General features: G+C 32.6%; 3 protein-coding genes across 3 annotated transcripts; 2 read left to right on the plus strand and 1 right to left on the minus strand.

Moving 5' to 3' along the window:
• The first annotated feature begins 73749 nt into the window (after nucleotides 1-73749).
• Nucleotides 73750-77507, plus strand: LOC106647016 (BMP-binding endothelial regulator protein-like). The gene is made up of 7 exons (XM_014363257.3): nucleotides 73750-73906; nucleotides 74514-74754; nucleotides 75020-75126; nucleotides 75220-75336; nucleotides 75884-76024; nucleotides 76118-76189; nucleotides 76272-77507. The coding sequence occupies exons 1-7, from the start codon at nucleotides 73828-73830 to the stop codon at nucleotides 76394-76396; spliced, it is 882 nt and encodes a 293-aa protein (XP_014218743.2). The 5' UTR covers nucleotides 73750-73827; the 3' UTR covers nucleotides 76397-77507.
• Nucleotides 77508-78537: 1030 nt separating this feature from the next.
• LOC106646973 (uncharacterized) lies at nucleotides 78538-79997 on the plus strand. Its single transcript, XM_089594038.1, has 5 exons — nucleotides 78538-78583; nucleotides 78737-78977; nucleotides 79048-79157; nucleotides 79232-79357; nucleotides 79831-79997. Exons 1-5 carry the CDS (start codon nucleotides 78538-78540, stop codon nucleotides 79995-79997), a joined length of 690 nt encoding a protein of 229 aa, XP_089450164.1.
• Nucleotides 79998-99040: 19043 nt separating this feature from the next.
• Nucleotides 99041-116038, minus strand: LOC149374345 (vascular endothelial growth factor receptor 1-like). Its single transcript, XM_089594039.1, has 10 exons — nucleotides 115733-116038; nucleotides 115427-115631; nucleotides 114143-114226; nucleotides 109335-109471; nucleotides 101645-101795; nucleotides 101339-101563; nucleotides 101171-101261; nucleotides 99847-100120; nucleotides 99423-99754; nucleotides 99041-99347 (listed from the first exon to the last, which is right to left on the minus strand). The coding sequence occupies exons 1-10, from the start codon at nucleotides 116036-116038 to the stop codon at nucleotides 99041-99043; spliced, it is 2112 nt and encodes a 703-aa protein (XP_089450165.1).
• Between the last annotated feature and the right edge of the window lie 28141 nt (nucleotides 116039-144179).

Here is a 144179-nt window from a genome sequence, read left to right on the forward strand (position 1 = left end):
TGGTGCATGTACCGTGATTTTGTTCTTTTTGTTCCTTTTTTTCGTTTCTTTTTTTTTTTTTTCACATGTGCGAATGAATGGACTCTGCCTTTTCACGCTTCATGCCTGCATTCTGAACGCGTGCGGATACCTGCCTGCATTCATGGTGTTATATTTCCTCTCAATAGAGCATTTTTTTCAATCCATTTTATTCGGTTCTTGGTACTTGTGAGAGCAATCATTGTTGCTAATCGACTGAACGTGTCTCTGTACATACGTAAAAGTTCACTGAAAGAGATTAAATGACAGATTCACGAAGTTTTTTTTTAGGATAGGAGAGTAAAATAGAGGTACAGAAATGGTTGGTTGGGTGTAAAAAGGAGTTTTGTTGTGCAGTAGTGTGTACATATATGTGTAGGAGCGAGTAGTGTATGCGTAGAAGTCTTTTCTTTTTTTCTCAATCAGGGTATAGTCGAAGCTTAGAGTGCCAATCCATAATGGACGGGAGAGCCGTTCTCGTCACTTCCGCTCTCTTTTCAACTTGTACTACATATTTGTGTACATATGCTCCATCACTACCAAGCTTTTCTCTCCATGTGGAATCCTGAGAGCTTCATGCCCCTAAATGACTGAATGAGAAGCTATTTCACCTTTTTTATTTATATGGTTTTTTTTTTTTTTTTTTTTTATTATTGTTATTAACAGATGGATACTTTTTTTATTGTTTTCTTTGAAATGTATCATCAACTGGAAATACGATAAAGCAAGTACGTGGCTCTCATAGAGATGATTTTAAAATACCACATACATTTCTAATAATGAATTTTTTCTGCTAACCGAGCAGCTAACTGTAAAAAAAAGTTTGATTGGCTTCAACTAGAACAACACAACATATCCCCAGAATATGGATAAGAGAAAGCTTTGAAATTTAAAATGAAAAGTATTTGTTAAGGAGAAGTCATAAAAAGTAAATACGCATGGTTAATTGCGTTGTAAACCTCATCTGTGGTGTCAGCAAGAAAGGATAAGAAACACGATACTGTTTTTACTTCAAAGAAGTTTGCATTGCATTTTATAAAACTTACATTTCAAGAATTATAATTCAGAAATAACTATCCTCATTAAAACGAATGTGTAGTACGGCTTATAGTACTACGGCTACGCACTATAAGTACTTTAAATACTATTCTAGCTGGTGGATAATTCACTGGATACTAGAGACTGGAGAAATTAGAGTTGCGGTAGAAATCACTTTTTAATACCAACTTACTGGATGAACATTGGTGTTGGCACGATAAACCATATTCATCCACCAAGATCACAGCAGAAGGTCAAGTGTGCTGACTTTCTTTAAACACATAGGTCAACAAAAATAACATCATGAAGAATGTGAATAACAAACTAGGAGACTTCAGGCTCATGATTTTATGTCATCATTTTTTATCAGTTAGCAATTAAAACGTTGCTAACATCGACAGAAAACAAAATTATAACAGACCACCAGGTGACTGAAAAAATGTATTTGGAAAATCATCTGGGAAGTTGTATAACTTCTTAAAAGGAACATAACATAGAATATCAGATGTTATTCAAATTACACTAAATGAAAAATGTCATAAGCCCTCAGAATCGAATTAGAAGTCATAAAGCTGGTTATTCGATTGTCCAATAAAAGAGATTCCATGTATTCTGGTACATCAAAGAAGTCAATAAATCTGATGTGTACCCCAAAAAAAAAAGTTTGTGTCAAAGATCTATCAAAGATACCCCATTATTACTAAATTTTTCAATTGATATTAAATGTTCTACAAGTACAATAGAAATGGAGACTCTAGGATGTATCAATAGCAAAATATGAAACATTCAAACATTGTCATGAAGTGTAAACAATGCAAGGAAAGCAACAGTGACATGAAGCAGGAATAGATTCGATGCATTGACTAGATATATATAACTCTGTCAATAAATTTTCCTGTGTCACACCCGTCCATATATACATATACGCTCACTCACTGCATCGTGATAATATGGCACTGCCATGTCTCCGTTCCTGCCATTAAATTCACAAGATATACTCTGGGCATGTGGGTTACGGTGGAGCGCTAAACCGAGCGCTAAACGAGCCGACGAAAGGGACAGTCTCTTACATTTTTGACACAATTCACTAAAAACGTCTCTCCTTGATGGTGTACTTCCAGTGTAGTACTGCAGTTTTGAGAAAAAATTATTTAAATTATTAGGCGGTAAAAATAAGACATCGACGTAGTTACCAAAAAAAATTTCTTTTTATTTTAAATGACAGCAAAAATGAGAAAGTATAATATGCTTGAAAATATTACAAAAATACATTCTATGTTTAAATAACGATTCTGAGGGTGGGTTGCACTTATGTCACTGCCAGTGTGCAGTAAGTCACAGAAAATCGTAGTATGGAACAGAAGTTGACGTCAGTGAACAATATAGGTATAGCCATGAATTGATAACAGCATGACGAAGCGAGCTTTTGCTTGGAATTTTGAACTATGGAATAACAAAAGAAAAAAAAAGTTATGGATTTTGTCCAGACATAATTAATTCTCACATTTATCAAACAAATATTTTATCTGTCATACAAGTATGAAGAGATAATCCATTGATATTTGATGTTTTTAATTAAAAAAAAAATTACAAAGACAACTAAAAACTAACTACTATAACATTATATTGGTGCTAATAAGAGATACACTCATTATAAAACTTTAGTAACGTTAAACTATTTCATATTACTTTTATCTTTTTAAAAATATCTTTGTCTATTGCGATGAGAAATGCGCTACGATAACTATTTTCCTTAAAAAGACTCATTATACGGGCCAAATGGTTAATACTTTTGAAAATAAAAATCACGAAGTAAAACCATAAGTTGCACGCGTGCTCTCCAGATTGCCAATAAAAACATCCAGAGTCACCACATTTACGATCGCAACCATCATCAGCGCTATTAAAGAGAAGATAGATGCGCAAGCCAAGCCACCAAGAAAAAGGTAGTAGAGGTAAGAAAAGCAACGTAATAGTACCAGCACGTGACTCTTTCGTACTTATCCTACGATTTTCCTTTCTCGCAAGCTCAACACTTTCCACTTTGTTTTCTTCGTATTCGTATTTCTGCTATACACTTTGAAATTTTTTAGAAGGTTAGTTAATGGCTGATGAAGAGTTTTGAACATAAAAATCCTGATTTCTAAAAAAATTGCAGATGGTTTTTACAAGTTTTTCAATTTATTGATGTTATGTACATTCATTCGGATATATTTTGTCGGAATTAAGTGTATTTTCAAACATCTTGTTCCTTAATTAAATTATTATGCAAAATCTTGAATACAATAGCTCATTTATACTTTGGCACAACTTTATAAGGTTCTTAGTTAGCATTTATTGTTGCAGTAAAACGTTGTTCAGTTCAAATTAATAGACAGTTTTACCGAGAAGCCATGATTACTTAGATACTATTTGTCAGACTTGAAATCTAAATACACCCTTGGAGTTTTGCTATATTTTTATCATTAGATTATATTTCACTGTATACTATCTCAAGGATTTGACCGATAACCAACACTTTTTTCCTTGCTCCGTTGCTTCCTCTTTTCTGTTTCGAAAGAAGTTTTTTTTTTCATTACTTTAAAATTTCACAATACTTTATCCTCTTTACTCCCTTTTTATTCACAAATGCCTATATTTGTATCCACTAATTCTTAGTTAACAGTGAATTTTGACATGGCAATAATACTAGTCCAACGTTTTTGTTTTAAAACAATTTCTTTAAACATTCTTATTCAAGAATCGTCAACTGTAAAACTATTTTGAATACGAGATGGTCAGATTGTAATTTCTTATAAAATTTATTAGATCATAGTACATATATACTGTCAGTACAGTAAAAAAATCTCACGTTGGGATACTGAAAAAATTAAATTTCATCTACGTCCTTAAGTGGATGAGACTACGGCGGCTTCAGTGAATTTTTTAGCTTAATAGATTAGCTCTCTAGGGTATGGAGCAGAAGAGAGCAAATTTTGGGACTGGTTACTAGTGCTGCTGCTGCAATATATTTCGTGGCATACCGAACGACTTATACACTTTATCTAAAATAGCAAGCAAAGACAATATCTGCATTTGAGAAATATTTCAGGAAAATAGTGCTGTAATCTTCTTGAGTGAGTAAGACTATTGCACATTTTGACAGAAAGTAATGAAAAAATTATTTTTCCGCCCTCGGGTGGTTTTGGCAGGCTGGTACTTCTTAGGGCAAAAAAGCAGTTTTCCGATACTCGTTCGAAAAGTCTCCTTTACGAACCTCGTTACGGACCTCGCCTTCGGCTCGGGCCGTAAACCTCACGGTTCGCAAACAGAGACTTTTCAAACTCGTAAGAAAACTACTATTTCATAGATTTAGAAAATTTAAATATATATCAGTTAACTTTTTGACAATGATAATGTTTAGTGTACCATACCAAATATTCATCGTTAACATAAGTCTGACATCAATTTTCAACTTGCATTGCATAAAAATAATAACAAAATTTAAAATAATAAGAATCATATATGAAATCTTGTGACATTGGTTGGCATACCATACATGTATACTTTTCTAATAATTTATTCTTCTATTTAGAAAGTTAGTAATAATTATTCTGCTAACTGCGTTAAATTGAATTTGTAAGAATTTATTACAGATAGCCAAGATTGTTATTCTTTTCAGTTAAAAATTGTATCAAAGCACGTTGTTATACATATTTTTGACGCACAAAGTGCTCGAATACCATGTACATCGTAAAATATGAAAGTGACACTCAACCTCTAAATTTTACCCCACTAACCAAGGTACATAAATTTACATTTGTAAATACATATAAGAAACAGATACTAAAAATACTCAAAAGTCGCCTCTAGTTTGTAGCACAGTCAGACAATAAAACACTCATAAAGTATAACTATTGTCGGCCTACTCTACGTTAACATTATGTCAGTTTAAAGCGCTTTCATTGTATACACAATAGCTCAACTACCCTAAATATTATATTTTATACTTGGTTGTTCAACGTGTCTAGTAATCAATAACAAATAACAAAAAATATCTCTAGTTATTAAATCCATCCAGTCTGATCTAAACACTTTTCAAACATCTTAAGACAAAATTCCTCAGTCAAATTTTTTTATAATAGCTCACATTTTCCAATTATTTTTACACGCCTTAAAAAATTACTTCAATCAGTAAAAATTAATTTTTTTCTCATTCCGTCATAAATCCCTCAAGCTGGGTATCACTTTCAATTGCTACTCGGCTTCTATTTTTGTGTAACGCTTGTCTGAGCGTATACGCACACCCACGCTCAATACATTCGTGCTTTTCTCTCCTCTTCCAGCACCACCCACTGTAGCGCGTACTTACGTTTCCCTCCCTTGTCTCTCGCGGCTCATAGTACCTACACTGGCATCTCTCTTCAACCTCTACGAATGTATCGAATGTCGCGTGTACGCACACCAGACGTATTGTAATTCGTGTATTAGCGTCTGTCTGCTGTGCTGAACCTTTAATAATTATTATTACCTACACCACATTTGGTACAAAAATAAACGAGAAAGAGAAATTAAAAAAATGTACCGGGGGATTCAATACGCGTACACATTTTGTGCTACATTACAGTAAAAAATATCGCGTAACGTTGTAGAGATAGACATGATAGTATCTACTTTAAAACTCACCCGTTCATCCTCGCTGTCAGATCCGAGTCCAGTTGTCCCGGACGCCACCGCAGCTGTCTTCGTCGTCCTTAGCAAGGTTACTCCCGGAACAATGATTCCTCTAGTTGACAAGATTCAGTTTTATGCGCAATGACAGCAGCAACAACAAACAATAATAACAACAGGAACACACTCAATATACTCTCTTTAAAATACAATATGCATGAACGTGTAAACAAACAAAAAACAACTATACTATATTCGCAAGAAATACCGGGGCACCCACACTCGCGAACACCGTGCGATATTAATGGGAGCACGAGTGAGACGGCAGCTGGGAGGGAGAGAGGGAGTCGGCATGCGCATGCGCAGCTCGTTTCTGCTAACGCCACCGATACAGCTGCCTGCTGCAGTTTGCGGAAAATCATGTTTGTTTTTGCTTTCTTTTTATCACGTACTGAGAAGTAATGCTTTACAGTTCCAGGTATGAAGTGAAAAAGATAAACTTACGACGAACTATCGGAGTTTTTGCTTTATAAAAATATGACAACGAGTTGATTGCTTGTATACATATACACGTGCGGTTTTTTACCACGAACATGTGCAGTATAAATTACTGCGAAAAAAAAGGAAAAACATCTTGTATTAATTCTTGCTATTTACAGTCACCAAAAAGCAATAACTGTAAGGAGTACCTTATACATAGGTGATATTGTGTTTATAAATAAGCACTATATTTTGCGCGCACGCAAACTCAAGACGACAACCCCTTATAGTTGTAGTAGTGGTAATAAAAACCAACAGAGTGGTTTGTATACTGTCGTGAGGGTGCAAACGCAAACGGACGCTTTTACTCATAGTCCACCCATGTGGCTGCGATATTCAGCTCAAAAACAGTCATTTTTGAATCCTTTACTTTTGAGACGTGGCATTCCATAACTTGAATAATGTCTACTCTCTCTCTCTCTTTACGGCTAGAATCAAGATCTAAAACCTTAGGTCACACGTTACCATTTACTTATGCATCATAATAAGACATTAAGTTGAACAGCTGAAGCGTAGAGAGTACATAATCTATTCAAGTAATAGAATACTATCCCATCTTGTCTCAGCCTTTTGGCTTTTGGGTACCTATTTGGACTCCATTATGCCACATTTCATGATTTTTTTTGAGTATTTAGTTTATTATTACCGTTTTTTATGACTGACTGTAACGACATAGTAAATACCAAAGAGTCAGGAGCTATCACAATAATGGAACATGTGGAGAAAAAATCCCACAAAGGTGTCACGAATGCACAGAGTGGAGATCAAACTCTAGCCCTTCTGACGGAAGGCACACGCTCTACCCCTGAGCCACTGGTAGCTATTTACTATCCCAGCTGACTTATACCTACTTGGCTGACATCAATTCGTTACGCTATAAATATGAAATCCACCAATGAGAGAGGTTATTTCACCTTACTAATATTTAAAAAGTAGCTTACAGGTTAACTTGTGTCTGTCTGGAAACAATCTTGTGCACCATGTAAAAAGAGAGGGATGTCTAGCTGTAGTCATTTTTCCATTTTTCATCAATTTTTTGAGCACAATTTGCCAGAGAACGGAAGAGACAATTGTCTGCTGACAGTGCAGAAAAAAATGACAAGCAGCCTTATTTATGCTACATTTTTTACTAGAGCAAAAAGTATAATTTGTATTCGTAATAATTTAAAAAATTATTTTTAATTTATCAATATTAGCAGTATTGCGTAAGTTATAAGCTATTTTTATGTTTAGCTATTTTTTATTAATTATAGTTGTTTGGACGATAATGGTCTTATTTTAGATGTAAATGTACATTGCAAAAACCTAGACTAAGAAGATCTGCAACTTTTTCCAACCACATATAAATCTAAATGATAAGTTTTAGCAAAAAACATACTTTTTCATGTGTTGAAGTTTTTTCTTAATTTTCAGAGCATTAAACAAGTCTTTAAAATACATAATAATGTTAAAAATGTATGTTTTTTTAAGATTTGCAGCTCTTGTAGTCAGTCCCAACTTTGTGGCAAAATGTCAACTTCATTCTATAATCAGCAAAAACCCACGTTTTTGGTTGTTTTTAAACGTTTATTGCTTTCTTTAACATCAGAATTTTAATTTAAATATAAGTGTGTAGTACAGAAAGATTTTTTACTTCTTCTGTAAAATAAATAAAGATATTAAAAAATTATGTTTTTGAGATCTACATCTTTCTCTTGGATATCGAATGCCCCGATCTTCGAATGTTTCAGGTGCACCCAAAAAACTATTTTTTTGAACATCTGTAATATAATCTTTGACTATGAAAGCAGGAAAATACCTTTTTTTAGGTCTATGTAAATGGTCAAAAGTTTTGTTTTTTGAGAGCTACATTTTTTGTTTGACTATATATAGACCTAAAATTTCAATTAAAAAGTTACATACCAAAAACTGGTTTTAATTTCTCATAGTTATACAATTTCAGGGCTGGTAAAATTTTTTCCTTTAATAAATTTTTTTTGGATTTGATACTGTCAGGTTTTCGTGTAAAAATTGATCCATACAAACTAAATTTCAGCCTTATCGGATGTTTTGAAAATAGTCGATCCACATGTCTTTACAAGTGGTGGTTACACTTTTGGCTTTGGTGAAAATATAAGGCACTCCGGTTATGGCTGTGTTGAGACATAGGTACGTAAACTTTGGCTCTAAGGTTTTATTCTTCTGTCAACTTAATACTAATGTCATCTGGAGTAGCAAAAGTGCGTTTTAAAAGCTTGCCAACGGTATCTGATGGCATGTTGAGGAAGGTGGAAGCGTCGCTGCTGTAGATCGGTATAAAAAGTAACTGTATTATCAGCTACTGGTTGGGATTATAAGTATGTGCTAAAACACTGGTTGAAGAAACGAGTTTAGAGCTTTGTAACTCATATGACAGAGGTCCAGTCAGATTCACAGAACTTTTTATAGTGTGAGGTTACAAAAAATCTGGTGTCACGATTAAAATAATTTTTTTTAAATTTTTCATAGTATTTTTTCATTTATCACAAGTTTTAATTTTTTTATTTTTTAAGTAATGTAATAAAAGTTTTAAGGTGGAAAATTTGTTGCCACAGACAAATCATGTTTTTTCTAATTTGAAATATGTTATACATTAAATTTTATGTTATCGAAAATATTTTAAAGGTAACGTATCAATACTACTTTTTAAGATATTTTAGTTTAAAATATATTTTTTAACATAGGCTGTAATAAAGTAAAGTAATAACAGCTTTAAAGACGTATGTAACAAACTAAACTATTTTTATAAAAAATACTCTACAAATCTTCAAAATTCTCACTTTATTAGTCCTTTCTAATTATGGCATGCCAACACGAAATAAAAATTAGTTTATAAAGCACAGCTGATACTCAAGAGTGCTTATTAGTTTTGCCATAGCAAAAAATGTAATCACCTTTGAAACTAATTATTTTTAGTAAAAAAAATATGTATGTAAGTTTTTGTTAGATTAAGCTAAAATTTGATAGGGAGCTTGGTCTTTTATATATAACGGAATGGTTTTAAATAGGCAGGGTTTTCTGTCTTAGAAAAAATATCAAAAATTTTTATACGGTACTTTCAGTGAAAAAAAAACCCGGTTTTTCGGCTACAACTTTGTTACGGGTCATTTTCGAGGTTTACTATAAGAGACAAAATTGTAGATATGATTGAAATACAACTTTTTGGTTTTAACATTTTCTTAGGGTGTGATCCAAAACGTTCTGTAAGACAAAAAGCCAGTTGAGCACACGAGTGCGTAGCATGAGTGTGATAGCAAGGCTCGAGTGACCATCACTAGCCACGAGTGTTAGTCTATCACACGAGTGTGGGAAATCGTCCCACATGAGTTGAGTACAAGATTTTTCACAATAAAGGTGAGGAAAATAGTAAGTATGTTGATTATTCGCAAAGAAGATTGTGCGGGGTTCAGGGGCGGGAAACCAGAGGGTGGAGCCCCCTGGGCGGTACGGGGGGCTAAGCCCCCGACTGCAAAAAACCAAATTACCGTTCAAAAAAAAAATATAAATTTTTTTATGCCTCAAATATAAAGGCAGAAAGTTGTTTACATTAAAAATTTGTTTAAAAAAAATAAACTTTGAATTCTTAAAATGTTTTCGAAGAATTTTACAACTATAACAAATTTTGTTAAAAAATCCCGCACCAACATAATGGGATTGTGGTTCCCTATGAAATGTTCTGAAATTTTTATATGACATAGTTTAATGGAATTAATAAAGAAAAGTCATTAAGAAGGAATTTTAGTGAAGAGTTGAAACTTACACCAGATAGAGTTATGATAGTTGCACACACACAGTATATCAATCCGTAATTTTTGGTGTGTAGCAAAATTTTGCCTGGTGTGTGAAAAAACTTTTGCCACACCATTTCCGCACACTGGGCAGCAAAAACCTTTGCCACACACTTTTTCTCACACTATGTAGAAAAATGGATTTTTCCGCCCTCGGGTGGTTTTGGGAGGCTGGTACTTCCTCGGGTAAAAAAGCAGTTTTCCGATACTCGTTCGAAAAGTCTCCTTTACGAACCTCGCCTTAGGCTCGGGTCGCAAACCTCTCGGTTCGCAAACAAAGACTTTTCAAACTCGTAGGAAAACTACTATTTCCACACTCAAAGTAGTGCGGAAAACACCTTTTTCCGCATACTATTGTGAAAAAATACATTTGAAATAGAACAGTTTCGTAATCAAGTAATTATACATACATAAGTCACTCATGAAGTACCAGTAACTCAGTTTATTGTTTAATCTGCTGAAAAATTTGGAATAACCTTATTTCTAAATCTTAGAGTCTTTTGAAATATTTCTAATGTACATTATATTGTTCATTCACAAAAATTACAAACTAAAGTATTTGTGTTTACATAAATCTAGATAAGTAAAATAGGTTAAGAAACTTACAGTGTACTATTAAACAACGATTTTTACTTTTGCAGGTGGTGTAAAGTTACCAGAAAGAGTAAGTGATACTTTATAACTGTTAATTGCGCATAAGCACTATTTAATTTAAAAATTACTAAAACTGGAAATAAATTTTATGAAAAACTAATTTTTTTATTACAACTAGCACAAATATGAACCGTTCTTGTGACGTCATGAATGTATTAATTAACAGTGAGTATTTTGGATCTACAGGATTTTATTTCATTTTTTAATACCTAATAATTGCTTTTGCAATGAAAATGGCATTAAAAAATTCTCGAAAAAACAATTACTGAGAGTCCAAAGTCCAAAAGCTGTTTATTTAAAAGTCATGAAAAAGAAGGTATATCTCTCCAATTCAGTATAATTATTTCCTCTTTTGATAACCACGACGAGCTTAACAAATAATCTACGTATTTCCCCTTGTGATCTTTTTACCTTGTGTAGATAAGGATTTATTGTTGAACTGATTGTAATTAATTATGAACAACTGTATAATATGACGTATATTACACTACATAGTGAGCAGGTAAGTTGCTTGAGATAATTGTATACATTCGGTTGAAAACAGCAAAAATAAATTTAATACCACACGAAATAAAACTTCTTACTGCACTATAAATTTAAAACTATAATCGAATTTGGACTCGTGTGGTTGGTTTAAGAAGTAACTGATTGTGAGTGTTTTAATTTTACATATCTCAAGTGAAGAATCGAAAGTTAAGTTTGGATTTTGAAAGTTTTCCAATCTTTTTTTCTTTTTTTCAAGTGAATGCAAATGCATAAAAAAGAAAAAAAAAAAAAAAACAAAAAAAAAAACAGAAAAAAGCTTTTAAAAATTGCTGTTTTAAATCATAATTTGTTCCCATCTCATTGAAATAATAACATATGTAGTAAAGTAGCAACGAAAGAAATATGAAACCAAGTAGCAGAGAATTATGATGCGAAATTTATCAATCGCTTTGCAGGGTCATTGCTTGCTCTCCAGTCAAAGGCATGTCCTTGAGACCTGAAAGCACTGTCGTGGCAGCACCACCCAATATTTTATCTATGTATATAGTCCTCCTCTCTACGCGCCCACGAATACTTTCACCTTTGTCATGTTCTCCTAGTCATGTGAGACTCGGTGAGAGTCAAGCGTTCTCCATACGTCAAAGGTTAGACTAAAATATGTTGAAATTCTTTCAAGTCTCTTGTTTGTCTCTTCTCTCCTTTTACCAGGAGAATTTCAAAAAAAGCTGTGACAATAGTATGGTTCGGTCATATTATCCTAATCTTTGAGCTGGAGGATTCGTGTTCCCATAGCATTTCTTACCAGTGGCCAAGTGAACGAACAGATAGACGAATGGAACGACAATTTTGCTTTTAATCCGATGGCTTGAGTATACTGCTTATTGTGAGAGAAAGTGTGGACCGGCTTTTGACTTCTTAAGTAACGCAAATTTTAGTGTGATATTTGTTTATAATGGAAAGTTTCCTCGTAATGTAGATATTCAATTATAAAAATAAAAACTAATAAATCAAAAAAAAGTTTGAATTTTTGGATCCTCTATTTAAAAAAATTTTTTTTTTACATTTTTACAGTGGTTAAGCTATTTAATCTTTTATTGATCTGTCAGATTAAAACAATCTTATACGTAGTGCCTTCTTTTAATAATTTTATGTCACCAAATGTACCGTTTTTATCATGAGATGGGCTTAGGATATATTTATCAATAATTGCTGTCAGTAGTGATCCATTAATATTAAAATAATATAATTAAATTAAATTAAATTAATTAAAATTAAAATTAAAAAAAATTAAATTATAAGTAAAATACTACGGGAGTACAATAGAGATAACATGTCAAACTATACTTCTCGCATTTCAAATTTTCATAATATTTTACGGGTTAGTATCTGGAAGTGATGGTGGAACGTGGGCCAGACATTCCATTTTTTCAGGTACGCGATTTTTTCTGTCATATCATTGAATTAAAAATACACCAAATACATTGATGCTGTGTTAAATTTATTGGTATATAAAAGCGTTAAACCATTGTGATAATTTCTTTAATGTGAGATTCACCTGTAGTAGTAGTCAATCAACCTGCTCATGTACTGGTACTAAAAAGTACAGTACATACGCTACACCAAAATTTAAACAAAACTTGAACTTCGTTAGATTTTGATTTCGTAACTTTGCACAGCTGACAATTTATCACAAAGAACACACTCTACTGCCACTGGGTAACGGCTTTCAAAATTTTTGGAAAACATGTTAATTCGAAAGATATTACATTGACCTGGTATTTAATTTTTCGTTAAAAAATAAGTTTTATGGGAACTGTCTTTTTACTTTGGCTATTAAATAAATTAGTCCTATTTTCTAAAATTAAAAGTCTAAAATTACATTAAAAGAAATTACATACATTTTATTGACTGAAAAAAAAATTATTTAGTATCTCTACTACCTCCGAATTTCACTTGAACTTATTTAATTCGAACCATCACATTTTAATTTAAGACAATTTGATTTAATTCTTTTTGAGATTAAAAAGACTTAGTAAATTATGTATAAAGTTATGATTAAGGGCGAAGAGATACTTGAATTGAAGGGTGCTTTCAAAATTTATAGTGGTAGCTTTTATATTATAAACAGTATTAGTTGTTACTCTTAGAAATTTTGGAATAAAAGTAGTTTGTTTACTTAATTCTACACTCCATTGTACATCAAGATCTGGAATGTCTTATTGAACTTTAATTTGTAATCAAAAAGTACGCTTCTTTTCGTAATAGTTTCGCTTGTTTTGGTATAGACATCTCCACTTCTACAATAAGTTCGTCACTTATGGTGTTTTACTCATGAAACCCTAATAGCCAGCGGACTTAATTCCATTTCTCATGAGCTCGTTCAACTGCATAAACGGATAAAAGGAATGAATAGATTAGTTCTGGCAATTGAATTCCTTCCATCACTAGATGAGGAATGGAAAGTTAAGGGGATGGTGGGTAAAAACAGATGCTGCGTTTGAGATACAATGAAGGAAAAGGAAATACCTAAAGGATTTGGCATGAGTAAAGTGGATAAGAATTATTAATACCAACCGGAAAAGAGTGGCAGACATACACTCGTATACTTACTCACAAGAAATGCAAATGGGAAGAAAGAGTCGATGAAAAAAGTGCTGGAGGGAACGAGAGAGTCACCTTCGCCTGCGTATGCAACCCTCATAGAACAGGACGAGAATCGTTCGAACCTGCTCAAGCGTGACGGATCTCAAGTGTTCGAATATCATACAGTGCATGCGTGCGTACGTACTAATATACATACCGTGTAATGCACAAGAGTATAGTGACGCAAATCCGAGGTATGATCTCCTAGTACAGTCTTCTCTAAGTTTGGTATCAAATGGCTGCCGATGTCACGTCGCAGAAGCTTTATAACCCTGTCCAAGCATTCGAAATAAGGAGACACAGCCCATAACAGGCCATATTTCTGCCCGTAAGCACGAGTATTTCCATATCCGACGCAGGCGTACATCCGTTGCATCGTACAACACTGAAGCTGGCTGATGGAAAGAAAGAGAGGGAGAGGGTCGAAGGATATCCAATCAGTGACGGGAAAATAGAGAGGAGTCTTCTCTAAGGGTTTGCTCTCCTGATCGGTCGATCGTCCCCGTTTCTTTCAAAACCACTGAAGCAGCAAATCTTTTCACCCTCCGGGGGATTAACGAAGGGCGGCCGATTAGGCACTCATGAGAGATCGTGGCTTCCAGGCATGGCTGCCCTCTACCCCCTGCCTCACTCTCTCTCTCTTCCCCGATCCTGATCCCCAAGGAGGGAACATGTCGCTTTGTTCCTTCTTCTCCACCTCTGGTTCCTTCGTCCTCGGTGTAACCACTATGGCCTCTTTCATTCTCTCTTTCTTGCAGCGCAGTTGCAGCATATTGGGATAAATTATCGACACTCTATATCGAAATGCACCGTAGCAACAACAACTGCAGAAAAGATTCCTAGATCGGACTGTTTCTCACAAGTCAAGCTTCTAATCTGCGCAGCCTAAAACTCCTAGTCATCCAGATTGGGATGAAACGGAGAAAGTGTCTTGAAATTCCCGTAGGATGCATTGTACGAGACAAATCCATGCATGGAAGAAAAACGAGCTGATGGGATGTCCTCGTCACTGGCATGGTTCCCTGATCGAAGGTGTATCGCATTACACGTGACCGCAATTCGTAAGTGAGCTTTTCTCTCTCCCCGATCTCTTCTTCGTCCTTTCGTTTCTCTCTTCTCCTTCTACTCGAACAATCAACCGTGTATTTCTCGTATGGTTTGTTACAAATGTATTCGCATGTTCACGTATGTATAATACAATGAGCAGAGTTTTGAGCTTGGGTACTAATATATTTATGCATGGGTAAGCAAAATTAGCATATTAATAAGAAAGTCGGCGACAACGGCCAGGGTAGCAGGATTAATTCACAGGAGAGCGCGTTTGCCTGGTTTGTGAGGCCATCTCGCATGTGGTCCCTCTCAAGGATAATGTTTCAATCGAGGAAGGGAGAAAGAGAGAAGGATTGTGCTTTGGGGTAGATCTCTCGTCGCTACATGTCTACCATATACTCTCACTTTCGTTTGGAATGACGGGAGAGGAGAAGAAAGAACCGAATAAGCACGATCCTCCTGCTGATATCTGAAGCCCTGATGCTTCGGTCTCCGCATTTAGAACTCGATGGAGCGTAACTAATAGCGCTTGTTAAGCCCGTCTCAGGTTAGCATATATGCACATAATGTGTGGATACTTATACGCAGGAATCTCTATAAAAAAAAGCAAAATAGGGGAAAAATAAACTGGAAATAGCTTTTCAGTTGGAATGATTAAGATATATAATGGTCTACAAGGTATTCATCGTCTTCAGCTGGGTTTGGTTTAGATGATTTGCACGGTAGGATCTCTTTTATTTGTGCCCTAGATTTTATGTAAGGTAATACTAGTGGTTTTACTTATTTACACGCTGGTATTACCTATTTGAAATTCAGTTATAATACTACTTTGGAATTCCATAGAAACAGCTTAAAAGGTGCTCTAGCTGAATCACTGGAATGATTAAAAAAGTACTGATCAGGTTAAAAGTTAAAATGACTTAAGCTTTATTCAAAAACTCGATTAAATAATCCATGTGACTTTTACTCGTTTTTAAATTTTAATGATTTGTGACGTGAACTCTTATCAGCTTTTTAACCATATTATTGTTGAAATTAATACTTGTTTTGAATCATTATCATAATGATCAAAAAATATTCATGCCATCCCAACGTGAGTGTATTCTGGATCGATTGAAACATAGTTTGGGTTAAAACAAATTTATATTTAGCTATTTTTTATCTTATCGGTATTCCTCATCTTATCTCAGGGTAAAAATAAAGTATGTTTGGTATGGTATTTTGTATGAATTGGATTAAGAACAATGTCTCTTTAATAGATTTTCACATGTATAAAGCGTAGATGGAATTCTTTTTCTTTTCCTACTGATTTTTTAAGGATTTGGACATATAATACTCAGTACAGCGAAGGCTTATTTGAAAGTAAGAAATATACGTAACATTCTTATCTTTTACTGCCTCTCTATTTTATTAATCTTAGAATAAAAATATTACATAAAGTCACCATAACTATAGGAGCATGAGTAGGAGCAAAGAAATTTTTTTATTATATTAATAGACAATAGTTTTTAGTGACTTAAGTGGGATCAAAGACTTTACATAAAATATATTTTTTCTAGCATCGTCGACATACATCTGTACTTATGCAGATTTATTTTGCAAATTCGTGTCTATATTTTCATAATCATGTATTCTTGAAGTCCAAGACTACGTGTTCTCTTTTCTATAATTGTTACTCTATCTATGTCTCTTCATCTTTGTTGTTGGATTCCAGTATCTAGAAGTACATTGATAATGAATTTTATCATATCTAGAACTATGACCAAGATACTACTTCTCTTATTAGTAAGTGGTGTAACTACTCAGTTTTTTTTAACTTGCAAGTAAAATTATTTTTTATGACAAAGTAAAATCGTATATGCACCACGGCCAGAATTGAAGAAGCCTCAGATCGTCCTTGTCATCGTGTCAGTATGCCTTAGATGATAATACAAGACGATTTGAGATTTTCTGTTCCTTTCCTGTTTAGGTTCGTGATTTCCTATTTTCAGTAGCTATATGAATAAGCTACCAAAGTCTCGAAGTCGTAGTCTTCTAAAAAATACCCATTCAATCTCTGGCATCGGTAAGGCCAAAGACGCTTTTCTGTAAAACATTGACTTTCGGGCTCAGAGGGCGGTGCCAGCGCAAAAAAGCTCTTGTTGCGAATAGCTTATTCATCCCTAAAAGAATCCCCTCCGTCAGCTCACTGGCTGGCATGCAAGCAGGCGTGTGATCAGACTTGGCATGCTGAAGGAAGATCCCCTCGGGCGTGGGCCACCTTTCGGAGAAAGGCAAATGCCGAGGAGGGAGCCAGCAAGCGGGAGAGAAAGAGCGCGCGACTTTTCCCCTCTATGCATGTGTATGTACTCGGGCCTCCTTCTCCCTCTAGATTGTTACTCTGTCTCTCTCTCTCTCTCTCTCTCTCTCTGTCCCTTTTGCTCATTTAACTAGGCAGAGAAGCAGCTCTCCAGCTTCCGGATGCTCTCCTGTTCGCGTGGATATCGCTTTTCATTTTTTTTCATATCTCGAACATGCAGATTCAGCGGTGAATCGGGAATTTCGAGCTATAGTAGTAGTGGGTGACGAGCATTAAGTGGTTTTGAGTGCGAATTTTTATTTGATTTATTTGAGATTGAAACTTCATTGTGTGTTCACATCCAACATTGCATTGCTATACCTTAATGGTGGACTGAACGACAAATTTTCAATTTCAGTACTTGGTACAACTAATTAGATTTTTGGGCATGTATGCATGTACGTTTATCGAAAAGATTATATATCTTAGAAAATAATGACGTAAATATTACAAATGATTTACCTACGAAGCATTAATTACTTTTAGAGTCAGCTATAAACAGTAACAAAAGGTGAAAATACTACTTAAATGCTTGAAACAGAATCTAAATTTCTAGATGTTTAGGAGCCCCTCTTTATTAGCAATCCAATACTTTTACAAAAATTTTTCCATGCATTAATGTTATCGTTAAGTACTTTAAAATATGCATTTACCGCAAAACTTCGTCCTTATCTTTAATCAAAAAAAAAAAAAAAAAAAAAAACAATTTTTTGAAAACAGTGTCACATCACAAACGGTACACTGACCACGGAACACAGTAGCAACTGAGCTAGATACGTATAGAAATTTGGGAGTTAGCAACGCTACAACCTGCTCCCCTGATCGAGCTTGTATCTTAATTCTGCAGACCGAATCTTGCGAGTCTCTCTTCATTCGTCGGGTATACCTGTTATGCTGTGTAAGTCAAAAAATAAACCAGACAAAAGGAGAAATTGGTGGGTGAGTGCGAAAAGGAGACAATGGATGAAGCCCTTCTAGACCTATGTGCAGCTGTCTTACTAACAGTAGTCCAATGGTAATGCCTAATTTCTTCGTTAACTCAGTACTTTCATGCACGATTTGAAAATCAGAAGTTATGTAGATTTAATTTTTACTGCTATACATAGTAGCGGTAACGTCTACCACATGCGTATATAAGTTGTTTGTACTTTATTTTTTGCTTCATTTATTGTAATAGTCGTTGGACTCTTCATAAGCAAAATAAACTAAGACTCAAAAACATTGTATTAATCTTCAGAAATATTTCTAAAAAATGTACCATTATCTTTAATGAGTGCAAAAAAACTGTTCTCAAAACAAAATCGCTGATAAGTGTCTTATTGGATTTCTGTCGTCAATAGAAATAGTGGAAATAAATAAGGAACGAACTTCAACTATAACTAATGTGTTTATTAAAAATAATGCATTACGAGAGTGCTCAGTACAAACTTAGAGCATACAAATTTGCTGTATGAATTGCTGATTGTTTGAAAATTTTTTGTTAGTTTATAATATAACTTTGAAATTTTAAGAGAAAAATTTTTTTTTTTTTTCAAGCTTTCAAATTATTTATATTAAATTGGCAATTATTAGGCACGACTTTTGTATGGATGTGTCTTGTATTATAGTCAGAGCAAAAAGTATAACCACTAATAAATTGTAGATCTTATGAAAATACATTTGTTTAATATTGATTATTTTTATCCGTATTGTCCTCATACTTTAACCATAAAAATTATTTTAAAATAGATAAAAAATTCCTTTGTAGCATGTAACTCTTATATTTCACTTACAGACAAAGAATATTAAACACAAAACTAATCGATTTTATGCTCTTAAAATACAAAAATCAATTTAACATGATTAAAAAGTAATACATATTCATATACAACTTGTTTTCGTATAATTTTTAACTATAAGAATGTTTTGAAAATTTGATTCTATTATTTGAGATTTGTCGTGCCTTTCATGCAAGACGTTAGGTTTTGAATTACCCGCTTTTACCCACGGGTGATTTTATCAAAGTATCGTTTGTAAACTTTCCATTCAAAACACCATTGATGAAGTCTAAATACTTTGAAACTTCGGTGTATGCTGATGGTCGAATCGTTTCATCACATGCAGCCACTCCTATACTTACGATTCCTATAACTTTTTTATTAAACACAAGAGGACTACCACTGTCACCCTGAAAAAAAATATTGTTAATTTTTTTCTGTAAAAATAAAATACAATTACATATAATGAAAATGCTCTGGTGTCACAGACTTTGTTTTCTTAAATTTTCAATTCATTTTAACTTACAGTGTAAAAACGAGGCATATATGTTCGTCAAAACATAATTTTACTATTAATACTTTGTAACTAATATCTATCGAAGAATCAATTGAAATAAAAGCTCATAACGATATTTGTCTACCTAATCTAAATAACTTTTGTGCAGAAAATTTGTACAACATATCTTTTAATTAGATCTTCAAAAAAAACAGCTCCCAAACGATTAAGTGATTGGTAAATGAAAAGTAAAATAGATCCTTCGGGGCTGTAGAGTAACGTATTATTTCTATCGATATAAGTCAAAATGTAAGAATGGTGATTGAAAATCGACGTGGCGATACAACAAAATTTAACTTGATATCTTAACCTAAAATTTTCTACGTATGTTTTGAAGACGTGTCAAAAGATTACTGTACAAAAATCTTCAACTGCTTATTCAATCTGAGACCATTTGATAAAAGTATAAGTCGTTGTTATTAACTTATGGAAATTTAACTAAAGATGTCAGATTTTCTCGCACTGAATCGTTACTTAATTCGTGTTAATATTAAAAAATCATACATACATCATAGCTTATCATACAATATTTTTAAATTAAATCTTTAGTGTCGGATAAATATTAATAAAGAGTGATAAGAGCCACTCTATACGTAATGAATAAAGTAACATTTTCGTTTTGCGAGAGAAAGCATGTTGTTGTCTGCCGATTCCATTTTTACAAATATAACATAAATCGTTTTATTATCAACTATACCGATGATATTCAAACCATTGATTAAATAAACATAAACTTTAGTCGTTTACCGTGCAAACACTCTGGTGTGATGCTTTGGACTGTGCCATTCTTCCACATATTAAATTTCGAACTGGGAATGGATTACATTCCCTCCAGTTCAGAATGTTGACGGGTTCTTTCTTCAATTGGCCTGATGAGGTACCATTTCGTTGATTGCCAGTTATCTTCACCTTTTCATAGCCAAAGCCTGATACTACAGCAGTTTTTCCCACGAAGTTTTCGTTTTTATCTGGAAGTGATGCCAAATCAATAGGTAGTTCCTTGCCAACTTTAAATCCTTTGTCCAGCTTAAAAAAAAAAAAGTACTTATTTATAGGTTTTTAAAAAAAAATACATTTTAATTGTTCAATCCAAATTAATTTCGTATCTTTACTTTTACAAGAGCAATGTCATTCAGATAGTAACCACTTCTTCTATCCGTTCCAAAATTTTTGTGAAGATAAATTGTTTCTACGCGGCTCCTGTAAGTGTGGTCGCTCACGTTTGTCGTTCCTGCGACAACAAAGTACGGCCTGTTCTTAAAAACCATAGTCTCTTCGTCGCAAAAACAATGAGCTGCAGTCAAAATAATATCAGGTGCAAGAAAAGCGCCACCACACCAGTGCTCTATTGGTATTTGTATGGAAGCTTGAAATTTGATTTCATTTTTTTTTACATACTGACCGCCAATGATATTCTCTGATTCTAAACCAGCAACTAAAATAAAGTAAGCAAAAGAAAATTTTCTTTAGATCATATATTTTTGTTCTCATTGGAGTTACAATGTATTTAATATAATCTAAATTCAATGTTATGAAAAAAGTTGGAGAATAATATAGACCTCTAATATGTCTAAGCTCGTTGTCCAAGAAAACATTAGTGATCAATTATTAGTCAGAAAAGTAACTTCTGTCTGTCTCAAATATACACAACTCTTTTACCAAAAATGTGTAGATACAGCGTACGGTTTCTTAAAAAATCTATAGTATTACTCGGAATTAAGTAGACAAAGACTAGAGAAGTATGTAGGGTTAAAACAAAATGATAAATCGAAATAGCCCAACAAGGAAGGGCAATTCCTAATATTTTGATGAAATGACTCAGTATCAAAAAGTTTGAACGAGCAATAAGGTTCAACATGAATACAGAAAATAAATGATACTACAAACTGGTTTTACATTTCTACTTTATAGAATTATTAGCGGTTAGTTATTTGGGAATAGTCACAGCTCAGTTGCCTAGCTACGTACGTCACTTTAATGGAGGGTGCGTTAGAATTCCGATGGAAACAATTTACAAATAAGGATTATAAGCAACACCTGGACGGTTTCGGCTGCCAGGAAGAAATGAATTTATACCCTGCTTGCAGTAATTTTCACTTTAAAATACGAGGTAATCCCTAAAAATTATAGCGCTGTGTAATAAAATTTAAAAAGAATGATGTAAAAACATACCACTGTTGTTTAGTACAATGAGGGATAGTGCCAAAGTTGTAAGTAGAGTAAGAGATGTCATTTTGGACACTATCAGTAAGATTTTTGGACTGTACGAGAGTGATGAAAAAGTTGGCTTTTATAAGCCAAAATTAAGTGTCGTTTTATCAACATAATTTAACATATTTATTTGCTTCATTTCATTCAACTTCTATAGATGCAATTTACATTTTGGTAAATAATATACTGAAAACTACCTCTACTACTGTTGAAACAACTTGTAGAATTATGAACAGAGTATTCTAGTCAGAAAAATATGGAGCTAAATTAGCATTTTTACCTAACTTTTTACTCAAGACACGCATAAAAGTAAAAAAACATTTATGATACCGTCTTAATTTACATTTGGTACATATCCCTTTTAACACTTCATTGCTTCCAGAAACAAAACTGAACATTTCTTTTCACGCAACACTAGTGTTTGTCTACACTGAGGAAACAACCTATCCAATTTCCAAAATAGACTCCAAAGAATATTTTTTTTTCAAATTTTCTATGCAATAATTTTTATTTTGTTAAAAAAACATACATAATTTATATTAAAGTTTAATGAAGAACATTATCTTCATTAGTTTAATTAATCTGAAAATAAATTGTATTCTCAAGATTTCAATATGAAATCGATCCACCAACATAATTGTAGTCTAAAAATTTCTTTAACTTCCTAAGCTGTTAAATATTTCTTATTTTGAATAATTTCATTGTTATTAATAACAAGAATTTATATTTTTTATCTGTTACTTTGTACAATATGAATATTAATTGCAATTATACGTACAAAAACTAAAAGGAAGGATGCAAATATACCCATTTAAATTTGCATACATGATAAAATATGCAAGTACAATAAAAATTATAGCTTAGAGTATTGTAGAAGACTGAATTTAAAGATACAAAAGTAAAAATCTACTTACTACTGTTTGTTAAAATGGGAATATTGTTACTGTAAATATTTTTATGCAAACCAAAATAATATGAATTTTATTTATTTTTTTGTACTACTGTGAAAGATATTATTTTTAATAAAATAAACTCAAGACTAATATCGTTTAGAAAGTATATTATTCATCTTACTCAATATTTTATTTTTATAAGCTAATTATGGAAAAACTTAAATACCATCCATGATAGCATGAGTTTTTTTGTAAAATATGTCGACCGTGGATGACAATATAAAGATAATTCAGATACTTGTGAGGAGACCGTTTAACTTTTTTTCTAAACTTGGTGAAGAACAACTTGTTTGCGAGAGGTTTACAACATACCATCGCTGATGAGTATAACAAGTGAAAATCGTAGGTAGGTGAGTACACATCATTTTTGGCACGTCAATGGTTACATGAATGGAATTTAAAGTTAAGTGGTAAAATAAATAGAGACTATTGTTGATGCTGTTCAAACAACTTTACGTAACGTACAGAACAGCGGCTCAATCGAAAAAATATTGAGCGATAATACCACATTTGCTTAGAACTTCTCTCACTTATTTTGAAAGATCGAAAAAACCTGTCAGTATTGAGCCTTGGCTTGGAATCGGGATATCCCGAACATTATATTTCAGAGTTTCTAGTAATTACCAAGCTTTTTATTACATTACCTTTATGTCTGATTAGTGAAGAATATAATTTTGTCAGTGGGTTTATATAGATATTGCTTTTAAATATCTGCCAATGATACGATAACTAAAATTATTTTATACGAAATCTTGTGTAAAAAACCAATTTCTAAAATTGCTTTACCTCTGATTTTATATTTGTAGTTTGCCCGAAATTTTACACTCAGGTTTATATAATATCGATTGTTATGTAGAGATTGATTGTGATGATTTATTAAAGCATTTACCCGTTTTCTCACCGTTGAAACTTAACAGTAGTATATATTTATAAACAATTAAAATTTGACTTAATCAATCTATGGACGATAATTGGCAAAGTTTGCTTCAGAAAAATTAAATACATCTGATATAATGCTTCTTTATTTTTCATACCATCTTGCATGATAATAGATATCCATATCTTCTTGAAATTAAAAGAAAATACATCTTATGTCTAAAGGTTCAAATATTATATTTAGATTTTTAAGAAACAGCCTTCAAAAAAAAATAAGTTAGAAATTAATTTATTTACTATTAATAATTACGTGAATAATTGTTTCAATATTTCTTTACCGCCTTATAAAATTCTTGAATTTTAAAGAACCTTAAATAACATTTCCAAATTAACTGGTTGAAATAAAGCTTTGTTTTACCAAAATACATATTCATGTTAAAGCACTCAGTTAACTTATCTTGATAATCAATTTATGTTAAAAACAGAACTTTTAATCTTAATTACATAAAAGTAGATAAAAAATGGCAATAGAATTAAACCAGGCAATGTAAGTTTAAGATATCTTACAATGTTCAAATTAAATAAAAACGATTTTATGTATGATAATAAACGTAAGGCAGAGAATCAGCTATTAGGAATTTATAACATAAATTTTTTAAGTGGGTACATAAAATCTTATATATTAGTTTGCCTATAAAATCGTCTGCCTGTGGTGTCTGACAATTCTCATGTACAGTCAAAACTAATGATTTGTTTAACAATATTATTAAAAAACAGAAAAAAAATATCTAAGAAACTGTTATTGTTTCCTGCTGTGGTACATTAAATTGCATACAAATTACATAATTAAATAAATGAACCTTAAAACTATTATTTTGATATTCACTATCATCACAAAATAAAAGTACGTATAGAATATGTGACATTGTTTACTTTTGTTTTCTTTTGCAATCACCTACTAGTTTGGTATTTAAAAATGAATTGTACTCGTTTATTTCTTTATCCAACGAAGTTTTCAAGTACTGGGTTTCTTGTGCACTCTTTTTATACTGAAAGTATTCATTCCAATATTTTTTATATGCATCTTCGAGTACATCTTGATTTGGTATGCTTCCATCAGCTGGTTTTTCTAGAAGCATATGTTTTTTCTGTGATTCCTGCCATAACTGATTAAGTTTTGAGTCAGTTTTATCAGATTCCTCCCATTGAAGTTTTAGTATTCGAATTTTTTCAAGCAACTTTATCTCAGTCTCTGGCTGAGTAGTAACAGCCCACTTCTCAACTGGCATATCAAGTATGGTAAAAACGTTGTATCGAACTATTACATCACATGTTAGTTTATTATTTAAAACGCTATTGATAAAGTCCAAATGCGCTGAAACTTTAGTGAAATCACTGGGGAATTTTTTATCGTTGCAATAACCTGTACTCACAATTCCAATAACTTTGTTTTGGAATACAAGAGGACTTCCACTGTCACCCTGTAAACAAACAGTCATAAAAATTAATTTACAAACCATAAAACAAGAGTGGTGCGTAATAACGCTTGAAAATTTACAAATTCAATGTTTACGTCATGTGACCTCCAATTTTATGAAAAAAATGAAAAGCTTAGATCTATACTGCGAACTGCAGATACTTCTAATATTTAATTCCAAAAAAATAACGCATATCATTGGTTTTTTTTTTAAATGCTTCTTATACTATTGGAAAGTAAAATAACGTTTTATTTCGTACTCCACAAATTCCACCATGATCCATACTTCCACAAAGTAAACTTGGATATCTGTCTGTGCCACATTGCTTCGAATCCACAATTTTGACATCTGCTACTCTCAATATTCCTGTTGAATAATAGGTTAGTTCATTGTTAACAAAACTTATACTGTCACCGCCAAATCCTGATGTTTTTGCAAGTGCACCCAAGAAATTTTCGTTTTCATGTGGTAGTAAAGCCAAATTGATAGGTAAATCCTTGCCAACATCGAATCCTTTTACAAGCTTAAAAAAATTAAGTATTTACAGTGTTAGAAAAAAATTCATACTAATTATATACCATACACAAATTTTATGTTAACTTTTAGGAGAGCGATGTCGTACAAAACTTGCATATCATTCTCATTTTCAAATTTGGAGTGAATATAAATTGTTTTCACGGGTCTGCTGTAAACCTGGTCGCTGCTGTTCAAAGTTCCCGCAACAACAATGTATGGTTTGTTGTAGTAAACATGTGTTTCTTTTTTAACAAAACAGTGAGCTGCACTCAAAACTATATCAGGTGCAATAAGAGTACCACCACAACCATGCTCCTTATTAGATTGTATGGATACCATATATTTTGCATCATTTTTGTTCCCATATCTACTATCGATAAGATTTTCTGTTTCCAAACTATCAGCTGAAATGAAATAAACAAAATAATAAGAACCCTAAACAGTTTTTTGAACATTTTTTTTAAATTACTTAGACTTGTTTTCTGAACAAAATGCATCTCAAGCATGGCAGAAAAAAATATTTAAAAAATGACTTCCAATAAAAATAAACAGTATTAAAAGAAAAAAAAAAAAAATGAATTTAAAAAAAAAAACAAACTAAAAAGCATTTTAAGTACCCTCATAACATTCACAAAAAATTCAAATTGGATCCTCCAAACTCTGATATTCAATGCTTAAAAGGTCATTGAAGTTCAGAAAAAGGAAGTGGTTGCTCAAGATCCGTAAAGTCTCAGTTTTGATTTGTAATTGTTAAAAAAAAGTATACATGTTGAGCTATCATTCAAGCAATGATTAATTACCCTAAGTATAATTGCATCAAGTGAAATACAATAAAAAACCTTCTCAAGCATTTGTTTCATAGATAAGTTTGAAAAATTTCATTGATTTAATATATATATGGGTAAAATACAAGAACCAATTTCTCAAGTATGTATACATACATACCTTAAAAATTTTATCCAATGACGTTCGTTTAAAAATTTCTAATAAACATTTTTAATAATTTGAATACTAAAGAATTTGAACATACCATTGCTAATGAGTATAACAAGTGATGCTGCCAAAAAGGTAGGTAAATGAGGACGGATCATTTTTGACACTTCCAGTAAAATTTTCTAACTGCATAACAGTAATGGAAATTCTCTTTTTTTAAGCAAAACCTTAAATTTGTGTTATCGCAGAAAATAGGATGAATATATGTCTTAATTAGGTTTATCCGTTTTTTGTGACATGAATAGAATCTCCAGTTAAATGATGATAATAAATAGGACTATCGATGATGCTGCACAAACAACTTTAAGTTGCTAAGAGAACAGTAGCTAAGTTAGAAAAACACAACGTTACAAGGCCATATTTGCTCACAGCTACTTTTTTTTACGTTCAATAGGAGTGGAAAAACCTGTCAATATTTCTACACCTGTTAACACCGTGTGGGAAATTAACTTGTTGTATCCCTTATCGATTTTAAAACTGACTTCATGAGTGTTAGAAGTAACTTTACAAACATATGTTCCAAAAAAACTGTAATTCCTGTTAAAACTCACCTTATTATATACTACACTTTTTGCAAAGAATTCAACTAAACATATCGTATAAAAAACTATAGAGACTGATTTATAAGTAAAAAATGTAAAAGCATATGTTAGACACCTGAAGTTCTCTTCTACATTTGGGTAATTTATACAATTTTTCAGACTATTTAATTTTTCCTTTATTGTATTAAGTAAGCTTGATTAAATTAGCTTTTAAAAGTTATTATGAAGATTAAAACGTAAGTAAGACACAAGTTTTTAGATATTAAAACTATCGGTCAACTCAGAGTCACACATTCATGGTGATGAAAAAACAGACTGTCTTAGTTGTTTTTTCTGTGATTCCTGCCATAACTGATTAAGTTTTGAGTCATTGTCATCAGATTTCTTTTATTGAAGTCTTAATACTCGAATTTTTTCAAGCAGCTTCATCTCAGTCTTTGGCTTAGAAGTGACAGCCCACTTCTTAACTGGCATATCAAGTATGACGAAAACGTTGTTTCGAACTATTACATCACATGTTGGTCTATTATTCAAAATGCTGTTAATGACGTCCAAATACGCTGAAACTTTAGGGTAACCAACTATGTGTTCTGGATCAATACAATAATACAATAAATAATCAATTCAATATAAATAATGTTGCAAATTGTTTTAAAGAAACATATTCACATTACATATGTGTTAATAATAAATAAAAAACTAAATCTTGTAAAATTATATTTCTGTACTGAGTTTTGAAAGAGAATGTTTTTTAAGCATAAAATAAGTATATTTTTAAATATTGTAATGTATTAAGGTTATTTAGTGATTCACGTTTATCTTTGTGAGGCAATGAATTATACATTAGTAGAAATCAACATGCGTTTTCAAGAAGATTTATTGTTACGTTTTCCAATATTGATTTTTACACCTACGCAAGTTTGTGAAAGACAGTGGCATCGTCAAGTCACATGATTATAATAAACAAAAATCTCAAGTTTAAATCCAATATTTGTAAGATGTTTTGATTTTGACTCAATAAATCCACCATAAATTTTTAAACTAATTTTTGTAGCTTTTTCTTTCACCATGGTTTGGGAAAAGAATTACTGTATGTTTTATCCTTGTAAGAATTAAACCTAACTAATTCAATGGCTGTTCAATGCTATGTAAGAAATTTTATACAAAATATCTGATAAAATTTTATGTAGTTTTGTTTCAAAAATATTTTAAATAAAGATGTTTTAAAGAAAGAGCTTGAGAAATGTTTGTAGAACTTAACCATCTTATATAGTCATCATGCGCAACACCAATTACAAAATTTCTCCGTTTATGTACTTTCTGTCCTAGGGTGGTCATGTTCCACTTTCTACTTGTAAAAAAGGTACTTAAAGTACTTTTGGTCCTCAATTTTCACTCGAAAGGAGGAAATAGTAGTTTTCCTACGAGTTTGAAAAGTCTTTGTTTGCGAACCAAGAGGTTCGTAAAGGAGACTTTTTGAACGAGTATCGGGAAACTGCTTTTTTGCCCGAGGAAGTACTAGCCTCCCAAAACCACCCGAGGGCGGAAAAAATTTTTTTTCATACAATTCGATAGAAAAATAGATCTCTTTGCTATTTTTGTAATAAATTCGTATGAAATACAATTCCGTTAGTCAACACTGTACAAATTTTCATATTTTCATAAAAATTGCCATATTACAATTTCACATTCACTGCACTTAATCAGGATACCTATTTATCTGCATTAACTTTATAAGCCATCTTGCTTCACAGTATCAAAAATATACTAGAGCACTAACTAGCAAAATGCTTGGTGTCGACGAATAGTAACTGAAAAAATATTTATGGTCTTACAATCAAATAATAATTTTTAGAACGAAGTTCTTTATGTCGCGTACTGGGGGGGCTGGAATTTTAAAACCAACAGATTTGATGAAACGGAAGTGGCTTACCAGAAGTCACTTCCTCCTAAGTTTCCCCCCTTACCCCATCCCTCTCACCATTAGTTCCCTACACACTTCCACTCGCCCCATCATATTGGGGTGCAAGAGACTAGCGCAGCACGGTTGGAAGAGACAGGGTGAGGGGAAGTGTGTAGGAGACTGATAGTGAGGGTGACGGGGTAAAGGGAAAAATAAAATAAATTAGGAGGAAGAGACTTCCAGTAAGCGACTTCCGTTTCATGAAAATCTGTCGTTTTTAAAATTCTAGCCCCACAAGCACGCGACATAAAAAACTTCGTTCTAAAAAATAACTGAATAAATCGAGAAAGAAAAACATAAATCAGTAAACAACTGTATTATTGCGGTTGCTTCAATTATGGGGGCTCAAATAATGCGTATATTTTAATTGAACTGATGAGTTATGGTGAGTAAACACTTGATATCATTAAATTAAGTTATAGAGTATCTAATTTTTTAAATTTCAGTACCAAAATAGTGTGAAACACTTTACATTTGCATAACAAATTGTCACGTTCGCAATAACTGGTGCACACATAACCTCTTTCACTATGGTGGTATTGTATATAATATTATTGCAGATACCCCATTGATTTAGCATTGAAATTGATCACAATTATACATACAAACCCTCAATAATCCCAGCATTGGCAACTAAACTTTCAAACCTCTTTTTAAATCAATATTCATAAGTTAATACGTTTATAAAAGTGTAATTCAGTAGTATTTGAGTCCAACATTAATAAAAAAAAAGTTACAACAATTCAAAGATCTGAATTTCTAAGATAAACGTTGAAAGCTGACCACTAAAAAACCGCAATAGTACCCTCGTTTACCCCTAGAGAGTTACTAGAATTTCTTTAACTTATGAAACTCTCACAACAATTTTTAACTATTTATGATTTGTAAATAAACTTACAAAATAGAGTATTCTCAAACGAAATGAAACATAATGTGAAGAGGTTGAACAACTTTCTTGTAATATTAATGTTAAAAAATATTGTTTCGATTAATTTAGTAGCATTGTAATGATTTTATGAAAACTGTACCAAAACTTGTCTAAAATAATAAAGCAGAAACGTCAGGGTACGAAAACACGTTTCAATCGTCTAAAAACAAATTAATGTTATTTTTAAATGATCCATAGCACTCGGAATCTAACATCAACGTCAACGGCACGACTGCACAATCTTTGACAAGAGAAAAAAGTATAACTGTAGTTGTATACATTTTTACAATATTGCAATTTATTCATAGTACCTCAATTGTGAGAATTTTCTAGATACTTTAAAAACTTATGATATTTGGACTGCAATGTTTACATTTAAGAGATTAATTCTTATTACAGAAACGTAAAGCAACAAGACTGATAACTTTTCTTGACCACACATGAATCTACAAGGTAAGGTGTAATAAAATAACTAATATTTTCATGAGTGAAAATATTTTCTTTAATTTTTAGAACACAAGACAAGTCTTTGAAAGAAATACACACAAAAAAAAATAGTTGTATTTTTTTTAAATTTGTTACTGTAAAACAAAAAAGATCATCAACGATTTCTAATGGACAATTTTAATTATCAATGGGATGAATATTGTTTGCCCTATTTTTTAATACCAAAGAATAAAGCCATAAGCTTAATTAGATATGAAGTTTTAAGGATACTTGATTTACATGTTTCCGTGGGTGGTGTTTAGGTTTTTTCATCTGACAACTTTATGAAGCTGTCGTGCATAAAAATTGTTTTAGTGAATAAAATAAAAATATGATTTGTTTTACTGTAAAACCATCCAAGAAACCAATGAGTATAACAACCTTCGTTCACATAGAATTTATCAGATTTTTAACAATTTAACTTAGAAAAAAAAATTTACACAGATAGCATTCCTCTTTGCAGTAGTACAGTTAATCGCTTACAAAACACGAGAGCAAGTACCACCACTTCTTACTTTGGCTTTCTAGCATAATCTTGTCTTAATTGTTGATTTATAAATATATTGTATGTATGTATTTCCTCATCCATCGAGGTCTGAATACTCTGCAACTTCTTCAAATTACTTTCCCGTTCCTTATTCATACTTGCAAATTCGTTGCGCGCTGGATAGTATGCATTTCGACTCTTCTTAAGCGATTTAGGTATTTTTCCTAGTCGTCTAAAAAGTTCTGAATGTAACTGATGAGATGTCGTAAGTTCATCTTCAAAGTTTAATGATTTCAGATACAAATCTCGGATTTTTTTGAGCAGCTTTATTTCGGTATCTGGCTTAGTAGTGATCGTACACTTTTCAATTGGCTTACCAAGTATTGCAAAAACGTTGCGTAGAATTATTACGTCACTTGTTAATTTATTATTTATAACACTATTGATAAAGTCCAAATACGCTGAAACTTTAGTTGAAGTAGCTGGCATTATTGATTCATCACACGAAGTTGATCCTGTACTCGTAATTCCTATGAGTTTTTTGCCAAGAACAACCGGGCCACCACTATCGCCCTGCAAATAGATAGTATATAAACATTGGATAGTCAAAAATGATGTCACATTTATTGTTAGAACGCCCGAGACAGGATATGGAAATAGTAGAACTGTCTCTTTGTTATTCATTGATTAGTACTGCATACGAAGTATAGTTGTTGTAGTCATTATTACACTGTACTTTCATAATTAATACTCAAAGCACATTATAATTACGTATTTAATAAAAGAAATAGTTACTGTGGATTTGGCATGCTCTGAGAAAAGAAATAGTTACAGTGGATTTGCTCTTTCAGAGTTAAATATGAAAATTAATGGATTCGATAAACATTTTATTTGTCGATATAGAAAGGATTTCTACTGTGATTCATGAGAGCCATTCATCATTTTAAAAAATTTTAAAATTTCTGTCATATAATTTAAACAATTAATTATGTTTTTGACGTACATGGCAAGTGCCTCGAATCGTTCCATACTTTGATTTCGTTCTTTCACAAAGTATTTCTGGATACTTTTCTGCCTTACATTCTTTTGGATCCAAAATTTCTTTATATCCTATTTGTAATATTCCTGATGAAGAAAACACTATTTCACTTTTGTTGCTTGTAAAATTGTCATAACCAAAACCAGAGACTTTTGCAACCATGCCCACATAGTTTTCATCTTTGTTCGGCAGCATAGCCAAGTCAATAGGTAGATTGTTACCAACCCTGAATCCTTCATTGAGCTAAAGCAATGAAAAAATCATGTCTAGAAGTAGAACTATTTAAGATGTGCAAATAATAGTGTATATTTCAATTGTATACTTACCTTTAAGATAGCAATGTCATGCCTTGAGAGATCTGTTTTTTCGGGTGTCAGAAATTCAGAGTGAATATATATTGTTTGTACAGGTTTTCTGTAAGTGGAATAATTTAGATTTAAAGTCCCTGCGACAGCAAAGTATGGATTATTGTAATATGTATTATCTTCTTTATTCATAAAACAATGTGCTGCACTTATAACTATGTCTGGAGCAATTAGTGTGCCACCGCAATGATGCGTTGTTTCTATTTGTATGGAAACAAAATATTTAACTTCATCTTCTTTTGCTGGTCGACCACCAATGATATTTTCAGTTCCTAAGCCAGCAACTAAAATAAAATAAAATAAATTTATATGAACAGGTTTCTCAGGATAGTACATATTAAAAAAAAAAAAAATTATATGAGAAAATAGTAGAAAAAAAAGCTATTTATGCGACTTTACCAATTAGAAAAAAGGAGACAACATCTCAAGTAATCGGATATTATTTACGTAAAATAACGTTCTTTGCTAACTTTAACTTGACACATCATGTATACAAGATAGGGGATTGATGTTCCATATCGTATACTTGACTATGATTAGGAGTGTTTACTTAACGCGAGTTCTCTAAAAGTTGTGTTAGTTATGTATCTATTTTGACTAATCAGACAAAGTTATGAGAAAGCTTGAAATAAGTGTTTTTTTTTGCAGAATGTTAACAATGAAATAAAGAAAATGACAAAATTAGAATATTTTTTGGTGATGTAGTAGTGGTGTGATCTTAAAATATACATATATATATATATATATATATACATATATATATATATAATGCAGTAAAACAGTTGCGATGATTTCTGTTGAGAATTAGTGTACGTGAAAACCATTGAAAACTATGACATTTTCATTTGTTACCTTTTTAAACTATGGATTTTAATCACGGAAAGGCTGAATTAATTGATCAAATTAACATTAAAACTAACGTTGGAATAATACCACAATGTACGTATTAGTCAGTTGTTACTACATAGAGCAGTATTAATACATAAAAATTTTAAACACCACTACAGTTTAGAAGTCAATCATCAAGCCCTTGCTCTTTGAGGTTCCTACGGTCCGCAAACTCAGCGTAGATGGCATACTGTAGCTAAGAGAAAAATAGCATCGCATTCACAAAAATGCGCTATCCGTGATCTCTTGTCATAAGCGTGATGGACATGGTGTTACAAAAGTATGTCCATATTACCCTGTATTGTCGTCGCTTAGAGTAAAAGTAAATCAATAACACCATCTTTGACTTAGCTAAAGTACGCCATCTATGCTGAATTTTCTGATCGCAGGGACCACATTATCAAGAGTCTAAGATATAATTATATAAATGAAGTCCATGTTTTTATCAATTATGTCTTCAAAAATAGATTTAAGTTTTGTAATCTCTATTATAATCATTTTTTAGTTAAAATTTCATCATAATTTAAAAGAGATTTTGAAACACTCCTTTGGAATAAAAATTAGTTAATAATTAGATCTCTAAATTTATTACTCTCTAAATACATCCACGTCGTAATTACAAAAATTAAATTCATTACTATATTTCAAAGTAATGAGTGATTAAGTATCATATAAATGTTACAAAACATACCATTGCTTAAAAGTACAAGAGATGCTGCCAAAACAGTAGGTAGAGCTTCATAAATCATTTTAATGCCTTTGATAAAATTCTCCAACTGCACTGCAGTAATGATAAAGTTCCTTATATAGCAAAAACTATAATTGATTTTACTGACGTTAATTTTATAATTTTACGAGTCAGTAGAGTTTATATATTTATGGTAATGAGAATATAATCTACCGATGATCTGTTAAAATTAGTGTGACTATCTCTGATGCTGTACAATCAACTTGAAAAACCTACGGATTAGTAGTTCAGCTGAAAAAAGTTAGAGTCACAGTACCATAATTGCTAATATTGACTTTTAGTTACTTCAAAAAATAAGGAAAAAGATAGTAGTACTGCTCGTAACTTTAATTTAGGATATCCCAATTTTTTAATTTTTATTTTCTTATATATTCCGTACCATTTTTCACATTATCCTTTTGCTTCATGTGTAGGGAAAAATGAACTGCAATTATAGGTTAGTGTGTAGGATGCTTTTCAATTTTACTAACTAAACATTTATTGAATTTGTGCAAAAGTGCCATAGAATAAATTTTACGTTTGATGTTTAACCACAGCTTCACAAAAAAGTATTAACTATATGTAATGCAGCAAATGATGGTCTAATAATCATTATTTTTTTATGTAAAATTCACATATTACTAGTAACTTACAATACACAGCCTGCAGTATGCCGCTTTTGGAATGTTAATTAACAAGTATAATTTAAAGAGTTTTTGCTTGAAACAACTATTCAAAAGATTATGCGTAACTTATCTATATTACCACAATTTTATTTAACCTGTGCTTGAATGAACTCATTAAGAACATAATATTTGACAATATTTTAGTTATAATAGGCAGTACTCGCAGACCCTGCAGTTTCGAGGTCATGATAATTATGGTAATTAACGTATCGTTCTCTTAAAATTTGTGTGAGACTCGCAATAATTGGTGTTATATAAGGTTTCTATAATACCTTTTAGTTTTATTAAACTTATTATTTAAAAAATATGAAAATAATTTTGTAAAATTATAAAATATTATTTGTTATTGATATTATTTAAATAACTTGCAGCCCATTTGAATCATGAAACGATTTTCAGAGTTTTTTCAAATTATTGTTCCACCAAATCCAAGAATATGTAAAAACATCATTTGTCACGTTTTGAAGTAAAGACTTTGAACTTTGAGACTCGGAGCCGTTAGTATCATATTTTCTTCTTCTTATCGTCTTCGTATCATGCCCTATTCAAGTTCAATAGTGATTTTCATGTTTTAAAGAAAAAATCTTTGCTTACAAAAAAAAAATAATTAAACTTATCGATGAAGGTGTAAGAACCAGTTGTACAAAATAATCTTCGAATAAAAAATTTTAACAAAAGTAAGAAGTAAGCATTTTTCCAGTTTACAATTATCAAAACTCATATTTATCCTTAAGAAAACTGGCAATTATTAAATTAAAATAAAAATTACGCTAAAAATGGATCTATGAAATTTTTGGGTCACAAAGTAATGAAATCAGTAGGAAATTGAAGTATTTTATTCGTAAGAATTTTATTGTACACAATGAATTATACAATAAACTACTCAATTACCAACATTTGAGTATAAATTTTTTTTTTTGTATTAAAGTAATAAATATATTGATGTATACAGCTCAAACAATAACAAAAAATGTTACCTTCCATGTGTTGTAATTTTATCGTAAAAACTTAATAATACAATAAACAATTTAATTATGAACATAAAAAACTGACACATTGTATTTGTTGCATTTTTATCGTAAACGACTAATAATTAATCCAAGTATCCATTTGATTATAAATACTCATTTATGTATTTTTTTTAGAAGTATCAACAATTCAGATTTTTAAAGTTCAAGTAAGATGTACAATTATAACAAATTTTCTATTAATTAACACAAATTAAAAGATTCACACATTTCAGCGCCAGATTAACAAAAATCAACGCCAAAAGATATGCGACGTATATGTTATTAAAAATAATGACAAGTAATGTTCATACAAAAATTAAATACTAATTTATCAAGTACTATGGCTATAGTTCTAACACTTAGTCAAAAAGTCATGTATACCTTGAATATACGATGCTCTAGGAATCAATAAATATTCTCAATATTAAATAGAGCATCCATATTAGAAGATAGAAGACTTGCACGCATACATTATCTGAAAAAAACTAAAAGTTGGACCTCTCTCTCACACCCCCACTAACACAGATATACCTCTTTAACATTTATATAGATGTAACTGACAAAGTTGTTAATTTGGTTAGTTATAAATATGTGAGTTATAGTAATCGGACGCACTGGAAAAAGGTTATTTTTACTATTGTTAAAATTTTTTTTTGGTATTTTACTACTTTTCTGTAAAAAAGAAGTTATCAAATTTAATTCTGATTTTTATTGATTTTCTGACTTTTTTAGGCAACAATTTTGAAGATAAATCATTGGTGCCAAGTATACAATTTATTAAATTTTATAATTGTTTGTTTTGTTAATAATATACATATCTATTAGTCATTGTAAGCCCTGGAAGCATGCTTACTTTTTACTTTTGTTAAAATTTTTATTTGGAGCTAAAAAGGATAGACAGACACAGCATTAATGGGAAGAATCTATCTTTCTCGCACAGTGCAGCTGAACATACACACACACGCGCGCACACACACACACACACACACACACAGAGCTATAAACCAAACATGTGGCTTACTTTACACGTCTGAAACATTTGTGTCCGAAAAGTTGGATGAAAATTCAATATTCTCTTTTTTGATATTTTGAGCTGAATATGATGATTAGAGAGACTGATGAGCTTGTTTTTATTTTTTAATCATACTTAACCATCAAATAAGTGTACAATAACTTTGAAATAGTGGGGGTACATCAAGTACACATTTTTAATTTGTGAGTAGAAATAAGTAAATAATAAGAGCTATATAATAGCACGATTATTTTAATGCGAGGAAGGGAAAACATACCGTAGCGCTTCCGTGCTACTTAAACTATGATATAAAAAGTTATCATGACATAATAGTATATTGCACAACTAGGGCAAAATGTGCCACTTTCTGCCCACTTCCCACACGACAGAGATTTACTTTCCACCCAAGGGCCGAAAGTGCTTGAAGGGCGAAAAGTGCGTTCAAGGGCGGGGAGGCCTTCGCCCGAGTTGGGTATCCTGTTTTTTTTCTTTAAGGGTGCAAAGTGAGATCGTATTTTGTCTGGATGATAATTAATTTAATAAAAGTGTAACTGTAGGATTAAAAATGTACAAATAAGTATTTAACGTCTATTAAATGTACAAAAATATATTTTGCATCACTAATTTAAAATTTAGTGTAATTTCTTCTTTATAAAATAATAAATCTAAAAAAAGAGTCCGTAAGGTAGGAAGTTTTTTGAAATAAGTAAAAATTTATCGTTAATAAACAAAGGTTCGCATCAAAGATTGTTTGGGATTCAGGGGCTGCCACCCCTGGGACCAAGGGGGCAAAGCAAGGTTGGGGTAGGGGGGTTAAGCCCTCCTCCAAAAAACTAAATAATCGTTAAAAAAAAATTTACAACCATTTTCCAAACAAAAAAAAACTTGATGGAATGAGGGTATCAGTATCAAAAATGACTACCAGAGGGCATCATTGTCCTAGGCTCTGTCCTTTTCTAGCTATGACGTATAACTATATTCAATTACTTTGTACTATATTTAGTTACTTTCTGAATGTATGATTGAGTGTATACAGTTATACATGGAAAATAGAAAAAATAATTTGAGGCAGATAATTTTTTGAAACTCAGAGTTGGTCGCCACTCTTAAAAGTTGGATGCCTGATGTAAAGCCCTAGGTGCTCTCTCATTAAACTTTTTAATTTTTTTGTAAGAAATTTTATACAAAATGTATATTAGAATTTCAAACAATAATCAGGTTTTGTTTTAAAGATGTACAAAGAAAGACATTTGAAATATGTTGCATATTACATATTTATAATGTGTAACACTAATTACAAAATTTAATCATTTTTCATATTTGTGGGCGGGAATGTACTTTCCACCTTAGGGCGGAAGGTTCCATTTTCCGCCCGTGAAAAAGACACTGAAAGTACTTTCAGCCCTCACTTTCTGCCCGGAGGAAGGGGTAAATAGTATATTACGCACCTAGTGAGCGAGGTTAATGATGTCTTAGATTTCATCTGAAAAAACGCCCGAAGCAAAGCCAAGGATGGTTAACGTTAAATTTAATGCCTTTCTTAACCTCCGAACGTGGTGCGTATTCTATTTTTCACCAATCCTGCACCGAAAGAAAGGATTTTCGTAGATAGACGAAAGTTCCTACTTTCAGTGCAGTATGGTGAAAAATACTTTAGAATTAATTGTAAGACAATTATCATTATACAGAGTAATTTAAACTTTTTTTAACTTATAAAATTCTAAAACTAATTCTTAGCTATCGGAGATACAACTTTTAAATCAACTTACAAAATGAAGTTATGCTTGAACGAATGCAACATAATGTTAAACCGATAAAAATCTTTTATGAAGTATTTATAAGTTAATAGCTCTTCAATGATTAAAAAAAAAATTACACCAAAAAGGATCGATAGAAAATAAAGCAGAAAACATCAATAGGAGAAAGCTAAAATGAAACTGTTTGGAAGCGCATGTATATCACATTTATATGATACATAGAATATACGGTATCTGAAATTTATGAAGAAGAAAATGGCTCAATCTGTGCGAAAAATTAAATTTTCGCATGCAAGGCACGATAGCTCATAGTTTATGTGTATTTAAACAGTTTTCTAGATACTTTCAAAGGGAATTATTATGTAGACCAGAATAAGTACATTTGAAATATAAATATAAATGTGTATTACAGAAACATAGAACAACAAGATTTAAAACTTTCCTCAACCATGCAAAAATTCCAAACGAAAGGTGCAGTAAAATAACTAATATGTTCATGAGTGAAAAAATGTTCTTCAATGTTTAGAACACAAGCCGAGTCTTGAAAAACACACAAAAATAACAACAGTTCATTTTTTTTAAATGTGTATCTTTTCAACAAACAAATTATCAGCTCTATGAGAGGTGTTTAATTATTAACCAGATAAATGTCCTTTACGATATTTTCAAATATTAGAAAATAATACTATGAACTAAACTGAAAGCAAAGTCTTAAAAATTCTCGATGAACATATAATCCTAAGTGGTCGTTACTTTTTTTCAAACTTTCTATTTAAAATTCTTCTACTACGTCTCGGCATACAACATTTATAAGATCTGTACCATTTCTTACTTTGGCTTCCTAGCGTAATCATGTCTCAATTGTTTATTAAAAAATGCATTGTACGCATTAATTTCCTCATCCATCGAGGTTTGAATACTCAGCAACTTCTTCAAATTAATTTCCCGTTCCTTATTTATACTTGCAAATTCGTTGTGCGCCGGATAGTATGCATTTCGACTCTTCTTAAGCGTTTTAGGTATTTTTCCTAGTCGTCTAAAATACTCTGATGATTCTACATATAACTGATTTAGTATCGTAAGTTCATCTTGAAAGTTTAAAGATTTTAGATACAATTCTCGGATTTTTTCGAGCATCTTTATCTCGGTATCCGGCTTAGTGGTAACCGCCCACTTTTTAACTGGCGTATCAAGTATTGCAAAAACATTATGTCGAACTATCATGTCACTTGTTAGTTTATTATTCAAAACGCTATTGATAAAGTCCAAATACGCTGAAACTTTTGTTGAAGTAGCTGGAATTTTCGATTCATCACACGAATATGGTCCTTTACTCACTATACCTATGACTTTTTTATCAAGAACAATCGGACCACCACTATCGCCCTGCAAATAGACACTATTTTAACATTGGCATAGCTAATAAAGAAAAACATATGGAAGCATTGCTACTTCAGGTTTTACCACGAAACTTTTTTGTCATGCACTTTATATGTTCAAAGTGAAAAGAAATAGTATTAAAAAAAAAATTAGGTCCTTAGTTATGTGTTTCAATAGACTTTATCTTAGTATAAAGTTTTGTTTGACGATATAGAAAGATAAATTTTGGAACTACTTATGTGATTCAGGAGAAAGATACATCATTTTGATAGAAAATTATTTAAATAGTTATCATATAATTCAAAGAATAAATAATGTTTTCCACGTACTCGGCAAGTGCCTCGAACAATTCCATGATTTGATCTCATTCTTTCACAAAGTATTTCTGGATACTTCTCTGCTTTGCATTCTTTTGGTTCCAAAATTTCTTTATATCCTATTTTTAATATCCCTGATGAAGAAAACTTTATTCCATTTTCATCGTTTGTAAAGTTGTCTTGACCAAAACCTGAGGCTTTTACAATCATGCCCACATAGTTTTCATCTTTGTTTGGCAGCATAGCCAAATCAATAGGTAGATTCTTACCAACCCTAAATCCTTCATTGAGCTTAACAAATGAGAAAATTACTTCTAGAAACCAAACAAACTAAGATGTGCGAATAATTAAATATATTTTAATAAAATGTTTACCTTTAAGATAGCAATGTCATGCCTTGAAAGAACCGTTTCTTTGGGTTTTAGGAATCCAGAGTAAATATATATTGTTTTTACATGTCTTCTGTAAGTGTAATTGTTTGAATTCAAAGTTCCCGCAACGGCCAAATATGGATGATTGTAATATGTATGTTTTCCTTCTTCTACAAAACAATGTGCTGCACTTAAAACTATGTCTGGGGCAATTAGTGTGCCACCACAGTAATGCTGCGTTTCTATTTGAATTGAAACAAAGTATTGAACTTCTTTATTAACTCCCGTCCGACCACCAATTATATTTTCTGTGTCCAAACCAGCAACTAAAATGAAATAAGCAAAGTAGAGCTGTTCAGTTTTTTTCTTAAACGTTTATTTTAATGCCAAAACATTGAAAAAAAAGAGCAGTACATAAAAAAACTAAAAAATATCCAAAAAAGACTTAATTAGGCCTAACCAACGTAATCAAAAAAGAAAACTTTTTAAGTGATTGGGTGACAGTTAAATGAAATAAAATTCTTTGCTTAGTTCAACTTGACACCTTATGTACAAGATGTCCCTGCATATCATACGTTACAAGCTGTAATAATTTCTATTAAACATAAATTCAATTAAAAATTATTCAAAATTGTGACAGGTTTATTAATCACATTGTTAAATTATGGATTGTCATTACGTGAATACAATACAATTGATATGAAATTGTAAAAATTTGCTATACCTACACATATCAGTTGTAATACTTAACAATTTCAAACAACACTATGGTAAACGACCCAGTTATCAAACTCTTCCCTTATTTTCGAGGGTTTGAGTCATAATTATATAAATAAAGTTCGCTTGAATATTAAGCATGTCTATAACAATAAATTTTATTCTTGTAATTACTCAAGTAAGGGTTTTTCATTAAACATTTTATCACAATTAAAAAAGTGTTAATAAACATTTTCAAGCGTTCATTCCAAACAAAAATTTAAAAATAATTTAATCTTTCAGTCCATCACTCTCAAAGTATGCTCGCATGATTAATCATCAGAATTTCGTTTATTTTTATGTTTTGAAATAAAATGTAATTAAATCCATTTAAACGTAAAAAAACATACCATTGCTTACGAGTATGACAAAAGATGCTGCCACAACGTTGGGTAGATGAGTACGCCTCATTTTTAATGCCTTTGATGAAATCCTTCAACTGCTCTGTTGTAATAAAAAAGTTCCTTATAAGTGAAAGCTAGAATTGATTTTACTGACGTTAATTTTATAGTTTTCACAAATTAGTGTGACTATCTCTGATGCTGTACAAGCAACTTGAAAGAACCTATGGATTAGTAGCTCAGCTGAAAAAAGATTGAGTGACAATACCATATTTGCTAATATTCACTTTTAGTGACGTAAAAAATATGGAAAAACCTGGCAGTACTGCGTCCAAACTTTGATTCGGGATATTCCAATTTTTACATGTGTATTTCTTATGCATTCTAAACTATTTTTCACGTCATACGTTTGTTTGCTTAGGTAATAATAGGTTAATATGTATGTCGATTTAAAATTTTACTAATTATGTAGTTATTAAGTTGTGCAAAAGTACCACAGAGTAAGTTTGATGAGCAGACGATGCCGCAGTCGAAAATAAATATTTCTTTTGATGTATCTTCAATATTTTTATTCAATTGATCATGTCAGATATTTCACCCTGAAGAGTTGTTATAGGTGTTATAAGTTTAGTCTTAAGTCTCGTACATTGTTTTTCGCAAGTACAATGACATTAAGTGTTTGTTTTCACTCATGGGCACAACATGTGCACGGTAAATTGCTTTTTCGCCGAAGGGTAGAAAAATACTGTTAACTCGAAGGGCCGGTAACAAAAATGAATTTTAACAAGAACTACCTCTTTCCTTTAATAGAAACATGGTCAAATTAATAAAATATTTTTATTATTATTTATTGTATTATTCAAATAAAAAAACAAAATCTCCACGAGAAATTAAAGGTAGGAGCTCTTTTCTAGTATTACGAATTGCTTACTCTTGGATAAGGGTGAGTATTGAGCAATTCAAAGTTTACGCAAGTATGGGATCATCAATGAATTGGAGGAAAATTGAGACAGGCTGTTAGTAAAATAAGAATATAAAGACAACCATAGTTTCAGTTATCCCTAAAACTCAACTCTTTCCTTGCTGTTCTTCTGACTTGTCTTTGTTTCCTTCAAATTCTCTTGCAAATATTTATTTCTGAGATCTCTGCGTTTTCTGTCTTGTACTTTCTTTTATTTTCTAGCAGACTTTTATTTGTTTTGATGATGTTACTCCCTATTTACCCTTGGTTCTCTGTTGGTTTAATTCGATTGGTAGTTTCTTGGAATGAAGGACTGAGTGGGAGGTCTCTTGGTCAAAACATTGGACCTAATTGGAGCTGTATATAGTTACTGAATAAATTTGTATGAGTAACCAAGTATGCAGAGGTTTAAAAAGTTTTAAAATCTAACTAAGGATGTAAAAAAAATTTCAAAAATTAACAACTTTTAATACACGGCTAAAATATACTAAGAAAGCTCTTTTAAAAAATACTTTTTTTTTCTGAGAAGTCAATAGGGTATTTGACAAATTTGTTTGTGTTTTTTCTATCTTGAAATGTACAAGAAATATTAGGACCTTAAAAAAAAAAAAATAATTATAATTACTCAAAAAAGGAACAAAACTCCTTCTAATATTCCAAAACAACTACCCTAATTTTGAAAGGGTTAAAGGAACTTTTTTTTAAAAAGAACTTATAAGACATATTTTGGTCTCAAGATGAGTTGAATCGTACGACAAAAATTTTTCAAACAAAATTTACAATTTACTGTTAATTTAATTTTTTTTTAATCACCGCAATAATTGAAAAAGCGGATGACGTTTTTTTCGATTTAATACACAAAATATTTATTTTTGGCCCTTAAAATATCATCAAAAAAATAAAAAATTACTTCGTGGAGGCCACATTGGCCTCAAAGATTCCCTTAGCGCTCGTACCGCGTGGGAGAGAGCTCCCTCAGTCGCATGGGATCCTAGTGGCAGGTGTATCGAGAATGGCTCAACTCTTTCTTTCCGCACGCCCACGCGCTTGTTAAGCCTCGATTTAATGATCCTCTCGAACAACAGGTTGGCTCTGGAATGTATGTATAGGGTTATTTGAACGAAGTATCGCGTACGTTCCACAGTCAAGCTCTGTCGTATACTTACGTATACCCAAAAAGGTACAATAAACTTTTTGTTTGCCTTAACGTAATTGTTACCAATTTTTACGTAAAAAATATTTGACAACTAAAAAATTGTTCCACCCCTTCACATGGAACATATTACTTATACACACCATTACTTGTAGATGAGATTAAATACCTATATAAGACGTGGATAATATTCCGTACGAGCTGTACAGCCACGAGAGTCGTGCAAGTTTCTGCACGCATTGTTCCCCTGATTCCAGTCGCACTGCAAAATTCTGGGAGAAGATTGTGCGTGTGTAGCTACACCTTTTCCTATACGTGCTCGTTTACAAACCAGACCCTCTACTGTGCTACGTATCTATGTTTAGCTTGTACACGCATGGTAACATCCTCGAATACTAAGTATAACATATCTACCAGGATTCGATACTCTGGAGTAATGTAGCTCTCTCATGACGTTGTCGCACGATATATATAAATGGTGCACCGTAGAAAAATGTGGATGTAACTATAGGGGTGTCTATAGACTATTAGAATATACTTGTAGGTTTTAACTATGTGAAAGTTTCGAGGGAGAAAAAGTTTGACAAGGCGTCTAGTTTTGAAAAAAAATTCGAAGTTCGTTTATGTAGTTTTGTCTTGTAAGACTACATAGGAACATAAGGTATTAGTTTGAATAATTTTATATGTAAATCTCATATTGACGAAAAATCATTTGGATTCATTTGAGCCAGTCAATATCCAAGTAATTTCTTAAACAGAAAAAACTGCTATCCTTCGGTTCAACAACGACCCTAATCTTCGAAACTTCCCCTCACGCTTGCATGGACCCTGAAACAAAGTAGGAACTCTGCAGGGGTGATCCACATGCAGCCCCTTCTATACAAACACGCTTTTTACAAAGAGTCATCGTGCCCACCCCCTCGACACCCTCTGCAGCATCGCGTTCTCGCCACTTCTTGCACGCGCGTACTCTCTTATTACACTTGTTTACCGCTGTCTTGACAGTCGACGCAATACTCATGATCGTACATCCAAGCTTCGCTGTGCTGTTTTTTTTGTCCACAGTCACCTTTAAACTGTTCGAGTATAAAATGTTAAGTGAATTCGTAGCGCTCGAGCTTAGCTCACTACGTTACAAAAATTGCAGTCGGTTTATTACCTTTTACGTAATTATCTATTTTATTTATTTGTGATAAGAAAATTTTATTCGAATAAAATTGATTACATACCATATTTTTATAACTAGTTCTTAATCACTCTTTACCTAATAAAATATACCACAGAAGTACATAATAATTTAAATGTAAATATTGTTTGGAATTACGAAAAATGGGAGCAGAAAGAATTACAGAAATGTATATACACGCACTAGTGCACAATTCCTATGGTATTTAAAAAAAGTATTTCTTATAATTTTTGTCAAATTACATTGAAAAAAGTCTAATTATTAATAATTAACGTTATTCGTATGATTACGTCTTTTCAGTGACAAACTTAAAATGTTAATAGTTTGTATCAAATTAAATTAATAATTAGATGATTATAAAATATTGTTGACGAGGAGTACTACATTATATTGTGTACATAATTAATACAAAAAACAGTACATACATTATCATGATAAGCATTGCAATTTTATAACCCGCTTTTTCTGGTTTTTTTTTATTTATAGCTTATCAACAACTCACACGCTTAAATACATAGTGGATGTTAATGTTAAATTTTCATTGATTCCACCATTTTTTCCTACTTCTCTTTTTAACTAATTGAAAACTTATCTCTAAAGCTTGATCGTTTGATAATGTGGTTAAGTATGTTCGGAAGTAATAGTAAAATGCAGAGATCACAATGATATTGAGTTTTTAGAAAGTATAGAATACATAGAACTTATATAAATTTTTCAATATTTGTTATATTTTATTTTCAAAAGAATTATACAAATGAAAATCACACGATTAACATAGGCTCTTATAGGACTTATAGGACTACCTAAATTTCGACTTTTACATGGACAATCATTTTTGAAAAATGCGAAAATATTGAAAAAATACCCACCTATGAGTTAATTATTGTTTAATAATTCAGTGAGCAAAATGTTGAGGTATGCTATAGTGCATTTTGAACAATGCCAACAATGACAGGTACATTATTTTATCGAGTAAATTCAGACTTGGGCAGAATTATATTTATTCTTTGAAAAGTAAAGATAGTATAGACATATCTATAGACTCCTTTTACTTGCTCCTTTGTCATCAAATAATATTGAAATGCGAACTTGGTAGTTTGGACCATGACTATTTATTAATAATTTATTACATCTACCAATATTTCTTTGTCTTACTGACAGCCTCTTCAGGATTAAAATCATGTAGATGCTAACATAACACGCATCATAGATACCTATTGCGCCTATAATTCAGTCCATATATTTACAAACTCTACTTAGTTCAATAGGAGTCATGTTCTTGAGAATACAATACTGTCATTAACATAAAAATTTGTCTTCTGATATTTTAACGCAAATGGATTACATGTTACATTCTTTGATATCAACTGCTAAACTTCGGGTAAAGTATTTCAAAGTATTTGAACTTCGAACAATACTTATCTCTGTATGAGTTCATACAACTAATCACCTTTTGTCCCACTAAATGTCACTATCGCGGAGCTAATGACACTAACAGTGGCTACTGCTGACACCAAATTGTCTAAAATGTAACGCAGTTCCATATCGAATAACATTGTGATCCTCCAACGTGAAAATTCCGCTATAAAATTCATGATAAAGAATAATTGAAGTCTTATTAGGAGTACTAAATCTAATACGATCGATCATGGTAGAGTTAGAAATTTTTTTTCCTGGTATAGTTACAACGCATCTTAGCGGCCATCTATGACAGTGAGCTGCCGCTCTCCTCTCATAACATCCTGATCGCTGCCGATCGAATCGATAAAACAGCCGATAGTCTTCGATAGCCGCTTCTTCTCTCCTCACCTGTGTGCATATACACGCGTGAAGCCTTCTTTCGCTCGCCCTCTCCTTTTTCTCGCAGTCCACTTCGATTTATTCTTTTGTACTCCTTTTGCTACATACTTTGTTTGTTAAATTCAGAAATATGAACATCAACCAGTCTTTTGTGAGTTTGCTGAGCCATTTTGTGAGAATTTGGAGTCTTCAAATATGTACGCATGGTGCATGTTTTGAACGATGGAAATCCTTTTAGGTCCACGAACAGTGCCGTTCAATAAGCATCTTAATGTTAGGGCTATCACAGGTGGAGTGGATAAGAAAGCATACCAAGGTGTATAGTGAGACGAGAGATAGAGAAAAAAAAGTTGATCAAAGGTGTTTGTGCAGTGCCCAGAAACGCAAGCCCTGTTGTATAGAGCCAGGATGAGGATATGAGTACATAACGATCGATAGAACCGTTATATTACATGCGCAGTGTAAACAACTCCGTTACATCGACGTAGCAGGCGAACAAGATCGCCGAGGAGGTACCAGCGCGGGAAACTTTACGAGACCAGAGTCGCATGTTGCTAACGGAGGAGGTGGAACTTTCTCCAGAGGCGTCTATCTAACTCCCTCTCTTTCCCTCTTTCTCCTAGACTCTCTGCCATCTGGTCGCGTAAGTGTGGCTGGAAGTCCGTGTGACTGTCCCTTACCTTCCAAACGCCACCCCCTTCCCACCCTTTCGAGAGGTGGTTGGCACGTATGCTTGATCTGGCTTTTACCGCTTTACCAGTACTACTACTCTGTGACGTAGCTCAACACCTTAACAGGAAGAAGAGTCTTGAGGTATTGTTACTTTTTTACTCGTATTTTGAGACGTTCTATAACAGACTGCAACTGTTGGACGAATTTTATTAACATGTGCGTTTGCTTTCGTGTTTCAAAAGCGTTGACAATCCAAATAGTTATAAGTCAGCGTGTTGTGGACAGAACTGATCATCTTGATTATTAGAAATCAATAGCATGGCATGATGTTGCCATCGTTAGTTATATAAACAACCATTAATATGGGCGTGTTGTAAGAAAACATCGTACATTATCGGTTGATGAGTTCTTGCGAACCATCTAGATTCAGTTTAGTCAAGAATCCTGCGACCTCAAAAAATAAAAGACCACATTATGATCATCTAATGCTCACCAAGGTCAGGTACGCGGAGTAGATATAGGAGCGTTGCGATTCATATCTCTCATAGAAAGGAAAATAGGAAAGCAGAAGAACCAGGAGCTGCGAGTTATGCTCACGCGCGTCCATCATATTTCCTGCAGAGCCTGTCCGTCCGCTTTGGCCATGTCCTGAGTGTTCGAGTATGCGTTTTGTCTTTCTTGGTTTGTTTGTTGAGCTCTTAATGATTGCCTTTGGAATTAACGACGTTTACCAACATCAAAGTATTTCAAGCAGAAAAAGTTTAGGGGTTGTTATTTTAGATTATTGCACGGGGAAAATATTTTGTTTCTTATTTTCCTTTAAATAAAAAATTTCCATTATTGTTAGTTCTTTTAATTTATTATGATCGGTTTTTTTAACCCAAACTAGTTGTAAAGTAGTAAAGAAAAACGATTTAATTCCTTCACAATCAAGTGATTGTCTTCAATAACTGATATCCTTAGAAAAAGCCTTGCAATGTACGTAATTGGTTCTAATTAGAAAAAGGGTGAAGTTTACTCTGGTTTAATTTTAGAAATATACATCTTCAAATAAACCAATTAGATCGATTCATGAAAAATAGACGTTAAACAAAAAAAAAAACTATACGTTTAACACAATAAATAAATAAACATTACTGCTGACAACGTTATTTACTCGGAATATCCCGTGTGAGGACGAAAATTTTGTTATTTTCTTTTTCTCATGCATGCGTTTTCGATGCTTCCAAGGGTTGTATCACATACTGACGGTACGGTAGTCACGTGTGCTGATGCTGCTGCTACTGCTTGACTGCAAGCTTTTGATGACTGCTGAATTCCTGTTCCTCATGCGTGGACGGGTTCCTTTGTCAATTTACGAGCTACCAAGTTTGACGCGCCCATATGTGAAATACTCGTGTGTCATTATCGTGCGTTTTTATTTTTTTGTTTCATCGAAACAGTTGTAGTTATTTATTTATTTACTTTTTTCTTTTTTTTTCTTCCACCGCTTATAAAATCCTAAGGTATTGCTTGACATTGAAAACGGCGAGCAATATGAATGGCATCGGTATACATCAAACTAAATATGGTAACACTGTTACACGGTGTATCCCTTATTAACACCTAAATTTTAGAGCTCAATGACCAGTGCAAATACATAGGTATGCAACTGAACGAGGGTGAGGGAACTAACAAACATCTCACAATAAGGTGAACTGACAACGCCCAAAAATTACAACTCTCTACAAACCCTATACGAATATCCCTGTCAGTTACTTTATAAGGACAGTCAAGTCCACCCTTCAACAGAGTCGCGTTCGTGAGGCTGTCTCACTTGATCGCCCTTTCGAGGCTACACCACAAACGGTGGCTTCTCTCCGCCCCCTTAAATAGGCTAGAGCCTCCATTAGCCAAGGGCTTGCTCCCTATTAGCTAAGCCCCGTTGTACTATATATATAGTACCGAAGGGTCTCTCCCCTCTGCACGTCCTCTGACAAACAGAGCTGCACAGGCTGCGCCCATCGGAGCGTAGACCGCAAACGAAGTAAGAAAAAAGGGAAAATGAAAAAAGTATGTACTTGAAAGAGTGGGCAAGGCCAGCGAATGAAAAGAGGAAGAAAGAGAGCAAGAGCACATAATAACGCACGTACACACACGTACACGTGAAACAGATCCCTGAGAGCAGGGAGCAAGAGAGAGAAGAGCGGAGACCTGGCTCCTGATGACTCCTGTGTTCCTGCTGAAAATGCGTGGGCGCGGTCTCCCCGAGGGCTGGGCCCCCCGGGCGGGCGTCGGCTCTCGGACCAGCCTCGTCGTCGGCGGGACGACAGGAGCGCGCCCGCGGAGCCTATAATAATACACGCGCGCCCCCTTCTCCCCCACCGCTCACCCTCGTACAGCGGTGCAGTCTCCCGCCTCTTCCTCGCGCGCTCCCTTTTTGCTGTGGGGCGGCGCGCGCTCTCGATCTCTTTGGGTGCTCCCGTCCGGGAACCGCCCGCTGCCGATGGACCGTGCACGTGGGATATGACCCTCCCTGGACGACTTCCGACCTGGCGAACGTTGGGGATTCTCGTTTTTTTACGGAACTAGCGAGTAGCAGCAGCAGCAACACTGTACATCAGTAGCGTAGAATTCCGTGGTAGGAGGAGGAGGAGAAGGAGGAGACAAAAGGAGACGAGAAAGACCCCCCTTTAAGCCTGGGTTGCTCTCTTTCTGGAAGAGGGGGTGGAAGGCGGTGGTAATACGCTTGCTCGGTGGTGGCTTTTGGAAGAAAATAGGAGTGCAGGGGAGGAGGCTGGAAGAATTGGGTGGAGCGGTGCTGATGCTGCCAAGTATATAGGGGTTTGGTGTACTAATTGAATGGATTATAGTGTGTCAGGAGGACCAAGGTTCATAACTGATCGTGAAGATATCTTTTTTTTTCAAGATTTCGGGGCGATAGTTACATTCACATGCCCATTCTCCATTAATTAAATTTTTTTTTCCTCCAACACTTCGATGATTCCAAACAGAAGTACAGTGACATCAAACGTTAGAGTGCTGCAAAAAAAAGAGAGCACAAGAAAAGGGTCATCTACACGCATGCTCCGTGCAATTAAAACCCTTCCCGGAATTCGCTCGAGCCGTCGGCCCATCATGTCGAAATACGCTTGAGTACAAGCTGGTTGGTTGATCAAGTGTATAGAAGGGGAACTGGACAGAAATTCTGTAAAGCCAGCAGGACGAGCCCCACTGCTCAGTTGATACATTCGAAGGGGTAGCAGCCCCCAGAGGGCATGAATTTTAATTGGGGCGGAAACTCGTGGTGCCATTGCTCAAAGCTGTCACGATGGTGCGATTTGACCTCCCCTACCTACTTGTGTTGACGTGGACTTGGATAACTGGATTGGTACGTATTAGTGAGGGGTATTCGTATATACTTAAGTACGTAGTTTTTGTATATCTATGTATTCTGATACTTGTCGTAGGACTATGTTTCGATTGTCTTCCTTATTAGCTTAACGCGTTGTCTCATTGACGTTTGCTAAATAAATACTACGATAATTTAATTTTTTATGTAATCATCAAGTGCTTCCCTAAGTCTCTCACTTCCAATAATTGGTGTATTGCATAAGGAAATATGCAGCTCCTACTTTTTTATTACACCTATCAAAGAAATAGCCTACGCATCTAACACGATCGAGCCGCATTTGAAGCATAATGTTTGGTATTCACATCCTCAGAATCCACCTTGCCTCAGACCAATTATCTAAGAGCTCATAAGTAAAATATACAGTATACAACGAGTATCCCAAAACGTCGTCTTCATCATCCAACATGAATTACGCACTGCAAAACCATATACTCGGCAGCTAGCAAGCAAACCATGCAGGGATCCTTGAGAGAGCCGCACGCGTGAGCCCGAGTGTGTCCCGTTTCTCCAGCTCCCGGCCTACTTATGTGTATCCACACAGACGTATATCAGTCGAGTTGATCTCGTTCTCTCGGCGCTCGACTTGCAAGAGAAGAGATGGAGACTTCCCGTCGGTTTCTGAGTTCCTGGTCGAAGAGCGGGGGCGGCTCCCGCGGAGGGCAGGCCATCAAACTCGCGGGGCGTAGCCCTGGTGGCGAAGAGGCGGTGCGGCGTCGCCCCGATATCAAACGCTGGGGCTTTAACGAGGGAAAGGGGAAATTCCCTCGGTTTAAAATTTTCCCGCGCGCGTCCCCCGTCGAAACTGACCCTCCCTTTTTCTTAAAGTGCGGTGGATGGAGAAAAAAACATGGGCTAGGAGGAGTCGAACGTCAGTTGGTACAGACCCCCCTTGTGCGATACAGGTGTGGTACTGGTGGAGGATCTTGTCTATCTTCGTTGAAGTAACGAAGGAGGCGGTAGGTTGTGGTGTCAGATGTAAGTATGTATATCACTTGTTAAAGATTATGCTGGAAATCTTTTCACTCGGTGCTATACTTATGGGAAGGATACGCCCAGTGACATTGCTCTATGCACTTGTATTCTGAGTATGAAAATCGTAACACGTACAGCTACGGGTACTCTGGTTTGTTGTGAGTGACTGAATTGGGAAAGCTTGATGACTATCCAGGGGTCCACTGGTACGTTTTGTTTGTAATATACATTTAATGAGGCTTCAGTGGTAAAATTGCTGCTAAGAGCTAATTCCATTTTCAGTAGAGTTCTCAAAGAGAGATCTTTTCTATCGTTTCATTAATCTAAGGAGTAGAATCAATGATTTCGGTACTTAAGAGATTTGTCAGCTAGGATTTGTCTATTGAAATAAGTAAGAAGATAAAAAACAATGAATCATTGATAAACTGCATAGAAATTAACCATAGTTGGCACAAAACGGAATCCAAAATAGATAACTCTTGTTTAAAATTTCGTAAGCCAGGTTCCGTTTCATCGTTTGGGCAATTCGTTGGTTGGGTAGAAGGTACAGAAAATCAAAATTTTGATGGATAAGTCTGAATCAAGTGTCATGCAATCAAAATTGTATAGTTCTTTCTTCAACCTAAATATGAATTATCTAAATCTTCTATTTATTATTAGTCATTGCACCAGTTAAATATACATCTAAGATAATTATCCATTCATTACCTGATAAAATGAAATATTTAGTAACCAATGAAAATAAAAAAAAAAATGTTATCAATATCCATCAATTCAAAGAAACAAAAAAAGTGACGATTGTTGAAAATGAAAAAGAACGAGAGAAACCCCACGTGAGCCATGCAGCATCTGCACCAGATAAGATAATTAGTATTCATATTATCGAAGGTACGGGTACCAGGGTAGCATGACTCTGAGCAATCTAACCCTGTTCCTCCACCAAAGAAGCAACGACACTGCCACACAGTTACACGCAAGTGCGTACGGCCTCCAGGAATCACAAGATCCTCGAAAAACTTTCCAATTAACAGAGCAGCAGAATACAGCGTGTCTTCTTCTCCCTCCTGATTTGGCGAGAAAGAGCCAAGCCTCTGGAGTCAACAAACTCTCTTACAGTCTCGCATGGGGTATACATATACAGAGATGATCGTGACTGAAATCATTTGGTTGGGTGCATGATCCCACTCAGCCGGTCGAGCTGAACTGGTGGCAAGGGGCGCAGAAGACAACCATAGACTATCTTCGGGTGTACCCCATTCAGCCATTCCAATGCAACGCGAACCAACCCCTCCTCTCTGCGTCAGTAGAGGGTGGCAGACTGTACGCCTCTACTTCCAACCCACACACGTCCTCTAACGTGTGTAGCTCCTTGAAATGCTTGACTACGCAAGCTCCGTTCAAACGAAGACCGCGGGAAAGAGAAAAAACACGGACTTGCAAAGGAAACGGTAGTAGACGATGCGTGCATGGCACATGGAGCATGTGTGCTCGCGCGACCTCCAGCCACCCCATGTCCACCTGTTCCTCTTGTTTACCCTTGTATTGTCTGGAACTATCGGGTCTCCCCGTTAATGCAATCTCTCCCCCTTCGTACACTCGCATAAAACTCCGTAATGTGCATACATCTTGCAGTATTGATAAACAGTGTCAAGTCTGTATACATGTGGTAAAACCATTAAGTGGATCTGCAAGATGATCAACGTTGCTGATACCATTTTCCTTGTAGTCGGGTATACAAATTCTAAAGTCCATTGTGTATCGCCCACAAAAACAATACGCACGCAAACGAGTGGACGAATTTATGCTTCCCTACCACTTTTGTATGTCATCCAATAATCGCATCGACACGGGTCCACGATTTCTGCGCTCCGGATAGCTTTAGCTCCATCTTTGGGTTCAAAGGGTTTGCCATTCGTTTCCAAGGTCAACGACACTATCTTGGACAGGAGTCATTTTGGTACGCTGAAATATATGGTTTTTCGTGATTAAGTGAGCGTGAATGGTAACATTTCCGCCAGTCAGAGTCTTGGGAAAGAAAAATATTACTAATGTTCTCGACATTTTATTGCCAAAATTGATAAAATGACACTGATAAGTGGACTTGGTTATTTTACGTGAAAGTACACATTATATTCTATGCATATCTATATGCATCATATGAGTAATACTTTCTCGCATTTATTGTATCATAATATGTGTACAAGTTAAAAGATACATATATTTTCTCGTATGCATCTCTCGACCCTATAATATATTGTATCTATACTTATGTATAGATATACTAGGGATCAAAATACGTTGGTCTGATTTCACAGTTTGTGGGACTATTTAAAGGGAAAGTTTTTTGTTTGCATGTTCACAGAAGTCTCGGAAACCACTTATACTATCATTCAAAAATTTTGACGAAATTAAATTCCGTGTTTTGATGTACAGTAGCCTATGATAATTAGGAATAATTCAATGCTTTGCCCTGAAAATCAGCATATGAATTTTCTTTAAAATTTTTTCGACGTAAGTTTTATGTCCCAATAGAGACTTTCTGAAAGTATCAAATTAAATGCAAGTTAAGTTTTTGATTAAAAAATTCCAAAATCCGATGAAATCAGACGCCCACCACGTGTTATTAATTTCATAAATTAACTAGAAACAATTAAAGGGATATGTATTTATATCGTTAATAGAAATTCGATTTCATTATCGTGAGTCGTCAAATACTTAATCAAAAGTGTATGTATGGTGGTAAATCAATTTTGATTTGTAGAGTGACACTTGCAAATTTTATCTATAATAGTTCAATAGTTTTGGAAAATAAAATTTATTAAAATAATAAATAATTTTAAAAAATCTGACGGATAATCTGTTGAGGGTTAAAATTCATTTGTCTCATCAGATTATTCTATTTAATTAGTCAATCCAATTGCTTTAACACTTTTTTTTATTGAAAAAGTCAGAAATGATAAAATTCTAGGTTGTATGTTTTATATTGTGACAATGCATTATAAGATGTACTTTTAATCATGCATCAATTTCGATAATTACCCATCTATTTTTTTCAACTACTAAAAAATACCTTCATCTTTAAAATCACATATTAATGTTAAGCGTATTGGTTCCGAAAGGTGGTATGGATTTGAAAAGATAATATTAATATCAATAGTAATAAGACATCTACGACACCAGAAATACATGTGTCAATTTTGCAGTATTAAGAAATAAAATGTTTGAATCATATAACATTTACATGCTTTAAGTACTAAACTATAAAAATAACCAATAATAGATTCTAATATTTAAGTGAAAAAAATCGTGAGACATAATACGAAAAGAAAACAAATGGAGTTTTACATGTAATATTAAAATAAAACTGTAAATTGAAAATCTTATCGAAAATTATAACAGAAGTGTAAAAAGATTACACTTCTATGAGCTACTTAACTTTTTACCCACACATAAGAAACAAAATGGATTGTTAGTGAGGACAGTTTAGTAACTTTAGTACGTACGAGCGCATAAGTTTATCAAGAAAATATAGAATAACAAGAATATTTTCAACGGGAGGATAAAATCTGTTATAATAACGTTACATATTTATAATATAGATCCCTAGGAAGCAATGACAGTGGGATCTTATGGCAAAGACATAATTGGTGACTGTCAGTGAGAAACTTCAAAATTTTTTATTAAATGCCATTGTATGAAACACCAGATAAGATTAAATTAAAATGTTTTACTTTAAAACAAACGCACCAGTCGTATCTTACATTTAAAAGTGTAGTCTTTCTATAAAATTAGCCATTTTTTAAATAATTTAAAACATTCGGGGGAAAAAAAAATTTTAACGCATACTTCTACACAGATTTTACACATTTTGCTAAAGTGTCAAGAACATAGTAAGAACATATTCTTTATTAGCCTTTCATCCGAATTTTGTGCCTCTTATCAGCAGTAAACGTCACTAATGCTCTCTCTTTGTCAAATAGAGAAGAATTGTCTTCAATTCATACTGATTAAGAGATAACACTGTAAGTCTAGGTTTGACAATGAAAATTTTTTAAAATACTCAGTATTTTAATTATTAAAAAAAAGGTTTTTTTAACTACGTAATTTCAAAAAAATCGAAAATGATTTCGAAGTAAACGTATTTAATAATAAGTACGTTATACTATTATTAAGTGTCAACACTGTTATGAATGAACTGCAGGAATTAAAACACATATAATTAACAAGCTTTCGTATGTATTTTTTTGCCACCAGTGAAACAACCTTCAACCAAATACTTGGATCTGTAACGCCAAAACAACAGCAATATTACCTTAGAAATTAAATTCGGAAAGCTCAATCTGGTACCAACTCAACGACAACGAAGCTACTAATATGAGCTCGCAGATGTACTGGTGGGGTTGCAACTAATGCCATGCAACGTTTGAGGATTTGGATGACTGTAACAAGCACGAAGCCAGTCATACGAGCAAGGATTTGCGTAACCATCCCGAAGAGCAGAATTCTTTGAGCTCCGATCCCAAACTCAAAACTCGCAAGCTTGCCCCCAAATGGTGAACGCCTTCTTCACTGTTCGGTGTGCCAAAAATCCTTCAATCGAAAGTATCATCTTACCATGCACATGAGCTTCCATACAAACGAGTGTCCCTACAGCTGCTCTGTGTGCAAACAAACTTTTGCCAGGGCAAGTACACTGTCCAGACACATTCTTACTCACACGCGCGAGCGCTTGCATCACTGCTCCAAGTGTAAAAAATCTTACATCCAAGACGATCACCTTAAGCAGCACAGGGACGTTCACAAAGGGAAAAATTTTCACATCTGCTCCACGTGTAAAAAAACTTTTACCACCGCGCATTCACTTTCGAGACATGCTCTCACTCATACGCGCGAGCATTTTTACAAGTGTGACGTCTGTCAACGAGGTTTCAACCAAAAGTACAGACTCACAGCACACATGAGCACCCACGTAGGCCAGCAGCTCCATCACTGTGAAACTCATCAGCGAGCTTTAAGTGATCCCAATAATCTTTCGAAGCAAAACCGTACCTACACGAGCAAGCATCAACATCTTTGTTTGGTCTGTCAAAAAACTTTCAGTCGAGCCAATAATCTTACACGTCACATGCGTATCCATAAGAACGAGGAGGGTCATCAATGTTGTGTGTGCGAGAAGATTTTCAGCCACGCTTATTATCTAGCACTTCACATGCGCGGCCACGAGGCCAAACATGATTATATCGCCGGGTGTCTATCAAACTTTACCATCTCTTGATATATCTTTGAGTACGTAAGCATATCCACAACGTCAATCCTGTTTAGTGGGTACACGAACGTCTTTTTACAACCAGGCTTATGTGGAATACTTGGATAGCTAAGCTGAAGGAAGTAATGGATTAAGAAATATTTGTTAAACGTGAACATTTTGAATTTTGTAAGAGAAGGCAAGCATTTTTTTAACTGTAAATCTTGTTAAGTAAATATATTTCACAACAGCAATGTTGGAGAAGATACGGAAATTATTTTTGTGAAATAAATTTCATTGCCTTATTTTTCTATGATCAATTTAAAAGATGTCACTATCATTATTATTATTATTATTATTATTATTATTATTATTATAAGCATTATTGTAAGCATTATTACTACTTCGTATTCGGAATCTGAAAATTTTTAGCAGCATATAAGGACGTACGTATAATTTTTGCTTGTTTAATTTTGAGCTATTTCTTTTCAGTTTCCGAATTTCTATTAGATCGATCAGGTATCCCTCACGCCTGCTTAAGAAGTATTTTCTAACCATACTTTAATGAATAGTTTGTTGATTGACAAATACTGTTAACTGTAGAATTATTAATTTTTTTTCACGTCATAGTATGTTCACAAGTTACTTATCGTCCAAACTAAGAATAGTGCAATAAAATTACATCTGTCATTAAATTTTCTAAAAAAAGTAATTGTAGTAATGATTCATGAAAAATTGATTTTTTAATAACCCACGAATGGTACATATGATTACGTTATCTCAGCTTGAACCAATTAAATAACGAAGAATAGCCATTTATTTAGTGTTAAATTTTTTTAAATACTATTAATTTGTTATGTATTATTCTGTGTGTTTTAACAACCTGACGATTATGTGTTATGTTCACTCGATTAATTCTTGGATATCATTTATCTACAAAGTTATCTATTTCTAACTTATCCCATCTTTGTTAAGTCGATAGATTTTTATCCCTTCTTGTTACTCAAGAAGAATAAGTACAATTTTCTTTGTGATTGTTTTACTCAAGTGCACTAAAACTAGTAAAATAAGCAATGAGTAATGGAATATTTCTAAATCTATCAACTGATTATCTCCAACAAAAAAAGCTTGGGTAAGTGAATTGTTCAAAACGAATAGTAATATAAAATTGTATAAAAAAATAAAATAAATAAATGGATAAAATTAAAACCTATCGTATGCACAAGTTAAATGTTCATAGTTTGGCCAGTTCTGCACCCCAAAAAAATTCATCAAGTATCAAAACTAGCATGTAATATTCCGCTCTCCATCGCCCGAACATCTGCAGATGCGTACACGCTAACCAGAATCTATAAAATATACTCCCCAGCAACTTCTGTCCTCCTGATCCTAACGAACTCGGAAATGTCGCTCATGACAGCGATTTTGTACCCTCTGCCTTCTTTCACCAAGTCACATTCTCTCCGGTCGAGAACATATTGTACGTTACCGATATATTAAATGTGAAAAAGTAGCTTCAGATGACCAGTGTCGGCTCATTGCATCATACCTACAATGCCAAGTGCCTACGTACGTATGAATATTAATTACACCGTGGGTGACAGCGGTCAGGGGCTCAGCAGGCCACAGGAGGTTGCGTTTACCCCTTCCCTTTCTAGGGTCCTCGACCAAATAACCGCGCCTCCGAGAGCAGAGCCCTTTTAATCCCTTTAGCCTGCTCTCTTTCTCTCTCTCTCTCTTTCATTCACTCTTTCTTATGGATTCCGGCTCTGCTTTGACTGGCCATGCTTCTCTCTTCTCTTCTTCTCTCCCCTTCCGATATAACCCCCCACTTTGGCTTTCAACGGACGATTAAGTACGACGTCGTGCTGCTCTGGTAGTTCGTTTGACGATCGTTACGGAAGAAAATGGAGGTTTTTGTGTCAGCTTAATGGGGGTACGGGAAAATATTTGTGTTAGAAAACCAACAGAAAAATCAGCTAGTCATTATATGAGGACATCTTCATTTTTTTCAATTGTTATCGTACAAAAAGCGTTTCCGTTTATAATTTCATAAATATATTTTTTTTCTTATTTTTTTTTACTGAGATAAGCTGCATTCAAATAAAAAGTAAATAGGCTTACTTTAAGCCGTTCTAAAAATTTTCATTACACGATCAGACAAAAAAATGAATATGTGCATCATTTAAAGTTATACATATCATTTAAAAATCGCTATTAAACTGCGAATTAAAGTTTTAAAATATAGTAATATAATATTATATAATATATTAAATCCAAGATATATGGTAGGAATACAGATCTCGGAAGCTACTATTATATTATTAACATATAATTATATCGTATTAAAATGATTGAATTCTTGAAAGTGTTTTTTTTTAGGAGAATTAGGTGCAGAATCAAGAATCAAGTTTAAAAAACCTTTTTTCTTCACATATGCACTTTGGTGGTATGGTATAACATAGTGGGGTTGGCAAAATGAAATGAAAAATTCTCTTTCGTTACACATTTTCTTAAGATCACCAATCTTAAATATTTAGTTTTAAAAATCTAAAATTCCAATTTCACGTATGTTTTAATTTCATATATAAAATGTAAAGACTATTCTTTTATGTTAGAATAGTAGAAGTTGGCGTGCGGAGTTCGCAAGGGGGCGGAGCCCCACTAGTATATATAGTTATATTGTAGATCCTCTACATGCACACACATAAAACTTTTAATAATTGCTTAGTTATAAGACTGGGTCAAATAACTGCCATTCACCCCATGTATTTAATAAAATGAATAACGATAAGTTATAAACTAATAAGCACACTACATAAAAAATAAGGTGAAATATGATGTAATGAGTAACTTAAAATGACCGAAAAGAATTACGAGTTTAAATAAGGCAATTATTTTTTCTCATATAGAATATATGGAAACTCAGTATAAAATTATAACTGAAAAAATGCTCTAATAAAAAAATTATGTTTGAGACTCAATCATTGTATGATTTGTTTTTTCATCTCGATGATCAATTAGAAAATAAAAATTAAACGTAAAATCACAGTTATCAAACAACTAAGTACACTAAGTGATTCAATTCTTAGAACCCTAGAAAAGTTTTTAAACCTCAGTCCATTAAATATTTTCATTTCGTTCAATAACTTTTTTTATTTTGTTGTATTAGCTTATAATAAAAGACAAGGTAAAAGAAACTGATAATACAATAAATAAAAATATATGAGGAATAGTCTATGGTCGTAAGAATAGCACGCCTGTACCTTTTTAATATCTTTAGGATATTTAATTACTGCTCAAAAGTTTTAATTTCTCTAATAGTTTATTTAAATTTAATTTTTTTTTAAGAAACACGTATTATCGAGAGATAAGAAAAAAAAATTTTTTATTTTATAAATTTGGTAAAATTATTGGTAATTCCAGGATTCTCTTACATTAGTGACTTGTGTTTTTTTAGCCTTAAGTCGATTAAAATCATACTTTTAAGAAAATACAACTTTAATACCTCATGTGATGGACTATTTGTAAAATGTGAATATTGAGGTGTATATAAAAAAAGAAAGCAATGGTTAGAGTTGAACAGAACCAATTTTTTAAGTAGCAATAGTTTGGAATGGCATTTTTGTAACATAAAATTCCTATTCATCGATAAAATAATATAAAAATAGTTTCTGTCAGTGGTGCGCATCCCTCTAGGGCGATTACTAGGCCCAAGGGCGCTTACGAAGCAACGCTCAAAGTATCTTTATGATTACCCTAATGGGATTTGTGTCAGTGGTCAACTATCAATACTGTTCTTCTTCCTGAGGGTGCAGTAAATATCCGAAGGATAAAAAAATTTCAAACACTAAAAAAAAAAAAAGGTTAAAATTAACTTGGACTTAAAATTTTTACACACCAACTAATTTATTGAATTGCCCGTCAAGAATACTGACTTGCAGGTTATTATTAAATATTTTACTTGGTTTTGGATTAACAATACAAATTTAAATATTGTGGGCAATGAGTGGTAAAACTATATTCTCTACTCCCTCGTTCAAAAAACTTTTTTGTAAGATTTCGAAAACCACTCTGATGTATGAGTAATTATAAGCATTTTGAAAAATAGATGTTCTCAGCATGCTATCTCGACACACTATAACTTGGAAGCGACGGGTGCTCACTGCGTCATTTATTTCTGGCCTCCCGCTGTTTCGAAACGGATTTCGAGGTCGTAAACTAATCCGGGTAACATAGCTGAGCAAGGGACATCCAAAAACATCGGTAAAGTAAGTTTCTTGATATTTTTTTCTACTTTTGTGACGGTAGGTCCATCCATGATGTAAAGAACATGTGGGGTGTACCTACGCGCATCTTTCGACTATATCATGGTACATCACGATAGCTGTTGAGATGGCCTGTCCCGTGAGAAAACCTTTGAACAAACATTGCAAAAGTAAAATTTTAAGCAAGATATTCTACACGATGCATGTAAGACGTCTTTAATAGAATCAGTGTTAGTAGTTAACACGTATATGTTGATACATGATAAGTAGAGAAGATTGAAGAGGAGAGGGAAGAAACAAGAAAAAAATGAGGAGACTTGAAGAAAAGTCAGATAATTTAATTACTACATACTTTTGGAAAAGTTTTTAATTATAAAGTAACCCCTCAAAAAAAAAATTGAACGTTTTTAAAGTCAAGGCTGATGATCGTAAATGGAAAAACAATAATTTAAACCTAATGACTTGTTCTCAGATAAAAAAAAACATTACATTTATGGCATATCGTTTTGATTGAAAGTAATATGACAAAAATAAAATGGTGTTATAAAATGATTATTATTATTGCAATGTTATTATAAATAGAAACTACTAGGCGTTTTGAGTAGTGACAATCACATACATATCAAATAAATAAAATAAACATTTTCTATTTAAAAATTTAAAATATCGTTACTTATTAAACAACGAGTTGAATTGCCATATTAATGTCCAATAATATATAAAGGCTAACAAAGAATAAATAAGCAACCACTAGGTATACCCTCATATTTATACAGATCCACTGGCGTAAATTATAGAAACATGAACCTTCCACATCTGACAAGGTAACCAGTATCGATAATCAAAATCATTATTATATCATCAAGAAAATGAAGAAGCAATATTAAAATCTAACACTAAAAACAACTCAAATTTTCATTAACTATTAGTTCAAAATTAAAAAATAAGTTGGTGTATGTTTTTGACACTAAAATTAATGGATCATACAAAGATGAAAAAACTGAATTGTAAGCTCAATACAAGGCTCAAGTGTATTGATGTACTTTTTGAAAATCAAATAAAAGTTTTGTTTATCTGTTGTTGTGTTGACTGTTTTTTTCTCTCAAAACTACTTGATTGATCCTTTCGATTACGTTGATAAAACTATTTACAACAACAATACTAAAAGTAGATTGTTAAAAACAGGTTTTTTAGAAAAAAAAAGAACCAATGTCTGTCTAAAGTAAAACAGGTCACATTTGGAAGTGAAGAGCATTCCAGTTTCTAAACGTGTTAAACCATTTCCAAAAGGTCAATGATCACGTACAGCTGAGTCCACCCAAAAGCACCTAACAAAGAGCGGGATGTGTAGTTTCTTTCTCTGTCTCTCTCTCTCTCTCTCTCGTGCTTTCATCGTTTATATCGTCCCCTTCTTTCTCCATCCCGTCGCTTTTGTGTGGACCACAGTCTGCCCGATATCGTCGCTGGGATGCCCGGAACTCAGCAGCGACGACGACGACGACGACGACGACGACGATGCCGTCGACGACTACCTACTCAACCAAGATGATCGCCTGTTTCGAATATGTGAATATATTTTATTCAACCCTTTCCCTCGGGCGCTCAATTAAATTATTCCTAGGCCTACGAGAGAATAAAATGACCTGCTGGAACCCAAGCCACTCGGCGCTCTCTTTCCCACATACGATTAATAGATGCGAGAGTCAAGTTCAAGTGTCTGGTGTGACTGCTCGTACAGTTGGATGTATCTAGATGTATAAAAGTGGCGGCAAGACATGTGTGGATATACATGTATGTATAGTTTCACATGTGAGTGGTATCAATACGTGGGGTATGAGTTGGTGTGGCAGCGTTTCGATGCGAAGCTTTCTTTGTGGCGCGAGCGCCGATCGAATTTTTCCGTTTTTTTTCATTTTTCTTTAATTTTCAAAAGCTTTTTCGCTGATTAAGAGTATGAATAATATCATATAAATATAATATTGATAGATAAATTTTATGGAAAAAATTAATATTTGGTGATTTAAATAGTTTTTAGTGGAACAAAACATCCCCACAGTAAATTATCTAAATATTACCAATGACTTTCAAGTATACTATGAATTATTGTTCAATTTATTTTTAGTATGGAATCGTTGCAAAAAATGTTAATTTCTCATTTATGAAGATTAATTCATTCGTGAAATCGTTAGATGGTATCCAGTATAAACAATTTCAATCATTTTATTTAGACTATTGACCTAGCTTCAGTGTTTACAATAGTAATCATAAATTTAAAAATAGATGATTAGAAAACTGTTTAAAAATTAGGAAAACAACTATCCCCTACCAATAGTAGATTCAATACTAAGGGAGCAAATAAAAGCAAATCTTTATTTAAAAATGACGTCTACTTTGTAAAAATAACTCTTCAGTAATCTAAATCCACAGATGTCTCTTCATGAAATTATCTACGTGTGTTATGTGTTGGCACATGTTGATAAAATAGTGGATAAAAAATAAGTATATGTTCAAGTGTCCTCCAAAGCAGTTGTAATGATGTTCATACCGTAATAACTTCTAAACTCATAGCTCAGACCAAGTTATCGCTTGAAACTTACAACAAAGTTATGAATGCCTGTAAGAAATAATTTTATTTATTTAAAAAGAAATCACCACTATTCTTTGTACTAGTGCACTAATCCTCTTTATTAGCTATTTTGAATAAGATATCTCACGCTATTATTTTCCAACCTTGTCAATTATTCGACAGCATAACATAACTGGATCATAATATCTAAGTTGAATCCTCTATTTAAAGTGCTCGCAAATACCATAAAATGGCATATTTCCAAGGCGAACAATAAAGATAATTTTTTTTAACTATATTGTAGTAACGCACGAATCCAATGAGCGTTTTTCGAAAAAAAATTCTCGCACCCAGTGTACGCGCTTACCATCACCAGCATACAACAGCATCCCAGCCGTCCAAACAAAATGCACGAACAAGGGATGTACTCGTACGTAAGGGCAAAAGCGAGGGTGCACGCCCCTTCTGGGACAGAGAGCAGTCATCCTCGGGGGAGGAGAAGTGGAAGAGCACGCGCGCGCATCATCGTGGAGAGGTACGCACGAATTTTCGCCCAGCCACCGCTTGGCCCTTCCTGTTAGCCTGGTAACGGGGGATCAAACCAATAGACTACCAATAGCCCTTCGAATTATCGGTTCGATTGGAAAGAGGCTGGGGAAGGGGGGGAGCAATGAGCTATCGATGCCTTCGTCATGGTATAGTTGTCGTTTCCATGGTGTTTTTAGGCTCGTGGCGAGTGTATGGTGTGCACACGTATGGTCTTCTACGCGTGTAGTGGTCCTATGGCAGCTTGCATGTTTCGGTGTTTCATCATTTATTTTGGAATTAGATATTAATAAGACATTACCAGTGATGACTGATGACTTCTGTGCACCTACGTGTCGATTAAAACGGTATTTTTTTAGGGATTGACAAAAGACATTTAATTTACATTTCATCTCAATTTCATCAAAGGATAAACAGCTTCCTCTTATATTTTTTTCTTCAAATTTAGTTTTTCACTATTTCTAGAGTTAATAACTAATATATGATAGAAAACATTTTAATATGCGTGTACAATCAATGATATCTTTATTTTGATTCGACAACGATTTCTCACCAACCAGAAAGTACACACAACCACCAAACGATGTAAATTGGTTTGACCGAAGGATAGGGGTCGCAAGAGAGAGACACCGTGTAGGCTTGCAAAACTCAAAATCGCTTGGTTCATCCGTTTCTCTTTTTCCCGATCTTTATTCGTTTTGCCCTTTAACTTTTTGGTTTTCATATTTGGAAAACAGAAGCCAGCAGAGAGTTTACAGCGAACGGGAGGCAAAAGAGCCGAGCGCCAGCTCTTTTGGAGACATGCCTGCCTGATGAATTTTCGTGCCCCGGTGCCATCCCACTGACGTAGACAGCTGCGATGACAGCTGTGGCTGGTAAAGCCGCGTTCTTCGGACAGGTGGGTGACGAGTGTTTCAAGGGCCAACTGCTTTATTGGAGCGAGGTAATTGCGGTATGCTGCTCTCGGGGGATATTAACGATGGGTATGTTGAATTTGTACTTGTTCGAGGCTGGAGACCCGGCTTGTTGCACAACGACTGAAATGATGAATAAATAATTATATAAAAATTGACATAATTGAACTAAAGGAGTCTTGAAATCAAAATTTTTTTTAGCTTGGATTCAGTTTTTAATTCCATGATGAATTTGGACGACTCTGTTATCTTGTTTCAAATGGGTCTGAAATATTCTTGAAGTGGTATTAAACTGGTAGTAAAATATTTTCTCCATGAAATATTTAGTAAGTAAGATAAAAAGTTTAATCATGCGTTCATAAAAATGATACATTAGATAGAAGATTATAAAAAAGGCAGGGTAATTCTTAAAAGTTTTCTCTTATTTTAGTTTAAATTGGGTCAAAAGATTTTTTAATTTATTACCAAGAAAATATTTATTTTTATTTAATTATTAAAATTGGTTCAATAATTATTTTAGTATATTTCAGAATAAGTAGAAGCTATTAATTTAACAAATTTTTAATTACTCTTTTATTTTTGTGCTCATAATTGAAGAAAAAAGAATAAAACAATGTTAGTATTGAACAATTATTACCAACAAATTTTCTTTCTGACAAAGATTTATAAATTACTGTCGTCACTCCAATTACGATCGGTAGAATATGGTAAAACCTTATCAACAGAGAATATTACGTCGTAAGTTTTTTCCGCTCGGTGACAATTAAATTTATAAATATTTTGCAATCTCCTCATAACTAAATCCATGTAGTTTTTTCTTCATACACTTTGCATTTCTTTAAAGCTTACCAATAAATTAAATAAATAAAATAAAGGAAAAAATGTGTTCTTTGAACAAAATATGACTCGTGTGACGATGCATGAGGTAAAAATTTTAATCGTTCAGAAAAGTTTTTCAATACATCTCTTTCAGACTTATTTTCTCCTGGTACCAAAGCTTACTTCGACCACAAAAGTTAACACCTCCAACAAAAGAGAGATTATTGGATATCACGAACACAATGAAAGATGTATGCAGACATTTGAGCTCAAGGCCAACTGGCATTACAGTCTTCTCGGAATTCGAAACCCAAATTCTACAAACAGTACAAAAAGATTTAAAGGTTTCTTACTCCCTGTCGCTTTTATTCTGTTTTCTAACCAATAGGTACATTTCGACATTTGAAAGTGTTTTTCTTAGCTTACAGATCATTTATTTTGCAATATTTATTAATTGTTAGAAATTTGTATTGTTGTTTTTAAACTATATTATAACCATAACTATACCAAATGTAATGTGTAATCATATTTTAGCAGCCTTACATCCATTTTCTATATGTTTTGTATAGTAATAACCAGTCTGATATCTTATTCTAAATTAAAAAATTAGACTAATAGTTTTTTGTCTTCGGTTTTTTTTTTTTTTTTTTTTTTTTTTTTATTTATAACTTTTTAGTACCTACTAACTTGCTTTTTTAAAAAAAATTACATAACAACTTCATGTAAAGCGGGTAAAGTAAGCGATACATACATGTTTTGTTTATAGACAAAAAAATGAAAAGGTTCATTTGGGACGATAGAATAATTCTCAAAAAGTAAGTCATAAAATAAAATAAATCTCAACAACATCATGCTACAGCAATGTAAGACCCAAGGGACTCCTTGTGCTTTTCCCAGTTGGATGAGCTACTGTATTTTTCCTACTAAGGTCGCAGTAAACGTCCAAAGGTAAAAGAACGCATAAAATAGGAAATAGTATTTCTCCCTTCTACTTTGGGCATTTTTAGTATTGCACCCTAGGTAGAAAAAATAGAGTTCTAATTTGATGTACACCCAACCAAGACCAGCACAAGGAGTCTCTTGGGCTCGGCGCTTGCTCTGGTGGTCTACACCATCAGATACGAAGACAACTATTGTTTCGCATTATTTTTATCCAGTTAACTAAGTACAGGCTCAAATTAAACTATTGCAAGAATCGTATAACGTTATTCACATTTCATAACGCAACGCCCCCGAATTTTGTATAACGTCGTTCATTATCGTTTGATCACTACACTTTTTTTACTATTTCATGAAACAACTTGATGGATTTATACTCATACTAAATTATGTAAAAATTAAATAAACTAATAATACGACATTCAATTAACTTATTAATAATTAACTTTACCATTTTGTTTCACAGGCGTGTGCACCTAAAGTATAGTCCTGTACATCTTTTCTCCCTTCCCCATTCTCTCGACTCCAACAAAGGCAAAAAAGCCCAATCTCTCCCGATCACTCTCCCAATACATCCCACTTCCACACGGTGTACGTACACAACAGAGCTGCTCCACACAACACCTTTCCAGCTTTCTCCCTCCCTCTACAGCCTCTATACAGGTCGAACCCACGGGATACATTCAGCGGGCACCGGGAAGCCCGACAGAGGGGATCCAAGGGGGTGAAGGTCAAAGACCCTCACCTTCCCCCCAAATCCAAAGTACGGGAGGGGCGGCTGGTAGGAACGACCTTCTCGCCTCTCCTGCTGTCCCCGTTGCAATGTGTGGCTCGAAGCACTTGAGCGACTAACCCTTTCCTTCCACCAGCTTCGCGTGTTTACTCTACCTCTCAAGCAGCCTCGTCATGCACGCCCGGCCGGTCGGGTCTCCCCGATCTCTTCATTTGGCTTCTCCACGCGTGCTAAGAGACATCGGGGCTCTACAAAAGGGGGGCCAAGAAGCTAGCCGTTCCGTCTTCGGTCCATTTCCTTCCTTACATCGACCGCAGCGTATCAGGAGCGGCGACTCGATCGGGTGGACGTTCGAACGCTCGCGTTTTCCCTTTTTTCATATTTACTCGTTCGCTCGTTCTGCACGTGTTCTCCCCCCCCTTTGCCTGGTTTCGATACACGCGACAATTGTGCGAGTGTGCCCATGAATGCCTGAATTCCACGAGGACAACGAAAGAGGGAGGGAAAGAGAGGCACACACGTGTGTGAGCTTTTTTACGCCCGCGCGTTCCAATCGAGCTTCGCGTAACTGTCTCTCCTCTTCTGGTGCAGAACGGACGAGTTGAAGAGAGAAGAAGAGATGCAGCAGCGAGAGAGGTATCGCAAATAGAAGCACACGATAGGAAAGTTCGATTTTCCCGGGCAACTCATGCTACTCTGGTAGCGCCGGAAGGGGCCGATTGATTGGAAATGTCCGGAAGCTTTCCCTTCGCTTTCGTTGCCATTTACTGTGTTCGCGGTTTGTGTGTATGTATGTGTGTGGGTGGGTATCTGTGTGCGTGGGATTGGGTTTCTCTCGTTTGGACCGGTAGCGTGCGAATCACCTATATACGCACCGACTAGCTGTCACATAAGATCCTGGTACAGAAAAAAATAGCTAAGAATTTTTTTCTTCTCCAAAAAAGTTGATGAACGCTCAAAGAACTTTGAACTCGTCGATTGTTTTAAAAGTGACTTTGTACGGTAAACGTCCCTACAGGGGATGCTCAAAATATGTTGCTGTCGCACGTGAATCATTAATTTGACCATGATACTATGAGCTACCCCACAGTGTTTTCGAGGAGATAAACAAGTTAGATTGATTGTCCTATCTTAAAAAAATGATGGGTGACGTGATGAAGCCTGTTTGTTCGTCATTTGATTGGCTGAGACTGATCAAGGGCTGGTAGATTTAAAAATGAGATTTTGAAAAATCAGTGAAAGGTCATTTTAATTTGTAAGTTGATAAATATTACGGTATTATGTGTTACGACAAAGATACCTTATTGTATTTTTCTTAAAAAATACAGAAAATAAATGTTTGATTAAATATTCGGGGTTGGCACACAGAGCGCGCAGGGGGCACATCCCCCTAGTAGGAGATATATTAGTATAATTACTTCACATGGATATTAGTTATTTTGTAATTGTGTGTATCGTAATATAAGAGAGTCTCATACAGCTCACATAGTAACTTTTACGCTTATTCACGCTGATTAGCGAAACGCTCGTTTTTTATAGTTTAAGTCCTAGATTTAATTGTCAAAGGTATTTTTAAGAAAAATTATATACAATTTTTATGGACAAGTACTAGTACCAAAACGTCAGCAGTTTCAGAGCAGCCCCATTATTTTACCGTTTTCTCAGTGTAAGTTTACTTTAGAGATAGTTGGTTGAATGAATTTCAATGAAAATTTTGGGGATGTATTATTTTTGATATACTTTCGTGAATAATTGCGTTGATCAAGAGCTTGATATTTTTTTATGTAATATTGGTATATACTGGTGTATTAATAGTTATTTACGTAACAAATGCGAAAAAGGTAGTTTCCTACACGAGTCGTGATTGACTTGCCCAAGTGGTCAGAGTTGACGGGAACTTGTGCCAGTTGAGTACACGAGTGTGTAGCACGAGTGTGATCGCAAGGCACGAGTTACTATCACCAGCCACGAGTGCAAATCTATCACACGAGTGTGGAAAATCGTCCCAGACAATTTGCTACAAGATTTTTTGCAATAAGTGGGAGGAAAATAGTAAATAAGTTAATGAAAAAGTGTGTGGGGTCCAGGTGTGGCAACCCTTGGAGGCCCAGGGGCACAGCCCCGGGGTACGGTGGGGCAAGGCCCCTGACTGGAAAAATACCAAATGATTGTTAAAAAAAGAAGTATTTTTATGCCTCAAATATAGAAGTAGAAATTTTGTTAAACTGAAATTTTATTTTAAAAAAATTTTTGAATCACTTAAACGAAAACATTTCCAATGAATTTTACAAATGTAATAAATGTTGTTAAAGGACCCCACACTAACACAATGGGATTGTGGTTCCCAATAAAATGTTCTGTTTAGTATGTAAAGTTAAATGGAATTGACAAAAAAAAAACATTAAGAAGAAATTATAGTTGAGAGTTAAAACTTACACCAGGTACGGTTATGATATTTGTGCACACACAAATTTTTCTAGTGTTTGAAAAAACCTTTGCCCCACACCTTGTTACCATTAATTTCGAATTTTGTAATTTAGTTGCTGATTCCTATAATTGTTATTTTTACTTTTTTTTTTTTTTTTATGCGTATGTGCTCTTTAATTGACTGCAAGATTCAGAGTGTTAGGCAATCGCAGGTACGAAGCACGAAAGTAGTTCGGCTTCGCCTCGAGTGTTTATTTACGTGAAATCTAAGACATTCTTAACCTCGCTCACTAGGTGCGTAATATACCACTGCCAGACATCTTTTTTGCACACTGTACGGCAAAAACGTTTGCCACTTACTTTTTCTGTACACTCTACAGAAAAATCGATTTTCCACATTAAAAGTAGTACGGAAAATACCTATTCTCCCTGCCCTAATGCAAAAAATGCATTACCTTTATTTATTTTCATGTATCATATTTCAGTTAATGAGTATTTTTCTGTTGTAGTAAAGACAATACATTAAAAATCAGCTCGCTAGCTCCCCTTCTTTATATTTTATAATTGTGTGTCATAAAATGGGGAGGTTGGTTCATGTGTCGTGCAGAGGGGCGAAGCCCCACTTTATTTTTATGTACATAATATGTATTATATATATTATATAGTTAGCTGACTCAGATAGCTATCTGAACTCGTATATTCATAAAATAAATAAAAATGAATGAAAAAATGGGAATACATGCTAAAAGTTTTGAGCTTTCTTTGAAATACAGTCTTAATTTGACATAATATCCTGGTCGCAACAAAAATTTCGAGAACAGAAATGTCAGTTTTAAACCGCGTCCCAAACTCTATACATGCTATTTCCAGGAATAAATGAAGTTTTTTTCTGGATCTCCGTGCACACATCATCAACAGTAATCACAGATAAACTCATTGTAATTGCATTCATTACCTATCTACGAATACGTATTGTATCCCATGGTTTGTGAGGTTACAGTATATTTGAAATAATCTCTCACTTAAATATTCAAATATACCACTAAACTAAAACTATTGTTAATTTAACTTTGCGTGACATTAAGGAATGTAAAAGCGCCTTAATACTCAAACGTATGATATGACGACAAAACTTTGCTTCTGCATAACGCAGTGAGTCCGACCCTTTGCTCATGAGCTTGGCTCTTTAAAGCGTCGTGTACATTATTAATATTCAATACATTTATATACATATACATTCGTTCAAATTTTGTGCTATTTATTATTGAGTCTAAGTTTCGATCAAACATATCAATAAGTGACACGATGACGAGGCTAGTACAGTTTCCTATTTTTTCCTCGCCATTACTAAATCGGTGGATCGGCCGATCTTCAGGGCAATACGAACTTAAGCCATCCCAAGACATCGAGGAATTATCTCGCCGAGCAGTGTCAGAAGACAGTGAATTTTTACACATTCATTAAAAAATATAAAATCTACCCAAGATGTCATGTACTACCTGTCAGGGGCAATGCAAACCTGACTGTGTACCTACATGTTCTCAATCGATAGTTCCTCGATGTTTTGGGATAGCTTCTGTTCGTATTGCCCTGAAAATCTATCGATCTACCGATTTACTACCTAGAGGATTCATCCCAGTTCGCAATGCCCCGAAGGTCAGCTCCTTACTCCAGTGATCCAAGAAAGTAAGCAATGATGAGGGAAAGATAGGAGACTGCACTAGCATCATCACCGTCTCACTTATTGCCATATTTGATCGAAACTAAGATTGAATAACAAATGATACAAAGTTTGATTAAATATGTATGTGTATACATTTATTGAATATGAATAACGAACACGATACTTTAAAGAGCCACGCTCATTAGCAAATGGTCGGACTCACTGCGTAAGGCAGAAGCAAAGTGATCAGTCCGTGTTCCTGCTGGCCGTTTTATACCCAAATCTGCGGCGGTGGCTCGAATTAGGCGGCTCAGATAGAATAGTTGTGAGCTCTAGTATAAGGTGTACATTCATGTCATACGTTTGAGTATTAAGGTGCTTTTACAATTTTTAATGGCGCGTGGATTCAAATTAAAGATAGCTTCGGTTAGGTAGTTATTTGAATATTTAAATGAGAAATTATTTAAGATGTACTTGTAACCCCACAGGTTCATATTGTAGTCGTCGTTCGAAGACAAATTTATTTGAAAAATGCTCTATTTTTTTACGCAGGGTCACTTAACGGTTATATATTAAACAAGAGACCTCAAGTAAACTGCTGCACCTGCAAGTACCATTAGAAGTTATAATCTCTTATACTGTCATGTGCTTGATTTTCTGTTCAAACGTACAAAAATTTTGTTCAGTTAATTTTTTTTAACGGATATTTGCACTTTCAAGCCTGAAAAGATCTTAAATTTTTGCAAAAAACTGAAATAAAGTTTACTTATAATAGAATTATTTTTTTAGAAGTTCTTTTAATAAATTAACAAAAACACTGGATGGATAAATTGTAAAAATTTTAGTATTCATGAGTAAGCCAAGCTTCTCCCTGCATTCCCGTTGATTATGAGTTTTTTTCATAACTTTACTTCGACTTTTGATGACTTGTTTTCAACTGTATGGGTGTCGAAACAGTGATACAACACCAAAAATTTTTTTTTGTAAGAAATCCGCAGAGTAAGTATTTTATTTTTGACAGTTATATATATTCTTATAATAATTTTTTTTAGATTTTAATCTTTTAAGCATATTATTATAGGCTGTTACAACAATTATGAGATTATACTTAAGTTGTTTCTGGGTTATAACAAGCTAGCTAAAAAATATATTTTTCAATCAAAAAAATTAAAACGAAAATAAGTAAAAAATATAATTATATAAGTGGTATGCCAAAATTTTATTTCGAAACTATTATGGGTAAAAATAAAAAATGTCCAGTTCTGAATCGTCAAAATATATATCTAAGGTCCCCTTTGTACAATAGAGATACACGCATAGACTAAGTCATATATAATCGCACAGACAACAGATGGATACTATTTGTAAATATTATCTTTCTAAATTGTTCACCACCAAATGCATTTCTAAAACTTTTTTATGTAATTATTTTTCAAATTCTCATAAAGCATCTCTTACAAGGAAATAAATGTGGCCTTGATAATACCATCTGCACGAAACGTTGAATTAATCTCATTGCATTATTTAATCATAATAAAACTCTTAAATTAATACAGCTTGTAAAAAATTCAATTACAAAGCAAACATTGCTCCCCGGATGAATAATCTGTACAGCAGTATTTTAATTGAAAACATTAACAGTCCACACCTATCACTGTGTCTTTACAGCATAACAATCAGCAGTATGCCAAAAAAAAAAAAAAAAAAAAAAAGCGGAAACTGATTAGCCACATGATGACCTCAAAGCGACAGAAGAGATCTCAAGGAGCCAATACGCGTCCTCTCCCACCTCCTGTCTGAATAAACACAGCTCACTTTTTCATATATAAGCGAGGCACAACGAGCCGCACAAGACTCATCGTATACTTGCATCAAGTCATTTATACATCCTCTGTCTTGTCGCTACAAACCAGGAGTATCCGCAAGTTGATTTTAATACTTGTGAAACGAAATGTCGTGTCCGAGAAATCAGGCCCTCTTCGGTGGCCTTCTGTGCTTTTTCATGGTTGTGCTAACTGTTTCTTCACAAGGTAGATAAACATCTTCAGTAACTTTTTTATTGTTTCAATGCCAACAGTTTTTAGTTTGATTCTACGTATTTTTATTTAATTACATGAGAAGCATTAGTGGTCTCGTCAAGTAGAGCGTAACTGTTAGTTTTTTTTTCTTTTGGTTTATATGTTATATGAGAGTTGTGTCAACTAGTGCATGTTAAGGAAGCATTTAAAATGTGAATAATCATTAAGAAGTTTCTTTTTTGTATAAGAAATCAAAGTGACCTTGTTTTCCAATGCAGTTGATTTCAATTATAATCGTTCCAGTTTATCGATTACGTAACTCTTCAAAGTTTTTATTTTAAACAATTTCGTATTTATCGCGCTTGCAAATGATAAAACAAAATTTATTCGCCTTCATTACGTCACGTTCGACAAATTTTCTGAAATCATTTATTTCGTCATTTGTTTTTCAATTTTTGTATGAATTATCTTTAAAAGTGTTGATACAACATTATAAACTCTCTTACCACATTTATGTTTGCGTTAGTTATGCTGCACATGGGAATCGTGATTGAATAAAATAAATCACAGTTTAAAGTAAAAATTAACAATATTCTTAAATTTTACTTTCTTTTATTAGGTTGTGATAAAAGTAAGTGTAAAGGTCCCATAAGATATTACGAGGAACTTGGATGCAAACCAAACATCAAAGACGGCGAATGCTGTGCAAGCAGTTACGACTGTACTCATTTGAAAAACAGATCGGCACACAAGTGCTACGTGAATGGTCAGGAATATAATATCGGAGAATCGCTGCGGAATGAGGACCGATCAGGACCCTGTGACGTAGCATGTTTCTGTAACTTTGGATACGATAAAGCGTAATTATGGATGATCAAATCATTTTCTGTTGGGAATATTTTTTAAGCAATACTATTGACTTTTAGAAACAAATTTCTGTTTGAAACAAATAACTTTCAAAAATCTTACATCTGTGTACCCTTTGCAACTTAAAGTCACATGTCAATACATGCAGATTAAGAAAATTTGTTTCTGAATTCATTAATATATTATAAAATGAATACTTTTATAATATCTGGATATAACTAAATTTATAGCATAAATGATGAGTACTATACATTTTAGTGCCAAGTTCACATGTGCCCAGATTGATTGTCCACGAATTCCTGTGCATCAGGGATGCTTCCTTAGACGTCATTTGGACTCTTGCTGTAATGAAGAAGAAGTTTGTCGTAAGTAGAACTTGTATTATAGTTACGTATTTATCTAGTTATCCAATGAAGTCTGTGATGAAATTTAATAAACGAAATTTTTTACATTTTTAGCAAAGCAAAACGAGAAAATAGAAGAGTGTAGTTTCAATGGGACCACGTACAAACACGGAGAAATATTTTATCCGAATGAGCGTAAAATGTGCCAATGTTCAAAATCATCGAATGATGGTAAATTTTTATAATTTGATTAATCATTCAAAATATTTTATAGCAATTCATATACAATTACACGTACACATTAAGATGTCAGTTATTTATTAAATTAAATTAAATTTCTTCTGTGTAGTCAAAAATCAAGATTTTTGTCTCAAATCGTAAAATTCCAAAAAATAATAGTAGTTTTCGTCGGATAAGTGCCATCGTCTCCGTGGCTACCTTACGTCCCTCGGGCCCTGCTTCGCAAGTCCCTTGGGCAGCAAAATAGCCCCGGAGACGATGGCACTTATCCGACGAAAACTACTATTTTTGTCTTTTAATCATATTTCATTAATTATGCACTATTTTTCAAATTTTTAGTCTGAAGAAATCATTTAGATATTGAAAAAAATAATTTACCATCAATTTTTTTTTTAAGCTTAATCTTTCAATTTTCGAATCTGTCAGATAAAAAATCTCAATTTTTTATAAAAAGAAAAAGCAGTTAAAGGGTTAAAATTAAAAATTTACTTAAGAAAACAGCAGATATTCTAATACTTAATTATACTTATTTTAATAGATAAAAAAATGGAAGTAGTCTGCAGAACACTTAGTTGTGGAATTGAATTGAGACGGTCGACCGAGCTTCGAGAAAATTGTCCACCTGTATTCCTCCCACATCAATTGCCATCTCAATCCTGCAGCTATGAATACAAATGTCGTGAGTACAGAGGATACAATATGATGGGCACATTTTAATAGTGATCTGTAAATAATACGATTTTTTCTAATAAACCAACATTTCTTATTTTAGAGGGAGACATGGACAAAGTGAAAAGCACTTCAAAGTCTACTGGCGGAAATTCGCAGTCGAGGGAAATATCAGGTATTGCCATTAGACGGAATAAAATTTTTTTTTTCTATACTGTGAATCACACAATTTTGAAAAATTTTATAATTCTTTTTAGACGCAATGAAGTGTAAATTTGGAAACATTACCATGAATATTGGTGACGAGTTGAGTCAGAAGAAGAATGACAACGTCAAATGTGTGTGCGAAGTGCCCCCAATGCCTACATGCACGAAAAATTAAGGTCAAAAACCGACGTAGAGTCAACTTCCAACACTTTTATACAGTGTACAATAATTTTTTTTCTTAAATATCAATTATTATGACGGAAATACTTACTAAAGGATCCTGTGATATTTTTGCAAAACGCATCTAAAAACATCCGTGTAAACATTGAAGTATCTCTTAAAAAAATTTGCTAGTTAAAAAATTGTTTGTTTTAGCGATTACAAAGTAAAATTTAAGTACCTCATGAAATTTAGTTAGTCATGAAGTATTTATGAAAATCATGAAAATTTTATTTCATTTTCATAGAAAAACCTTTAGTTAAGAGGTAAAGACGAGATTTCTTGTAGATCTGCATAAAAAAGTGACAAAAAAAATGAAATTACAGATTTATACAGAATTCAAAATAAAGTTTATGTATAAATAATATTGAAGTTCATCACAACACACTAAAAAATATAAATAAATTGTCTACTTTGTATATTGCTTGTATTTAAAAAATTTAAGTATAGTTATTATTTCAGATTTGTAATTTATGTTTTGATAAAAATTTCTTGGCTCATTTACGATGGGGAAAAAATACGAAAAATCTAAGTTAAGAAGTAATCATGTTGATTTTTATACTGACAAGATTTTTTATGAATATTTTATTAACACTCCTTAAGTGAACTACGTTTAACGAATTTAATTCAACGTTAAACATAATTATTATTCAACAATAATGATTATAAACATTTATAGTTATAAACACTGCTTTTTATTATGGAGTAGACTCAATACAAGTACAAAGAAATAAAAAAAGTACATTAATGAAACACAGCTTTCCACATTATATTTATCAATAATTTTGCTCGTTACAAGCCAAGTAAGTTTGATGAAAAAAACAATTAAAATTTTTATAATTGTCATTTCATCTTTTTAAAGATTTTTACAATAACTTTTATTTGAGCATTAGTTGTTGACCTTGTATTAAATTTACATATAACATCTAGTTATTCCGCACACGCCTTACGCATCAGCCAGTCTCTGATGTAACTCTGAATCTACTTATACGATCTACACAGTTGAAAAGTTGTTTTTGTGCAGAAACCTGTGCACAGAATTTTTAGTGCTGGTAGTTACAAGTATTTTTCATTTAGAAGTAGAGATGTGAACGAAAAAATATGTTCTTGGAGCTGCAGCACTAAATAAAATATGTACTAAAAAGTACAAACCTTGCCATAAGACATCAGGAAGTTATTTATAAATTAAACACCATCCCATCAATTATCAAGCTAAATTCCTTTTCACTTTTTCCAGGCCACGAGTTTTGAGGCCACGGTCAACCAGGGAATTAAAAAATAAGAAAAATCACAACTTTCAGTTGCATTTTTTCCCAATATTATTTAAGAGTAACAATTGTAAAGAGTCAACTCTAAATGAAAAATTACGCTAGCACATTTCCTTACAAAATTTGTTGTACAGAAAAATTGTCATAGTCATCATCATAGACACAATGGAAAAACTACGATCGAATAATTATTTCAAGTAAAAATTGAACATATTTGTACGAAACAAAACCTTACAACAAAGCAACAAGTAACACGAGTACAGCAAAGATAAATATCAAACGCAAGTGTTGTATACATATGTGCATTAAATTTTTTCACACGGTCACGCATGCAGCAAAATAATTTTTTATAAATAATCTCGACACAAGCAGCACAAAGTGGAACGATAAGATGTTTTTTATGTGAATTTTTTTTCTCACGCATAAATTTCTTGGAGATATGAAGAAGATGCTGATAGCTAGGTAGCCAGACTAACCAGACGCAAGCGGTTTTTATAGCTTTCATTTTTAATTAATGTAGAATCGATTATCCGCCAGAAACATAAAATTTCTAATTTTGTCTGATTTAAATATCGACGATGACTCAATTCGACATACTCCCAGTGATTTTAATCTTTAGTTTAGTTTTTCCTCTAATTAACATTCCAACATACACGTTAGTGGAAAACCATGTAGTTGTACGTTTTTTTTTTTTTTTCTTCTTTTTTAACAAGTTATGCTGACAGTATTGTGTTACTAATATATACGCCAACACGGAATTTTTTTACCTCTTGACAGTCAGTTAAAAATTTTGATTCACTTAAACAGTATACTTTTTTTTTCGATCGCCATGAACACGATATACTGTAGAAAGAAAGTTTTCATTTTCCTTATCGGTATATTTGGTTTGGCCGCAATTTTGGCAGAAGGAGATCGAACCCAAAATGGCACGATACAATATGAATAAAATATAAAAAAAAAACCTTATACTATATATTAAATTACTATATGAGTCGTGCACCGTTCGACGTTGTACTTATAATTTACAGATTGCTCCAAAGCTGTGTGCAGCGGACCAATAAGGTACTACGAGGACTTAAAGTGCAAACCAGTTTATCGAGCCGAAGGTGACAAATGCTGTCCTCTGCGATACGATTGCTCCCATCTCGATCAAGTGACAGAGAAGTGCGTGGCAAATGGTCATATTTACGATATAGGGCAGAAGCTGAAGGAAAACGATCGTACCGATCCTTGTTACTTCGATTGTGTTTGCAAGAAGGAAGGTTATAGGTAAGTACTTTGAAAACAAAAATCATACAGTAATTTGCTTGGTTAATAATTACGATTGCTTACAATTCAGGACAAAGTTTGAATGCGCTGAGCCGGATTGTACGTTGATGAAATCGATGAAAAGGGGATGCTACATTAAAAAAAAGATGAACACGTGCTGTGAGATGAAAAGAGTTTGTCGTAAGTATATATTTGACGTGGATGATTCTCAGAAGTATAACGTAGATGTGATTTTATTGGATTTTTCGTTCCAGCACATACGGTCTTAAAGTTTCTGAATGTTAAATGCCACTTTGAAGGAAACAAATACTATGAGGGTGACACATTTACTCCTGCCAACCAACCTGGAGTCTCTTGTCAGTGTGAGAGAGGGTTCAAAGGTAATAACGTTATTATACGAACGTGTTTCATTATTTCCTTACATTTTTGAGTTTTAAATAAAATATTTTTGTGCATACGCAATGGTAGGAAAAATCGTCGCTCCGTACTGTAGAAATAAAACATGTGGAAACGAATTCCAATACATGCATGAAATTCGTCACAATTGTGCTCCTGTTTTTCCGGATTATAATAATCTATTGAGCTCTTGCAATTTCAAATATAAGTGTCGTAAGTATTTTGTTAAGTTTTTATTTTTGATAGAATGCAAGTCAAAATATTTTTAAATTTTTCAGCTATGGGTAACGAGAAGGTTGAGAGAGAGGGCACAGAAAATAACGGTAAGAATACAGTTTTAGCCTTTCATTGCACCAATTGTGAGTAATTTAGTAGATATATTGAACTTAACAATTAATCATTGTGATTATGAATATCCATCATGATGTATTCACCAATAATGTTTTTTTTTTTTTAGGAGATAACGTCTGCACTTTCGGTGCATTGAAACTTTCGATTGGAGACAAACTTCAGCAGAATCAAGGTTCTTCTGACTGCCTTGACTGTGAATGTAAATTACCTCCAGCACTCACTTGTATTGAAAATTACGTATGTATTCGAGAAAGAAAATTGCATGACGATTAAGAAGTTAAGAGGATTAAGAAGATTTGGAAAACGAAATGAAACTTTATTTTTTCAACATAAGAAAAAAAATACCTCTGATAAAAGCGTAAGGATGCATCCACACAGTATCGATTATCCTTAAAAATAAATATTTCTCTGATCCCAGTAACCAATGTCAAAAATTTCCTGGCCCTCAGCGTAGATTGTACTTAATCTTCAATTTATTTGAACAGTTTCTTCTTTATCTATCCTAAAAGAATCAGTAATCAGTATCACGTGACTGCTGACAGTGCTGACAGAATAGCTCGTGATCTGATTGATCATCAGTGACGAAAGGTGGTACATTTAAATGTGCATATGAGATTGAGTAGACAAGTGATAAAAAAATTTTATTTGCTGATCCTCATAGTAGCTTGGTTAAAATATTTAAGATTTGTACCGTAATTAGGTTGTAATATTAGGATTTTTTAATTCCTGAAATGGAGTTTCTGCATTATTTCGATAACAAAATTTTGTCTGATTTTTAAAAGAAATACTTAAAGGGGTGACAGCTTTTTTGTTCTAAGTTATACTAATTTTATTTTAGCATCATTTAGATTTTTTTTTTTTATTGAAATGTAACCTTTTTTTGTAAAAGTCAGTCATATTATCCTTTAAGATTCTATTGATAAATTTTAATAATTCAAGGCTTACAATAAGTATATTTTTTGTTTTAATAGAGATTTCGTAAAAACTACATCTCACACCTAGTAACAAATTTTCTTATGAAATAAAAAATGTATTACAATGCTATATGTATGAGATATGAAAAATCAAAGAAGGCATGACTATGAGTAATAAAATTTAAAAAAGCTTACAACTAAAAATGAAGTTTGAAAAAAAATCGTCAGTTAGGTAAAAAATTTTTCTATAAACATTTGTTAAGGTAAATTAAATGAAAAACCAAGATAACTATTATTAGTACAATTTATTACTTTTAATTAATTAGCTGGTGGTTAATATTTTCCTCATTTATTTAACTAGTCTCGTCATATTTACACATTACACCAAAACAATTACGACAAAAATAACAACCTCCTTCCGAATTCAGTAGAGAAATAGTGTACTTATCAAATTCTACGTAAAAAGGGTGTAACTCAAATAAAAATTAAATTCACACATGTTTTACCGTCATACATATCTATCAAAAATATTATAGCTGTTTTTTTTTACAAAGACAACATTAGGGCGATGGGAAAAAAGTTTTGTAATTATCAGAAACTCCGCAATATAACAGAGATATCCCAAGTTTAAGTGAAGGTATTTCCATTCTCATTTTCAATGTAAGTAAGATAAGCTTTAAGCAAATATGACATTGTCATCTCAACAATGTCATTTTTCAACTGAGCTGATGTTCCGTAAGTCACATAAAGTTGTTTGGACAGCATCAGCGATAGTCTCCCATTTTTATCACCCAACTGTGAATTATGTTCATAAAACCAAAAACGAATGAACGTCATCAATAGGTACATCCATCTTATTCTTGATAGTAAAACAACTCTACCTGCCGTTTTGGCAGAATTACTTGTTATACTTATCGGCAATGGTATGTTTTAATTAATTATACAATATTTATTTGTAAAATTACTTCGTCATATGAGGATAAACATAATTAGAAAAGCCATTGTATGTCTTCGCACATGTGTAGTAAATGTACCTTCCTGCATAAGTAAGTAAAAGTCTAGGCATTCAATATACTATGACGAACTAAAGCGTATAGTTATTAAGGTTTGGATGGACTCCAATCCCTCTTTCCAATAACAACAATGCCCAAAGATATGAAAAAGTACTGGTACGAAGGTTGTTAAAAAATTCAAAGCGGCTTACAGCATTGTAGCTTATTCGGGAAATTATTGAGCAGCGAACATTATTTCCTTATAATTACCTTTATTAACGTAAAAAATAGTAGAAAACCTAAAAGTGTCGTGCCTTATTTCCAGCTCAAGATGTACCCACTATTACATTCCGTTGTTTTTTGTACTTGGACTGAACTTCTTCGCACGTCATCTTTATGTTTGCTTGATGGGAAAAAACGCGCATGATATTTAAACGATAGGTTCAGATATATACTTTTATAATTATGTACAATTGTTTATCATTGCAATACACTTTAAAATATAATGTTATTTTCGTAGGAGTTATTCATCTGTAACATAAAGTCATTGCCTTGCAATAGGTATCAATGAGAAATAATAAGCCCACCATTATTTGACCAATAGGAAGCTACCTCTATCTATTATTTGCTGTTAATTTTTGAAGCTAGAGGTTGTCAAATCAGTAAACAATATTTTTACTGGCATGTTACTTTGATACGATGTATAAAATTTATGGATTAAAAAATTGTTCTTTCATTAGGTATATTCTATTTAGGATCTTTATTTAAGTTCATAATTATATTTAGTTTTCACTAGTATGCATTGGATAATATAACTGTAGTTACTGGCACTGCGGGTGATAGCACTATTGTGTCAGCAATACGTGGTAAACTAAGACAGTCTGATTTTTTCCCTTAAAACAAAATAAATGGTAAAGTAGGTGGTCATTTTGTTCCTTATGTACAGTAAATATAAAAATTCCATGAGTTAGTCTAAAAATTGATGATGGATTTGTATGGATTAAAATTTTTTTACTGAAAAATGTTCGTGATTCACATATGTTAACAGGTCTCACTGTAGTAAAAATGTAAGGTAATATAGTGAATCAGGTATGATCAAAAATTAAGTATGCGTTAGCCAAGTAAATTGTTATATCTAAAAACCCAATCGATTCACATATGGTTACATTCTTAGATCCTGAGATATAAAGTACTTCTGTAAAGCAGACATGGCTATAAATTAGGTATGAGGAATGGAAAATACAACAAATGTAGCTTAAATTAGGGATAAAAAAATCTTAAGCCAAATAAGAATTATTTCGATGAATACTGTAGTTCAATTTAAACAATAACAACGATCAACATAATAACGTGATTTTTTATTCATTACCTGGTAATTAAAATTTTTTTTAATTTGTCCTCAAAACCTCCCAGTTTACATGTATTTTAAGAAAATAATTACGATAAAAATAAATTCCTTTTCTGCATTAGGTAAAGAAATAATGTGTTTTACGAATTCTACGAAAAAAAGCGTGTAATTCTAATAATGATTCAATTGGCAAATATTTTAGGCCTCGTACATCTTAACCTATCGACAAAATTATAGACGTTTTTTCCTACAAAACCAATATTGCTTAATGTTTTTCTGACTTAGCTGCTGTTCCATAAGTCACATAAAGTTGTTTGGACAACATCAGCAATAGTCTCCCATTTTTATCACCCAACTGTGAATTATGTTCATAAAACCAAAACGAATGAACGTCATCAATAGGTACATCCATCTTATTCTTGACAGTAAAACAACTACTAGATTTTGCTTATAAAGAATTGTCTTATCAGTGTTGTGCAGTAAAAGAATCTTCCTGAGGATGTCAAAAATCACAAGTACTCTACCTACCGTTTTGGCAGCATTACTTAATATACTTATCGGCAATGGTATGTTTTTAATCATTTATATGAAATTTATTTAATAAATAATTTGTAAACATAAAGATATATGATATAAGTATCCATTGGTAATAGTTGTATATTTTACAAGAAAGATATGCTAAATGAAGAAGACGTGTTTAAAATTTGATATTAAATGAATGTTTAAAAAGTTTTTCACACTTTTTTCGTTGAAATCATGACATACTTCAAGTAATAAGCCATGACTTGTGTAACTGTTAAATACATGTACTAATTTTTTTGAACTCACATATAAAAATCAAGAGCTTACACATTTTAATTGAGACCCTTTCTTTCATTAAACGGCTATATCTTTCTAAATATTTAGCGTAGGAATTTATATGATCTTATTTTTTCTGTTTTACTAACATTTAACTTCATAAAAATTTCAATTCAATTTTTGACAAAACAGTCTAACACATGTTCTTAGTAGTACATTATAACAATGTTATTATTTTAATAATTTTTTTTTCTGCTGCTACTATAAAAAAAAGCTAGTACGTGGCTTGCAAACTTATTTATTATTTTGCTTAATTCTTTAACATAAAAATCTTTAAAATACGATTTTTTGAACTCTAGCTCATATTGTAAAATGAAAAGTAAATTCTATCTCTTACATACGGTACATAGGATCCATTGGTGTATTGATGTGTGCTGATATTAAATGTTCAGATAGTCTCTATTGATATATTTCTTTAAAAAATTAAGAAAAGATAATTTTTAGGGTATATTATTGTAATCATACAACGATTAACAAACGTTATATAGCTTAAATGACAGCATCAAAAAGACAGAAACAAGCTTAGTATCATAAATACTTGTTTTTAGCTGAATGTTACCAGATGTAGAAGTGAATAACAAAACGTTTAGTTTCTATTAATTTTATCTAATGACTTTCAACTAATTTCCTTAATTTATGTTCAAACATCTTAATGACTCTTAGTTTTTAAATTTATCATTTTATTACATGACTTATAATTATCCAAAAAAATATGCTTCAAGTCTTAAAAAAAATTTATCAAAAAAATAGTAAACAGCTTTTATTATTTTACTTACTGAATTTTAGTTGCTGCTTTAGAAACAGAAAACATTTTTGGCAATTGGCCAGGGATAGGAGAAAAAGTTAAATATCAAGTATCCATACAAAATGAGAAATATCACGAGTGTGGTGGTACACTGATTGCACCAGATCTAGTTTTGAGTGCAGCACATTGCTTTTTTAATAAAGAAACACACTTTCACTACAATAAGCCATACTTTGTTGTTGCGGGGACTTTGAATACGAGCGATCACACTTACAGAAGACCCGTAAAAACAATTTACATTCATTCAAAGTATCAAAATGACAACAACACGCCCATTTTGAATGACATCGCTCTTTTAAGGGTAAATACTGATTCCACAAATACTTTATAAATTATAGGAATTTTTTTTCTGATTCTAAAAGTAACTGTGTTCATTTTTCCTAGCTTTCAAAAGGGTTCGATGTTGGTAAGAATTTACCAATTAATTTGGCTTCGCTGCCGGACAAGGACGAAAGATTCATGGGGATGATTGCAAAAGTAGTAGGTTTCGGTAATAAGGACATGAATACTGTACCAAACCATTTTTCAAGAGAACAATTGAAAGTAGGATATGTAAATATTGTTCACCCAAAACAATGTCAAACGGAGAAGTATCCAACTGTACTTTGTGCAACAATGCAAAACGGAGGCATTTGTGATGTACGTGACAAGTTGTTTCATTTTCTCATAGTATAAAAAGCATTTCTTTCATTAATCAAGCATGATAAATGTCACTTCAATTATACTGGTAATTATACCAAGTAACTAAATTTTTATGTGAGACCCATGATCTATTTAAATATTTCAAGTATCTTTGTTGGAATTCACAGAATTCTATAAAATTTTCAATTTTTTTACATTAAAATTATAGAACATGTGGCACAAACGTGAACACTGCAGATATAAGAGAATTATTCTATACCACTCTAGTTTTTTAATGGTAGTGAAAATTTCCACTTACTTTCATCCACGTCATTTCACAAGTATTAGTAATCCATTCATTATTTACACGTAAAAAATGTTAACTATGAGTTGAAAACTTAAATTTACAAATATATTATTACTCTAATTGGCATATCTACGGTAGTAATGCTTTAGCTTCCCTCGATTATTCTAACTTATACAGTAATACAATATTTGAATAGATCTTAAGTGTACATCATCGCAGTATATTCGTGTATGCGACTCTTGCAAAAAGAGTAAAGAAGAGACAGTCCTACCAGTCTTGCATGGACACTTGAGCTCAATGTTGATACATTGAAAAAAAGATTTTTCTGACTAACTCATGTTAATATACTGTTTATTTACAGGCCGACAGTGGTGGTTCTCTTGTGCTCCGGAACAAAGTTATTGGAGTCGTGAGTAGAGGAGCCGGGTTGTGCAGTAATATAGGATATCCAAGTAGTTACACCAAAGTATCAAAGTATTTGGACTTTATTAACAGCATTTCGCATAACAAACTAACATGTGATGTGATAATTCGAAACAACGTTTTTGCTATACTTGATATGCCAGTTAAAAAGTGGACTGTTTCTACTAAGCCGGACACGGAGATAAAGTTGCTTAAACAAATTCAAGACTTACAACTTAAATTGAAAGAGTCCAGAAATAAGAATTTAACACTTAAGGAATTGTTGTATGAGTCAGAACAAAACTATAAACAACTGGAGAAACCAACTGATGGAAAATTAAATCAAGATGTGTTCAGTGCTGCATACAATGAATATTTAACTAAATTCAATGAATTGAAAACACAATTAGATGCGACTAAGGATTTGCAGATCTCCCTTAACGATAAAATAAACTATTACAACGCATTCCTAAATACTGAACTAGTAGGTGATTGCACAAGAAACTAAAAGTAAATTATGTCATAGATATTATGTACTTCAACCTCTGAGATGGAAGTAAAGATTGCAAATATAAGTTTGAAGACTTATTTTTACAGTCTGTATGAGATTTTCTGTACCGTAGTGATCTTGAGTTATAGTTTTGAAAAGTTTTTTATTTAATTGTATTGTGTGAAAAATAATAAATACCTTTTATCATCATAAAGATTGCTGCATGCATTTTATTTTCATTCGTTTTTTTTAACATACTTGAAGCCATTTAAAATCCTACTTCTTAACGTAAGTTATTACAAAAGTTTGTTTATCGTTTTACCATCAAAGTACAGTTTATTCAAGCCTACTTTTATTCTAACAAATAAATTTAGATTTCATTGTTGTTAGTTAAATGTTATTTTAAAAGTTTTATAATCAAACTTGGCACTGCTCTCGAAAGATAGATATTAAAAAAAAAACATTACTTTTGTATAATACATTTTTTCCATGTTTGAGCTTTAAATGCCGTTGATCGTTTCAAGACAACTAAAAAATAATTGTCAGTTAATGTTTTATTTTTTAACGTTGTATACTAAAATACAGTTTTTTTCCTACATAATATTTTTAAAATAATGCTTTAATTATCCCTTGTGTTCGGGTGATACATGTTTCAAGCTTAGTCTTTTTTTTAAACATCTATCCACTTGTAAAAAAATTACATCAGCTCATTTGGCCTAATTAAAAAGTCATCTTAATCATAACATTAACACCAAAAATTTCAAACTGAAAAATCCTTTTGTCTCTAGTCGTAAAACCCCAGGATCTTCCTTCCTATACAACAAAAGGTGTCTAGTGAGCTGTATACCAGAGTTCAGCAGCCTCGTCTCCTGCTTTCCTGCGATTTCGTTTGCCCTTCTTTCAAATCCTCTTTTGTTCGCTAACGATCGACCCTTTTTTTCTGTCTCCCTGTACCACACCTATCCATTCATAGCACAGCTTTTACTTTCACACTGTCTACATGCATAAAAGCTCGTGTGTACACATGCAATGTCCATCCACATTCAGGGGCCGACAGATTCAATTTTCAGACAGATGAATGGATAGATGGACGAACGGAAGAATGGAGTGAGGCTAGGGTGGTAGACACCATAATTGGCGGTAATGATAATCCAGCGAACAAAGGAAACGCGTTGAAAATCCTAGGGTCTCATAGCTGACTAGGTGGTAGAACTGTACTGGTGGTGTTTGCACTCTACTCGCCTCCTGTTTCATCACCCACACGCTCTTGACAATATGTGCGTATGTAAGTGGGAACCAACACTATGTCCACCCCCTTTTGCACTGTATCTACATGTTCGTAGTCCACGATACGTCTTTGTTTTCTTAATGTGAGTGTTATTGATTCGAGTGAGTTGAAATTTGTTGGAATTAAGGAAGTTGATATTCGAACATTAGTAATTTATCTGTTGGGATCAATATAAGTATTGATTATATCAAAAGAGTTAATCCTTATATCAAAATGTTAGTTAAAAGTCTGATCTAAAGATAATAAAATTATTATCGAGTTTTTAGTTTCTTACAATTGTTTGACTGGAAGAAGTAGAAATTATAAAATATGAAGACATGAGTTTTTCGATTTATCCTTCTACAATAGGATCAATTTGGAAAATATTTTGATCTATCAAGCCTAATCAGGTGACTTGATAAAGGATTTTACGTGCTATAATTTTACAATGCAGAGTTTCAATGTAATGTAAAGAAAGTTCTCATAAGTATTAAAACTTGTAGTTCTCCTAAACACCTATGTTAAAGTTGATAGCACTTAGAAACGATGGTGATAAAAACAAGTTTTTCTTAAATTTTTTTTGCTCTTTAAACTAAGTTTATTATTTACGTATCAATTTCTACCGTTGATGTATTTTTGTTTGTAACTCTACTGAACCAAATAATCAATTTTAAAAACTAAAAATAGTTTCTAGAGCCTCAACATTTCACTTTTCTCTTTATACAACTTCTTTTAAATATAAAATAAGTAAACACGTAATGTAAGAAAGCAGCTCGAAAAAAAAAAAAAAAAAAAAAAAAAACAAGGAAAAACCTTATAAACTCATTTTGTGACTCCTTCGTAGCATTTCAGAAATCAGCTTTCCTTGCTACAGGGGTGTAGAGTCATGTCTGCCAAATGCACCCTCTTTGGGAAGGAAAAAAGGGAGCCATCGCTTGCAACAGGGAATGAGGGGGTGATCCCATCTCTCTTTCTCTCCTAGTCTGTCCATGATCAGACAGAGAAAACGAGAGTAAATGTACACACAGTAGTGGTTGGAAACTGTTTATGTGTGGCTCCTGTAAATGGTACACATACACACGCATCTAGTGACAGAGGGAGATGTATACATATATAGATACGTGGAGAGGAATGAAAGAAGAGGAAGAGGAGGATGAGGATGACGGCAGCAGCACGCATTCGTTCGTTGCGAGGGGGAGCCGTCGTCCAAATGTCGATTGACCTCCTACCTGGGCTGCTACCCGGATATAGTTTCTATGACTGTTCCGTCGCCGCCCACAACCCTTTCGTCGACTGGCTGCGACTCTCTTGCGTCTATTGTACGATTCTCTCGTTCTCCTGCCTGCAGCCTATCTGCTCGTTTTTATTGTCAGTTTGCCCATGCGTGTATACAAATATAAAGTGGTGTGGGAAATGAAAGAATATCGGGCGTTTCTCTGACTATTCCTACTCTGCCCGACGTTTGGACGATTTCAAGTGAGATGGAGAATATGTGAGGGGGAGTGATCTAACGCACGGGAAGATAGGGAGAGTGGAGTATCCCCCTCAATACATTTCCTTAGGAGAGCTCGGGGCTGTCGGTATTGGTGTGTCTGTATACATCCAGAGCTTTAGGAAGGAAAATAGCAGTGACAACGATGTGTGTCCCCAGAGGCGGACAAGTAAGAGTGAGAGAGTGAGTGAGCCTTGAAGGCAGTCTCAAAGCTCCATCGACTCATGGCCTCCTGATGAATGTCACAGCGTTCCTTTTATGCAATGCCAGTCATGCGTGACAGTTTCCTTGACGCGCTCTCTATTGATTCTTCTGTGTCTCTTATAAGGCGTGGTTCTACCTTGGATTCGGCAAGTCCATGGCTCTCATGTAACACTCTGTTAGGCTGTTACTTCATTCCTAGATTGAAGAGGTATTAGGCAAGGACATGGTTTTATGGATAATCAAGATTTTTTGATATCTTGGAATTTTTATTAGCACTCGCATGTGAAAGTTGACTTTTAAATTATTGACTTTTTCTTAAGAGCTTTGAGTTGTACTACATTTGAGATAGTGTAATAGTGTAGGTCGTTGGCTGGACTTTGAAGATTATTGGCTCCTAGATGGATTGATAAGATTTAAGTATTCAGTGATTTATAAAAACTAAAAAGTTGGAAGAAGTTTGAAATTTACTTGACATAAGAGTCAGTACGTAGATAGAAAGTGAAAGTTATTATAAAACCGTTTTTTATCTACTATAACGATGAATTGTTCTACTAACTATTCAGCTACGTCCTTAAGTAACGTTAGCATAGTATTGTTCAGTTTTGTTACTCATTTTCTAAAACAATAATTTTTCTGACCATCATTGTCCCCTCATGGTTTTACCTAATGACTTTGATATACGAGAAACTTTCCATTATCTGCAGTAGTAATCACTACCCTATCTATTTCCAATCCAAGCCTTTCACTTAAAGATGATTAAGAATTCGTTATTCCTGAAACAAAGCACACTTCGTTATCAATATCCTCTTGGTAAAAAAGTAACCAACTTCTCCAAAAGTGTCTCGATCAACGTAACATGTGGAATTCCCTTCACTCGTGCGCTTAAACAAGCGGACCCACCAAAAGCGTGCACAGCCAGTGCGCAATCATACTACAGCATCAGCCAATAATCTCCGAGTGACTCTCTTTGAGCGCACACACGCAAAACGAAGATAAAGAGAGAGTGAGAGAGTCACGAGAGCAGTCTGGCTGTCCTGGCGTGGCTTTGGTCTGGCAGCAGCAGGCCATGCTGCCCTGTTACAGCACCCCAAGATTCTTTTGTTCTCTCGGGCTCGAGTCGCGTTTCTATATATACACATGGGGGGCAGGCGTGCTCGTGCGCGCGCGTTTTTCGGCTTACTCGCACACATGTGTACACGTCGACGCTGAAGGCACGCGACGCACATTTGCTCGAAGCTCATATTACCCTGTGACGCGGAGGAGTTACTCCATTGTCCTCAGCTTTCTTGGCTCACGTCTCAAGACGCTCTTCGCTCGATCTCTTTCTCTTTTAGCTTCTTCTTTTCTTTCTTCGTCATTATCATCATCTTCTTCCTCAGCTTTCATGCACACACGATAGTACCCACATGCATTGCCTTTCCAACAGAAGGTCTATCAGTGTAGGCTCAAAGCGACGATAGGTTGAGGAGAGAGTAACGGGGAGCAGTATTCTCTCCTACAAGTTTCTCTTTCTCTCTCTTTCTCCCTTCTTCGCCCTCCTATCTGCTTTTTTTTCTCAACGACGGCAGCTGGTGCTTATATATTAAGCCTCCACACGTGCCTGTGAGTTTTATATTCTCTGCACCACCATGAATCGAGTCACGTGCATGGGCAGACAGAGGGAGGGAAACGAAATAGCTTTTAATCTTTTTTCCTCCTCTCATCCTCTCGTGTACCTGAACGTGAGGGACATGTGAATGTTGTTCTATCTCTCACCGATATCCATTATTTTGAATGTGTAATTGAATTCTTTTCCCATTTGGTCCGTGGTACCACAGCAAATTGTATACAAATTATGTAATGTTTTTAATTTTGTATGTTGTTTGTTATTGGTTCAATCTATTTTAACGTATATGAGTCGTAATGTTGCGCACAAATGATCACATCACTCGATCTTTACATAACATAATGTACAATGATACTTACGCCTGAATAGTAGATTTTGATACTGTAAGCGCAAGGTCTAAAGATGATTTTAGGAAAGGCTGATCCTGATTTCAATTCAACCCTTGGTTGTGCATTATCGTTGACTACTGCGAAATGGTAAACTAGAATAATATGAGGGTCTTATATTTTTACTATACTAATCATTCTCGACAGCTAAATAGAAAAATTTGTTTTCCAAATACAAACATGAACCATGAACATCCCTTCAAAGCGTTTATAGGAATTGGACTGGTAACTCGCGCTAAAGTTCAAAGATCAACGTTCTCTCTTGTTTTTTATCACGCCTCTTCTCGCTCTCCTTCGCATGTATGTGTAATCACGCGCCAGTCGCAATATACCGTCATACAGCGGAGAACTGAAAAGCACCCGAGTATGCACGTTTTCTCCATTGTGTTTCTTCCCCATATTTTCTATGGCCCCCTTCTCGAACCTATTTTTCTTTATCTAGCTAACTCACTTACCGACTAGCTCTCTCCCCCTTCTTCGAAAAGTAAACTCTACCGGCGTCATCGGCTCCTTGCACGAGCTTTCCGTGCATTGCTTTCCGCTCATAACTCCCTGATCTCTCGATGCGCAAATAACCGATTGAGTGACGAAATGTGCTTCTGAGCTTTATACAGTTCTTATATACTTGGATTTCGAAAAAATAGACAATTGATGACTCGTATGAAAAAGAAAACTGTTTTATAATACATTAGGTCCGTGATAAGGATTCGTAATAGTATTTGACTGTTTGAGCAAAGTTTATTTAGAGTTGATTAAATGTTGAATAAAGTTGAGTATCAATAGTTTAGGTCATAAGCAAAAAAACCATTGGTGACAAACATTTAAGAGATTTCACGGAATAAATTTTTTTTTTTTATGAATGTGTGCATAAATTAATCGTAATAACAAGAAAACTTTCGGTGAATGTTAAATAATAAATAAAATCATACTGAGTTCTTACAAATCAACGAGGACATAATTTGACAAGTTTGAGTGTGTACACATTTACATCACTTACTTACGATTCCTGACCCTCAGTATAGGATTCCATTATTGTTTTATTTTTACTTATAATTTTAATAACGTAGAAAAAAACTGTTATTGGGCAATTAAAAAAAAAATTAATAAATCAAATTATTGATCAAGCCAAAGCAAATATTGCATATTTTATTTGGTTAATTTCAATAAAAATAGTTTTAAAAATTACGAAAAAACCTATTATTTTTATTTTCATTTATTTATTTTTTTTTATATAATTTTATATAATATGGATGATAAATTATGAACGTAGATACGTTAAAAAATAATTTTTAGTATAGACTCGCAGAGGCAAATTAGAGAAGGCCAGGGTCAGGATGTGAGCCCACTGTAGCTCCTCGATGGCGTGTGGTCCTGGTTACGTTGACATCTATCCGATTTATCTTTCTTTAGCTGGGACAAATTGAATTCGCCTGACACAAACAGAGGTGGTACTTATACACGCTTCTACTATAAAACGAATGACGGAGAAAACAAGCGAGCTTCAGTACACAGCAGTTAGAAATATCAAAGTGGAGAGAAGTAACCCTCTTTTACACTTTTTTCTTACTTCAATTAATCATGACAAACATTTCAGACGTTGTCAATTGTTTTCATCACTAAACCGATGTTAATTTATTTACTTTTCTGTAAATAAAAAAATTTATTGCTATAGTCAATAAATAAATTGTTGAACATGGAACCAAAATGATATGAATATGGTACATAAATGAATACAATAAGGAATTAAGGTGGTAAAACCACTGATACAACAATAAAGCATACAATTTGTACATCAAAAAGTATTGCACAGATAGTATAACTCGAATTCTCTAAGTTTAAAACTGCTCTTCATCAAAAAAGTTATAAGTCCTCTCTTTGTACGGATGGCCTGGATTGTATGGTGATTAAGAAACAGCCAATGAAATTTCACTTTAATTTGATTGATATTTTTAATGAGCTGCTGAAATCTCTCACTTGCTTCCCAGAGTGGAAGGATACTTATGTTCATTTTATTCTATAGAGGGACCGCACCAAATTCAGATCCATAGCTCTAACTTCTTGTTTCTATAAGTTATACAAATATATGTTTAAGTATAGAGTAATAAAGTATAAGACTACAATATACTGAATCGAGACTCAGGGTTTCTTGTCAAACGGCCAGCATGGAATATACTGGACCACTCGTGCACTGACAACCCCATAGATCTTACCTTAAAAGTCAAGGAGTCTTTTCTGGAGGGCGACCATGTTCTTGTTTTGTACGACGATAGTACTTTCGTCAGACGTGAACCATCGTTAATAGTGTTCTATAAGAAACAAAGTACCGTTATATGTACACACTGACAATTGTAACCTTTTACAACGATTTTCTGAAAGTTTTATACTGGCCTGATCCTACTCTGCAACACTTTAAAAATTTTTAAATAAATGTTTTTTATTATTTATTGAAAAAAAATGCTGAACAAAAGTTTAATAACATAACCAGAAATAAGATTTACTACTAAATCTATTGATGTAAGTTATATAATTCAATAATAATTTGATGGAAATGTTAATTAGTGATTTTTTATTAAGAGATAAAAAATATTTATATGCACAGGCAATTGCTATTTTTTACAATGATTTTGTGAGATTTTATTACTACCCAAGAGCCATGCTCTGCAATACATGAATAATTTCCACTTATAATTCCCAAAAATATTTTATGATTATTTTTTGATTTCTGTCCTCTAAATTAAACTGTTTTGATGACGATAAAGAAGTACGATAAGACGTGATCTTGTGGAGTTCTAAGGGATTATGATTATTAAGTATCAAAAATCTTTGGTTTCCTAATTTTTCTTAGATCAAATGTTAATTTATTTTTCCCGCATCATTTTTAGCTGTTAGTGTATAAAGGCCTATTGCGACGGCTTTAATATCATTTATATGTAATCTGATCGTGAATTCATTGTCCCTTGTTGTTATTAAATAACCTTGATTTAGATATTTATGAATTTTGAGACCATAATTATTTATCCTAAAAAAAAAAAAAAAAAAAAACTTTCTAATAAAAGTAATTACTTACGATAAGTATTATATTCATCAATTCAAATGTTTTTAAAAGTTATTTGAGTTACCACTCAAAAGTTGGAGTTGGACATGCAGTAACGTAAGCCACAAAAGTTATAGAATCACCATAATTGACATATTCATTTTTATCAATAGCCGTCAGATTAAGGTATGGGTTATTGGGATCTGTGAAAAAAAAACTAATCCATAAATACTAAAAACCAAACAAAAACGAACGTTTTTGACTCACCATATACGCAGACATGTACATAAGAACTTTTTGTTTCATTCAGTGATGATTTTACTTGGCAAACGTAATTTCCTTTACCATCATCAAGGGGCTGCACACTCTGAAGTCTTTTGGAGACTTCCAAGATCTTTGAAAGACTTAGAATGACTTATGAAGTCTTTAATAATGACTTGAAGTCTTTTTTTTAAGAATTGAAGCTATATGCACTCTTGAAGTCCCAGTAAAAAGTCTGAAGTCTTTTGGAGACTTCCAAGATCTTTGAAAGACTTAGAATGACTTATGAAGTCTTTTTTCATAACTTGAAGTCTTTTTTATAGAATTGAAGCTATATACACTCTTGAAGTCCCAGTTAAAGTGTAAAGTCTTTTGGAGACTTATGAAGTTTTTGAAAGACTTAGAGTGACTTATGAAATCTTTTTTTATGAGTTGAAGTATTTTTAAATGACTTTAAGCTATATGTACTCTTAAAGTTCTGGCAAAAGTCTGAAGTCTTTTGGAGATTTCCGAAATCTTTGAAAGACTTAGAATGACTTATGAAGTCTTTTTTCATAACTTGAAGTCTTTTTTATAGAATTAAAGCTATGTACACTCTTAAAGTCCCGGTTAAAGTCTAAAGTCTTTTGGAGACTTATGAAGTTTATGAAAGACTTAGATTGACTTATGAAGTCTTTTTTTATGAGTTGAAGTATTTTTAAATGACTTTAAGCTATATGTACTCTTAAAGTTCTGGCAAAAGTCTGAAGTCTTTTGGAGATTTCCGAAATCTTTGAAAGACTTAGAATGACTTATGAAGTCTTTTTTATAACTTGAAGTCTTTTTTATAGAATTAAAGCTATGTACACTCTTGAAGTCCCGGTTAAAGTCTAAAGTCTTTTGGAGACTTATGAAGTTTTTGAAAGACTTAGATTGACTTATGAAGTCTTTTTTTATGAGTTGAAGTATTTTTAAATGACTTTAAGCTAATTGTTTCTAAGGTATGCATTATAACTAAGGGTGGATGGCCCCATTACCAAACCTATCCCTATTATCGAGAGCTGAGCTGTAAATGCAATAGTAATCACAACTTATGTATGGGAACAAATTATTTTATTTTTTCAGTATTATCTAAAATTGCAGATTACAAAATTCTCAAAGTAAAAACTAGTGCTTATTTTGGTCTATTAAACACGTAATACGTGCGTTTGTGTGAGCTGACATGAGTGAGCGAGCAGTTTCTTAACCAACAGTGGTTTATATTTTATCATCGTATTTCACTGTATTTATTATGTGTTACTATTCATGTCGTAGATTTGATGATAATATCCAAATTGGTACAAAAAATACAATACAGAATTATATTTCCTATTTTTCCTACCTTGTATTCATAAACATTAAAGTCTTGGTTTAATAAGTGCTCCTACTATCGAGACTCTATTAGTAGGTGTGGCCTACATTGATTTTCTTGTAAGTAAGACTTTGATTAAATTTAATTAAAATGTGCTTAACTACCGTACGTAGTCGTAACCATTCCTATGGAGAGGAAAAAGCAGCCAAGAGATATTCAAAAGAGGCTCATACAACATATGAAGTTATTAAATCCGTATAGAAGATCTCATTTTTTTTTTAATCATTGAAAAAAGCATATTGAACAGAGAACTCAAGTACTTATGTTGGTAAAACTCTCTTGTAATATGTCAGCCTTATTTCATCACGTGTTGAATACATCTACAAAACTACGATTAAAATAAAAAAACAGATCAAAGGTGGAGACCAAGAAGCTTATCTAAAGTGAACCAGTGCGTGCACTAATAATTGCATCATCAAACATTTAAGATGTACTTAAAACATCACTCTGAGCACTGCTCAACTGATAATTATGTAGTAACCATTGTATATCGAGAAATTCAGGCTTTTTGCTTATACATGCCTGTAAGTATGACAAGAAAAACAAGTAGTTTTTAACACAGAAATTCACACAGAAGTAGAGTCAATGTATACTTCCAATCTCGAGTGCACGTTATGACTTTACTCTGCTTTATTGCCGTTACCCTTACCGTTTTGTTGTCCTGCTCTCAGTTAAGGTACAAGTTTGAATATCTTTGAATCTAAATAGTTGTGTGTTTTAAAGTGTTAGTAATTATTTTAAAGCATTTTGATTGGAAATTTTTAATCCATTTACTTAATATCAACTTAATAATTAAGGCTAAACAAATTCAAACTTTTTTCAAAATATTTATGAAATTTCCATTACTAAAAATTTACTGTGATTTGGGAGAAACGTAAATGAAGTAAGCACAAAATTTACTCAAATGCATAACGTTTGGCTGACCATGGATTGTGGACCATGGATACACGTCGAATCACAATAGTGATCACGTTACAATGTTACTTTGGGACACTATACTGCTCAGGCTGGTATGCAGGCTGTTCGGACTGAGACACCTCATAGCCCAGTAGTCAGAGACAGCAGACTTATCATGATTTGGTTAGCTGCTGTAGAGGGAAAGACAACTGTAGCACCAAGTCTTTCTCAGTGTTGTGTTTACTTTATTTACATAGTCCTCAAGTAATCGTTGATAGAATTTTCACTTATTCTCAGATAATGGAGGACGATTATAACCCTTTTAGTCGTATTGAAGTTGTCACTTAAATGGTACTAGTTTTTTAGAACTAATAGGAATATAGAAAAATGTGGATTAAGGTCCTACTGTTGATACTGCAAAACTTAAATGAGTGCAGAGTTATATTTAATCTCTTTCGCATACCTGATCGAGTATACCTGTAAAAACGGTATAGTAGCTCAAAAGCAACAGTTTTCAATCGATACCAATTACTGTCAGTCATTAGAGGCATGCAAGGATGGATTTCAGAGATACAAAATATTTCTCAGGTTTTTAATTTGTGCTCCACCGATTTTCATCTAAGTCTTGTAAGTACTTCTTGGGAACTATGGATTGAAATATACATAATACGCGATATTCTCTATAATAGTCCAACATTAAAACATCAAGAACATGTACTTCAGATTCACTAAGCTTTGAGAGATACGTTTTTCGATGAATATTAACCTGTATTTTTAATTTTATCCATATATTTTGGGTCAAACTATGTACAACAGTACTACCTAATTTTTTAAATCACTGAATTTATCTACTAAGATAAATAATAAGTATGTAACTTGAGCCCATTCATTTAAGGAAACAAGGTGTCTGATTCATCAAATTTTTGTTTTTATCGTAATCAAGGGGACAAAATTTGATATGATCCGTAGATTTTGATAAAAATATATTACTCACGCCAAAAGAATTTAGAATCTGTTTTGTTTCTAGATTTATGGTATATCTGGAAAAAAATTTGACCGAAAGCAAGAAGAAGATAAGTATACACGTGACGCATAAAAAATAAATACTTTGAAGACATGCACGTAGATACGTAATTATATAAATAAATACCCTTTTTGAAGTTATGTTCTTAAGTCTTTAAATTCTCGAAAAGAGCCTTCGTTATTATTATTAATTTCAGTAACGGAGTCTTCCAAGTCTCAAGAACCTTACCAAATGGATGAATCATAAATATTTAATCTAATAGGTTTTAAAATAATCAAACGTTCCTTGAAAGCTTTGATAGGAATCATATCTGAGCTTCAGGCATTTATATAAGCAGAAGGTATGACATAAGCAGGTTTAATATGCTTAAAATAAATCTTTCATCTGTGATAATTTTGATGACAGGACTCTGATCATGTATAAGCAAAATTTTATCATGTCCAATAAAATTCCTATTGGCAACATTCAAGTCAATTGCAGAGGAACTGGTGCAGGTTTATTTAACATTCCGATTAAGTTATTAAACCCTTAAGTTTTAGAGGTATTTTAAGACTTGCAAGCCTTGAGGTAATCATAAGCGTGACAATCACTACTAAGTTTAAACTTTAAAATTAGTAATATTTTTATTTTATTATTTTTTGTAACAATTATCCCAATTTCTAGTTCTAATTTCTAACATAATCTATTAACAAATAATTTACTGCGTGCAGGACTTAATACTATAGGATTACAACGTGAAGTTATCAACAAAATAAAATTTAGTACATGAAAAAAAAATGACAATTGTCTGGTCTGGTATTTCTTTGTTCCCTCATTTCTTTGAAACAGTGTTAAAATACAAATAGTGATATGTCTCATGTGTTTATTTTATAAATATCAAAAAATCTTGAACAACCGATTCAAATGAGATGGTAATTGATAAATTTTCCGAGTTTCAAGCGATATTACTTCTATTTAATACTTCACTTAAAAATATTAATACCTTTCACTATCATGAAAAGCAAACAGTGCAAATCGATTAGCGTGTGTATTTCACGCAATTATGAACATTTATGTATGATGGGCTTGTGAGTTCATGAGAGGTGTTAACATAGTGATGATGAGTTGAGAGAATTGATTTATGCTCTGGTGATGACATTTCAGCTACATAGTCACTTCGTCCCTCTATTTTACTTGTTACGTTAAAATTTTCATACTGATGATATAGTCTTAAGAAGTACATTTTTACGTCATCCTCTAAAAGTTTCCCAATACTTTCAGCTAATTCTGTAAATGATGGTCTATAAATCGGTTCAGCTTCCCAGCATCGAAGCATTATATCGTAACTGAAACAGAGATAACCGATAGAGTTAAGAATTTCAAAAATTTGATTTCTTTTATAAAATCGAACATTTCCTTACACATCTTGGGTAGAGTATATTGGCTGCCCCAGTCTATAGCCTGTGACGAGTTTTTGATACATCACCTCGAACCCTACACCTGAATAAGGTATTTCGGCTAGGGTGAAAAATTCCCATAGGACTACACCAAATGACCACACATCCGACATAGTGGAAAAGACCCCATCCCTAATAGACTCAATAGCCATCCACCTAACAGGAAACTGTCCTTCATGTTGTTTTTTATAGTTTTCGTCCTTGTACAATGTCTTTGTCAAACCGAAATCGCAGATCTTAATAATGTTGTTTTCTGCCAGTAGAATATTCCTTGCAGCCAAGTCACAGTGTAGAACCTGTAAATGCAGTTATAAGTATAAACAAAAATTAGTGAATGTCAGATTAAGAATACGCGACGAAGAAATATTGTATGCACAAATAAATTAACCTTCTTTTGGGAAAGATACTCCATGCCTTTGGCTACCTGGTAGGCCCATAAAAAAAGATCTTGCGAACAGAGACTCTTAAAATCACTATCTACGTAATCCCCTTCATAATTAGAGCGCCAACCTGGTTGCATATCGTCATTATTAAGATAATTGTTTGATTGGCTGTCGAAGCTATAAGCATCAGAGTGGTAGATTGCGGGAAAATTGTTTTGCTTGATGTCGCTAAAAGCCATATCGTTGTCGTCGGAAATGACTGACGCCGTTTGTCTTGTCCTGTTAAGTAAAAATATGAAAGAATTTTAGAATATTGAACATATTTTGTTTCACAGGAGATCTGATCCACTGGACCAAAGTATTTTGTCTATTTCTTTTAACTTGGTTCATTTGTCTTTTTTTTTTTTTTTTTTTGTAAGACAAACTTTTTAATTTATTAAAGCTTTACTTCTTCCGTAAGATTTTTTTATTTTTCTCATCATATTATTTGTACTTTTTCTGGAATTACTACAGTAACAAAAGAAAGTGTGTATCTGTGAATAATTGTATGTTAAGTTGCGCACAGACATTCTCAAATAGAATGTATACTTTAAATCTACATATTACCCATGATGTAACAGCAGATTTTTGGTATTTATCGTCGTTAATTAATCTGTTTAGAAAAAAATTTGCCTACAGGCTGAATATGCAAAATAAATCAGTTCATACAAGCTCAAATTTGCGCTCTTCACTACTTAAAATAATGATTTCTTGAATGATTCATTTAAAAGGGAACAGAATGTTATAAATCAACTTAAACTATGTTGGTGAAACTTTATTTCTACTCTCCATTCGTTTCTCAAAATAAAATTTTTTTGCCATCTGCACATGGTCCGTTAAGAATATGGTAGTTAGTTTTAAATTATTATATTTTTCAGTACTTCTCTGTATAACATTTTTAATCTTATTATTATTTTAGTAGAGAAGGCCTTAAGAGGTTGACGAAAAGTCCAACGAAACGTTCTTCATTGATAATTGACTTTAACATTAGTGTGTTATTATTTCTATCCCAACTACTATACTCTCAACGGCCTATTTGCAAACAGCACAGTAAGGTTTTTCAATTAACTGAAATTTTTAATTAATATTTGTGGCTGTATCAATCAAGGCATGAATTAAGACGATAAGTAGGAAAACAATGTAAAAACAATAAGAGTAAAAAAATATACTTTCTAATTGATTTGTTTCAGATTTGTACGAATTTACTTAGAAGCTTAGAATTCAAACGCATGAAAGCATAAGTTTTTACTGCTTAGTAAAAATAATGTTTGAATATAGTAAAACTAATACCTTGCAGTATTAATGAAACTGTTTCGATGACATAAAAGATAGCTTTGCAGATTTCCAAATCTGCAGAGTTCGACAATTACAAAAAGTTCACCTAAAAGATAGTTTAATTTTTTTGTTAAGCAATTTTATTTACGCATAGTTTTTTAACGAAAACACGTGAATTCTTACGTTTCGCTATATTTTTGGTGCAAGCACCTAGAAGATTTATGATATTTAAATGCTGTCCTAGATAAATCATAATTTTGAGCTCCTTTGCCAATGCATTAATGTGCAATAGATCAGCATTTTTCCGGACTGTTTTTACAGCTACTGTTGTAATTACATTTTCAACGAGAATCCCATTAGCTTCTGCCTTAAAGACAACTCCAAAAGCTCCACTTCCCAATTTTTTACCTTTAATTAGATGTCTCAGATTATCATGGACCCCTTCAATATTAATAATTTTCTATTTGGAACAATTTTATAAATGTTTACCAATTCTTAATTTCTCTCTAGAAAACTCCCATCTTCTGTCGTAAGGAAGAAGTTCTGCTTGATCCTCTACTGTTATTTCTGGATTCATTAGATCAACTGCTCCTTCCTCGAAATACGTAAGACCAGCTTCTAATAGTTGTTTTTCTTTGAACTTGAAATTATTATTCATTTCATAATTGATTTTCTTAGTGGCAGATTTTTTATTCTTTATGATACCAATAATAACAACTTTTGAATTACCTTCCCGTACTGTGCTTTTAAATAAAAGTAAATTAAAAGAGATGTAAGAAATGTAATGAACCACACCACTATTCCATTCCAAAACCAAAGTTTTTGATTTCCTAAAGTTGAAACGAATTTCTTTAATAAGAGCACTCTTTTTTTTTGTCAAAAAAAATGTAGTTAATTACAGTAATTGTGTGGTTGAATAAGCCAACAAAAAGTTTTTGTTTTTAAAACATAAAAACAAATGGTTCAATTAAAAAGTGAATATGACGAAAGTAATGAGCATGGAGTTTACGACCTTCTTACAGCGAAAGTTCAATTTTTTGGGGTAAAACACAAACAACTTTATTTGAATTTAACATTTGTTACTAAAAATTGATCTGTTTTTTAATGTTTTCTTTGTTATAGTGACAGGTCATCCTACGAAAACTGACATACTTCAGGGGCTGGAATGGACAAATACTTAATATGGGGTGTTATTATTAAAATATTTTTTTTGTATTGTCCGTGATCAAAATAAGTTTAAACTTTTTGGACCCTGCTTGATTTTGACGAGAAAAACTTTTACTACGACTTTCTTGATTTACTTTTAAAAAAAAGAAGCATTACGAGCTCTTATAAGATCTCATTAGAACTAAGATAATGGCACTGTCAATGATAGTATTACTTTGTTCTTACATTTACATTATGTACTTAGTATTAAAATACATTCCACCATCCGAGTCAATAATCCAAAATTAAACGAAGATACAAAGCGTTATGTACCTTTACGGGATAGCGCTAATTACGGATTCTTATAAAATTACGGGCTCTTATATACATGAGCCCATTACGCTAATTTAGCTGATCGTATTGATGGGACCGGGATTGCGCGTTTTCGTCCCCGGTTCATGTATAGACAACGAGGGCTTTATATTGAAAAAAAATAACTCAATTTTTTTTTAAATAAATAAAAAATTCTTACAACGACTTTCTCATTTTGTTTTTCAAAAATAGTAGTGGATTGGGTTTTTAGAAAATCGCATTATCACTGAAATAAAGGTCCCTTCTATCAAAATTTGTTACGGGCTCTTAGCAAAAAAAAAGGAGCTTTAAGGGCTCTTGTAAATTCGTTGAAAAATTGATGTTGTGACTCCCCAAAAAATAATAATTTTAATTCACCACCTGAGTTGGTGACCGAACGCTTTGAAAAGATGCATGAAATTCCTTAGCATTACGGGCTCTTGGTTTTTTTATTTTGGGAAGACAAAATCTTCCAATTTGCGTGCCTATAGCATTAGCTTATTGGAATGGAAAAATTTGGGAAGAATTGCTGCAACATCCTTGATTCCCGTAGAAAACAAAGTATTGAAATTAAAAAGCCAAAATTTAATTGCGTTCATTTGTGAAAGCATTTCCCGTTAAAATGTGAAACGTATAAGATCGCGGTCCCACAACTTTAACAGCATCCAAGTATTGAATATAATTTTTTTGGCTGTCTAAAAAGCGTGAAAATTTGTTTATTGTTAATAAGTTTAAGGTTTCATGTCACAGAAATTTTATAAACTCCATATTTTGATTGCAGGTGCAGTCAAAACTGTGAATTCACGAGTAAGACACGAGCCCGTAACTCTAATTTTGCCCCTTTTTTGCATCTGAAACTAAAGAAATACTTTTCAATGGTCTGAATTCTGTTAAATAATTAAAGAAGCTTGCAGGATTTAGATTTCCTTAAACGGTGTTTTTATTGATTGAAACATGAAATAAGCCGTTTTTTGTAGAATGACCTAGATATGCATAATAGATATTTAAGGCAAGCACAGGTTCAAACAAACAAATTATACATAAAATTACTGATTAGGGCTAATCACGTAACTTATTCAGTGGGATATACAAAAACCAAACTGTTTAAATTGTGATAATATCGTTTCATAAAAGGTATATCTAGTTATACATCGTCTGCTATAGAAGTATAACTTTATACTTGGGTACCCAAGCACCCACTGACTCCTGGCTTTTCGTAGGACAGTAGTACTTACGTTAGATCTAAGTCATCGCAGATAGTTTTCCCCAAAAAACAAAGTATAATTATAATAGTAATCATTTTTACTTTTCACAATGATTTTTAATACTTTTTTACTGGTGAAAGCTATTCTCTGTAATGAATTTACATCTTTTCAAAACTTTATATTATTTATTTACTGATTGTTAAAAATTAATGTTCATTACAGAATTATTGATAATATAACTGGACATAAGATTAAGTACCAATTATGTTAATGAAAAAAATTTTATGCAATAATCGTTTGTTGTAAATGTCTCTTCATAAGTTTTTTTAAGGAACGGTATTACTGTCATCAGACTTAGAAAATCGTCAATTATATATCCCGCAAAACAAAGTAGAATTATGTGCACTGACAATTTTTACCTTTTACATCGATTTTTTGAGATTTTGTTACTGGCAAAAAGCCATTCTCTGCAACACAGGAATAATTACCGCTGTCACTTTCCAACAGATATCTTATAATTAATTTTTGATTTCTGTCCTCTAAACTAAACTGTTTCGATGTCTTCAATGATGCACCGTCTTTGAACCACATGATGTTAGGTGTTGGTATACCTCCAACATAACATGATAAATAGACGGGATTTTCAGGGTCTTTTGTAAATCGAGTTATTGAAACGTCATTCATATTTTCATGAATGAAGTAGGCTGGAACTATAAATAACAAATCATCGAAATCAAAGATAATAGTGATGTAACTAAGTGAAAAATAATCGACAACGTAATAATTTTACATAAAAAATTTTTGATCATACCATTGATCTTAAGAGAATGTCTCTTTTGAACTTCTCTGTATAAATTTTTTGCTACGCAATAATAATCTCTTTCATCGGAACGACTCACATTATAAATCGACATAATGGCACGGCGAGTGTAGTTGGTTTGCTCAAACGTAAGGTGTATTTTTTCTAAAACGTGAGAAATTTAATTATTTAACTTCAGGCTAATAATGCAAGGCTTAATATTGTATTGTGCAAGTGGTATTGGTATTTTAATCTAGAACTAACCAGAATTTACAACTTTTTCATTGTTATCGTCATACCATAGTACTTCAGAAAATGTATGAATGACAGCAGCACATATTAAAGAAATATTTTGACCTTCACGAATCTTTGTTTTTGGCTTTATAATTCCAAAAGCCCTATTAGGAATTCCGTCTTAAACAAAAAAAAATTAGTGTAAGAAATTACGTTATGACAAAAATTTTTTTTTTAATTAAAAACTTGGAACTTGTTTTGACATACGAACCCGTGATATAAATATCATGTTCCGTATGGTCACATCCATAACTATTGCAAGCCGTGCATTTGATTGTGGACTTTCCAAGTGGGTGTATAGTAACTATTGATTCATATTCAGCGTTAATACTGTTTTCCTTTTTTTTTATACCCTGCAAATACTGTATTATAAATTAAATTTTGGTTTTCATTTTATCCTATGAATTTTTATACGAACTTATCAAGGGGATAAATCTAATAATAAATTTTAAGTTAAACTAACCAGTATCTTATTTGTTTCATCAATATCTTGAGACTTGAATGTGAGATGCCTTTTGTAGGTCCACGATACATTAAATTTAGGTTTACTCTCAACAAGGCAAACGAACGTAGTACTCTCATTTAAGCCATAGTAACCTTCAGTATAACTTGTGTTCAACCTCACCCTTGGCTTACCTGGAATAAAAAAATAGTATGAACATTGTTGTAAAGGAATGTGAGAATGACAAGAAAAAGTTTTAAAACGAATATGAAGTAGTATTGCCGAGTGATAAAACTTCATAAATTTTTTTTGGAACTCACAAGACTTCAACTTTTATAAATGTGAATTAGCTGACCCTATTCAAATATAAATATCACTATACTGAGTGTAACATTCACTAAAGTGTGAGAGAATTGAATGAAAATAAAATATCAACAGAATAGAGCTGCAAGCATTAGACTGCATGTTTTAGGCTCAACATAATATTAATAAAAAATAACAAAGACTCGATACATGATAGCTACATATCAGTAGTCTCAGAGTATCAGAGTATTTGGAAACGTTAGTATTTTCTGATTCTCATTATACTTAAATACGATACAAGCAAAGTTTTTTAAAACTTGAAGAGATCAATTAATTATTTTTCCTCTCAATGTACATGTATTTAATACATTTCAAGTTATCCCAGAACGACAAAGATGCAAAAAATGCGGTGTAACCATTAAAAAAAATTTTTTTTAAACATCTATTTTAGTAGTGTAATTATTTGTAGGCTTCATTGTAAACTTAAGACACGTAGCCTTACATGAATTTTTTTTATGGTTACAATTTTATAATTCGACTGCAACTACGAATTACATGTAGGAAATATTTGCAGGAAATAAACAGCATTGTTGAATGTAAAGTTTTTATAAACGCAGGGTTACCTTGCTGTTTTTATAAGAGAGGAGACCACAGATTTTCTTTTTTTCAAACTGTGTACACCGAGTCAGTGGGATAAGATCAGTGTGGACGTTTCTATTTAACTAATATTTTTTCAATAAAGTATACTTTTTTTATACTATAGTGTTATACGCTCAACTCTGTGCTACAGGCACTACTTAGGGCACTCCGCACTTCAGAATAGGGTAGGAAGGAGGATGGGGTGGTGTAGGGGCCAGGGGTGACTTACACTGCTCGGTGTATTGTCTGAGTCTCTACCAGATGTACACGGAAAAACCGAGACTAATTTCTGCACTTCTCCCGGATACACTGTCGAAGCATAAGAGAAACAGTTAATCTACCCTCAAAATTAACAGTGAAGGCAAAATGGCGAAACCGTCATTCCTCCAAGTACAAACTGTACTTAATGCTGTGTAATTTCAGTGATCGATAGAACTATAACTCCATAAGAAGGCTGTTTTTAGATGAAATTTCTTACAGTATCTTACATGGTTGTTTGAATGTATTTGACGATAAGGAATGTATCTTTCGAAAACTGTCCATTGAAAATAGGGGAACATTTTTTAGTGAACAATTGTATTCAAAAAAATTCAAAAATCGTGATTTTTAATTACATCCTTAAGTTAATTAACAAAAGCCATATTCAGTGGTATACTATTTGTAGGTTTTGTTAGAACAAACTATTTTCAACCTGAAGTATTAAAATCAGTTCATAATTGTTTAAAACAATCGAAATATAATGCTGGAAAATTGAGAATTTCATTACATTTTTACTACGTTAAAAATTTTTTAGCAGTTCTGCAACTTGGTGATTATGTATTTCATAAGCATGGACCATCGTCAAACTTTATTCGTAATAAAATATTTTTAACTTTCGATTATTTAAAACAATCATGAATCAATTGTCATACTTCAGGTGGAAATTGTTTCTTCTAACAATACTTATAAAAGGTAAGCCAATGAACATGGCTTTTGTTAATTGGTTTAAAAATATAATTAAAAAATACGATTTTTACGTATTTTTTGGCAGAAAATCGTGAATTAAAAAATGTTTCCAACATTTTTAATGATCGCTTTTCAAAATATATATTCCTTATAGTCAAATGAATTTAATGAACAACCAGAGATACTGTAAGGAATTTCATCCTGCGGCTTTGCTAATTCTATCGGCATATACTGTCACGTCATCGTGCCGGTCAAAGTAATACGAGCAATACAGCTTAAAGCTCCAGGACTCAAGATGTTTTTGACTACCAGGATTTTTAATTTTGTAACGCAAATGAACTGTGTAGAGTTTTGAATTATTATGATCTTTAAGTGTTAAAAATTTTTGATTTACCAAGAATTCCAAGATAAAATGTTAATTTTTTTTCTCCTACAATGTTTTCGGCTATTAATGTATAAAAGCCCATATTGAAATGAAAAATATTATCCAAGCGTAAACTGCTTATTGATTCGTTGTTCTTTGTAAATATATCGTAACCTTCATATGGATTACTATGGATATTACGACCATAATTATCCACCCTAAAAAACAATGTACATCTTAATAAGATCAATTACAGATAACAAATCTCATGATTATTTGTTTGTACGTTTTAAAAATTAATATGTGTTACCACTTTAAAGTTGGTGTTGGACATGTGATGACGTAAGCCACAAAAGTCACAGAGTCACCATAATTGACATATTCGCTTTTATTAATAGCCGTCAGATTAAGGTATGGGTTATTAGAATCTGTCAAAAAATAATGATGAGAACGTATTCATGATTACTAAAGAGAAAAAAAAATACAGAAGTTCGTAACTGACCATAAATACAGATGTATATTTCAGAACTTTTCGTTTCATTAAACGATGATTTTACTTGGCATACGTAATTCCCTTGATCACCGTAAGTCACATTGTCAACAATAAGTTCAGATGTTATTATCTCATACATGTAATATTTATCTGATGCTTCTTGAACAGTGTTCAAAATTTTCCTGGATGTCTAATAATGTACATATGTCATAATTTAAAAATGAATTAAACCATCAGAGTACTTAAAATTTTGTCATGACTCAATAAATTGTAATTTTGTTCAAATTTTACCACATTTTGCGGAATTTTCCAAAAAATGTTGTAGAGAGCTTCTCTCTTGACTTTGACGTTACATTTAACACTTAACTTCGAGCCTATCGTGACATTTTTTAGATCAGCTACTTTTACAATTGGCTCACCCACACACGAAAAAAAAATTGAATATTGGTCAATCATCATTTCAATTATGTGTGACGAATTTTCTCCATTCACTGAGCAAGTAAACACACCATAGTAATTCATTTTTGCATTATTACTAATGTAACCAATTTTCGGATTAAAAGTTATTTTTTCACTAAGATTAACTACCTAAAATAATTGAAAACATTATTAAAAGCTGCAATACTTAATCGACAGAAAAATACATCGATTCAGTAATATTACTTTTCCCTTTTTTTTTAAAGTAACTTCGAAGTCAGGGGAAGTCGTCTGGCATGGAAAAATTATGTATCTATTGCATCCAGTAGCTAGTAAATAATTTCCCTTTTTATTGACATGCACGAATGGATTTTTATTGGCTGTGAATGAAAATATATATTCTTCAAATATTTTAACAATTTAGTAGTAGTACATACAGAAAACATTTTTTTTTTTTTTTTTTTTTTTTCATGACGAAAAACGGATTTTATAGTTTACTTACACTTAACATAAACATATATCCAAGTAATTTTTGGATCGTTATAGTTTTTAAAAGTCATGTTTGTTACTTTTTTGCTTTCATCAGCACAGCAATACCAGCCAGTGTCTCCAAAAACGGTTGATGATCTTATAAATGTTTTGTTGGTGCTCCTCCCTTCTGGTATTATATCGGGTCTAGAGGTTGTCTTTTTTCCAACAGAAAAAAAAATAGTCAATATTTTTCTAAAACATTTTTTTTGAAACTAATATAGACATGGAGGTGTCAAATTATTTAACTTACCCTGCCTTTTATATTGCTGGTTGGAAAATAAAAATTAATGTAGCCATTGCTCATGCACTTAATGTTTAGGGTATCTCCTTCATTTATTTGCAACTCGGTGACATTTGGATAAAGCAGAGGCTTAAATGCATGGCAACCTAAAAATATTAAATGCAGTGTCAATTTTTAGCCCCAAAGTAGATGTCTCTTTAAGGAAGTGTACTGTTTACATTTACATAAATTAAAATGATAACTGATAAATAAATAAGAATGCTTATTGCATCTTGTAAACACATGTCTCTCTGAAATAAAATTTTTCTCTATTTTGTATACTTTTTTTAATAAAAAAAAATCTCCAACCTTACATTTAAAGTAAGACAGAAAAAATAATAATGATATAATGAATGAATAGATTTAGTCACGATATTTGATTTTTGGAGCATAACAGAGACACTACAAGTGTAAGAACAAACATACGCTCTTGAAGTATAACATAATTTACTACACAAGCTTATTGCATGTTATAAATGTATGTTCTTCATTTAAAATTGTTTTTTTCTCTATTTTGGATACTTCCTTACATAATGAAAAAAAACATACTGTTATATTTAAAATTAGATAGAAATAAAATACCAGTAATGTAACGAGTACGTTAACTGAGTGATGGTATTAGATTTCCAGAGCAAAACAGGATCACACGAGTGTAAGAATGACCGTATAAGTTTTATTACGGTGTTTTTGCCAAAGATGATTAGTCTAGAAGACGGAGAAAATATACTTTATAATCCATATATCAAGACAATTCAAAACACCCAGATAAATTCCCGTATATCTATGAGCTAATTACGTCGCAAACTTTACTATGCGCATCCTTTTAAACATTGAAGCATACACTCATCTCATACATACACTTACTACTGAAATAAATGAATTGATAGGTAGAACAAAACGGACATAATAACACAAATAAATTCATAAAGAATCACGTAAAAAAATTTATGAAAGTAAGCATTAGAAGGAAGTTTAAAAGAGGTGGTTGGGTAGAAGCAAAGTAGAGTAGCCATAGTGGCTAATCTCGTTGAAATAATTGCACAAATAAATCATGTTAAATTTAAGTAAATTTAAAAGGTAACCACCATGCGTACATACTTACAAAAAAAAAGATGATAAAAAGATGTAATGTAAAGTGTTCGTGTTTTACATTATTTTAACAATGGATGTGCAAATTGAAATAAGGTAATGTAAACAAATCATATTCTCTGGCGTCTATTGAGCCTTCCAGCTAAAAACATACGTTACTTTCTTCTATTTATCAACGAGGACTTATATTTATTATAATGATCGAATGAAATTGACTTCTAGTAAAAGACAGTTTATTATGAATTATCCTTGCAACTTATCAAATTTTATCGTCCTGAGGTGACGTTATGAGTTGCAACCTATTTCTTCGTCGTTTTTTTTGGGTTAGCATCTCTGTATCAACAGACGTGTTTATTGATATGTATGCGCTTAACAAATGAGTATTAAAAGAGTTTTAGAAGTGTACCACGCTTTATGTTTTATAACGTAAGGTGATTTGCTTTTTACAAAAAATGGTAAACTTTTTAATGGTAAGTCAAAATTTCAAATATGATACTCATTTTTAAACTGTATTTTACCTGTCGAAGATATTTCATGTTTCAGTGCAATTTCAGTAAAAGTAATTTAAGGTTTAGTTTCTAGAAATGGTGGTCACACATGACACTAACTAATAGAAAAATAATTTATGTAACTTGCATATATCATGGTACTATAAAACAAATTAAAAAAATCTATATTTACAAGTTAGTTGATATTTCTCCAGTTTTTCATTAAAATCAATGTTTGTACTTTTCTTTATCATTAATTTCCAGTATTCTTACACAAAGAAAAATCTTATGTGTAAAATTCATTAAATCCGATCACAGCAGCTTTGTATAAATATACAATATATTCGTTTTTAAGTTTTTTATGGTTATATATACCTGAAAAAATGTTCAAAAAAAGTAACAGTTTTGGCAACTGAAACAGAGACTGAGATCCATGACCACTTTGAGGGCTCCCCATTGCACTCTGTGGTATAATTTGGACTCCTTATGGTGGTACTTCAAACTGATTTAGGACGATTGCACATTGCGACCCGTGATTAAATAGAGGACTGGAAAAATATGTCTTCGATCTAGCGTATAACGTGACCACGCCCGATCAAAAGCTAGAAATGTGTATGTATGTGTTATATATGTTAGCCAATAGTTGAACCAACATTGTCGAATCCCCTACCTTACCTTACCCTCGTTACACTCCATTATAGCTATCCCCACTTCTTTGAACTAAGCTATACGTGTTTCAATAATTTAAAGCCTGAGTGACTGCGTATTTTAAAACTTTAGTTGATGTTCCAAAGCATAAGATTTTTATTGATTTTGTAACACTTTTGAAGACTCTACAAGTATATATGTTCATTGTAAGTTGCTAGTGGGAAAAAAAATTGAGTTTTGATTACTTGAAAGAAAAATCAATTAAATAATTTAAAAGTAATTTAATCTTTCTTGATGATTGATCATGAAGTGGTATGATACATTTCTTAAAAAACTGTTCTTTTACTTGTAGGACCGTACTACAACATATATTATCAATGGAAAAGTGTAAAGAAAAATATACTGTGAAAAATTATTCACCTGATTTGAAACAATTAACTTTACTTCATAAGCAACTACATTTATTATATAAGTTGTTACAAGTTTTAATGTATTAATTGTATGTAAAACAGTTATTTTCACGATTTTTAGTTACTTTTACAATTCTAAACTTTCACTATGCTCGTTATTAATTTTTCTTTTTATACAGCTACAAAACTTTTACGATTATTATTGGACTTATAAAATTTTTAATAATTTCTTAATCATTTATACAGATACATAACCACTAATAAATCAAAAGCTTACCTTTTATTAAATAAAAACAAATAGATATTATTAAACTAGTAACGCTATCTTTTTATTTCTTACTCACTTTTTAGAGGCTCTCATTAAAAAACGAAAAAAAGACAATATCTCCGTTTTTCTAGTAAAGAAAACTTAAATATTCTATGTATGTAAATTAATTACGCTTTTATATTTTGTTCATAGAAAAATAATGAAATCTTTTTTCCTTTATTTTATGTGTGAACTATGAAATGTACTTTTCGTTTGGATTGCTCAACTTTTTTTTTATCTCATAACGCTTCCAATATATGTTTTTAAAAATAGGTAAAGTACAGTATTCTTTATATTTTAAAGGGTATTGTATTTTAAATCCATTTAATAGACATAAGTTTATATTCATGATATTTTCAAGTTCCAATTAATACAGGAATTCTGGGGATTTCAACAATCACATTTGAATATGCCAGACCAATGTATGACGTCAAAACTATATTCCTCCGTTCTACTTTGAGCCAATTAAATCAAATATTTGGTATTTTTTTATATGTCATTGTTATAGTGTATTAACGGCTCATAATCAGTTTCCATAGTTTTCTCTCGGTTTTCTATTAAATCGATACACACCGAGTTGTTGATTCTCGAAGACTATCAGTAATCGCTATTTTTGTGTATGATTTTCGAACTACCTCGTGAACAATGTGATTCAAATAATTTACAGGGCTTGTTTTTTTATCTCACTTTAGCTTGATATCACTCCCATAGTGTAGTCCGATGTATCTCTAAGACTTGATAACGAAGTACTAAGTGAACTGGGTAAAATAGACTGTCCCTGAATAGTACTCATTACAAAGTTAGGTTTAATTTTATAGTAATGCAAAATTCTGTGTGAAACAGACCTAAAAATTGGCTATCTTTATCAGACAGTCTAGTTTCGTACACTTGTTGTAAGACTAAATAAGTTGTACGGTTTTTCTCTTAAAAGTTTTAACCTAAGAATGAGAATACCTGTCGATGGAATTGAGGGTCATCGGAAAATACAAAGCGAGTGGTAACTACTTCCTCCAAATATGATGACATTTTTTATGATGTTACACTTAGAAATTAACCTGTATATTTACAAGTACACCCTTTCAGGGTAAGAACTCTATTTATCTCTTTGCAGCCGTGGCTAGATACTAGTCCATTTGACTCTGCAATATTGTATTACCCTTCGCACTTATATTCAAACCTGAAAAATAATGGCTATCAGGAATTCCTAGACTAGAAGGCCAAAATATAGAGATGTAGACCAAAAGTTGTATGGAATAATTTTTAAAGACAAAAAGTAGAAGATCGAAGAATAAAGATGAAATGCCAGGATCAGAGATAAAAATCTAAAGTTACATTGACTGGCAGATATTAGTGCAATAATTGAGAAATTTTTTAGCACGTACATAAGAGGACACAAAATAGAGGAATATATATTAAGGCCATTCCAAAGAAGAGAATTTATAAAATGCTACAAAGGGAATCGGCATAGAATGTAACTATAGAGGAAGGAATGTACAGCTGAAAAGAGAGAATAGACCAAATGATACCAAAGTACATAAAAACTATTGACTTCAACTTTGCATTTCCGGCAGTATTCAGGACATAATTCATGTCAAATTTTTGAATAAAAAATCATAAATCCTAACTGTAACATTTTTCTAGTAAGTTTCATCCTTGAATCTCCTCAAGTTACCAACTGTCCTACTTTGAATGTTATCATAAGTACACCCCAATGGCAAGCAAAAACCTTTTTCTTAAACAATTAATTTTCCCAACCCTTGATACACTTAATCATCCACTCATGGACGATTTTGCCAATTAAGATAGTTTACACGGCAATGTAGAAGAAAAACTTACCATTCGCTGTTTGTTCCTTGCCCTTGTCATAAGTCTCTTCTTCTTCGTTGTTTCTACGAGCGTCGTCCTGTGACTGAGCTGTTACTATTGTATTATTCGATTACTTGAAACCTTAGCGATTGTAAATTTGATAGGTTTAGTAAAAATAGTCATTTGATGGCTTCAAAAATTTTATAAAGTATTTATTTAGAGCTTTTGCATTATATACTAGATATATGACATAAGCATGAACCTTTGTTAGTTTTACACGCAACAATAAATTGTGGTGTCTCTTTGAACGTTGCTAAACTTTGTTATGGATTTAGTTAGTAAAAAAAAAAAACTTAAACTGAAATATAATTAAGCACTATTGTACACAAATTTTCTATAAAAGTAATTCTACGCCTGGGAATTTTATTTTTAGACACCTAATTTCAAAACATTGTTAATAAATTAAGAGCAAAACTAATTCTTTTTAGCACATACGCATGTTTGAAATCATCGTATGCAATATTTTTTGTACTACCCTGTGCTACAGTGAAACATTTATTAAACTTTTCATTCATTACGAATTCCTCATCTAAACACATGTTCCAGATACAGCAGTGTTCAGTTTACGTATATTGTCAGCACACTCTTAAAGTTTAGTTTTGCTTAAAAAAGTGACTTTAATGATCAAAAATCAAATAGTTTTAAAATTAAGCATGACTGCACCGTTTAACATTTGTTTTACCAAAGTAACTACTTTCTTCTGGATTTATGTACTTGCTCTTGAAACTCTTATCGGAAAATAATGAAACATTTGCATTATGAGTTACAGTAATAGTATAATGTAGGTCAGACTTGCAATTTACGGCAACGTATTAACATAGTTACGCCGGTTGAGCGGAATTGTCATATCTTCAGACAATGATGTTATTGCTGGATTGATATCTTTTTTTTCCAACTGGCGTTCTTTATCAAAATTTTCATAATCATGATAAATTCTTAGAAAATGGGTTTTGATATTATTTTGTAAAAGTTTTCCAATCATTTCAACCAGCATTATGAACGACGGTCTGGATGTCGGCTCTTCCTCCCAGCAATGGAGCATAATATTATATCTAAGAAAAAAAGTAAACGAGTTAAGTACTTAACGGCTTTTCAAATACGAACTTATTATAAAAAGTTTCATTTACATGTCATCGGTGGCATAAACGGGCCGAGCCATTCTGTATCTCCTGATTAATTTCTGATACATCACCTCGAACCCTACACCTGAATAAGGTATTTTTGCAAGAGAGAAAAGTTCCCATAGAACTACACCAAATGACCACACATCTGACATAGTGGAAAAAACTCCGTCTCTGATGGACTCAATGGCCATCCACCTGATAGGTAACTTCCCATTGCATTGCTTCTTATAGTTTTCATCTTTGTACAATGTCTTGGCTAAACCGAAATCGCAGATCTTAACGATGTTGTTTTCTGCTAACAGTATATTTCTTGCAGCCAAGTCACAGTGCAGCACCTGTAAAAAAAATTAGCATCATAAAACCACAGTTAGGTAATGCGTAGTTACAAATACGTAAACATAAGATTTCTATATGTATGCACATGATAAGTGCTTGCCTTTTTTTCTGAAAGAAACTTCATGCCGTTTGCCACTTGATAAGCCCATATTAGAAGATCCTCAGTGCAGAGGAACGAAAAATCTCCTTCTACGTAATCACCTTCATAATTAGAACGCCAACCTGGCTCAGAGTCTTCATCCATAAAATCATCACTGGATTCAATTGGGCCGCTGAACTTCTGAGTTTCTGAATAGTGGATGGTGTGCTTATCGTTTGGACTGCTGTCAGACAAGGTCGGAAATAAATTTTCATAGATCTCGTGTCTTGTTCTATAGGCCAAAAAAATTTGTTTCGTTCGTGACATTTACAAATTATAGGTTACCAAATCAAGTTTTGTGTTTTGTTTGATGTATTTAATAAGTTCCAGAACTAACTACGTGGTTTATAACCTAACAAATTTTATCCTTTCTTGGACACAGGGTGAACATTACTAATTGTTAGAAATGATAAAGTATTTCGTATTTTTTTAACTGAATCATCTATATTATCAGTATCATATTTGTTACTATGCACAGTTTGTTTTATAATTCATGTAAATCCAGCTCTAAAGTAAAGACATTATGTGAAAGTAAGGATAAAGTAATTTGTTATGTGAAACATAGTCTGTAATACAATTAATGTTAAATGTTTAATTCAGTTTAATAGTTCATTATATTATAAGTTGTTGTTTTTTTACAAGATATTAATATAAATAAAAAATATCTCATTGTCTCTAAGTTCCAGTTTAATATCAAATTACATGGTCAACAATACAGTACCAGAACAAAAAGTTACTTAAGATAGCTCCCTTGCGAAATTATACGTAATAACATTTGTTTTTATTGATGGATTTTGATCCATTAAATTCATTCGTATTTTTTTTATACTCCAAGCCTGCCCTTAATTTCGAGAAATTTTGACTTAAAAGTCTCAATTTCCTACGTATGCTATTATTGAATAGTATCAGACAATAAGTGACTCATGCATTTCCTAAAGGAAATTGGGATATCTGAGCAAAGCCATTATTAGGTCCTTATACAAAAATTATTTTTGTTTTAAATGTCGCGTTGCAAAGTGTATGTAGTGAGTCATTTTCTTGAAATATTTTTTAAAAAAGAAAGCGAAAATTGTTTTCAGCTCCTTATTTTTTGTCACTGATACGTGCTAATTTTCAAACACGAACGTTTCCATTGAATATCCTCACTAGCCTTCTCTTCTACCTCTGATAACTTTTGTCAAGGGCAATAAGATAATTTATTTTTGACTGTATAACAAGTACTCCGTATATGCAAAGAACGTAAAAATGTACTTTGGCTAGGTGTACATGAATGTCTATGTAGGTATGGGTGGTCGACTGCATTTGGACTTTGGCTGTCTAGGCTACACTTGGCTGTACTTGGGTTTCGTTTATATTACTGTTAAACTTTTCATTATTATATGTAGACAATGGAGCTACCTCAAAAAACTTTTGTGATCTCCTGTTTGAAGGTGTCCATATGAATCGCTCTGTAACTTAGGCTGTGGGCACGTGAAACCCCGTAAATCGTAAAGCGTTTCGCGTATCGCGTAAAGTAAGGAAGATTAGATATACGCCAGTTTGTGGGCACAAGAAGGCGTAAAAGCCTCGTGTATCGCGTCAAGTAGGAGGGAGTTGACCAATCTGCTATCTTGTCAACAAAACAAGTTTCCCAATGCAAGTAAATTCTCAGCCTAAACATATGAAAAAAGTTTTCAAGCATTTGTTAATGCCCACATACTTTTTTTTTTCATTTTATTTTCCGTAAATACATTTTATACAGATAAGTCATAACACTTCCCACCTTTTCTTTGCTATATTGGGTCATCGCATAGGTCGTATAGACTTTCTATAATTTTTCAAAGGTCTTAGGATTTGTTTTTTATTCAATGTCAAAAATCTAATTAATTATGGGATTGACGCTTCGATTGTTATTGTTGACATTAGCTACTGACTGTATTCATAGCTTGAGTACTTTATTTACGCTTTACGCAAAAAAATCTGCCATTGTGCACATGAGTAAAAAAATACGCACGTAACTTTATTTTCGCCACAAGCGAGATCGAAAGAGCATGTGTTCTGCAAACTAACTGCTAGCTGTGATTGGTTTAATAACACTTACGCGCGTATTTTTCACTTACACGTACATGATGACGATTTTTTTTGCAGAAAGCTTAACTTACGTAACTTTCCCCGATCCTGTAATTTTATGCGATAAGAAATACGTTTTACGCGATTCCATGTATGTGCTTGAATCCTAAGGCACTAATAGGGTCACGTTTTAATAAAATGAAAAATAATTTTTGTCAATAAAACACACCGTAGCTCAAAAATTTTAATAAGAAGTTGAAGCAGTCAAATTCTTACCTCTTTAAATTTTTTCCCATAGAAGTATCGATTTTACCTGTACTTGGTTCAATTTGGTTAATAAAATTTTTTCGATGACGCACGAGATAGCTTTGAAGATTTCCAAATCTACAAAGCTCAATAATTACCAAAAGTTCACCTACAACATAATTTTATTTTTATTAAACAAGTTCTTTTAAATGAGTATTTCGAACAGTTATTCGTAAGTTATTACGTTTGGCTATATTTTTGGTACAAGCGCCCAGAAGATTTATGACATTTAAGTGTTGTCCTAAATAAACCATTATTTTAAGCTCCTTTGCCAGCGCACTAATATACATTAAGTCTGCATTTTTGCGAATAGTTTTCACAGCCACAGTTGTAATCGACTCGTGAGGCAAAATCCTATAGGCCTCTGCCTTATACACAACTCCAAAAGCCCCGCTTCCTAATTGCTTATCTTTAATTGAATGAATGGGTTGTTTTACATTATTATGGATCACTTGAATGTTTATTTTCATAGTCTTTAAGTGGCAGTAAGAGAAATTTATAATTTTTTACCTAATCTTAACTTCTCAATAGGAAACTCCCATCTAATATCGTAAGGAAGAAGTTCTGCCTGCTCGTCTATGGTTAACTCTGGGTTTATTAAATTAACTGCTCCTTCTTTAAAATGCGTACAGCCAGCTTCTAATAGTTGTTTTTCTTTAAACTTGAAATTATTGTTGATTCGATGATAAAAATATTTAATATTGGCAAGTTTTATTCTTAAGAAACATCTAAAACTTTCTAGTTACCTTTGCATGTTGAGTTTGTAAATAAAAGTACATTAATAGAGAAATAAGAATCGTTATAAACCATATTATCATCGCAATCCACAAGTAAGATTCTCGATTTCCTAAAGTCAAATCCAATTATTTTACAAATACTATTATTTTTTTAAGTCAGTCATAACTGTTAATACTCTTACGATTGAGAAACCCAACTACAACTATTTGTTATAAAAATATGGGAAAATAAAATTTTTAATTTAAAAAATAACATTTTAAGTGGAGTCATAGCATAAATTTGCCAATTTTTTAAAATGAAAATTCGATTTTCTAGCAGAAAGTATGAACAACTTTATTTCAACTTCACAATATCATTAAATGTACGGCAATTTTTTATTTTTTTTTACAAAGTTTTGAATAATAAAGTGACAGATAAGATTGCCCCGTACATCAATAATGTAACTTACTTAGTTCGTTATAAACATCAAAATTACTTGCATCGAAAATTGTTACCTTTGACAATAATTGTTTGAGATTTTTTTACTGGCCAAAAGCCATTCTCTGCAACACATGAATAGTCACCACCGTCACGTTCCAAAAGATATCGTATGATTAACTTTTGATTTCCATCTTCTAAACTAAACTGTTTTGATGACGATATAGATGTACTGTTTTTGAACCACATTATATTAGGTATTGGCGTTCCTCCAACGTAACATAATAAATGGACAGGATTTTCAGGGTCTTTTGCAAGCCGTGTTATTGCAACGTCATTCATATTAACATGGATGAAATAAGCTGGAACTATAAATAAAAAAAATTATAGAAAACGAAATATAGCTGATTGAATCGTATAGTAACCATCAGTAGTGTGGTCATATCAAAAACAATTTTTTTTACTAATACCATTAATTTCAAGGGAATAAGATTTTGTTTCTGTTCTAAAGACACCTTTATTTTTCGTTGCGATGCAATGCAAGTTCCTTTTATCTGCCTTAGTTACATTACTAATCGACAGAACTGCAGAAAAAGTAAATTTGCTCACTATCAATGTAACGTGTAGTCTGTCTAAAATTTAATGAAAAATAGTTAACATTCGGCAAACACTATTGAAAAATGTGAATGATAACATCTGGAAATTGAATTTTAAACTGACCAGAATCTACGATAGGTTTTTTTTTATCGTCATACCATGCTACCCTGGCGTTTTCTCGAATTACGCCAGCACATATAAGAGTAACGTTGTCACCTTCAATGAAATTTTTTTTCATTGATATAATTCCTAAAGATGCATTGGATACTCCATCTTAAAATTAAAATTTTGTAGTGAAAACCAGTAGACAGTAAGTGCTTGGGATACCCAAGTATGAAGTTATACTTCTATGAAATTGTATGGCAGACAATACAATTATGATTATAAATATACCTTTTATGAAACGGTTTTAAATAATATTTCATTATTTAATAAATTAAAGATTATAAACAATATATAACGGCGCAGTACAATATAAACAATATATAGGCTGTTCAGTAAAAGACTGTGGGCTTTCATCGAATCTTCAAATCTTCCAATGATTTCAAAACAATTTCCTATCACCTACGCTGATTACATCTATAACTTAACGCTCCCATCTGTCACATAATATGCTCACACACTTATGTTTCTAGTCCGCATTTAATACCCAAAATATAATTTAAAAGGTTAAGATTAACCATCCTATAGTGTCACTTTCTTTAGATGCATAGTATTACATGCTAGTGAATGTCTTCACTGCACCCTATTTATGTATTTAATTTTAAAGAACCCCAATTTAACGTGTAATTTTATAAAAAAATTACTCAAAATTTTATTTATATGATCTGTAGAATTCTCTAATTTTTTTTGCATGAAAGATTACTTTTAGATAAACCTACTAAATTTTGAAATATATTAACAAGTTTTTTTTTAATAAAACAAAAAAGAAGGAGTTGAGAATGCGTAAAAGCGTTATGTAAATACATTCATATGAGAAAAACAATTGCCAGCGTTGCAGCATACATTTACGCTCCTCTCACCTCTCTAAACTTTTCCTCCAGTAACTATGATGAAAGTCCTCAAGTCAAAAAATCACCCTAATCACGAATGGAAAAATTGTGAAACAATAAAACACATTAAAAATCAATTATTGTTTTTATACAATACACAAAAATTAATGTATGAAAATTTAGAAAAAAATACGAAAAAATTATGTAAACAATTATCCATTAATTGTTAAAGTAAAAAATTAATAATAGGTAAGTAAATATTTATAAATACATGGGAAAGCTGCTCTGCTAAAATATACTGATTTCTAGTGTGCAGGATATCGTGGGTTCAAGCCTTATGAAAAGTGTTTTTTTTTTTTTTTTTTTTTTTTTCGTGGTGTTAGGGGACGAGTGTGGACAAAGTATGGCCCGAGGGTGAAAAGAGGTAGCTGCATTTCGCGTGTTAAGTAAAAAAATAATATTTTAAATGTGCATACTTGTAAGAAAAATGTCCTGTGACTTAGAAGTGCATCCATAACTATTGCAAGCCTTGCATGATATTGTAGACTCTTCTTGCAAGTTTACTGTAACTGCTGACTGAGTTGTAAGACTTCCATTTCGCATATCTGCTCCTGAACTCTCCAAAAACTAAATTATCGTAAAACTTGTTATTTTTTTCGTAATTTGTTCGAATAAACGTACAAAATTTGCAATGTGATCAAGAAGGTTAATACTAAATAAGACAAATGAACAGACCTGTAACTTGTATGTCTCATCGATACCTTTCAATCCTTGGATCGGATAACTTATGTAAGTCCAGGATATATTAGATTTTGGATTGGAATTAACGAGACAGACAAATGTCATGGTCTCATTAAAGCTGTAGTAAGATTTACGACATGAGTTGGCAAATTTAACGCTTGGCTTACCTGCAATTAAAAAACGACTATCAACCTAGCAATAGCTCCATACAAATCGATATTTCTTACTATCTTTAACATTTTAGTAACAAACTTAAATTTTTAATTCCGCAATTTTTTAGTTTTGGTGAATTTTCGTGTCATATAAGTAATTTTCTATTTTTATAAATGAGATAATTTAAATTAAAACTCAAAAAATGTTTTCAGTCTTTAACAAAGGCTTAAACTACAAAATGAAATACGATATTGAATGACGTAACTGCTGGAACTTAAAACTGGAATATTAGTGCTAAAGTATTAAGCTGCAGTACTTTAAGTTTTGTACTATTTGTGCCCATTATTTACTGTATAGTTATTTCAAAACACAAAATATTAAACTACACTGACTTAAAATTTTATAACTGAAACTAAAAAATAATGAACTTTTGGATCATCCGAGCCCCAGAGTTTTGTAGAGTTTAAGATATTTTTATTTTACAAGGGCTTAATCTATTTAAATGTACCATTAACTTCAAGATGGAACTTCAACTGTTTTACTCCTCCAGCATTTTTAGCTTTGAGCGTGAACGTTCCCATGTCATTGATATTGATACTTGATTTTGTCAACTTGATAATTGAAATATTATTTTGTACTCTTGAATGATTTGCATGGCCGATGCTCATTTTATAATCCATAGGATGAATCCTAGAGTAAAATAATTGTAATTATGATCAACCAAAAAATTCGATTTTGTACATATTTATGCAATAAAACATCGTAATATATTACCACTCTAAAGTGGGTATTGGACATGCATCGATGACAGCTAAGAAAGTCACTGATTCGCCATCCTTTGATCGTTTTCTTTTATTATCAGTTGTTAATGTAATGTATGGTTTGTTAGTTTCTACAGTAAACAAATTATAATGCGTAAAAATTTTTATTGTTAAGCAAGAGTAATCGAAGATGCCAAAGTGGCTTACCATATACGCAGATTTGTACATAGGAACTTTTTGATTCATTAAACGATGATTTTACATGACAAATATACTTTCCCGCGTCACCATAAGTCACATTGTCAATAATAAGCTCAGACATTAATCGATCAAATACGCCATAAAATCCTTGATATTCTTTAACAGTGTTTGGAACTATCCTAGAAGTCTGAATAATGCACACACTTTACAATTTCAAAAAGTAACAAAAAAATGTAATAAAAATATTGTAAGTAATCATAAAAAATGTATGATTATAGTGGACAGATATCATAATTTAACCGTATTTTCTGGAACCTCCCATGAGATGTCGTAAATAGCTTCTCTCCTGACTTCAACAATGCATTTGATTCTCAGACTTGAGCCCACAGTGGCCTCGTTTGGACCATGTACTTGCAAAATCGGTTTAGTCATACAATCCTGAAGCATTGAATAACTAGTACTCATTATTATCATGTGTGGAACATTATTCAAATTTGCTTCACAAGTGTATTCTTCATAATAACCTGCAGGCCAATTTATATCTTTGATGATGTAACCAATTTTAGGATCAAAATTTATCTTTTTGCTTTTGACCACCTGCGATTATTAAAATATAGTATAGTATAAAAAGAGTGTGAAATTCGGGCATGAATGTAAAAGTATTTTATAGTATTGCAGCGTATTACTTTTCCATTTTTTTTTAAAGTAACTTTAAATTTAGGGGAAGTCGTTATGCATGGAAGAACCTGATATTCAGTGCATCCGAGCATTGAGAAATAATCCCACTCGTCATAAACGCGTACAAACGCACTTCTGTTAGCTGTTTATGGAAAAATATGAATAAGTTTATTTCACTTTTTACGTATACGAGTATTACTGTGTATAGAAATTATAATAAAAAAATAATGAAAAAGAAGAAATAAAATTTTCAGTTCTCTTACATTCGACATAAATATAAATCCAGCTGGCACTTGGATCGTTGTAATCTTTGTACTTCATGTTCGTTATTTGCTTACTCTCATCAGCACAACAATACCAGCCAGTGTCTCCAAAAACCGTTGATGGTCTTATAAATGTCTTATGGGTGCTCCTGCCATTCGGTGTAATATGGAACTGAGAAGTAATCTATTTCATAAATATAAAGTTAAAATATTTACTTCGTTAAAACATTTATACTTGAACAACCAAAATAAACTTAAATCTCTGAAATTGTTTAACTGACCGTGCCTGTAATGCGGTTTAACGTGTGGTAGAAATTTACATATCCATGACTCATGCACGTAATATTAAGAGTTTCTCCTTCATTAATACGTAACTCGGTAACATTAGGATATAGCTGAGGCTTGAATCCAGTGCAGCCTGTAAACATGATACTTATTAGTTAGTTCTATGAAAAAAAGAGAGATAGTTCCAATTCATAATATTAATTCATTCTCAGGGAAACTTCAGCAATAATACAGCTTCATAATACGTGTAAATTTGACTGTTTGCTAGCTTATGCAATACTTCGGTGGTAAACATAATACACATAAAAATATCAAGGAGTCACTACCCTAAGTTTTACTCTTAATTACGCTTACTGTTAAGTTGAACTCATAGTTCATGATTTTTACAAAGTAACTGGATTGAGTGGGTAAGTAACAACCTACAAATTGAGTTTGATCTGTTCTTACTTACAATAGAAGTAAATGAAAAAAGGGGTACTAACTTGGACAGTTTTTCTATTGAACTGTGGAAAATATAGTTATCCAAAAATTTTGCTATTCACTTAGAGGACTAAATTTTTTTGCACCCACGTTTGTCAGAAGAAATTACTTGAAAATTTTTAATTTTATTTAAAAAACTTGTAACTACATTATTGTATTTATTGGAAACTTTAAAAAGATTACTGAGAGGCCAGTATGCTGTGGTTGGGTGTAGGAGATTTGTCTGCCACATAGTTTAGGTATAATATTATTTGTATTTTTAAAAAAAATTTTAATAGCTAATTTCTTATTGCAGCAATTAAGTAAAAAACCACACTTATCTGATGTATATATTTTGAATCACAAATTTTCAGAGAATCTAAAATCGAAAATGTGTTCTTTACTGCACGTATCTTAGGTCTGAGAATGTCTATAGTATATACAACAAAAAGTACTATTTCGAAGGTTAAGTTCATTATATTTTACTTACAAGTTATTTATCAAGATTTAAATGTATCTGCTGATAAATATTTCTCCACTCTCAAATTTTTTAACAAACAAGCTTTTCGAATTATGTTGCAGCCAAAATGAAGGTAGATATTCATATAACTTAAAATATGAATCCTACTCCTTGATGTTAACCCAAAATTCGTCAATTCTTTCCGTAACATGATGCAAATGGACATAAATGAAGTAACATCATGTGTTATTAAAAAAAAACTGGTTTCAAAATTGATGTTGAGATTTCTGTTATGTTGGGAATGAATAAGCTATCCTTGGATTCAAGAAAAACCAAACCAATTATAATTTAAAACTTTTCAATGTAAAAAGTATAAAGATGCATTTTAGAAGTTCTCTTAATTTTCCGAAAATTACTGTCAAATCTTAATAGAATACGTTATATCAGTAAAAAAAAAAATCTTTCAAAAGAATACGTTCATCGAATCAGGAGAACTAAACATTCAGTCGAACAGTACCACTTGAAAGTAGTTGATGAACAAGCTGGTTTTAACCTCCAGTCAAGAATAATAGACACTTTATTGAATTCTTAAGAAAGTTCAAAAATTAAAAAAGATTAAAAAATACACAGGTCAGTACTTATATTTATCTCACAACATCAGACATTCTTAACGAAAAGTTTATGTTTTGCGATTAAAGAAATAAAACAAAAAATTTAATTAATTTCCTGTTCAATTTATACAGCACTATTTTTTTCAACAAAATTACCCAAGTGAAAAAATTTTAAATACAGATTGTAAATCTGTATACAGTTAATAAACAAAATTGATTCTACGTAATCTTTGTATGGATATGTATATGGTCCATTTACAGTCGCAGTCTTTGTAAGGTAAAACACTAAGTAGTGGGATAGAATCAATATAGAATAGTTCGTTTTTAATTTACAAGAAACAACTAAGTTAAAATTAATAAAATAGAGTTTTTTAACTGAACTTGAATTGTTTTCTATTCGCAAAGTATATGCAAATTGAACTGAAGTAATTTAAACAAATCATGTTCCCTGGCATTTATTGATCCTACCAGCCGAAAACATATGTGGACAAGTAACTGATAACAACAGCTTTGTATTCATGTATATTAGTTTTTAAATTTTTTAATGATTGTACACACCTGAAAAAATACTCAGAAGAATTAATAGTTTCGGCAGCTGAAACAAAGCCAGAGATTCATGACCACTTTCAGGGCTCCCCATTGCACTCTATGGTGTACTTTGGGCTCTCTATGCTGGTACTTAAAACTGATTTAGAATGATTGCACCTCTCGATCGTGATGAAATAGAGGATTGGAATAATATGTCTTCCGTCTAGCGTATAACGCGACCACGCCCGATCAGAAGATAGAAATATATATGTATGTGTAGTATATGTTTATATTAGTTGAACCAACATTATCGAATCACTTTACCCTACCTTACCTCCAGTACGCTCCATTACACAGCAACCCCCACTACGTCGAACTGAGCTACGTGTTACGATAATTTAAAGCCTGAGTGGCTGCGTATTTTATAACTTTAGTAAATATTCCAAGGCCTAAGATTTTTACTGATATTGTAAGACTTTTAACGACTCTGCAAATATATATGTTCATTAGAAGTTGATAGGGTAAAAAAGAATTTGTGTGAAATCTCTCTTTGGTTGAAATCAACCTCCCTTTTTATGTTAAATTTCGATTATTCGGAAGAAAAATCAATTAACAAATTTGAAAGTGATTCATTCCTTCTTGATAGTTAATCAGGTGGTGGTAATATACATTTCTTCAAAAACTTTTCTTTTACTTATAGGACCGTTCTACTATATATATTATCCATGGAAAAGTATATGGAAAAACATACTATAAAACGATTATTCCTCTGATTTGGATCAATCAACATTATTTTATAAACTATTTTATTTGTTATATAAGTTCTAAGTTATAATATTGTACATAGTTCTTATGCAAAAAGGTTACTTTCACAATTTTTAGTTACTTTTACGTTTTTAAGCGCTAACTGTACCTGTTATTAATTATTTATTTTTTTTTATATAGCTGCAACACAACACTTTCATTATTAATACTAAACAATGAAAATTTTTAATAATTTCGTAATCATTTATCAAGATAAACATCCGCTTATAAATCCAAATTTTATTTTTAACTAAATGTAAAACAATAGATAATATTGAATTAGTAACGCTATCTTTTCATTTTTTACTCACTTTTGAGGGGCTTTCATAACGAGACTAAAAAAAAGACAATATCTTCGTTTTTTTGGTGAAGAAGCCTTAAATGTTTTATGTTCGTAAATTTAATACGCTTTTATATATTTTTACAGAAAAATAATGAAATCTTTTTTTCTTCACTGCATGTGTGAACTATGAAATGTACTATTCGTTTGGTTGGATTGCTCAACTTTTTTTTTATCTTATAACGTTTCCAATATATGTATTTTCATGAACCCATTTCATAGACATACGTTTATTATACTCACGATATTTTAAAGTTCCAATTGAAACCGGAATTCTGGCGATTTCAACACTCACATTTGAATATGCCAGACCAATGAATGACGTCAAAACTATATTCCTCAATTCTACTTTGAGCCAATTAAATCAAATATTTGGTATTTTTTTATATGTCATTGTTATAGTGTATTAACGGCTCATGATCAGTTTCCATAGTTTTCTCTCGGTTTTCTATCAAATCGATACACACCGAGTTGTTGATTCTCGAAGACTATCAGTAATCGCTATTTTTGTGTATGATTTTCGAACTACCTCGTGAACAATGTGATTCAAATAATTTGCAGGGCTTGTTTTTTTATCTCACTTTAGCTTGATATCACTCCCATAGTGTAGTCCGATGTATCTCTAAGACTTAATAACGAGGTATTAAGTGAACTGGGTAAAATAGACCGTCCCTGAATAGTACTCATTACAAAGTTAGGTTTAATTTTATAGTAATGCAAAATTCTGTGTGAAACAGACCTGAAAATTGGCTATCTTTATCAGATAGTCTAGTTTCGTACACTTGTTGTAAGACTAAATAAGTTGTACGGTTTTTCTCCTAAAAGTTTTAACCTAAGAATGAGAATACCTGTCGATAGAATTGAGGGTCATCAGAAAATACAAATCGAGTGGTAAATACTTCCTCCTAATATGATGACATCTTTTATGATGTTACACTTAGAAATTAATCTGTATATTTACATGTACACCCTTTCAGGGTAAGAACTCTATTTATCTCTTTGCAGCCGTGGCTAGATACTAGTTCATTTGACTCTACAATATTGAATTACCCTTCGCACTTATATTCAAACCTGAAAAATAATGGCTATCAGGAATTCCTAGACTAGAAGGCCAAAATATAGAGATGTAGACCAAAAGTTGTATGGAATAATTTTTAAAGACAAAAAGTGGAAGATCGAAGAATAAAGATGAAATGCCAGGATCAGAGATAAAAATCTAAAGTTACATTGACTGGCAGATATTAGTGCAATAATTGAGAAATTTTTTAGCACGTACATAAGAGGACACAAAATAGAGGAATATATATTAAGGCCATTCCAAAGAAGAGAATTTATAAAATGCTACAAAAGGAATCGGCATAGAATGTAACTATAGAGGAAGGAATGTACAGCTGAAAAGAGAGAATAGACCAAATAATACCAAAGTACATAAAAACTATTGACTTCAACTTTGCATTTCCGGCAGTATTCAGGACATAATTCATGTCAAATTTTTGAATAAAAAATCATAAGTCCTAACTGTAACATTTTTCTAGCAAGTTTCATCCTTGAATCTCCCCAAGTTACCAACTGTCCTACTTTGAATGTTATCACAAGTACACCCCAATGGCAATCAAAAACCTTTTTCTTGAACAATTAATTTTCCCAACCCTTGATACACTTAATCACCCACTCATGGACGATTTTGCCGAGTACAGGTAAATTATTACAGGATATATGTACTCGGTAAGAACGTAATGCGCAATCTGATTACGACATAAACTTACAGCATCCAATGTTATCACATACAAAATTCAGGTACTCGCCCAAAGCTACACAGAGAGAGGGCGTATACACGCGTGGGAGTCAGACAACCTGTTGGCCCACACAGCAGCCGCAGTACAGAAACACAGCGAGTGTCATGATTTCCTGATTGTGCGTGCGGTTGTTTGGCGAAAAAAAATTCCAGTGGGAGGAGCGTGCGCACACATTCTTTCTTTCTCCCGCTGCAGTCGATACACTCGATCGTACCCCGTTGACGAGGTATCGATACCTGTGGTGTGCGTTCGTGTGTACACGTACACCAGCCTCAGAGCCAAATAATCTATAACGAACGTCGAGCCAGTGGTAGGCCAATCAACGCGAGCCTATCATCGAAGCAACATGATATCCTACTACCGATCACTTCTACAAATCTTGCCGAGTGTCTTTGACGCGTGTCTCCGTCACAATGTCACTCTCCACCTCCTTTTTCGGAGCACCTTTCGGTAATTCAATCATTAGCTTCTAAGGGATTTTTCTGAGGGTCACGAGTAGTAAGGGGACTGGGGATCGACCGTGTTTTTGTTCCTCAGTTTTGCTCCCATCGATCGGGAGCTTATAACGATGCATATGAACATGCACGTCCAGGTGCCGTTTGTTGGTTGGTTCGCGCGTGCGAAAGGGGGGATTTTTTTCTTGTGTAGAGGGAGGGCGTGGGAGAGCTTTATGATATACGCGGACTGTACACGGATTGGAAATATTGACGCGGATGGACCAGTTGGTATTTTAAAAGTATCAGGGGTCTCGGATTTCTGGTGGGGGAATCGAGGCAAATATATGTACTTGGGTTAGCGTTCTTGTCAGAGTAAAATATGGAATGCAAAACTAATTATTTGTCCAAGTAGTTTATGTAAATTTTTTAGGGGACATCATCTAATTATAATACATGTGACGAATATTGAAGAATAGAGAAAATCGTTTGAAGGATTATTTTTTCATAAAGACTTTTTAACGTCACAAAAAAAAGTGTAAATAGCATACGTTTAATTTCCAATTAGAAATAAAACATTATTTAGTTGACGCAAATTGAAGAGTGAAATTGATTGTCAAGTATCAAGATCAAACATAAAACTTTCAAGCATTAGACAATTAATATCAAGTTTGCACTAGCTAATATCAGTGTTATCAAGTTTTTTTATGAGATTTATTCTTTTTCCATAAGTGGATATTCTCTAAGTGGTATTTTACCTGTTTATGTTAGGAAGTTAGACAAGTTTTAAATTATAATTAACTATAAGTAATATACATTCAGTGCATGAATACATTTTATAATTAATCATTGCAATGTTTGGTTAAGGATTCCTGAATTTTTTTTCAAATTACGACCTTTTTTTGCAATGAACTCCTATCGTTAACAAGTAAAATGAACTAGGGAACTTAAGCACATTGCTCATAAATCAGATTATAACATAGACATCCCAAAAAAAACCCATTCTACCAAATAATGGCCAGAGATGATGATACTTAGTGGTTTTAAAAACCAAAGAAAAATAATCAAAACAGTGCACAAATCTACTCCAAAGGCCCAGTTCTGAATTTGCGGAGCCGAGCAGCTTCCTCGAGAATATAGTAGCCTGGTGGAGTTGACATCCGAACGATTTGTCTTTTCCACACCCACTGCACACGAAGAGGCGTGAGAGCAATCACCCATGCTTTTACGAGCGGCTTTGTGCCCGTTCCTCCAATGAGCGAGCAGCCGAGCCTGAACTGTTAACTATAACAACCAACGGGTTGGGTGTGTACGGATGTCGAGTGAGAGAGACCCTGTATGTGCGTGACGCAAGAATATAGATGTATACGCGTATTGGCTGGGTTAGGACTAACCCTGCGCCCTCCTATGATATCCTGATGACGAAACGAAAAAAAAAGTTCATCCAGTCTTTTCCTCCTTCTCTTGCTTCTGAATCCTTTTTACTCTTGGAAGCTGGTCTTTGCTGGCCATTGTCAACGTGACTTTTGATGGCCTTTTGTACTTAACATCTTCTTTTTCAGTTCTTTCTTATTAGCTGTTGCAGGGGATCGTATCGTAGTACAAATATCTTCATGAAGAATATATTTGGATTTGAATTCAATTGTTATGAATTGTAGTTTATAATGTGAAAAAACGTTTTGAGGACTTCAACAACTCAGCAACTGCTCATCTGACAACTTTTTTAGTTTTTGTAAGTATAAGTAAATTTGATGAGAACTAGAATTTTTCTTAGACATTTAATAAAGCGTAATCGATATAATGACAATTTTATTTATTAATAACAATAAATCTTTTTTTTTTCATATTATTTTTCACAGTATTTGTGTTTGATAGTTTAAACTTTTACTTAACAAGTTAATATATTTACAATTGTTCAAACTATGGTATTATTACTAATTGACACAAAGTACTTCCGATTTTAGCGTTTATTTATTATCGTTTTTGTCTTTCTTATCGTTATTGTCATTGTTGACTTGGTTCAAAAATTAGCACCTTCATTAAAATTTACTTGATAATTTAAACTAAAATTGTGAAAACAACAGTAAACTTGTGACTTATTCTTTGCTTCTTTAAAATGATTTATATCAAACGTATTCTACGTGTGCAACCTGTGAAAATTTTTCAAGATTTCCATTATTAAAAAATCCAAGAAATTAACGCACCTTTAACTAATAAGTTTTATTAATCAAAATATACATTTTCCAAAAATTTTCAAGTAATAAATGGAATTGAAAAAAAAAAAATTTTACATTCAGAGATCACAACGCAAAAACCCCCTACGCTGCGTCGTTTTTTAAAGTCATTATTATCAGCGTATAATCTCAATTATCGTCGTCCTGGTCATCGTCCTTCGGGGCCTCAAGTACAAGAAAGGAACGAAAGGGAGATGAATAAGAGAGAGAAAGAGCGTAAATTCGCAGGCTCCATGGCTTCATGTTCTCCTAATTGCGGCAGCCCTGAGGCAGATTAGTATGCAGCGGCTCGAGGCGCGATAATGATCAGGTGGGCGCGTGGGTTCGGCTAACAAAGGAGCCCCGGCTCCTCCTCCTCTTTGTCCTGGCTTGCAGTTGTTAGAAACGAGGCTCCCTTGTGTGGCAGGTATATGGTCCGTAATAAATAAGGCATTATGTATGCGGGTCGTTTTCTCTTTCTCTTCCGTGCGTTCGTGCTCAGCGTGAGGTTTTAAAGATAAACGTTGCCGACAGGAACTCATGAGTCGATGGAAGGACTCGCCTTCTCCGTGTTTTCTTCTCACATGTTCTCGCTTCATCTGCGTAGGTATGTCGCCAGAAGCTAGAAATCTGAATTAGAATGATCATATTCAGTCGTACTACTAAAGGAGATCTTTTTGTCATATAGGCAAGAGAAGTTATCGTTTAGGTATTTTGCACTTGATAAACTTATAAGTTACGAATACGTATCGGAAAATTAAAGATTTTTAATAAAAATATCAAAATAAAAAAAAACACTAACTGATACTAAGTTCATTCGCACATATTTAGATACCCTTACAGTTTAGTAACATCACAAAATCATATGAATAACAGAAATAAAAGTCGAAAAATTGGTTATAGAATAATTGTAATCGTTTTTTATAAAATGGAAGAGTACATCTGTAAATATTATATTATTACAAAAATAGCTAAAAATTTTAAAGTTATTGTCTATATTTAAGTTGTTTTACTTCTATCTTGGTTTAATAAGCACGTAATTATTTTTGTACAAAGAATACTCGCCTACATAGAAACAAGTTTCTAATACTCAGAAGTTTGCATTTTGAAACATTTTTTGATTTTCATTAGTTGCAAAAAAAATGAAAAAGTAATAAAAAAATTTTATTTCTAGCATTTATTCTGGCTTTTTTTTGCATTATTACTACAACAATATAATTTAAACAAACTATGTAGATCCGTTATAAAAAAGCGATTCTCATTAGAGGTAATAATATGATGCTTTCTTTGCATTTATATATAGTAGTGACAACATAGAACCATAACAAAACCAAAACACTTTTATTTTTTGATACTGTTACACAACCTTAAGAAATCTTTTGAAAATTGGCAGTAATAGAAAAATTTCAGTATTTGATAAAAAAAAAAATTGTTTTAATACATCACACAAAAATAGTCTCTTTTGGGATTTTTTAAATATTCCAAACATCTCTGAAAATTTTATTTTAACGCCAAAAATTGAAAAAATTTTTTTTTAATATTTATCACTGTACAGTGCATATTTATCAAAAATTTTAAATTTTATTAGTAGTAGAACGGTCTCAAAAATGTATGAAGCTTCGATATCTAGAATTTTTTGCACCATCACTACAAAAAATAAATGTAAAAAGGCTGTAAATCATTTTTTTGTATTTTTTAATCCTGTTACACCGCTTTTAACAATTTTAAAAAATTACAGTAGTATAAGAATTCAGTATTTCGCAATAAAAACTTTTTCTGTAGTTCATTACTTAAAGATAAAATTTTCTAGAATTTTAGAAAATTTTCAAACATTTCAAAAAATTTTTAAAAATTTTTAGACGCTTAAATTTAATGCAAAAATTTTTTTTAATTTTTAGATGTTTAATATTTTTGAGTGTTCTTTAATTTAATTTTTATTAGTTATAAAAAAGGTAAAAAAAATAAGTAACTTTAATGTCTTAAATTTACATGCACTATTATTACGACAAGTAACTGCAAAAAATACGGTATAATACCATTATAAAAATGAATATAATCAGATTCTTATAAAGCTACTTTTAAATTTAATTAAGGTAGTAACAATGTAACAATACCCAAAAAATTGTAGTTAAATTTTTTTAACCTGTGAAAAAATTTTTAATAATCAAAAGAAAACTACAGTAATAAAAAAATTAAATATTTTGCTAGAAAAATTTTTTTTCAGTATCTCACTTACAGAAAGTTTTTTCTAGAATTTTTTTTTTAATTTGGAACACCTCTGGATGTTTTAATTTAACACAAAAATACTAGAAATTTTTTTTGTATATTTAATATTTAAAATGTATTCAAAAAAATTTTTTTAATTCATATTAATGGTATAACAGGTCCTATAAAATTAGAAACTTTAATTTCTAAAATTTTTCTGCATTAAAAGTGCAAAAAATAACAAAAAAATTCGTACAGAACCATCCTAAAAAACACTTATAAGTAAAAGTTTTATTAGGCCTTTTTGCATTTGTTTGTTGTAGTATCCATGCATATATATACCTTAAAACTACAGTTCTTATGTTTGACAATTGGATACAACTACTTTAAAAAATCTTAAAAATTGCAGTATGGTAAAAAATTTGACTAATATTTAAAAAGGGTCATTTCAAGAATTTCTTTTTTTTTCAAACTTCTCTAAACATTTAAAGTTAGTACTAAAAATTTTTTAAAATTAAAAAAAAAGTTTTTTTACCTTGGAAATTTCAAAGTCCTTTACAAAAATTTTTTTTTAATATTCATAAGTGGTAAAACAGAAAGAAAAAAAAATAATAATGTCTCAGATATTCTAGCATTCTTACTATGACAGATAAATACTGCAAAGAGGCTATATTTTATAAAATTATTTTATACGAAAATTTTTTTTATAATTTTTTTTAATTTTCGAACTTCTCTAAGTATTTAAATTTGAACTCAAAAATTAAAAAAAAATTTTTTTTTTTAATTCTTGTACCTCTGAAATTTTAATGCTCATTTTAAAAAACTTTTTCTGATTTTTAAAATTGATAAAACAGGTTGAAAAAAAAAAATTGTATTGTATTAATTTTTTCTTGCATTCTAACTACGTCCAATGAGTACAAAAAAAGGCTATATAAGACTATTGTAAGAGATAAATATACGTAGTGTTTTATGAAGCTACTTTTGGATTTATTTAAAGAAATATAGATTGAAGAATACGCAAAAAACTGTAGTTATATTTTTTTGACCTGTGAAAACATTTTTAATAATTAAAAAAAAACTACAGTAATAGAAAAATTAAATATTTTGTTAGCAAAATTTTTTTTCAGTATCTTACTTACAGAAAGTTTTTTCTAGAATTTTTTTAAAAATTTGGAACACTTCTGGACATTTTAATTTAACACAAAAATACTAAAAATTTTTTTTGTTTATTTAATATTTCAAAATGTATTTAAAAAAATTTTTTAATTCATGTTAATGGTTAAACAGGTCATAAAAAATTAGAAACTTTAATTTCTAAAATTTTTCTGCATTATTATTGCAAAAAATAACAAAAAAAATCGTACAGAACCATCATAAAAAATACTTATAAGTAGAAGTTTTATAAGGCCTTTTTGCATTTGCTTGTTGTACTGTCAATGCCCATGTATCTTAAAACCGCAGTTTTAATGTTTTGTAATTGAATACAATTACTTTAAAAAATCTAAAAAAATTGTAGTACGATAAAAAATTTGTGTTATATTGAAAAAGGGTCTTTTTAAGAATTTTTCGAACTTCTCTAAATATTTAAATTTAACAACAAAAATTTTTTCTAATTTTTATAAGTGATAAAACAGGTCGAAAAAAAAACTTTAATATCCCAGGTATTCTAGCATTCTAACTACAACAAATAAATTCAAAAAGACTGTATAAATTATTATAAGAAATAAATATAAGTATGGGGAGTGGTCCAGAAATGTGACATAAAAATATGTTTTTATTATGCTTTCTGATCTAGAAAGTTTGATTAAAACAATCGTTTAGGATATTTTTACCCTCTTAAATGGCTAGGCCCTTTTATTGAATGTTTCGATGCATCGTATGCAGATTAAGTAATCATCGTTCAGACTTCTTCATAGCATTACAAAACCTAAATAATGCTTTTATTTGTATGAAATAATGTTTTTAAATAAACTGTAGTTTAATTTTCACTCATAACATCAACTTGTAACGTACAACAGACAACACTAATTAATTTCTCATTTTGATGGCTAAAATGCTGTACGAGTATTTAAAATAATTATATAGACCTGCATTTATTTTTTAAATTTTATCTTTAAGGCAAAATTACTAGTACTAAGAGTATAACTCTTTCAAAGAAAGAAAAAAAGAGATAGTTAAGGAATCACGTATATACGATAAAATATAAAAAAATATTTATACAGAAATCAAGATTACAATAGAGAACTTGTAACTGCGGTATGAGTCACAGCGTGCTCTAAAAAAATTATATTTTTACAATAACTTATCTAAATCCAAATAAAAATTATAGTATAATTGAAGGGTGTTTTAGAATATTCGTTAAAAGTATTGAAGGCCATTCGGGTGTTAATTAATCGGTAGAGAGAGTTTTTATTTGAAATTACGGTGATTTTTTAATTTTCAAATCAGCCCATCAATATCAACATCACTTATTGCTCATGTTGCAAAAAAAAAAAAAAAAAAAATTAATAAATAACATGTCAATTCAGTCATAAATTAGTCAGATTTCTTATCTGATATTTTAATGTATGTGTCATATCTAGTCAAATTACGAAACAAGACAGTTTTCTGTACTGTAAAAATGATGAAAAATATACACTAAATTTTAATAACTGGCTAATTATTTATAAGCTCTACATTTATATTAAACCTTAATAAGTCATTTAACGACGAGTGTATCGAATAGCTACAAGAAGTAGCAGTAATAGACAGGCTCGTAAAGACAGGCGTAAAACTTTTTCGCTTACGAAAGGGAACTTGACTAAAATCTCTGAAGAATACGAGAAGCCCATCAAAATTCAGGGGGCCTCTCGAGTCACAAATCCAAAGGGCGTCCGCCTACGCACTTTTACTAGGATACCATGGAAGCCGAATTGGTCCACCACATTGGTACCCTTTAAGCAGCCCTTCGGGACAAGAACAGCGAGGAAGAAGACGAGGGGTCCCTTCGTAACGCCGCTCCCTTCCATTTTTCTTCTTCCTTTTCTTTCATCGCAGCAAAGGACCGTAAACAGTGAGCACTGAATAGCCCTTTTATTCTCCCTTCGGTATTCTTTTTTTCTTTTCATTCATGTACCATAAAAAGGGCGGAAGCAGAACGCCCGAGAATGAAAACAAAGAGCATGAGTATTCGGAAGAGAAGAAGAGAAATGAAATTGCTATGGAAGAGGGAGCAAGGCTGAGGGGGGCTCTCTTGGCTTGAGCACCCAACGTATGCCATACAACTTGCGGATGTTGCCAAGGGCAGCCAGAAGTGAAAGTCAAATTGAAGACTATAACGAACAGGATAGCAGAAGGAGATGAAGGAGATCCCAGAGGAGAGCTGCTACTCTCTGTGCACACACATACGTCTGCACGCAAACGCACGGACCCTTGCACATACGAGAGTGTTTATTTAACTTTTTTCGTCCCCTCCATCTCTCTCGCTTAAGCTCGCTTATGCTCGACGATGCAGCTGCAAGGCTTGGGATATTTGCCCTTGCACCGCTGCTGTAGCTTTCTGCACTCAGGAATCGCTATAAGATGGGCTGAGAGTACGGGCAGCTGGAAGTGTAGCGTATAAATATTGTATTTGAAAGATTTCGCTTGATTTAAGATATCAGATTGATATAATTTACATTTATACGTGCACATGTATAATTCAAAATTTTTTGTTTCCATTTCCCTTGTATCACATGAGTCGTATCATATGTGCATTGTAAACAAAAGTTATAAAGTATAATAATAAATGTATTCATGAATAACAAAAATTATGTAATATTTACAAACTGATAACTTGTTCAACTTACCTAGTAAGTATCATAAGTGGGATAGTAAAAGTGGGATATATCTAATTATAAATTAGGGATATGATAATTTTTAATTTCTTAATGTGACGTACCCCAAATTTTTTTAAATAAAAACATTTTCTTAGGTTAACTTAAAAATGGAATTATACATAGAATTGCTGCAAAACATAGAATACAGATCTAAGCAGCTTCTGATCACGTTTGTTTTTATATGGAAGAGTATTTTGAAGACAGTTTTAATTTTTTTAATATCCTCGTAAAACTTATTAAAGAGTCGTGAAAAAATATATTTATTCAACATTAGTAGTTTTCTATATTCCAAAATTTCAATAAATACCAAAATCATCATGATGTACCCTATAGTCAACCATAACAATGACCAATTGAGTATAAGGAAAAAAAAGTTATTTACCAGTCATAAAACCATGCATTGAAAAGAATTCTTTTGTTAGTTATTTGAATTTCGATCAACGCATTCCTATTTCTTGCTCTAAACATCCCCTTTTTAACATATAGACTAATCAGACAGCATTAGCCCATATCAAATAACACCCTTCCTGTGAGGTATATATTTTTTGTTTTGAGACTTTTGAGGATGGCAGCACTAGCATATGTGTACCTACGTACAGACAAGAAAGCAAGCACGCTAGCACGCACACACAACAAAATCGCAAGACTTCTCCCCTTGTCTGAGGACGTATTCTCTCTTCTCTCTTTGCCTCTCTCCCTCTGCGCACACGCACAAAATGAGCTCGCGTGTGCGAAGGCCTTACGCCCTAAAACGACTTGCTCGCCAGCCATGGTGTCCTGGGATGCTTGCCCTTTATAACCAAGCTGCCGAAGGGCGTCGGTTGCCAATGGCCCAGGCGCGACAGCGGGCCAAGGCCATCGTGTACGAGTGTGAGGTACTGGTTTACGGTGTACGACACTAAAGAAAGTGAGAGGGAGCAGTGAACTTGCACGAGAAGGAAAAAAAAATTATGGGGAGGAATACGAGTGTCATGGTTTACGGGTTGGGAGACGGTGGAAAGTTATGGGGACAGTCATTGGGGATCTATGAGGGGAGTGGAGCTCGTAGGTTTTTTTTTTTTTCAATTTTTGAAAAGAATTTTTCTACGTGAATGGGAAACCATATACTTACGGGCTAGCAATAGAAGATCAAGGTCTTATTATGTTGGTCTTTGCGAGAAAGGAGAAATTCATTGTTTGTAGGAGAAAACATAATGAGAAATTTTTTTTTCCTGTATCAGTTTTTATTTGTCTCTAGGAGATTTTTTCTTTTTTTAAAAATGATACATTTTTCTATGATTACACAGACAAAGTAGTTATCACGTGTAATAAACTCAAAATCGAGCTTATATTGCTACTACTGAGTAATATTCAATCTAAATTTCTTATTATTTCCTTTTTTTATTATTTAATGGCATCATCCAGGACAGGATGACCAGTAAACTGTAATTTCTAACTCACAATGACAGTGTAAATAGCAGAGGAATCAATTGTGACATTCTACTTGAAGAAAATTCAAGAATTTTTTTATGAGCTATCGTGCATACCCTGTAATATATGTTTTGTATCTTCGTATTATAAGTATTGTAAATCAATAAGATGTGTTATTGTCAGCGAGAGCTTAAGTGCGACACTTTATTTATGTATGTTAGTAGAGCTGTAATCGCATTTATTATTGACTGTGACATTAATAGATATCTCAGCAAGTGTAATAAATTTTGTATTAAATTGACGTTGACATTTGTTGCTTAGAGGTTGTAGATTTGTAGGCTTCGCAATTTTTTAAAAGTTTTTCTATAAAATATATATTTTCCTACCTCGGGCGTTTTTGAGAGGCTGGTGAGCCCTCGGTAGAAAAAAATAGCATTCGCCACATAAGCGCCATCGCTCCGTGGCTACCTTACGTCCCTCGGGCCCTGCTTCGCAGGTCCCTTGGGTCGCAAAATAGCCCCGGAGACGATGGCACTTATCCGACGAAATCTACTATTATTGCACTTTTCCCGATCATAAACTTTGTTGTACATATTTTCCAAAAATTCTAATTTTTCTTACCATGGGCCCAACGTGCAACTGCCGCTTTGCGCCCTCGGGTCACACTTTGCGCCTTTGTAATCACTTTGGGCCCACGGACAGAAAAGTTTTTTGCACCCTCCGGGCCCAAAGTACTTTTCTGCCCTAAGGCCCAAAGTAATTTCCTGGGCGCAAAGTGTGCCCACGGGCACAAAATTGTACTTTGCGCCCTCAGTAAGAAAAATATTATACGCGACTCAGGCACCAACCTACAACAATCGCGCCCTTCGGGCGCTCATGTTTGTACTTTGTGCCCTAGTGACGTAATGTACCATGTTCTTTGAAAATCCTATTGCAATGCAGTACTTTTTGATTTTCAAAGCATGTTAGTTGAGTAGTGGAAAAATATCCGTATGTACAACGCTTAATGTTTAGATACATGCACATAATAAAATATGCACTTTCTAAATATAAATTCTTTTTTTGTCGTTCTACTACACAAATCTTTGGAGTTACTAATGTTATTGTATTCATAGAAATGATTAAACCTTCAAGCTATCAATTGACTTAAAAAAAGCTACAATAGAATTACAATATAAGTTCTAAATTGTTATTCGTAATTAAAAAGCTCAAAATGTTTTAAAAAATCTCGCAGAAATTAAACAAATGTTAGTAACATTATTTTAAAATATGAGAGAGTTTAATAAGATGGACTAAAATGAATAAATATGAACTTACATGACGTGCATTCATTCCTATAACATAAAATGAACATTTAAAAACTTTTGTTTGGGTTAATTCTAAATAATGTACCTAACTCGTATCAACTCAGTCCTAAAACATGTAGTAAAAGAAAATTTCTTTGAATCAAAAACAGTTTTTACCAGAACAATTTCAAGTACTTAAGTAGTTTTTAGAAGTAAAATAATATTGTCTTACTTTCTTACATAAGGAAAAATTCTTAGTTTAAAAAATATGACCTTGTTTAGAGATAATATTGACTTACTACTATTTAAGTTAATGTTTTCTTGGATCTACGAAATGTTTTCTCTTGGTAAAAATTATTCTATCTATCATTAGTTACTCATTTTTTTAGTTTGTAACTAAGTTAGTACAAATGGATCTCTACATTGTAAAAAGAATGTATGTCCTTCAAATGTACCAATGGAATATAAATTAAATAATAAGTTTATGATAACTTTGATGTAAGCCTGAAAACAAACTATTTTTAATCTCTTATCTACGTAAATACAGTGATGGTACCAATAGAATGCTCTAAACATAAGAGCTCGGGTGTTATCGACGATTGACGCACTTTGAAAGCTATGTAGTTGAGTTCATAACAACATTATAATACGCATTTCGATAAAGATTTTTAAATACAAAGTGTTTTGTAATAATAAATATATCAGTAGTTATTATGAATGAAAACTGTTTTTCCAAGTCATTAATGTGGAAAAATGTGTAGGTATGACTATTCTCTACCAATGCCCGTCATTTAATGACGAGTTATGTATACTATGTTGAATTTTGTAAAAAAAACTACCTTACTGCTGCTCATGAGATACATGAGATTATATTTCTATTTCAATGTAAAAAAATATAAGAAGGATTTCTATTACAGTAAAAGGTCACATTTTTCTCTCATAGATTTTATATAAGAAACACTTCGACCACATCAGAATAAATAATAAAAACTATTACTTGTAGCAATTGAAAATAACAAATTTAGTGTTATTTAAAAAATAAAATTTTCTCCTGGTATACAGTAAATGCAATATACTTAGTGTGTCAAGTATAATAATAAGCCACGGAAATTGGACAAACACTTTTCAAAATGATTTAAACTTGTTTAAACGTAGTGCTGGGTTCAAGTCTACAGGCCAATTAGAGGGGGAAATAACTTCACATCTGTCGGTGAAAATATTTATAGTCAGTTTTTTTGCATTTACTTATGCAAAATGGTCTCCTGAAATCGAATTTGCATGTTGCCAGACTTAAATGTTAGGCAATAATTGTTTAAACAATTTTTTAAAACGAATTTTGCAAATTGTTTGTGTTGTCTCAAAAAAAATTTGTTTACTATCTTTAGACTTTAAACAAAAAAATTATCTTGCAACTCTTCTCTAAAGTTAATACTTTAGAGATTATAATTATTAAAGTTCAAAAAAATTCGAAAATGGCCACTTTTATCCATGAAAAAAGATATGAAAAACCAATAATTTTCATGTTGCTAAAGTTCTTAAATACTCCATAAACATCTTTAAACATATTTACAAAGCTTTTTATACCATTATTTTATAGGCAACCCTTGTTTTTTAACTCTGTTTTAGGCTCTCTGATGCTATGAAAAAGTATATGTATATATACATATAAAGCTTTGCGTCTTTAGTTCATAATATATAGAGTATGTATTATGAACGAGAAACGTGGACTTATATTGAAAAATTTAATGATTTTTGTGATAAAAACTACTTGATATTAAGTAAAACTTTTATAATTACATGTTTATGTGAAACATAGTTAAGTTTTTTCCAATAAAAATACTCATACATACAATTGTTGTCATATTTCTGGTATATCTTTGTCATCTCTCTCTAACGAGAGCGATCCATATAGAGACCACATGTCGTCCCAGCCGTCACTCTCACTCTCACTCTCTCTTTCAACGGCGCAAGGTCATGCGACGCACGCACATTATGTGCACACACGCACACACACACATACACACATACGCACATTCCCACGTATACGCACTGCTCACGCGCTTCTCCTCTCCCGCTGCCAGCTGTCTGGTCATGCTTCCCTGATGAAAAAATCAAGTTTGTTTTGTACCTTTTTTTTTCTTGACTCTTATAATTTTTTTTCCTTTTCAACCTCAAGCATAGCCCACTTTTCTTCCATCCGTTCGTCTTGATTCGACGAGGCAGCGTTGATAACAAGAGAACTGGCACTTGCGACACTCCGGGGCTGGAAGAGAGGCGGACGAATGAGCGGAGAGACTCACGAGGTTTGACGGATAGGTATGCGGGTACGGAAAGGGTTGAGCCTGTAAACGGACACGTGTCGGTCTGTTGATCAGGAATACATGACGAGGAACGAGGTTGCTGCTCGTCGTTGGCCGCTACGGAGGCTCGGTTGTTGGCCTCTTGTTGTGACTGAATTTTTTTTATGACATGGTGTGACGTTAGAGAGGCACTTATTTTTATCCTTGGGAATGGATGAACAGCAAGTCACTGTTTTGACAGCTTGGATGTTTGGTTGATTTGTAGGAGTATGAGCTAAACGAATTTACAATAAACATTGAAAAAACAAAACGTTACGATGGTAATAAATTGATAACAGTCATCCCAATGATGTACTTGTTCAGCAAATTTTACTTTTTGTAAGTATTATGAAAAATATACGGAGGAATTAATCATCTTACTGTCAAAATTTTATTACATAGTAGATTTAGTATAAATAAGGGCATCTACATAGAATTATTTTTAAAATCCTATATTTTGATAAAATTTTGAGATGCTTAATCCTAGCAACAAATCCAAAATTGATGTCTCTTAAAAAATGTATTCATTAACTGTAAAATATTGATTTGTATCAATCAATTTGCATAGTAAAATAAAGTGTACAAGTATTATAATATTCAGGGTAATACCATATTTCAAAACTTTTTTAGATGGTTCATAAACATAAATTTGTGAACTGATTATCTGAAATGAATGAGATAACAATCCCATTAAGAAAACAAACTAAGAAAACATGTATAAAATATATTATTTTCAAATGAAAAATACGTAGTCAGTGGTATGGTTAAAGGTCTCTAATATTTTTTTCCTACATTAAAAAATATATTTATACTTTTTTCATACGTAATAAGTAACATAGCTTAGTCATTTAAATGTAATTAAGGTAAAAAGCAATGCAGTGCAGGATGAAAAAAAAATTTTTACTGAAAGTATAAGTTTTATGAACAATATTGTATATTTTATTTAATTCTTGTTTCATGAGGCATAAGCTCATCATAGTCAATATTCTGCCAAACAGCGCAGTGAGCGAATCTGTGTACGTGAGTCATTTTGTTTAGGTAACGTTAATTTTAACTTCGTAAAATTCAATTGCATAGACATCAATAACTTAATGATTTACCGAATTGAGTTTTACACATGGTTGAAAAATACACATAGTTTTAATATTATTTCATAAAAATTCCCGTTCTGATGCATAATTTTTAAAAATTTCGTTAAATATAAAAAATTACTCTTGGGGGCTAGTTGTAAAAATTTCTTGGGGTAACTTGTACCAAGTTAAAATGTACTTAAGATTTTGATCCTCAAAATGTTTACCTGTTGGATATGATTTTATACAATGTTTTCGTTTTAAAATAAAATATTATGTAAAATAATGTCAAAAAAGCAGCCAATTGACAAAAAAATATGTGTTAACCCTATCTAAATCTTCGAAAAGGTTTTTGGCACTCGAAATGCTAATTTAAATTATTTTATAGTATATTTTTTTTCTTCTAGAGCTGTCA

Source organism: Copidosoma floridanum, unplaced genomic scaffold, assembly GCF_036245765.1.
Source record: "Copidosoma floridanum isolate Cflo_tuat_1 unplaced genomic scaffold, Cflo_Japanese_pri ptg000020l, whole genome shotgun sequence".
Taxonomy (NCBI): Eukaryota; Metazoa; Arthropoda; class Insecta; order Hymenoptera; family Encyrtidae; genus Copidosoma; species Copidosoma floridanum.

Excerpts from the sequence above, each read along its gene's own strand:
- LOC149374345 (XM_089594039.1), bottom strand. The coding sequence starts at position 116,038 with ATGTCACGAACGAAACAAATTTTTTTGGCCTATAGAACAAGACACGAG. Across the intron at positions 101,796-109,334 it reads CCAGCAATATAAAAGGCAGG|TTCAAAGAAAAACAACTATT; the intron begins GTAAGTTAAATA and ends AATAATTTCAAG. Across the intron at positions 101,262-101,338 it reads CACCAAAAATATAGCGAAAC|GTGAACTTTTTGTAATTGTC; the intron begins GTAAGAATTCAC and ends ACTATCTTTTAG.
- LOC106646973 (XM_089594038.1), top strand. The coding sequence starts at position 78,538 with ATGAACACGATATACTGTAGAAAGAAAGTTTTCATTTTCCTTATCG. Across the intron at positions 78,978-79,047 it reads TGCAAGAAGGAAGGTTATAG|GACAAAGTTTGAATGCGCTG; the intron begins GTAAGTACTTTG and ends CTTACAATTCAG. Across the intron at positions 79,158-79,231 it reads TGAGATGAAAAGAGTTTGTC|CACATACGGTCTTAAAGTTT; the intron begins GTAAGTATATAT and ends TTTTCGTTCCAG.
- LOC106647016 (XM_014363257.3), top strand. The coding sequence starts at position 73,828 with ATGTCGTGTCCGAGAAATCAGGCCCTCTTCGGTGGCCTTCTGTGCTTT. Across the intron at positions 76,025-76,117 it reads CAGCTATGAATACAAATGTC|AGGGAGACATGGACAAAGTG; the intron begins GTGAGTACAGAG and ends TTCTTATTTTAG. Across the intron at positions 76,190-76,271 it reads GCAGTCGAGGGAAATATCAG|ACGCAATGAAGTGTAAATTT; the intron begins GTATTGCCATTA and ends AATTCTTTTTAG.